Source organism: Saccopteryx leptura, chromosome 2, assembly GCF_036850995.1.
Source record: "Saccopteryx leptura isolate mSacLep1 chromosome 2, mSacLep1_pri_phased_curated, whole genome shotgun sequence".
NCBI classification, from domain to species: domain Eukaryota; kingdom Metazoa; phylum Chordata; class Mammalia; order Chiroptera; family Emballonuridae; genus Saccopteryx; species Saccopteryx leptura.
Genome location: NC_089504.1, coordinates 284,361,659 through 284,505,837, shown reverse-complemented (window position 1 = coordinate 284,505,837; position 144,179 = coordinate 284,361,659). Strand labels below are relative to the sequence as shown.

The 144,179-nt window shown below is 39.9% G+C and overlaps 1 protein-coding gene across 2 annotated transcripts; it reads left to right on the top strand.

The window, feature by feature from the left end:
• The first annotated feature begins 62,024 nt into the window (after positions 1 to 62,024).
• Positions 62,025 to 131,922, top strand: CHD1L (chromodomain helicase DNA binding protein 1 like). Of its 2 annotated transcripts, XM_066362110.1 has the most exons (23): positions 62,025 to 62,518; positions 64,125 to 64,237; positions 65,701 to 65,807; positions 67,084 to 67,198; positions 67,752 to 67,783; positions 70,529 to 70,610; positions 74,170 to 74,332; positions 76,368 to 76,523; positions 77,239 to 77,331; positions 78,658 to 78,754; positions 81,093 to 81,166; positions 90,594 to 90,704; positions 97,439 to 97,553; positions 98,167 to 98,320; positions 100,501 to 100,666; positions 112,500 to 112,648; positions 113,155 to 113,318; positions 114,253 to 114,458; positions 115,958 to 116,056; positions 119,048 to 119,118; positions 127,425 to 127,539; positions 128,865 to 128,973; positions 130,260 to 131,920. In XM_066362110.1, exons 1-23 carry the CDS (start codon positions 62,380 to 62,382, stop codon positions 130,336 to 130,338), a joined length of 2,709 nt encoding a protein of 902 aa, XP_066218207.1. In that variant the 5' UTR covers positions 62,025 to 62,379; the 3' UTR covers positions 130,339 to 131,920. The 2 variants fall into 2 exon arrangements, with proteins under 2 accessions (XP_066218207.1, XP_066218208.1); XM_066362111.1 differs by lacking the exon at positions 62,025 to 62,518 and having other exon boundaries at positions 64,220 to 64,237; positions 65,729 to 65,807; positions 130,260 to 131,922.
• The last annotated feature ends 12,257 nt before the right edge of the window (positions 131,923 to 144,179 follow it).

Here is a 144,179-nt window from a genome sequence, read left to right as displayed (position 1 = left end):
ACTAAAATTTCCCCAGTATAGTCACTGTCAGTAATTTCAGTATGAACTTGGACTCCTTTTGATGTTAAACTGGAAAATTCTAGCAAAAGTCCCACTGTAGTAGGAGGTAGTGGTCCACATAAACTGGTCTTGACCTTTAAAGGGTCCTGTCCGGGGATTAAAAGAATACCCTCATTGGTAGTAATATCTACTGCTGCACTCCTTGCTGTGGCTGGGGATAATTCCAGGATACTGCGGAGTATTACTCCTGAGGAAGCCTGAAACCTTCCTGCTGCACTGGGTATGCTCCCTTTGGGAACAGGGCTGGGAACATGCCCCGCTGATTGTTTCCCTGAAGTGGTGTTCCATTTTTATAAAGAGACTGGGATTGGTTAGACCAATGGTTACCTTTTCTACAACATGGGCATATTCCAGGTGGCTTTCCTCCCTCATTCCCTTGTTTTTGCTAAGGAGTTATTCTATTGCCTTTTTAAAATTACAATCCTACTTAGTAATATATATGTCCTAACTTGCCACAGTTATAGCATCTTCCTGGAAATTTTGAGTTTAACTTTAATCCTGCCAGAGCTTGAGCCATCATAGTAGCCCTGTAGCTCTGTGCCAACTCCTTAGCATATTTTAATGTATCCAATTAAGCCTAATTTTCCTTTCATTGGGCCGATGGCCTTTTGGCAATCTTGGTTAGCATTTTCAAATGCTAATAGTTGGAGTAAAGTATCAGCAGCTTCAACATTGATAATTTGTTTTTTAATAGCCTCTTGCAGGCCCTGACCGGTAGGCTCAGCGGTAGAGCGTCGGCCTGGCATGCAGGAGTCCTGGGTTCGATTCCTGGCCAGGGCACACAGGAGAAGCGCCCATTTGCTTCTCCACCCCTCCCCTCTCCTTCCTCTCGGTCTCTCTCTTCTCCTCCCGCAGCGAGGCTCCATTGGAGCAAAGATGGCCCGGGCGCTGGGGATGGCTCTGTGGCCTCTGCTTCAGGCGCTGGAATGGCTCTGGATGCAACAGAGTGACGCCCCAGAGGGGCAAAGCATCACCCCCTGGTGGGCATGCCGGGTGGATCCTGGTCAGGCGCATGCGGGAGTCTGTCTGACTGCCTCCCTGTTTCCAGCTTCGGAAAAATGAAAAAAAAAAAAAAAGCCTCTTGCAGCCAGGCAATGAATTCAGTATAGGGCTCCTTTGGTCCTTACAATACCTTGTGAAAAGAGACAGCTGCTTGTGCCTTAGATTCAGTTTTCTTCCAAGCTCACAAGAAACATTTCCTATCTTGGGCAATGGCCTGATTGTTCATAGGAAGTTGATTTGGGACACCTGCCCATGCTCCAGGAGCCCACCAATTGTTCTAATGAAATAGGAATGTTATAGGCTCTGTTATGTGCAGCTTGAGTTTCGGCATGGTCATGCCACCAAGTCTTAAATTGTAAAAACTCCCCAGAACTTAATATAGTTTGAGCCAAAGTGTCCCAAACAACAGGAATTAAGTGAGGACCTTCAGCAAAACCCTGAATCAGGTTGTAAATGAAAGGAGAATCAGTTCTGTATTGTTGTACAGCTAATTTCAATTCCTTCAGTATTTTAAAAGGAATTGACTTATGGGTGAATTCATAAACACTACTAAGGTCTTGAAGATACACCCTAGAAGCCACTCTCTCTGTAACTGTTCCTGGAAAAGACATTTGTAATGCATCCAAATCTCTTTCTCTACGGGCTTGTAATATTTCTTTCTGAAGAGCTGATAACTATGGTGGATACTCTCTAGGTACAAAAACAGACTGTGGAAGGGCCAGCAAGGTTCTACAAAACCAATGAAAGGAGCAGATGGTGAAGAACGTTTGTCAACCTTTGGAGCACTTTCAGGCTCAGTGTATTTAATATCCTCAAACTCTTTATCTCCCTCATTATTATTATCATCAGTTTGTATAGGTTCTAAAACAGATTTTACTAAGGTCCAAATTTGCCAGATAGTAACCATCAATGGAACACCTTGAATATATAATTTTGTCCAAGTTTCTCAGATAGTAACTGTAGTAAGGTATCAAAAAGTTGCAAAATTAATATTGATATTTTAGAATAAAATGTCAGAATTTTCTGTCCCATTCTTCCTTTGGGGGAGAGGAGGGAGAAGAATGTAGAAGTTTCTGGCTTGCAAGGACAATGGGTCATTTAGTTCTAACTATAGAATAAAGGTTAACTGAGGAACTTCTTTTACCTTTCAATAAGAGACAGAATTTACTTACCTCCTTTCCTGGAATCTTGAGAGTAACATACCTCTAGGCAAAGGAGGGAAGATGAACCCTGAAAGATTGTAAATGTCTTTGATTGTGTTATCTTGAAAGTCTTAATGTTTTTGTGTATACCCTAAACAAATGTGGGTTTGTTAACAGTTGTGTCATGATGTCATGCTTCCCCCAGCCTGTGTGTGATAAAGGCTTTATAACAAGCCCCTGAGATGTATTTGGCACCAACGATTTTGGTCTGCAAATGCTCTGTGTCAGCTATATGCAGCCAGCATATTTAATAAATCTCCTCCTTTAATAAAACATTTCAAAATTCATCTGGACTTGGTGTCTCTACATAAATGCGCAGAAGAGAGGTATGGTACTTTTCAGTATCCGGGATACAGTACTTTACAACATTTGGTGCCCAACGTGGGGCTCCAGTGTTTTGCATCACCGGGTAGAGAATCCCAAATTGTCTTCTCTCTGAGGAGCTGCCCAACCTCGCTTGAATCTCGAGGAGAGGCACCATATGAGACTTTCCAGGGCTCCCAGTTTTCCTGTGGGTTCGGACAGTTCTTTGGCAGACACCTCCTGGTTCCCAAATTTGATGATTTGGACAATTCACAGAGAAATCAAGGATGTAGGGTAAAACAACTCTTTTGCTTTACAGAATTCTAGCTTTCCTCTGAATTCTTGCTTTAATGAATTTTGTTTGGGACTAGTACTGGTCAATCTGTTTGGGACTAGGATGTAGGTAGGGCAGATTTTTGGCTTTGCTGATTTGTAACTCCAGAAATATGTAGGTAAGGCAGATCTTCTGCTTTGCTGTTTGGAACTCCGGAGGTGTAGGTAGGGCCAATCTTTTGCTTTGCTGTGTCTGTCTGGATCTGCTGCTAGAAGACTGGATGCAGTCACACTCTCGCAGTGGACTCTCCAAGACCAAGACATCGGTGAAGAGTTTTTTGGTCCTGCCTTGGGCTTTGCTGGGAGACATTTGGTTATGCTCTAGGACGGCATTAGTGGGGGACCAGATCCCACCTCAGACTTCCAGAGGTATCTAGTTGTGCTCTCAGTAAAAGATATTAGTGAGGACATTTGTTCACTCTAGGAAGGCATAATGGGGATTGAATTAGCCAGGATTAATCAGTCTCTCATCGCACTGCATCAGTGGAGACTGAGTTAACCAGATTGATTGATCTCATCTTGGACTTCCAGAAACATCTCTGTTTGTCAGATCTTGTTCTTTGCTTTTTATTGTATCTGTCTGAAATCCCTGAGTTTGAGTCTAAAGCCCTTCCAGGGATGCAGCCTGTGAGCACCTGAGAGGCCACTAGGAGGGAACCCTTTCCTCATCTATTGAGCTTTGTCTTTGTCAGGAAAAAATATCCGGTATAATTTTAATAGAAATAAATAAAGCATGCTCATTTAAACTTCTTGATTTGTAATCTGTGTATGTGAAGTCTTTGTTTAATGTCTAAATGTGTCTGTTTCTAAGGCCTGGTTTAAGTTTTTGTGTCAAAAATTGGAGGTTTCTGGCTTAAAACTAGAAGGCAATCTTAAATGGTGAATTGTTTGTATTGTAAATTCTCTTTGTTCTTGGACCCAAAACCTTTGGCTTCAGGACACTCTGTTAGACTTCTCCCCTAAAGACATTATTCTCTTCTGTTGGCCCTTCCCCCTTGTCTTGTGTAATAATTAATACTTCTATAGTCAAACATCCTTTATTCTGAGTGTTAGTTACTATCTGTCTTATTTTTTGTTTTTAGTAGTGTGCTAATTCCTGGATTTTCCAGGACAAGTTTCAATATTGTAGAAAGGCAGTCCTAGAGCCAGGATGGGAATCAATGGAAAAAGGAAGCTATTCAAGAAGGACTAGGGCTCTGCTGGGAAGGAATCAATATGCATATTGCAAGAAAGAAGGACATTGAAAAAAGAGATGTCCCATATTACTAGCAGCCACAAGGGTGAGAGAAAAACAGAGCCCACAAATTGAAAGTGTTTCTCCAGCCTTTGGGGGTGAAGGGCTGGCAAGTAAGCAATTTGGGTGAGAGAAGAGTGGAAGGCAGGGCCGGGATGTGCTGTGTGTGGAATGGTGGGGGAAGGGTGCTGGAGTAAAGGTGAAGTGACTGGAGGAAGTATAGAATAAAAACTAGTTTTATATATCCACCTACTGACCAAAAGAAGTTTTGCCCATTTGGAAAATATAGGGTAGCAATAGTATTAAAAATTAGAACTTTGCTTTAGAAAAATTTTAGAAAAAAAAACCCGGCCAGGTAAAAGGATTTAGAAATTAACAAACCAAGAGTGTGTACCTTGCTGGTTATCAGTTCCTTGAAATAAATTGCAGCTCCAGAATGAATAATAGGATTATAAGAAATGGAATTATCAGAGACAGGCCCTCCAGCTGCCTCTCCCCTTCCTTTCCCTAGGACACAGGGATTGTATGGGTCCTCCGTGGGTTGGGGGTGGCTGGTGGTTGCCCTCCACTAGTATGTAAAATATTATAGAAGGAAAAATAAATGTAAAATGTACAAGACTAGCACTGGGAGAAGGATTCCTACTCTCTCCTGTGGGGCTAGAGCAGGTGTTGAGTCCCCTCCGAGTCTCCCAATTTCTTCATATGGCATAGTTGTTGTCCAACATGGAGGCATGGGGTTTATGGGGAAAACCTGCTATGTTAGTCATAATAGTAAAAATTGTAAAAAGGATTTTCAGGGAATTGCGGGGAAATTAAAAACCTCATTTGGGTTAAAGCAGCCCACTGTTGGGAAAGTAAATCTTGTGAAATTTGTATTTTTTATTTAGCTGCTCAAAGCGAGGCAGTTAGTTGCAGGTGGTGAATTGGGTGAAAGTCCTGCTTGGGAGAAACCCATTATCTTGCTAATGAGTTTGGCTGCAGAAAAAAATGGCAGAAAAAAAAAAAAAAGCGGCAAGCTTTTCTCTCACAGCTCTCAGAGCCTGCTGTAAGAATCCCAGGCACCCTGACCCTCATATTGACTTAATAGTATAAATTACTGTGGGTTAAAAGAGGGTTAGTATCTCTTTGCCAGCTGGGTAGTTTGTACCAAGAATTCCTTATTATGTAAAAAGTATTTTCCATGTTAAAAATGTATATATTATTTCAAAGGTCTTTTATTCTTTTTATTTACTGTTTTATAGCCCTGTGATATTGAAATCTTGGTTTAGATATTAGGAAAATATGTAATAATTATTAATAATGTCTTTTTATGTAATGTTTAGTTTATTATCATTTTGAACCAGTATCGTTCAGTGTTAAGTCACCAAATCCCAGAGGAACAGATATTACTATTGATTAACCTAACAGTAAAATTACTGCATAAATAAAGTGTGTTCAACAAATGCTTAAAGGTCAATTGTAAATAATATAAAGAAGGGGAGTCATATCCTGGAACTCCTGCAAATCTACTTTTGTCATCCTTTTTATTTAAGGATTTCTTTTGAATGCTAATGTACTGAGTTATTCAGCAGTGAAGAGACTCTGGAATCCTAAAGGAGATGCCAAACCTGTTTCTCTTGCAAGCTTTTACCCTCTTTTATTTGATCCAGCTAATAATGCTGTTTTTGTCTTTTTTCCAAAAGTTTATATAGAAAGAAAAGGGCCCTCAAGCCCCTCAGCGAAATTTTCTGAGGTAAGCTTTTTTTTAAAAAATTTTTTTGCATTTTTTTAATTAAATTTAATGCAGTGACATTGATAAATCAGGGTACATATGTTGAGAGAAAACATCTCTAGATTATTTTGACATTTGATTGTGCTGTATATCCCTCCCCAAAGTTAAATTGTCTTCTGTCACCTTCTATCTGGTTTTCTTTGTGCCCCTCCCCTCCCCAACCCCTCTCTCCTTCTTCACCCCATCCCCCCTCTCCCACCCACCACCCCTGTTGCCATCACATTCTTGTTCATGTCTCTGAGTCTCATTTTTATGTCCCTTCTATGTATGGATTTATCTTAGTTTTTTTTTTCTGATTTACTTATTTCACTCCGTATAATTGTCAAGGTCTATCCATGTTATTGTAAATGATCCGATGTCATCATTTCTTATGTCTGAGTAGTATTCCATAGTATATATGTACCAAAGCTTTTTAATCCACTCGTCCTCTGATGGACACTTGGGCTGTTTCCAGATCTTCGCTATTGTGAACAATGCTGCCACAAACATAGGGGTGCATTTCTCATTTTGGAGCCGTTCTATGGTGTCCTTGGGGTATATTCCTAAAAGTGGGATAGCTGGGTCAAAAGGCAGTTTGATTTTCAGCTTTTTGAGGAATCTCCATACTGTTTTCCACAGTGGCTGCACCAGTCTGCATTCCCACCAGCAGTGCAGGAGGGTTCCCTTTTCTCCACATCCTCGCCAGCACTTATTCTGTGTTGTTTTGTTTGATGAGCGCCATTCTGACTGGTGTGAGGTGATATCTCATTGTGGTTTTAATTTGCATTTCTCTAATGATTAGTAATGTAGAGCATTTTTTCATATGCCTATTGGCCATCTGTATGTCATCTTTGGAGAAGTGTCTATTCATCTCTTTTGCCCATTTTGGATTGGGTTGTTTGTCTTCCTGGTGTTGAGTTTTACAAGTTCTTTATAAATTTTGGTTATTAACCCCTTATCAGACGTATTGTCAAATATGTTCTCCCATTGTGTAGTTTGTCTTTTTATTCTGTTCTTGTTGTCTTTAGCTGTGAAAAAGGTTTTTAGTTTGATATAGTCCCATTTGTTTATCCTGTCTTTTATTTCACTTCCCCGTGGAGATAAATCAGCAAATATATTGCTCAGAGAGATGTCCGAGAGCTTACTGCCTATGTTTTCTTCTAAGATGCTTATGGTTTCATGGCCTACATTTAAGTCTTTTATCCATTTTGAGTTTATTTTTGTGAGTGGTGTAAGCTGGTGATCTAGTTTCATTTTTTTGCAGGTAGCTGTCCAATTTTCCCAACACCATTTGTTAAAGAGGCTATCTTTACTCCATTGTATTTCCTTACCTCCTTTGTCAAATATCAGTTGTCCATTGAGCTAAGCTTTTAAGGTCTATAATGATCAAGAGAAACAGAAAAGGCAATAGAGCCCAAAAGAGAGATCAGGAAAATATCAGCTCTTGGCATATGCCCTTAAAGGCTCCAACACCAAAGGGGCTTCATAGGACTCCATCATGGCCCTGCTTCAAGAGTGGAAAGAAAGGTCATTAAGCTAAAGCCTGCCAGGCTTCTTGACCCCCACCAGGGATATGCCTTTGCTGTGGGAAAAAGGGACACAAGAAGGTAAGCTGCTTCCTTACTCCTCTAAGGGAGGGTTCAGTCTCTTCTAGCTCTGCTCCAGCCACCTGTGACCTGACCTTACCCAGCCTGCTGGGTCTTGCCACTGAAGGCTAAAGGTGCCTAGGGCGGTTGGCCCCATCTCACGTCACTGTGCACAAGCCTAGGGTATTTCTTCAAAGTAGCAGGTAAACTGATCTCATTTCTTGTAAACAGGAGGGCCATTTACTATACCTTTCTTAAAATTCAGATTTTATTTATTCCTCAAAGATCTCTATTGTGGGTATTGACAGTCTTATTTTTTGTTGCTTTGTTTAATTTATAATGTCTCCTTTATTCCTCTTGTCTCAATGCCCCATGCCTATTTTAGGCTGAGACCTGCTTCTAATTTAGACAAATCTACCTCTGCCACCCAGCACAGTGTATCCCAGGGTTCTCTTTACCAGACCACAGTTGCAGAGCCCCAGGGGAAGCCCTCCTGGGTTCATGTCTCCAGTTTAAAAGAAAACAGAAGTTCCATCTCCATGCTGCAGAGGTCTTTCTAAGTCTACCCGAATCATTACCAGCTAGAAGCAGTGGTCACTAGGACTTGGACTCTAACTGCAAAGTGTAAAAATATGACCACAACTCCAGTGCCTTGTAGACTTTTCCTGAATATGTGTGACTCCTGCTCACTGAGACAGTTCTCAGACTGAAGTAGGTTTAGGTTACATTTGAAAATAATGTGAAGCAATAATGGTGTCAACATGGACTTAGTGAAATTACATTAATATGTTAAGAACATTTAAGACTGTAAGAATTTTATTTTGAATCCTGTTTATATTGGTTAGAACTTTGATAATCTAATAGGTTTCAATTACTTCATTGTATTAGGACACTTGTTATAGTATCTGTTAACATTAGCTATTTTAATTTAGTTGTTTACTTTATATTTTTCCAGTCTACCTCAAAAATCAGAACATAGGAATTAGGAATTCAAATGAATAGGAAGATGCCACCCAAACCCAGTGGGGATTTTAGGAACTTCACTAGAACCTTTGTTACTAATGGTTAATTAGCAACCAATTAGAAAAATATTTTGCCAACAGGAAAGGGATAATTATAAAAGCCAGACTTAAAATCTATTACAGAAGGCATAATACCTGAGTGTTTAGTTTGTGTCCAAGTGAATACTAAGCAAAGTAAGAAGATTGTAGAAAGAAACAGGGAGAAAGGAGCTTTCCCAGGTAAACATTTAGAAATGGACTTTAATACAATAATTGACAGATAGATAAAAGCTTTTTCTTCTAAAAGGGGGGCCACAGTGACAGTTGTTAGGAAGTTGCTATATAGAATTCTTTCCAGGTTTAGCTTGCCCATCTAGTGTTGGGCCTGCATTTGTGTCCAGAGTCTCACAGCTAGTAAGAAAAGAACCTAATATTAATTAGAAACTAATTTGAAGTTACATTGTTTGCCCACAGGCCCCAAAAGGTTCAGGGCAAGTAAAATGCATGAATCAAATCATAAAGAAAATGTGACCACTCCTTCCTTAAGTACTTGCAAGGTCTGCAGGTTACTCAGTAGACTGTTCAAAAAACTGGCTGAAAGGCACTTTCAGCAATGCCAGGAGAACCATTAAATCCTTTTCAGCATGGAGACTCAGTCTGGGTAAAGAAGTACATCACCCAAGAACTGACTCCCATATGGATGGGTCCACATACCATGATCCTGACCACTCTCATTACTGCCAAGGTAGAAGGCATGCCCTACTCCAACTACAAACCGGAAGCTGGTCAGTCTTCTTATGACTAATGCATGAAGAAACTCACTAAGAACTCCCTTTTAATCAGACTTTAGAGAAAAAGAAAAACTAGGGTAAAACGAAAGCCAGTTTAATTGTCACTAAAGGTTAAAGATTTTAAAATTAAGAGTTCTGACTAAAAGTAAACTATTATAAAGGCCAATTAGTTTTATGTAAGTTGCAAAAGATTTGTGCAGTTTATAAGAAATTAATCAATAACATTTGTTTCTTTAATAAACCGTATTGCTATTAATGCTCTCTGTTAAATATCTGTTACATGTTATAAGTTAATATTCCTAAACAACAGCCTCATGCCCTTTGGTAAATTAAGTCAAAGATTTTACTTAGGATATAAAACCAGTGGGGAATGTAGGTAGGTACCAAAAAGTTGCAAAATTAATATTGATGTTTTAGAAGTAAAGGTCAGGGTTTCCTGTCCCATCCCTCCTTTGGGGAGGGGAGGGAGAAAAAAATGTAGAAGTTTCTGGTTTGCAAGGACAATGGGCCATTTAGTTTTAACTATAGAATAAAGGTTAACTGAGGAACTTCTTTTACCTTTCAATAAGAGACAGAATTTACATACTTCCCTTCTTGGAATCTTGAAAGTAACATACCTCTAGGCAAAGGAGGAAAGATGAACCCTGAAAGACTGTAAATGTCTTTGAATGTGTTACCTTGAAAGTCTTAATGTTTTGTGTATCTCTTAAACAAATGTTGTGGGTTTGTTAACAGCTGTGTCATGATGTCATGTTTCCCTCAGCCTGTGTGTGACAAAGAGTATATAGCAAGACCCTGAGATGTATTTGGTGCACATGATTTGGGTCTGCAAATGCCCTGCATCAGCTATATGTGGCCGATATATTTAATAAATCTCCTCCTTTAATAAAACCTTTCAAAATTCATCTGGACTTGATATTTCTTTGTAAACCCACAGAAGAGAGGTACGGTACTTTTCAGCATCTGAGGTATGGTATTTTACAACATAATCATCAATGGAACACCTTGAGTATATAATTTTTTAACTCATTTTCTACCTTTTTCCAGTCATGTAAATCTAGACTTCCTAAAGTAGGGAACCAAGTACAATGTTTCCCAATTACTTGCTGTAATTCTAAAAGTTTCATTTTGCTGGTTTTAATCCCACCAGCCTTCAACAATTTTTCAAGACACAGATATAAGGACAACATTTCATAACACTGCCCCCGTTTCCCATTGTTATCCTGTATTTTTCCAAGGATGTCCTTACCACTCTCTAGTGACTGACTGAACTGAGGCCTCTATTTCCCCTCAGAGTCCAGCAGTTATTTCCTTACTTTATTTATTGCTCTGGTGTTCCTTCTTCCAATTGGGTCACTGTTCCAATTGGGTCCCTGTTCAATTGGATCCCTGTATGAGTGCCACTTTCTGCAACCAGGTTGGCAATGGGTACGCATAAAAGAAAGGCAGTGCAGGACTTAAAACACACACACACACACACATGACGCAACATAGAGAAAAGATGGGTACAGGGGACTCTCAGCCTCTAGGACTGAGAGTTCAGATCTCTGCAGCCTCATCGTATTTATTTGTTTCTGTACTCATCAAGCAAATTAACAGAGCCTGGGACAAATTAGCCTAGAATGGATTCAGGTGCAGAGAAGGATGATTAACTAATACCTTTCAGGTATGTAGAGAAAAGGCCATAGGGATCAGCTATTTCCTTTAAACAATCTTATCAGTGCCTGCTGGGGCGGTGTTCTGCCCTCGTAGGACTTGGCGTTCCAAACTCCACACCAAAAACTTGTTTCAGGACAGCATTCTATGGCCATTTTCCTACAGAAAGTCAGTTTCATGCTTCTGAGTCCAGATAGTCATTGTCAAGTCAAATTGGGATCCCAAGACTTCGGACCCCACCAAAATTTCATCACTCTGTTTGCCCTCATCAAAGGAGGAAGAGGGGGACATAAGAGAAATACTGGAGTTACTAGCACAACCAGTATTGATAGTAAAAATTAAAACAAGAACCATGACTGCAGGATCTCTCTGTGCGGGAAAGATGTCAGTCAATTCACTTCAATAATAAAATAAACCTCAGCTGAGTTAGAAGAGTTGGGAAACAGGCACAGACAGAAAGGAAAGGAGTCTGGAGCAGACTAGATGCTGCACTTGTGGGATTTAGGTGCTAAAAGTGTTAGCCTTGGTAACCATGTAACTACCTTTGAGCCAGTGCCACTATGGAGCTTTGAATTAAGAGCAGGTGGTCTCTTTGCTGGCATGGATACAGGGGCATTCCAGGGAGTTTGGCCAATTGTGGACTATTTTCCCTCCTTTCCCCTGGTTGGCAGACTAGAGAACAGCTATAAAAATTGATTAGAGAGTTGGGAATGAGGAATGCTATTTATGCACAGCATTTCTGGGGTCCTGATAATGAGCTCTTTACCTCATGCATAAAAGATATAATATTACAGTCTCTCCCTAACCAGTGGTAGGAACCCTAGTGTCAATCCTGAATCCCATGGTTGGGCAGTCAGTAAATCAAGTGGTACAGGCTATTACAGATTTAGTAGAAAATAAGAGAGCCAAAACATGAGCTAATATTCTGGCAACCAGCAAGAAGGGTGGAAGTGCAGAGAGAAGGGTCCTGTCCAGTGGTGGGATTTAAATAATTTAACAGTTGGTTCTATGCCTTAATGACCTTTTTAATTATATTAAAATAAGATATACCAAAAGTAGTTTATTATTTTATGCATTTAATACTTAAATAAGGACAATAAAAGAGGTACACAAAAATAGATTATGTTATAAGAAAGTTTAAAATATTAATGAAAAATATTAAATAATACCTGAAAAAAACAATAAAACTGCTATTTAAGATATTTCTAAGTTGCTTCTTGATTGGCATCCTCACTTGCAATTTTTTTTCACCTATGAATTGAATGAACATTACTATGGTGCTTAGAATATGCTGTTGCTCAGAAAAATGTTTAAAAAATAGGAAAGAATGTAAATTTGTGATTTCCACATTTGGTGTTGGCCAGGAACCCACCTTATAGAGAACTCCTATTACAAGTGCCATTTTAGGGGTGGCAAGATGGCAGTGGAGTAGGCAGTTGTACTAACTTCCACCTCCCATAACCAAAATGGATTACAACTTAATGTTAAGAACCATCATCTGGAAAAACCAACTTTGGACTAAACTAAGAGGACACTTTAACCAAGGATCACTGAAGAAGTCACACTCAGACTGGTAGGAATAGCGGAAATGTGGAGAGGGCTGCTGAGCTCCCAGGAGTGAATGGCAGTCTGGAGGGACTCGCGTGGCAGGAAGTGAGTTTAGCTGAGAGGGGAGGGTTCTGGACCCAGGAACAAAGCCCCAGCCTGCAGCCCCAGAGCCTAGAAGAGGTGTATAAACAGTATTTAGCTGCAAAGCAAGCCAGGATACTGTTTGTGAGAAAGAGACAAATTTCTCAGACCCAGGATTCTTCTTAAAGGAACCACACAGAAAATCTCTTTCACACCCACTCACTTGGGAATCTGGGGGATGGGGAGAGAAGAAAGGACCAGAGTAGCAGGAAGAGAGTGTCATCTAGAAGGCACAGGAAGAAACACTATGAGGGACAGCCACCCTAACCCCTGGGCTGAGTCACTCCCCAAATCTAAAGTGAATACTTCCCCTGGAACCAGCAATACCAGCAAAGAAAAGCAGGACACCAGCAAAACAGAAGCTCCCCTGCAGGACTCAGAGCAGAGTTGCTTAGAATGAGGGACCCATCAGGGATACAGTTTGAGTGCTAAGGTCTCAGCTGCATCAGCCCCACCCACACTGCTGAGTGCTCACCAAAAGGCGGGTAGTGGGGGGATGCAGAAGTGCAGTTCAGTTGGTGGGAGTGGAAGCCAGGCCAGCCATGACTGAGGCCTAGCTCAGTTCTGCCTGATGGAAGTGGAGGTTGAAAGCAGCCGTGGCAGCAGACGGGAAGCATAAAAGCAGTCTGACCATCCAGGAGAACAAGAGCGGTCCTGCCTGCAGTCCTACCTACAGGGGCAAGGCAAAAGCCGGGGAACCTACAGAGACCTGAAGCTGAGCACAGGAGTGCAGCCCTGCCTGCGGGGTGGGGCTTGTGGCCCTGTGTGCTAGTGCAGCCTTGCCCGCAGGGACAAGGCTTGCAGCCCAGTGCAGTGCATGGGGTCAGCTCCACCTGTGAGAATGGCACAAAGGCCAAGGCCAGCCAGGGCTTGTAGCCTGGGCACGTAAACACAGCCCTGCCCATGTAGGAGAGGCAGAAACCACAGTGACTGTGGCAGTGGGCTGGTACTGGCAATGCCCATACCAGAATGCCAGAGGCAGCAGTGAGGGGGTGGTGGTTCTGAAGACAGACCTAACTTAGGGAACACAGAGGCCACACCCATTGGACTTCTGTGGCCACACCCTTCTTATACACAGACAAAATGGGAAGGTAGAGAAATTCAATCCCACAGAATCAAGAGAAATCCTCAGAAAAGAACTTGAATGAGTAAGATGTAACCAAATTACCAGATACAGGGTTTAAGATAATAATTTTTATGATGCTCAAAGATTTTAGAACAACAATGGATGGACATAACAAGCACCTAAATAAAGAAATAGCAAGTATAAAGAGGACATTGAAATAATAAAAAAGAAACAGTCAGAAATGACAAATACAATATCAAAAATGAAAACCACAATAAAAAGAACTAAAAGCAGGATTAATGAAGCTGAGGATTGAGTCAACAAGATAGAGGACAAGATAAACAAAGGCATGAAAGCAGAACAGAAAAAAGAAAAGAGACTGAAAAAGTCTGAGGAAACTCAAAGAGAGCTCTGTGACAACATGAAGAGAAATAACATTCACATCATAGAGGTTCCTGAAGAAGAGAAAGAACAAGGATAGAGACCTTGTTCGAAGAAATCATAGCTGAAAACTTTCCTAAATTGATGCAGAAAAAAGTCACACAGGTTCAAGAAGCACAGAGAATTTCATTAAAGAGAAACCCAAACAAATCTAAACCAAGATACATATTATAATAATTAAAATACCAAAGCTAAAAGATAAAGAAAGAATACTTAAAGCTGTAAGAGAAAAGCAGTCTATTACCTACAGAGGAGTCCCCATAAGGATGACATCTGACTTCTCAACAGAAACACTTGAGGCCAGAAGGGAAAGACAAGAAATATTCAAAGTAATGCAGAACAAAAGCCTACAACTAAGACTTCTTTATCCAGCAAGGCTATTGTTTACAATTTAAGGAGAAATAAAAAGCTTCCCAGACAAAATAAAAACACTCAAGGAATTTATTACAACCAAACCAATGCTGCAAGAAATGTTAAGGGGCTTGTTGTAAACAGAACAAAGGGGTAAAAGAATATAGTAAAAGAGGATTGTAGCTTGAAAGAATAAAATGACAATAAACAACTACATATCAATAATAACCTTAAATGTAAATAGATTAATTGATCGAATCAAAAGACATAGGGTAGTTGGATGGATAAGAAAACAGGACCTATACATATGCTGTTTACAAGAGACACACCTCAAAACAAAAGATACACATAGACTGAAAGTGAAAGGTTGAAAAAAATATTTCATGCAAATGAAAATGGAAAAAATCTGGGGTAGCAATACTTATATCTGACAAAATAGACTTTAAAACAAAGGCTATACCCTGACCAGGCAGTGGTGCATTGGATAGAGCATCGAACTGGGATGCGGAAGACCCAGGTTCAAGACCCCAAGGTCTCCTGCTTGAGCGCGAGCTAATCTGGTTTGAGCAAAAGCTCACCATCTTGGACCCAAGGTTGCTGGCTCGAGCAAGAGGTTACTTGGTCTGCTGAAGGCTCGTGGTCAAGGCACATATGAGAAAGCAATAAATGAACAACTAAAGTGTCACAATGACAAACTGAGGATTGATGCTTCTCATCTCTCTCCATTCCTGTCTGTCTCTATCGATCCTTCTCTCTGACTCTCTCTCTGTCTCTGTAAAAACAAAACAAAACAAAGACAAAGGCTATAGTAAGAGATAAAGAAGATCACCACATAATGATAAAGGGTGCAATCTAACAGGAAGATATAATCATTTAAATATCTATGCACCTAATATAGGAGCACCTAAATATATAAAGCATACGTTGATAGATATAAAGGGCGAGATTAACAGCAATACTATAATAATAGGGGATTTCAATACCCCACAAAAATCACTAGATAGATCCTCAAAAAAGAAAATTAACAAAGAAACAGCAGACTTAAAGAACACACTTAAAGATCAACTGGATTTAATAGATATCTTCAGAACCTTTTGCCCTAAAGCAGCAGAATATACATTCTTTTCAAGTGCTCATGGTACATTCTCTAGAATAGACCACATGCTAGGACACAAAAAGAGTCTCAACAAATTTAAGAAGATTAAAATCATATCAAGCATTTTCTCTGATCACAATGACATGAAACTAGAAATCAACCACAACAGAAAAACTGAAAAATACTCAAACACTTGGAAACTAAATAGCATGTTATTAAATAATGAATGGGTTAAAATGAGATCAAAGAAGAAATAAAAAATTCCTATAAAAGAATGATAATGAGAATATAACAACTCAAAATTTATAGGACACAACAAAAGCAGTTCTAAGAAGAAAGTTTCTAGCACTACAGGCATACCTTAAAATGCTAGAAAAAGCTTAAATAAACAACTTAACCCTGAATCTAAAAGAACTAGAAAAAGAACAGCAAGTAAAGCCCAGAGGTAGTAGAAGAAAGAAAAAAATGAAGATCAGAGCGGAAATAAATGACATAGAGGCTAAAAAAACAATACAGAGGATCAATGAAAGCAAGAGCTGGTTCTTTGAAAAGGTAAACAGATTGGTGAAGGTTTAACCAAATTCACCAAGGAAAAAAGAGAGAGGATTCAAATAAATAAAATTAGAAATGAAAGTGGAGAAATAACAACCAACACAACAGCAATACAAAGGATTGTAAGAAAATACTATGAAGAATTGTATGTCAAAAAATTAGACAACCTACGTGAAATGGACAAATTCCTTGAAATATATAATCTTTCAAAAATCAATCTGGAAGAATCAGAACATGTAAACAGACCAATTATGACCAATGAGATCAAAATAATTATCAAAAAACTCCCAACAAACAAAAGCCCTGGGCAAGATGGATTCATTGGTGAATTCTACCAAAGTTTCAAAGAAGAACTAACTCCTATCCTTCTCAAGCTATTTCAAAAAATTTAACAGAAAGGAAGACTTCCAAGCTCCTTTTATGAGGCGAGCATAATTTTGATTCCAAAACCAGGCAAAGGCAACACAAAGAAAGAAAATTATAGGCCAATATCCCTGATGAATTTAGATGCTAAAATCCTCAACAAAATATTAGCAAACCAGATCCAGCAATATATGAAAAAAAATCATACATCATGATCAAGTGGGATTTATTCTGGGGAGGCAAAGCTGGTACAATATTTGCAAATCAATCAATGTGATTCATCACATAAACAAAAGGAAAAAGAAAAACCACATGATAATTTCAATAGATGCAGAAAAAGCATTTGATAAAATCCAGCATCCATTTATGAAGAAAACTGTCATAAAAATGGGAATACAAGGAACATACCTCAACATGATAAAAGCCATCTATGACAAACCCACAGCCACCATCATACTCAATGGGCAAAAATTAAAAGCAATGCCCTTAAGATTAGGAACAAGGCAGGGATGCCCCTTTCACCACTCTTATTCAACATAGTTCTGGAAGTCCTAGCCACAGCAATCAGACAAGAAGAAAAAATAAAGCCATCCAAGTTGAAAAAGAAGTAAAACTATCATTATTTGCAGATGATATGATGATACTGTACATAGGAAACTCTAAAGTCTCAGTCAAAAAACTACTAGACCTGATAAATGAATTCAGCAAGGTGTCAGGATATAAAATTAATACTCAGAAATCAGAGGCATTTTTGTATACCAACAATGAACTGTCAGAAAAAGAAATTAAAGAAACAATCCCCTTCACTGTTGCATCCAAAAAATTTAAGTACCTAGGAGTAAATTTTTTTTTTTTTTTAGAGAGACAGAGAGTGAGTCAGAGAGAGGGATAGACAGGGACAGACAGACAGGAATGGAGAGAGATGAGAAGCATCAATCATTAGTTTTTCATTGCGCGTTGCAACACCTTAGTTGTTCATTGATTGCTTTCTCATATGTGCCTTGACCGCAGGCCTTCAGCAGACCGAGTAACCCCTTGCTGGAGCCAGCAACCTTGGGTTCAAGCTGGTGGGCTTTTTTGCTCAAACCATATGAGCCCGCGCTCAAGCTGGTGACCTCGAGGTTTAGAACCTGGGTCCTAGGCCTGACCTGTGGTGGCGCAGTGGATAAAGCGTCGACCTGGAAATGCTGAGGTCGCCGGTTCGAAACCCTGGGCTTACCTGGTCAAGGCACATATGGGAGTTGATGCTTCCAGCTCCTCCCCCCTGTCTCTCTCTCTCTCTCTCTCTCTCTCTCTCTCTCTCTCTCTGACTCCCTCTCTCTCCTCTCTAAAATGAATAAATAATAAAAAAAATTAAAAAAAAAAAAAAAAAAGAACCTGGGTCCTCTGCATCCAAGTCCGACACTCTATTCACTGTGCCACCACCTGGCCAAGCCCTAGGAGTAAATTTAACCAAGAAGTTTAAAGACTTGTACTTGAAAAATTATAAAACATCGATAAAAGAAATCAAGGAAGATACAAACAAGTGGAAACATATACTGTGTTCATGAATATGAAGAATAAACATCATTAAAATGTCTATATTACACAAAGCAGTTTATAAATTCAATGCAATACCAATTAAAATACCAATGACATACTTCAAAGATATAGAACTCATATTCCAAAAATTTATATGGAACCATAAAAGAACACAAATAGCTTCAGCAATCTTAAAAAAGAATAAAGTGGGAGGTATCACACTTCCGGATATCAAATTTGTATACTACAGGGCCATTGTACTCAAAACAGCTTGGTACTGGCATAAGAACAGGCATATAGATCAATGGAACAGAACAGAGAACCTAGAAATAAACCCACACCTTTATAGACAATTGATATTTGACAAAGGAATTAAGAGCGTACAATGGAGTAAAGGCAGCCTCTTTAACAAATGGTGTTAGGAAAATTGAACAGCTACCTGCAAAAAAATGAAACTAGACCACCAACTTACACCATTTACAAAAATAAACTCAAAATGGATAAAAGATCTAAATGTAAGTCATGAAACCATAAGCATCTTAGAAGAAAACATAGGCAGTAAACTCACCGACATCTATTGCAGCAATATATTTGCTGACTTATCTTCACAGGCAAATGAAATAAAAGACAGGATAAACAAATGAGACTGTATCAAACTAAAAAGCTTTTGTGCAGCTAAAGACAATAAGAACAGAATAAAAAGACAAACTACACAATGGGAGAACATATTTGACAATACATCTGATAAGGGATTAATAACCAAAATTTATAAAGAAATAAATTGTTGTAAAACTCAACACCAGGAAGATAAACAATCCAATCAAAAAATGAGCAAAAGAAATGAATAGACACTTTTCCAAAGAGGACATACAGATGGCTAATAGACAAATAAAAAATGTTTAACATCACTAATTATTAGAGAAATGCAAATTAAAACCACAATTGTATACCACCTCACACCAGTCAGAATGGTGCACATTAACAAACAACATGTAATAAGTGCTGGCGAGGATGTAGAGTAAAGGGAACCCTCCTGCACTGTTGGTGGGAATGCAGACTGGTGCAGCCACTATGGAAAATAGTATGGAGATTCCTCAAAAAAATTAAAAATGGAACTGCCTTTTGACCCAGCCATTCCACTTTTAGGAATACTTTCCAAGAACACCATATCACTGATTCAAAAGAAGAAATGCACCCCATGTTTATGGCAGCATTGTTTACAATAGCCAAGGTCTGGAAACAGCCCAAGTGTCCATCAGTGGACAAGTGGATTAAAAAGTAGTGGTACATATATACAATAAAATACTATGGGGCCATGAAAAAGAAGGAAATCTTACCTTTTTCGACAACATGGATGGACCTGGAAACTATTATGTTAAGTGAAATAAGCCAGTCAGAAAAAGAAAAATATCATATGACCTCGCCCATTTGAGGAAGTCAATGAACAATTTGAACTGAGGAATGGAATTGAGACAGAGGAGGGATCAGTGGGACCAGAGGAAAAGAGGACAGAGGGAAAGGGGATGATAGGATGGGATAAACCTGAAAGGAAGGGCGGAGGGCGCTATGGCACAGGGGCAAGGGAGATGTTGAGGGGAATACAGAGGAAAGGGTGATGCATTTAGGGCAAAAATAGAATCTATGTAAACACAATAAATTAAAATCAATAATAAAAAAAGAAAGGAATCTAAGCAGAATCTTGGAAGGATTATAGTGGTAGCAAAGCCAAACTCTGTTGGTGATTTCTACCTTTATCTAATAATTTATTCGAAGACTAAAAATCCCAGCTGCCTTTGGCAATGATACAGGTTAGACTGGCTCTAGGTTATCTGCAAACTCTATTTCTCTGATCTTTTACACAATGTACTATCACCCTATATATTTTATTATTTTTATTTATATACAAAAAAATCCAAGCAGTTTCTAATTTCTTTGAATTCTTGCCCATTTATAAAAATCCTAAAATCTTATCAAATGAGTAAAGAAAAGAAACAGAATTTTAAAAAGTGACATTTTAACATCTGGTTTGCTAAATTCAACAAAAAATTAGGTATTGGTTTTGCCAAACCAGTGAATCCCATCACTGGTCCTATCAGAGTCTCCCACCGACAACTGGTTTGATTTAATGAAAGTGAGCAGGCCTTTAGAAAAAACTGACCAACAGCCGAATACTGTTTTGGTATGACTGTGGTAGAAACTAAAGCCTGAACAGCAGTTTTAGAAGCTGCCACTTAAGAAAGGATCTTGCTCAGATGGGAATTGGCAGCGCTGTGCACTCCCTAGTCTGCTCCCTCTTTATGGGAGGAGCCTGAACTGCTAGATAAGCAAAATGGCCAAAGTCCCTTGGTAAGGATGGTTCTGTGGACTGGTGGCCCCATAGGGACCTAACTATCCACTGGACACTGCAAATTAAATGATGTGTTTTGGCTCTAGTCGATACTGGAGCAGAATGTACATTGACCTAAGGTAATATAGTTTGAGGGCTATTTACTGCTATAGATAGCTATGGGGGTAGTTCAGTAAAGGTGAAGCAAGTCGCACTGTACACAGACTGGGCACGTGCCTTTGAGATCCAATCAAATGTTTGTTTTGCCCCTGCCTGAATATATTTTGGGTATTCACATCTGTGAGTACCCAGCTATGAGCTAGAGCCCGGAGTGCCTGCTCAGTAGCTATGCCAAAGGACATGACTCGGAAGTTGGAGCACATGCGCTGTTGCTCCCACAGTTATATAACCTGCTGCCTTATCTATAGTTTACTTCAGTAGAAGGTGGGGGGTGTCACACATGCGTGAATTTCTCTGCACTATATAAAACTGGCCTTGGGAAATAAAGTGTGCAGCAGATTCTGTAACTTTCTCTCCCCCATGTCGACTCTTCATGCATTCTTTCCCCCGGCACCACCTCACCTCCCAAGGGCCCCCTTGATGCTGACAAGTGGCAGAGTGAGCAGGGTCTGCAGGATGAAGTGAGTGGTGCAGGAGAATACCCACCCCTGTGGAGGCCCAGGCCCAGGGGGAATGGGCAGGATTTTGGCCCCCAAGCTTGTTATGGTATCCAGTATCAGCATACCTGACAAATTGGGCACTGCCAGAGGATTGGAAGATCCATCCCTGGCCAGAGGGAATCTGGAGAACTTTGGAACAGTTGGAGTTCAACATCTTGGCAGCCCTCCGAGATGGGGTGGGCCAGGTGGCCTGGCTACAGTGCAAGGAAAAAGACTTGGAACAATGTGAACATTCTTCCTGGTACAAGAAAGCAAGAAGCTACAGCTGTGAGACAGGATGGAGAGGGGGAGTGCTGCCCCAAAGCACGGGACTGAGGGTAAGCCCCTGAAAATTAACTGGGGCAGCTGTGGCATGATTTACTGGAGGCAGCCAAGACACTTTGGGACAATGCTGGCAATATGCTGGAGCAGCAGTTCCACCTTTTGCCACAAGGTAGCAGCAAAGTTTGCAAAATCCATGCAGCAAGCCTGCTTTAGCTAATTATCTGCCTGACTGGGAGTGGGGGACCAAGGAACCCAGGAGACTAGAGGCCTCATGTTGAACCATTTATTGGTCCCCCTGTAATGTTCACCATATCCTAGCCTTGGTGGACACAGCTACAGACTCTGCTTTGATTTTTGACAACCCAGATCTGTTCTGGGGACCCCTGGAAACCAAAGAGCGTTATGAGGACACCAGATATGAATTTGTAAGACTACAATAACGATGGGGATTGGCATACTGCCTGCTAGGGGATATGAGGTTTACATATCCCCTATTGCAGAATACATTCTGGGGGTAGATGTGCTGGCCAGGCTGGATGTGACCACCACCTAGAGAGAAATCCAGTTGTGGGTATTGTTAGAATCCATCGGAGTCCAAACGGACCAGTGTAACAGGCTTTATTGAAAAGAAAGGAACCCTGCCAGGCTGATTCTTAAGGGAGAGTCGCGCACCAGGCATAAGCTAGGATGAGCTTTTTAAAGATTTAGGGGAGGAGGAGTGGGAAGGGTCGTCGGGTTTTCAATCATTCAGGACTTCTCGGCTTGTGATGTCAGATGTTCCTTTGTGGTTGGTCATCTGCTGCAAGCCCTGAAAGGAGACTTACTGGCAGGGTTAAAGAAATGAAACCTAAGATTCCTGACTATTTGATATATATATATATATAAAAGGAAAGAGAGTGGTTTCTAGAGAGGCCTCAAGGGAAAAGGGGACAGAGGTCATTATCTTCTGTAACTTCTTCCTGCTGAGTAGGGGTGGTGAGGGGTTATGGCTTCTTTAAGGATTACTCTCAGTGAGGGGTAGAGAGATGCAGTGATGGCTTCTTGTTGGGTAAGGGTGTATTTATAGGGTTCCAGATTTTTCTGTTTCACGAGGGCAGGTTTCAGGGTTGGTGTGTAGAGTTGGGTAGATTTTTTCAGTTTTCTGATTGGTGAGGTTCTGCATGCAGTTCTGTAAGAAACTAGTGAGTAAATGTAAGAGGCAGGGTTCAAAAGTTAAAAAAATAAATAGTAGAGTGAGTGGACCAATGAAAGGCAATAGTCAAGACACCCAGTTTGTGTGAAACCACTGATTCCATGACTCTGTTTTTTTACAAGTTTGCTTGGCTTCAGAGAGAGAGAGAGAGAGAGAGAGAATAAGACAGGGCAGTGGCCAGTTCCCCTGCCCTAGACCTATTTTTATAGAAATTTTTTAAAGCAATAAGGAGAGGAATTACCTGTATAGCTTGTTTGGTCCTTAGATTGACGGGTAGAGTACTAGGAATTGGAAGAGGTTCATGGGGTGGGATTGGGTTGATATTTGGGGTGAGATATATTAGGGTACAGGTTTCTGTTCAATTAGTAGGAAGACACATATAGGTGTTGGTCTCACACAAGTAGAAAGCCCCTGATTGGGTGAGGTAGGCTGAGAGGTGAATAGAGAATAGAAGGACAAGGGGTCGGTTTCCTTTTTCTGTTTCTGAGCTCCAGATGGTCAGGGTGGAGGAAAGAGCTGCCCCAATTGTGGGGAGAGTAGAGGATTATTAGCTAGGGTGATTAATTAAACGTTCTTCGAAAACCAGTTTTCTGACTGTTTAAATCCTTTTTTCTCTGTACAAACCTCCTGCAGCCTGCACAAACCTTCTAAAACTTACATAAACCCTCAACTTTTATAAACTTTCTTATCCAGAAATAACTGGCCTTCACAACCTGCTTTTTCCTTTTTCTTTTAAAAGTATTTCCATACCTTATACCTTCTATTATCAAAACCATACAATTCCTTTCTAGTCAGAACTCTTGATTTAAAATTTTTTAACCTTTAGTGACAATTAAGTTGACTTTCTTTTACCCTAGTTTCCCTTTTCCCAAAGTCTGATTAAAAGAGTCCTTAGTTTTTTTATATATTCACTATACATAGATCAACCAGCTTCCAGTTTGTGGCTGGAATAAGGCATGCCGTTTTTCTACTTTAGCAGCAGTGGGAGTGGCCAGGATCATGGTTTGTGGACCTGTCCACGTGAAAGTCAGTCCTTGGGTGATGTACTGCTGGAAGCGCCTCTTGGACAGTCTTTGAACAGTTTGTTGAGTAACCTGTAAATCCTGCAAGTACTTAGGGAAAGAGTGGTTACATTTCTACACTTTGCAGCTAGAGTTTAAGTCCTAGTGACCACTGCTTCTAGCTGGAATTAGCAGCAGGTCCCAGCCTACAATAGGCATGAGGCATTGAGACAAGAGGAATAAAGGAGACACTATACATTAAATAAAGCAACAAAATTAGACTGTCAATACCCAGAGTAGAGATATTCAAGGGATAAATAAAACTCAAATATTCAGGCAAGGCATAGTAGATGGCTCTTGTGTTCACAAGAAATGAGATCAGTTTATCTGCTACTTGGAAGAAATACCTTAGGTTTGTGAATGATGTCCTTGGGCCTTCAGTGGCAATTCCCAGGATGCTGGGCAAGGTCAGGTCACAAGTAGTTGGAGCAGAGCTAGAAGAGACTGAACCCTCCCTCCATGGAGCAAGGGGGCAGCTTATCTTTTTGTGTCCCTCTTTCCACAGCAAAGATGTGTCCCTTGTTGGAGCCGAGAAGCCTCGCAGGCTTCAGTTCAATGACTTTTCTTTCCACTCTTGAAGCAGGGCCCTGATGAAATCCTATGAAGCCCTTTAGGGTGCTGGAGCCTTTAAGAGTGTATGCCAAAAGCTGGCAATTACTGACCTCTTTTGGGCTTTATTTGCCTTTTATGTTACTCCCTTGGCCATTATAGACCTTAAAAGTCATGCTCAGAAGATCTCACAGAGGGGCTTGACTAAGAGAGCAAAATTGGGAATCCAGTGTCTAAAGAAGCCTATTAGACCAAAGGAAGAAAAGATTTGATCTGTGGTGGCAGGTGGTTGGAGACTGCGGAGAGTCTGAGTTTGAGTTAGGGTGAGACTTCAGGTGGTGGGGGTTAAGGCGATGTCCAAATAGACTACAGACTAAGAGTGAAGTTGAGCCTTAGCAGAGAAGACACAATATCCCTTCATGGCAAGAAATTTAAGAAGAGTGGCGGTGTGTCTCCTTGAGGCAGGTAGGGAGGGGCTGCAGAGAAGGAGGTTATTTACATATTGTAAGAGAGTATTAGTTTTGAGATTGCATGCTGCTAAATTCTGAGCTAGAGCCTGCCCAAACAGGTGTGGGCTGTTTTTGAACCCCTGGGGTAAGACAGTCCATGTAAGTTGCTGGGCTGTATTAGTGTCTGGGTGAGTCCAAGTAAAGGTAAACAGAAAGCAAGAATCAGGATGTAGAGAAATGGTAAAGAAGGCATTCTTGAGGTGAGTGGTGTTTGAGGAAATGTGTGACAGTAATTTGTAGAGATTAGGGACTACTGGATGGAGGGGAACTATCGCCTCATTGATTAGGTGTAAGTCTTGTATAAGACAATAAGCCCCTGAAGGTTTTTGAACAGAAAGGATGGGGGTATTGCAGGGAGATTCCATGAGGATGAGTAAGCTTTGATTTATGGAAAGAAAGAGGGTCAGAATCTGGAGAAGGAGGGGGAGGAGGTTGAAGTGCTGGTGGTGTTGTCATGAGGTCAGAGTAGTTAAAATGATTAGAGCTCTGAGGAAAGGAGCAGGGATGAGGGGGAGTGGAAGACACAGTTGCAGTCTCTGAGGAGGGGGAAGGATGATTAAAGAGATGGCCAAAGCTGATGGGGAGGGGGGAGGGGTAGATAAAGATACAGCCGAAGCCAGTGGGGAGAGGGGATGGGTCTAGAAAGATACAGCCAAAGAAACTTAGGGCAGCTGCTCAATTGGTACAAGAGCAGCTACAGTTTGGGCACATTGAACCATCTAATAACCCATGAAATACACTTCCATATTTTGATCTTGTCGCCTCCTGGATTATCAAGGGGCATAGGCAACCCTTACAGCTTATAGGTTTTGAGCCTCAAAAGTATTGTTGTTCCTTTTTTCAAAGGATCAACAACAATGGCTCTGGGAAACTTCCACTAAATGGCAAATCGCTTTTGCAAATCAATGGACAACTTTATACTGAAACAGTCAACTATAAATCAGCTCAAAGACTAGAATTATATGCCATTATCATGGCTTTTCAGCATTTGCCATATTCTTCCTTTAATCTATCTACAGACAGCAAATATTTACTTATGGTTGTTTTCACTATAAAGACTGCTGTCTTAGGGACAACTGCTGATGAACTATTTCAGCACTTCCTCCCTCTTCGAAGACTTGTATGTCAACATAGAGCTCCATGTTTTATAGGACATACTCGAGCACACTCCATGCTCCCTGGAGCTATAGCACAAGGAAATGCCCTTGTTGATCAAGCTACCCAAAAGAAAATTATTTGGAGCAACCATGACAGATAGAGCAATTTAGTCTCATACTATTCATCACCAGAACGCTGCAGCCCTGTGTAAACAGTTTCAACTTTCTTGGGAAGCAGCACGGCAGATTGGGAAATCCTGTCCAAGGGGTCCTATACTACAATCTGTCCCTTCATTTGGAGTTAACCCTCAAGGACTCCTACCAGGACAACTTTGGCAAATGGATGTTACTCATATACCTTCATTTAGCAAACAGTCCTATGTCCACGTTACAGTGGATACCTATTCTGGATTTATAGTAACCTCTATCAGAACAGGAGAGGCTGCTAAGCATGTTATAGCTCATTGTCTGTATGCATTTTTCTATTATTAGATTTCCTAAACTGGTTAAACTGACAATGCTCCTGCATATGTAGTGAAATAGTGAAAGCATTTACTGTATTTTGTCAAACCTTTTGAATTATGGGTATTTCTTACAATCATTAAAATCAAGGTATTATTAAAGTGTACCCAGCAAATATTTTAAGGTCAATTTAAAAAAATTTAAAAGGGGGGAGTCATATCCTGGAACTCCTATGGGTCTACCATATCATGCTTTTTACTTAAAAATTTTTAAATTTCTTTTGAATGCTAATGAACAGGAGACGCCAAATCTTTTTCTCCTGCAAACTTCTACCTTCTTTTATTTGATCCAGCTAATAACACTGTTTTATCTTTTTCCAAATAGCTTCAGATATATGGAAAAGGTTTATATAGGCCAGCAGTTCTCAACCTGTGGGTCGCGACCCCGGCAGGGGTCGAATGACCAAAACACAGGGGTCACCTAAAGCAATGAGAATACATAATGCATATCAGGTATTTACATTCCAAATCATAACTGTAGCAAAATTACACTTATGAAGTAGCCACCAAAATTATTTTTTGGTTTGGGGTCACTGCAGCATGAAGAACTATATTGCAGGGTCACGGCATTAGAAAGGTTGGGAACCACTGATATAGGCAAATGGGGATCCTCAAACCCCTCAGTGAGATCTTCTGAGCATGGCTTTTAAGGTACCAAGAGGCAGAAAAAGCCCAATGAGAGATCAGGTGAACTGCCAGCTTTTAGGATATGCCCTCAAAGGTTTCAACGCCCCAAAGGAGTCTCATAGGATTCCATCTGGATCCTGCTTCAATAGTGAATAGGAAGGTCATTGAGCTAAAGCCTGCCAGGCTTACATGCCTTTGCTGTGAGGAAAAAAGGGACACTGGAAGGTAGGCTTCCCCTTCACTCTTCTAAGGGAGGGTTCAATCTCTTCCAGCCCTGCTCCAGCCACCTATGACCTAACCTTGCCCAGAATGCTGGGGTCTGCCACTGAAGGCTGAAGGTGCCCAGGGCCGTCAGCCCCATCTACGACACTGTGGATGAGCCTAGGGTATTTCTTCCAAGAAGCAGGTAAACTGATCTCACTTGCACAAGGACCACTTAACTATGTCTGGCCTGAATAGTCATGTTTTTTATTCTTCCCTCGAAGACCTCTGTTGTGGGTGTTGATAGTCCTATTTTCTGCTGCTTTGTTTAATATACAGCGTTTCCTTTATTCCTCCTACCTCAATGCCCCACTCATATTTCAGGCTGGGACCTACTCCTAATTTAGAGCCCACTTCCCCCTTTTGCCAACTTCTATTATGAATTTACCTTTGCCATTCAGCTTAGTGTATTCCAAGGTTCTCTTTACCACACCACAGTCGCAGAGCTCCAGGGAAAAGCAACCTGGTCTCATCTCTCCAGGCAGAGGAGAACAGAAGCTCCATCTTCACACATGCTGCAGATGGCTTTTCCAGTCTACCTGAATCATTACCAGCTAGAAGCAGCAGTCATTGGGACTTGGACGTGAGCTGCAAAGTATAGAGTTGTGAAAACAATTCCAGTGCCATGCGGACCTTTTCTGGATGTGGTCTTTTCCTGGACTCCTGCTCCTTGTGACAGCTCCTAATGGACTGAATTGGGGTTGGGTTGCATTTGCAGGGATTTGGAATGGTGTTGGTGCCAACTTGGACTTGGTGAACATGTTAAGGACACTACTCTTTTATGGATTCTTGCTGTATTGACCAAGAGCTTGCTTAAAGGCCTTAATCACTGTAAAAAAAAAAGTAGAAGACTGGATAAAGAAGATGTGGCACATATACACTATGGTATACTACTCATCCATAAGAAATGATGGCATCGGATCATTTACAACAAAATGGTGGGATCTTGATAACATTATATGGAGTGAAATAAGTAAATCAGAAAAAAAAACTGCATGATTCCATAAATTGGTGGGACATAAAAACGAGACCAAGAGACATGGACAAGAGTGTGGTGGTAATGAGGGGGGAGGGAAGGAGGGAGAGGGGGAGGAGGGGGGGGAGGGGCACAAAGAAAACTAGATAGAAGGTGACGGAGGACTATCTGACTTTGGGTGGTTATGCAACATAACTGTTATGCAACATAACTGAATGACAAGATAACCTGGACATGTTTTATTTGAATATATGTACCCTGATTTATTGATGTCACCCCATTAAAATGAATAAAAAAATTTTAAAAAGATATAGCCAAAACCAGTGGGGAGGGAAAATGGGTTGAAGAAGAAAAAGGCAGAGCTGCAGTCTGTAAGGAGGAAGGAGGGTGTAAGGCCAGAAACTGCCATCATGGCCATTCACATGCAGGTTCTCATTGGATTCGGGCAGATGGTAAAGAAATGGCAGAGTCGGAGGATTGTGGGCCATTCTGTTTATTGGTGTCTCACCAAGACACGCAAGCTACAAGAGAAGACAAGGAAAAAGCAGAAAATCAGCTTTTCCCATGAAGGGCAAGGGATCAAGGAGGCCCCTGCCATGGTGATAACAGGAACCGAGGGAGAGCAAGCTCCTGGTCTGCCCCACTTTATAGTGTAGCATTAAAAACCTTTAATCCAATATACAAACAAGGATGTCTCTGATACAAAGTCACTTATCTGAGGCATAATGGGATTCTTCATGAGAGTGCACCACCCTACATCATGCTATCAGTCAAGGGTGTGGGGAAAAGCTTAGTCTTAAAACTAAGCCTTAGGCTATAACCACCCTGCCTACTTACAGCCTGTACCCCACACCCAGTGCAAACTATAAGCGAGCAAACATATATACATATTTACAAACTTATTTGACCAACAGAGGGGTCAGAGAAGAGAGAGGCAGAGCCTATGAGGAGGAGGTTGGGGCAAAGGAGAGACAGGCATCACCACCAGAGCTGCAGCTTCTAAGGAGGGGTGGGACAAAGAAGAGAGATGTATTTGCAAGTGAATAAGAAACAGGATTCGTGAAGGGAGGGGGCTTTCTGGAGGGAAGAGACTCAAGTGGAAGAGATCAACAGAGGGACCAGAGAGGGGTCACAAGAGAGGGGTGTCCCTGGGGGTCAGGCAGTAAGGGGAGAGAGTTGGGAGCCCATGGAGAAGGAAAGATTAGAAGCGGAGGTTTTAGGTGAGGTTTCTCTGGCCAAAAACGGCTTGGTGTAGAACAGGCAGCACAGAGATTAAGGACAGGAGCGAATGTAGAAGAAAGCCTGCATGTAAGGAATTTCTGAGACTTTCCCAGTCCGATGACAGAAATTATCTAGGTCCCAAAGGATGTTAATATCAAAAGTTCCATTTTGGGGCCAGTGGGAGCCATTGAGGCCATGCCATGTTACAGAAGAAGTTAAGAGGCATCCCAAAGGAGTAGTCTCTGAGGGTCAGGACTGGAAGGAGCCCATGTGGGCAGAGAATCGAGAAAGAGAAGAGCGTCCTCTGACTCTTTCAACCATCCTTTACTGTATGTGGAAAATGAGAAGGCCGATTGTCACCAGGAATCTCGCTTTCAAAAGAGAGTGGAGCAACCTGGCTAGACGCCTAGACTTTCAGGAAAGCCCAGTTACAGGCTGCCCAGAGTAGAGACCTCCCAATTAGCGACCCCAAGAGTAGAGAGATAGAGTGAGGATGAGGGATAAATAGGGGACTACTGGAGATGGGAAAGAGCAGAAATTCCTTACCTTCTGGTTTGGCAGGGAGTTCGAGACAAGGTCGGGTAGCCGGCCAATCAACCTATTTTCACACAACCAAACAGAATCAGGGAGTAAGCCCGGGACAAGCTGCTACTGCCCACTGCTTCCCTGGTAGTAAGTTTGGCTGGTGAAGGGGACTGTCCAGGCGTCTGGTACCCTGTCCTGGGTTTCAGCACCAAATGTTAGAATCCATCAGAGTCCAAAAAGACCAGTGTAACAGGCTTTATTGGAAAAAAGAAACGAACCCTGCTGGGCTGACTCATAAGGGGAGTCATGCACCAGGCACAAGCTAGGACGAGCTTTTTAAGGGTTCAGGGGAGGAGGAGTGGGAAGGGTCGTGGGGTTTTCAATCATTCAGGACTTCTTGGCTTGTGACGTCAGACATTTCTTTGCGGTTGGTCGTCTGCTGCAAGCCCTGAAAGGAGACTTACTGGCAGGGTTAAAGAAATGAAACCTAACAGGTATGAGTGGTGAAGACCATGGTGAGAGGATATCCCCACCACACTCCCCTGCACCTCCTTCAGGCGATCTGAGTCATGTCGGTGAAGCAGTATTGCTTGCCTGGGGACCATGAGGAAAATGGTCCTACCACATTAAAGCTGGAGGAAAATGAGATCATTCAGCTGACACAGCTCCTACAACTTCTCTGTGTGGCCTGTCTTGAAGCCTGATGGTTCCTGGTGTGTGACGGTAGATTACTGAGAACCAAACAAGGTCACCTTGCTTCTGGACATTGCTGTCCTGGACACCAATGAGCTGACAGATCAGGTGTCAGTGAACTGGGCTGATACCATTATGTAATTGACTTGGCTAATACTTTTTTTTCTATTGACATTGATGCTGTTATTTAAGAGCAGTTTGCCTTCATGTGAGAAGCCCAGCAATGAAAATTTCAAGTATTGCCACAGGGACATTTGCATTGTGATAAGTTGTCAAAGAACTGCAAAACTGTTGATACTCGTATTTCAAAAAGAAGAGCCAGGCCCTCCTTACCCCTTCCTTCTGAGGAGAAAAAAAAACCCAAAACCCTGGAAGATTTAGGAATGTCTTTAATATGTAAAACAACATTTATTGCTACTGTGTTGATATGTAAAATATTTATCACTACTGTGTTATAGTGTGGTCTTGATGTGTAGGAATGTTTTTCCTTATAATAGATCCTATAGATAAATGTTGTAAGCTTATCAGTAAATGACTTTTGTATCATGCTCCCCCTCCTATTCCCCCAACCAGTATGTGATTATGTCTCTATAACCAACCTCAGAGCTATAATCTAGGCTGCACGATTTGGGTTAGTTATACCCCATGTCAGTCATATGTAGCCAGCTTATTAATAAATCTTCTCCTACAATTTCTTCTGTATCCTGCCTTGGTGTTTCTATGTGACTCATGAATTAAAGTACAGTATTGTATAACAGCATAGCTCTACTTTGTGTCATGGCCTGGTGGCCCAAGATTTGGCCACATGGAACCACCCTGAGATGGTACAATTGTTCTATTACACTGATGACATGATGCTAACCTCTGATTCTCTTGTAGATCGTGAAACGACAGCCCAAAGTCTATGAGAGGACCTGACCAGCTGGAGGTGGGCTATCAACAAGGACAAGGTCTAGGGACCTGATTACTCTGTTAAGTTTTTGGGTGTTGTTTGGTCAGGTTTACTGCTGGCAACAGTCTCATGTCATGAGCCCATATTTTTGTGTGGGTGCATCAGGTATCCCATTGTTGGATTTGCACTGAGCTGCCTGCAGAGATGGCAGAAGGGCTTCTCTGGTGTATCACCCCTGCATCCCTCCAGAACTGGACTGAGTTGTGAGTCTGGAATGCCCACTGCATGAGTCCAGAGTGGAATGCATGTTGACAGACTATTGAGACGCTTCTTTGGAACTCACGACACAGTGAACCTCCTTGCTGGGGAAAGCTGTGTATAATGGTTGGGGATGGGTGGCAGGCATTCATGTGGAGCTTTTGCAGGTAGCCCCTTTTTGTATAGAGCAGTGCAATGACAATGTGCCTGACCATTCTGTGAGTTGGCTGCCCACAGACTTGTGTGCTGTGGTAAGGTACCAAAATGTTGCAAAATTAATATTGATATTTTGGGAAGAAAGGTCAGGCTTCTGTCTTGTCCTTTCCTTGGGGAGAGGAGGGAAAAGAGTGAAGAAGCTTCCTGACCTACAAGGACAATGGGTCATTTAGTTTTAACTATGGAATAAAAGTTGTCTGAGGGACTTCTTTTCTCTTTCAATAAGAGACAGAATTTACATATCATCCTGCCTTGATTTTGGCTCTTCCCCTCTTCCTGGAATCCTGAGAGTAACATACTTCTAGGCAAAGGGGGAAAGATAAACACTAAAAAATTTGCAAATGTCTTTGATTGCATTACCTTAAAAGTTTTAACGTTTCTATGAATCCCCTAAAAACTGTTATAAGCTTGTTAATAATTATGTCATGATGTCATGCACCCTCCAAACTCTATGTGGTCAAAGGGTATATAACCAGCCTCTGAGATGTGTTTGGTGCTCATGATTTGGGTCTGCAATGCCCCATGTTAGTCATATGCAGCTGGCATATTAAGAAATCTCCTCCTTTTAATAAAACCCTTCAAAATTTATTTGGACTTGGTGTCTCTACATAAACCCGCAGAAGTGAGGTACGGTCCTTTACAACAGTGCCAACCTGACAGTGTCTCCCATCACAAATTGATGGTGGGATCAGAGAAAGCTTGTAGGTATGAAGCCTATAAAGCCTATATGTTTTCTTCCAGGAGACGGGTTGTGGGTCTGTGGTAGATATGGCTGGCCCTACCTGCCAGCTCACTGGATTAGCTGCTGTACCTGGAGTCACCCATTTATATTGTTGTTTATATAATTGATTTTCTGGGAGGAAAGGTCAGGCTTTCCTGTCAAGCTTTCCTTTTCCATCCCTCCTTTGGGGAGGGGAGGGAGAAGAATGTAATGTAGAAGTTTCTGGCTTGCAAGAACAATGGGTCATTCAGTTTTAAACCTAAAATAAAGGTTAACCAAGAAACTTCTTCTCTTTCAATAGGAGGTGGAATTTACATACCACCTTGCATTGACTATAGTTCCTCCCCTTTCCTGGAATCTTGAGGGTAAAATACCTTTAGGCTAGTGAGGAAAGATAAACCCTAATGTAAGGTATTTTTCCTCACTGAGAAGGAAGGAAGAGGGCTTGGAGCCACCAAGTGTGGAATAACAAAAAGGCTTTATTGAGTACAGAGCGTGCATCCCACCTGGCAAGGTTCCCTAGCCCCGAGGTAAGATGGAGGCCAGGGAAGTTGCACGGATGGGAGAGATTTAAAGGGGTCCCTCTAGGGAAGTTGAGCTAACATGACGTGGTGAAATCCCACTGGCTGGTAGATGGTCGCTTTTTTCCAAATGGTTCCTGTGAAGCTTCTTTTGGCGTGCTTGGTTGTGGGTGGTTCTAGCCAAAGTTCACGGGTCTGAGTTCCCCACGTGACCATCCCCCATTAACCACTGACCTTACATTCTGACCTTTTGTGTTAAATAGAAAAAGGCACGCCGTTTATTTGTCTGGCTACTTCCTGCTGAATAGGGGCATCGTGGGGAGGGGGAGATCAGAAGGTGGTGGTTTTGAGGGGTGTCAGGAGGAACATCTGTGTGGCCATGAGTTGAAAAACTTCGTGGTCCTGTAAGGATTTAAAAAAAAGAGGAGTAATAGGAGGATTTTCAGGGTCCAGCCTTTTGGTGAGCTGGAGATGGATGGAGTCCAGTGGTTCTGACTGCCAGTGGTCCTGTAAGGAGGCAAGCTTGAAGCAAAACTGCATGTCAGGAGTGGCACAAAAAGGGGAAAGGAAGGGGTCCCATTCATTCCCATAACCGAAACCTGTGAGGGAACTAGAGGTCCAGAGTGTGATGGCAAAATAGAGAAGGTAGCCCCCATGTCCACAAGAAATGAGATGGATTTATCCACTTGCAGCATACCCTGGGTTCTCTGAGTCCTAGGAGTTTGAGCGATGCACCCACCTGGCTGGATTGGCCTTCCCATTCGGGCATCTTGTCCTCCACATAGAAGCAGTGAGGAAAAACCCGTTGCCCAAAGGGGCAATCACTCCGCCAGTGACCGGGCTGCTTGCAGTCAGGGCAGGGCTAAGTGGGCAGCCACGGGCAGGGGTCCTGCCAGGACCAGTGATCCTGCTTGCCACACTTAAAGCAAGCTGCTGGTGGCTCTGTTGGTCTCAGGGTTGCCACAAGATTCGGGGTTTAGAGCATTACCTTCTGCTGCATGTGGGCCTGGCGAACAGCCTTGGCCTGTTTCTACTAATTGGGACCATTAAAAACTTTAAATGCCGTGTTCACAGGTTCTGGATAGGGGTTTAGGGGTTGAGAATAAGAGGAGGGGGGCTCGTGTGGAGCCCGGCACCCAGGTCCCACAGGAAACGCTGGAGCCAAAGGCAGGACAGGGCCAGAACTTCCTGTAAGAAAGTTGGGGTTGGACGTCCTAAAAACCAGTGTAAGAGCCAATGCCAGGCTGAGAAAGGCCTGACGGAGGAGGGGTTAAAGAACACAGTGAAGGGAGGGGCCCCTGGCCAGCAGGGGAGGAGAAAGAGATGGTAGTGGTGAATAAGAAACAGGTTTTTTGAAACGGGAGGGGAAGAGGCTCTCAGAGGGAAGAGACCCGAGCACAAAAGAGCTCTGTAGAGGGACCAGAGAAAAATCCTGAGAGAGGGGTGCCCCCAGGGGTCAGACAGGAGGGAGAGAGAGTTGGGAGTCCACGGAGAAGGAAAGATTAGGAGTGGAGGTTTTAGGTGAGATTTCTCTGGCCAGAAAAAGGCCTGCGCAGTGTGGAACAGTTGGCACAGAAATTAAGGATGGGTGCACGAATAATTAGAAGCCGTGAATGTAAAAGATCTCCAATCAGTTCCCAGCTTTTTTGGTGATAGTTAAATTGGTGAGGGTGTTAACACCGAAAGTCCCTTCAGGAGGTTAATTTAGTGGGTTCTGTGGCCTGGCCACAGCGGAGAAGAAGAACAGTTTCTTCTTATTTAAGGAGGGAGATTCCTGTGCCCCCAGAGTCGCCCTCAGTCCTCGGAGTGGTCAGATTTGAGTATTAGCGTCCTAAAAACTCAAGGTCTGGCCACAGATGGAAAAGGTAAAGTGGATGTGCTCAGACGTCTCCAAAGCACATGCTCACTTGGATGGAAAAGAGTTCCCTGACATAGCTATGGTTTTGGATAGGGAGTCTCGGAGGAAAGAACTGAGAGGAAGGCTGGAGGCAGGGGACTTACTGCACTGTGCGCCAAAGTGGGTGGAAGGTCGGAGATCCTGGTTCTTTCTCCTGGTTCTTTCTCAGAGGGGATGAGGAAGAGGAGCGGTCCTTGTGGACTTCTAACTCCTCCCGGGTTTCAGCACCAAAATGTAAGGTATTTTTCCCCACCAAGAAGGAAGGAAGAGGGCTCGGAGCCACCAAGTGTGGAATAACAAAAAGGCTTTATTGAGTACAGAGTGCGCACCCCGCCCGGCAAGGTTCCCTGGCTCCGAGGTAAGATGGAGGCCAGGGAAGTTGCATGGATTAAATGGATTAAACTGCATGGGAGATATTTAAAGGGGTCCCTCTAGGGAAGTTGAGCTAACATGACGTGGTGAAATCCCACTGGCTGGTAGATGGTCGCTTTTTTCCAAAAGGTTCCTGTGAAGCTTCTTTTGGCACACTTGGTTGTGGGTGGTCCTAGCCAAAATTCACGGGTCTGAGTTCCCCATGTGACCATCCCCCATTATCCACCAACCTTACACCTAAAATATTTGTAAACATTTTTTATTGTGTTACCTGGAAAGTCTTAATGTTTCTGTGTATCCCCTAAACAAATGTTGTCGGCTCGTGCCATGACGTCATGCTCTCCCCGCCTGTGTGTAATCAAGGGTATATAAGCAGCCCCTGAACTATTTTTGGGGACTGCAAGATTTGGGTCTGATGCCCCGTGTCAGCCATATGCAGATGGAATATTAATAAATCTCCTCCTTGAATAAAACTCTTCAAAATTCATCTGGACTGGGTGTCTCTGCATGAACTTGATGAAGTGAGGTACAGTGCCTTTCAGAATCTAAGGTGCGGTACTTTATAACATATGGGGGCTTGTCCAGGATCCAGTGTTTTGTGTCACCAGATAGAGACACCCCAAATTGGCTAGTCTCTCTGCTAAGCTGCCCACCTGAGACTTTTTAGGGCTCCCAGTCTTCCTGTGGGGTCTGGACAGTTCTCTGGTAGATGCCTCCCAGTTCCCAAATTCAACAATTCAGACAATTCAGAGAAATCAAGGAGGAAGGTGAAGCAACTCTTTTTGCTTTAATGATTTTTCTGGCTTTCCTCTGAATTCTTGCTTTTGCTTTTCTGTTTAGGACTGGTACTGGTCTGGGATTAGGTGTAGGTAAAGTAGACTTGTGACTTTACTAATTTGTAATCCAGTGTGTAGGTAAGGCAGATCTCCTGCTTTGCTGATTTGAAACTCTGGAAACCTGTAGGTAAGGTCAATCTAGATGTATGGCCAATCTATATTTGTGGTTTTACTAATTCATAATTCTGGTCTGTAGGTAGAGTAAATCTTTTGTTTTGCCGATCTGAAACTCTGGCAGCCTGTAGGTAAAGTGTTGGTCAAATAAGTTTGTAAATATTATATATATGTTTACTTGCTTATAGTTTGTACTGGGTGTGGGGGACAGGCTTTAAGCAGGCCACATCATTAGAGCCTAAGGCTTAGTTTTAAGACTAAGCTTCTCCCCATACCCTTGACTGATTGCATGATGTGGGGTGGTGCACACTTATGAGAAATCCCATTATGCTTCAGATAAGTGACTTTATATCAGAGACTTCCTTGTTTGTATATTGGATTAAAGTTTGATTTCTACATTATAAAATGGAGCATACCAGGAGCTTGCTCTCTCTTGGTTCCTGAGATTAGCATTAGAAGAGAGAGCAGAGAAAGGAGAGTAGAGAAAGGCCACGTGGAAGAGAGGAGAGGCAGCCAAGATGGTGGAGTGCTGAAGGAAAAGGCAGTTTGTGCAGAGTGTGTGTAGAGAGAAGGAGATGGGAAACAGAGGTGAATGAAACTGGTGAGCTAGAAACTTTTGATTCTAGGAAACTCAGATAAGTCAGTGGCTTTGGGAGCCCTGAATGGAAAGAGAAGTGTCTTCCCACTGTGTGTATTGCTTGCCCACCAGGTGCAAGCTAGGATTAAAGCTAATGGCCCACCAGTTATTGGCTCCATTGTTTCATTACCATCTGTCTGAATCAAACCTGAACCTGCACAAGCCAGGTGGCTCTGATGGTGGCTGTGGCTTTGGGAGCCCTGAATGGAAAGAGAAGTGTCTTCCCACTGTGTGTATTGCTTGCCCACCAGGTGCAAGCTAGGATTAAAGCTAATGGCCCACCAGTTATTGACTCCATTGTTTCATTACCATCTGTCTGAATCAAACCTGAACCTGCACAAGCCAGGTGGCTCTGATGGTGGCTGTGGCTACTGACTTTACATAAAGCAAACCCTTTGCTTTACTAATTTGAAACTCCAGTAGCATGTAAGTGAAGCAGAATTTCAGCTTTGCTGATCTGAAACTCCGACATAGGTAGAACCAACTACTTTGCTGTTCCAAACTAGTCTCCACATTTGGTGGTGTTCTCAGGAAGAAACCTGAGTAGGGACTGAGTTGATACTGAGCTGATCAGTCCTGTCTCAGAACTTTCAGGGTCACCTTTGTATTTGTTGAGATTTCAGTCTTTGTTTTTAATATGTCTGTCTGAAAATCCCTGGTTTAAAGAAATCTCTGGTGCCGCAACCTGCATGTATCTGAGAGTCCATTAGGGGGAGCCCTTTCCTTGTCTATGAAGCTTTGTCTGTTTATCAAATTATCCAGTATTATTTAATTGAAATAAGGTGCACATTGTTTATGTGTATAAGTCTTTGTTTAATGTCTAAATGTGTTTGTTTTAAGGCCTGGCTTGATTCTTTTGTGTCAAAATTAGAAGCTTCTGAATAAAAAGCATTCTTAAGTGGTTCTCTTTGTTCTCAAATTTTGGCTTCAGGGTGCCCTGTTAGATTTTTCTCCTGAAGGAAATTATTTATTAGTGCACTAATTTCTGGATTTTCCTGGAGTAGTTTTAATTTTGCAATTGGTAGTCTTTGCTATTAAATATGGGAGGAGGGGCCAATTCACAGAAGACCCCTTTGGGTTGTTTTTTGTAGCACTTTCAAGAAGCTTATAAAGTCAACTGTGGGTATGGAATTAAATGGTCTAAGAATAGGCTCCACACTCTCTGTGAATCAGAATGGCCAAATTTGGGGATTAGGTAGCCATTGACTGGAACCTTTAATCCCCGGATAGTAAGGGCAGTCTGGAATCTATTAACTGGGAATCCAGGCTGTCCTGATCTGTTTCCATACATTGATCAATGGCTAAATTTAACATTAAAGCCACCACAATGGCTAAAAGCTTGCTCAATACAAAGAGGGTGCCACGTCTTCCTAGTCAGGCCAGATTTAAGTTTATAGCAAGAAGGGAATATAAGGAGTGCCCCAGGACTTCCCATTCTTACAGAGCCTCCTGAGAAAACTGAGCTGCCACCCTCCTATAGGTCAAAAGCTAGAGCCCCTGAGCCTACACAGCAGCTACAAGAGGAGGCTATAACTTCCACTGTTACATCTCCTGCCTACACTCAGAGTGGATCAGAGTACGGGCAGGGAAGGGATCCTATCTTACCACTCAGGGAAGCCCCCCCTTCGGGAACTGATCATGACCATGAGGAACAGCCCTTCCTTGTGTATGTCCCATTCTACCCCCAGTGATCTATACAATTGGAAAAAACAAAATCCCCCATTCTCAGAGAAGCCTCAAGCTCTGATAGGGCTTATAAAGTCTGTCCTATAAACTCATAGACCTACCTGGGAGGACTGCAAGCAACTTTTAAATACCCTCTTCACTTCAGAAGAGAGGGATAGAATTAGACTGGAAGGTAAAAAGGCAGCCCTGGGGCCTGGAGGGGGATCAATAGAAAAAAATAGGGACCGCATCTAGGCAGCTTTCCCTTCCACTAGACCTAAATGGGGTCACAACTCCCAGGATGGAAAAGCCTCATTGGACGCTTTTTACCGGTATCTCTTAGCAGTACTAAAGGCTGCAGCCTGAAAGCCTACCAACCTCTTGAAGGTTGCTGGAATTATCCAGGATCCACAGGAATCCCCTGTTGCATTTTTTGAACACCTTTGTGAAGCATATCGGGTGTATACCCCCATAGACCTGGATGCTACCAAAAACAGCATGGCTATTAATTTGGCTTTAGTGACTCAGTCAGTTCCAGATATGAACAAGAAACTTCAAAAGCTAGAAGAGTTTGAGGGCATGAGTAAGTCCCAGTTAATTTCAATAGCTCAGAAAGTTTTTCATAATAGGGAGACAATTGAGGTAAAACAGGATAAAAGAATAGCTAAAGTAGTAGAAGCAGTGCTCCAAGAGACAAACTCTTTTCAGGATAAGGGGCCCCATGGGAGCAAAATAAAGAAGGTGAGGAAGGAAGCAATTCAAGGGGAACTAGGGCTCTATTGGGAAGAAATCAATGTGCGTATTGCAAGAAAGAGGGACATTGGAAAATTAAATGTCCCATATTACGAGCAGTCAAGGAAAGTTCTAAGGTCCTAAATCTCGAGGACTGAAAGGGCCAAAGATTTTTCATTGAACCCCCAAGAGACTATAGTAACAGCAGAAATACGGGAAGACCCACAGCATTAGCCATAATAGTAAAAATTGTAAAAAGAATTTTCAGCAAATTGCGGGAAAAAATTGGAAACCTCATATAGGTTAAAGCAACTCACTACTGGGAAAGTAATTTTGTAAAATTTATATTTTAATTAGTGGCTCAAAGCAAAGCAGTTAGTTTGCAGGTGGTGGATTGATTCAAGTCCTGCTTGGGAGAAGCCCCATTATCTTGTTAAAGAGCTTGGCTGCAGGACAAATGGCAGAAAAGATAAAAAAGGGGTAAAAGTGACAGGCTCCCAGTTCTTAGAGTCTGCTTCCCTCAGGCATCCACCCCACTCCTCATGTTGACTTAATAGTGTAAATTACTGTGGATCAAAAGAAAGTTAATATCTCTTTGCCAGCTGGGCAGTTTGTACCAAGAATCCCTTATTGTGTAAAAATATTTTCCATGTTAGAAATGTATGTTATTTTAAAGGCCATTTGTTAATTCTTTTATTTACTGTTTTATAGCCCTGTAATATTGAAATATTAGTTTAAATATTAGAAATGGTTAATAATGTCTTTTTATGTAATGTTTAGTTTATTATCATTTTGAAACAATATTGTTCAATGCTAGGTAATTTAAGAAAAGGAGTCAGATCCTGAAACTCCTACAAATCTATTTTTATCATGCTCTTAGTTTAAAATTTCTTTTGAATGCTAATATACAGTTATTCAGCAGTGAAGAGACTCTGGAATCCTAAAGGAGACACCAAAACCTCTTTTTCTTGATTTAATCCAGCTAATAACACTGCTTTTGTCTTTTTCCAAAAGTTTATATAAACAGATAAGGACCCCCAAGCCCCTCAGTGAGATCTTCTGAGCATGGCTTTTAAGGTCTATAATGACCAAGATAGTAACAGAAAAGGCAAATAAGGCCCAAAAGAGATCAGGAAAATACCAGTTCTTGGCATATACCCTTAAAGGCTCCAGCATCCCAAAGGGGCTTCATCAGATTTCATCAGGGCCCTGCTTCAAGGGTGGAAAGGAAGGTCATTGAGCTAAAACCTGCCATGCTTCTCGGCCCCACCGGAGAACATGCCTTTGCTGTGAAAAAAGGGACATGAGAAGGTAAGCTGCCTCCTTGCTCCACTGAGGGAGGGTTCAGTCTCTTTCAGCCCTAATCCAGCTACCTGTGATCTGACCTTGCCCATCATGCTGGGACTTGCCACTGAAGGCTAAAAGGTGCCCAGGGCCATTGACTCCATTTCACATCACCATGATTGAGCCTAGGGAATTTCTTCCAAGTAGTAGGTAAACTGATCTCATTTCTTGTAAACACAAGGGCCATTTTCTATGCCTTGCCTGAATATTTGAGTTTTATTTATCCCTTGAAGATCTCTACTGTAGGTATTAACAGTCTGATTTTTACTGCTTTATTTAATGTATAGTGTCTCCTTTATTCCTGTTGTCTCAATGCCCCCATGCCTATTTTAGGCAGGGACCTGTTCCTAATTCCAACTAGAAGCAGTGGTCATTAGGACTTACACTCTAGCTGTAAAGTATAGAATGTGACCACAACTCCAATGCCCTATGGACTTTTCCTGAATATATGTGTAACTCCTACTCTTTGGACATTTCTCAGACTGAAGTAAAATTGAATTACATTTGCAAATAATATAAAGCAATGAGAATGTCAACATAGACTTAGTGAAATTATGTTAACATGTTGAGATTTTGCCAAAAAGAAAGGGATAATTAGAAAAGCCAGACTTAGCCCTGGCCGGTTGGCTCAGTGGTAGAGCATCGGCCTGGCGTGCAGAAGTCCTGGGTTCAATTCCCGGCCAGGGCACACAGGAGAAGCACTCATCTGCTTCTCCACCCCTCCCCCTCTCCTTCCTCTCTGTCTCTCTCTTCCCCTCCCGCAGCCGAGGCTCCATTGGAGCAAAGATAGCCCGGGCGCTGGGAATAGCTCCTTGGCCTCTGCCCCAGGCGCTGGAGTGGCTCTGGTCGCAACAGAGTGATGCCCTGGAGGGGCAGAGCATCGCCCCCTGGTGGGCAGAGTATCGCCCCTGGTGGGCATGCCTGGTGGATCTCGGTCAGGCGCATGCGGGAGTCTGTCTGACTGTCTCTCCCCATTTCCAGCTTCGGAAAAATACAAAAAAAAAAAAAAAAAAAAAAAAAGCCAGACTTAGAATCTATTACAGAAGGCATAATATCTGAATGTTTAATTTGTGCCTAAGTGAATACTAAGCAAAATAAGAAAATTATAAAAAACAGGGAAAAAGGCTTTCCCAGGTAAATGTTTAAAAATAGACTTTAATGGAATAATTGACAATTGTTAGAAAATTGCTATATAGAATTCTTTCCAGGTTTAGCTTGCCCATTCTAGAAATGGACCTGCATTTGTATCCACATTCTCAAAGCTGATAGAAAAGGAACTCAATATTAATTAGAAGCTAATTTGAAGTTACATTGTGCCCATAGGCACCCAAAAGGTTCAGGGCAAATAAAATGCATAAATTAAATAGTAAAAGAAATATAACCAATGCCTTCCCTAAGTATTTGCAGGATTTACAGGTTACTCAACAAACTTCAAAAGACTGTCCAAGAGATGCTTCCAACATTACCAGGAGATCCAGTACATCACCCAAGGACTGGCTTTCACATGGACAGGTCCACACATTGTAATCCTGACAACTCCCACTGCTGCTAAGGTAGAAAAATGGCATGCCCTGCTTTAACCACAAACCGGAAGCAGATTGGTTTACATACAGCTGAAGAATGAAGAAACTTACTAAGGATTCCCTTTTTAATCAGACTTTGGGAAAAGGAAAACTAGGGTAAAAAGAAAGTCAACTTAATTGTCACTAAAGGTTAAATATTTTAAAATTAAGAGTTCTGACTAAAAGTAAACTGTTATAAAGGCCAATTAGTTTTATATAAGTTGCAAAAGGTTTGTACAGTTTATAGGAAATCAATCAGTAATATTTGTTTCTTTAGTGAACTGTATTGCTATTAATGCTGTCTGTTAAATATCTGTTACATGTTATAAGTTAATATCCCTACACAACAGCCTCATGCTGTTCAGTAAGCTAAGGATTTGACTTAGCAAATAAACCAGTGGGGATTGTTGTAAGGTACCAAAAAGCTAAAAATTAATATTGATATTCTGGGAGAAAAAGTCAGGCTTTCCTGTCCCATCCTTCCTTTGGGGAGGTGAAGGAGAAGAATGTAGAAGTTTCTGGCTTGCAAGAACAATAGGTCATTTAGCTTTGAATCTAAAATAAAGGTTAACCGAGAAACTTCTTTTCTTTCAATAGGAGGCAGAATTTACATACCATCTTGCATTGATTGTAGTTCCTCCCCATTCCTGGAATCTTGAGAGTAAAATACCTCTAGGATAGTGAGGGAAGATGAACCCTAAAAGATTTGTAAACATCTTTGATTGTGTTACCTTGAAAGTCTTAATGTTTCTGTGTATCCCTTAAACAAATGTTGTCAGCTTGTGCCATGACATCATACTCTCCCCACCCGTGTGTGATAAGAAGCCCCTGAACTATTTTTGGGGACTGCACAATTTGGGTCTGATACCCCGTAGTAGCCATATGTGGCCAGCATATTTAATAAATTTTCTTTTTGAATAAAACTCTTTAAAATTCATCTGGACTGGGTGTCTCTATGTGAACTTGATGAAGTGAGGTACAATGCCTTTAAGAATCTGGGGTGTAGTACTTTATAACAACATATGGCAAGGTGGTACAGACATTGCCACAGAAGCCCCAGGATTGGAACCCCATATATCACTGGTGGTGCAGGGAGAAGAGAGTTGCCTGGTGGTTTTACCCTCTGGCTCTCTTTGTACTGGGGGGTGGCACTATTGATGTAGAATTGCAGGTTGAGGCATTGGCCCAACATGTAGCTTAAGCCTTGAATGCCACTTGCCACTTCCTGAGTCTCTTCCTTGATGAGACTACCCAGATGGAGAAGGTGGTCTTGCAGAACCACATGGCCTTATATTTTCTTACTGTGAAAATGCGGTACGGTACTTGTGCCCTTGTGTATGTGACTGCCATGATCAGCAGCAGATCTGAGAGGCTTTTCAGGAGATGGATAATGAAGTGTCAGTTTTCTAGGCCCTGTCAGAGGACCCTCTGGGAATATTCTGAAGATGGGCCTTGTTTATTTTAGCAGGCATAGCAGGGGGACTGGTAGTAGCCTGTTGTTCCCTCTACTGCTGTTCTGGTCTCTTGGCTCAAAGGAGTGCCCTGAGGGAAAAGGCCAGGTGCCCCAAACTCTAGGGGGGTGGATTGTGAGAGCCCAGCTATGAGCAGTAGCTATGCCAAAGGACGTGACCTGGAAGTGGGAGTGTATGTACAGTGGCTCCTACAGTTATATAACTTGCTGCCTTATCTATAGTTTACTTCAGCAGAAGGGGGGGTGTCGCACATCCATGAACTTCTCTGCGCTGTATAAAACTGGCCTTGGATGGGTAGTCGTGGCCGAGTGGTTAAGGCGATGGACCAAAACTGGCCTTGGGAAATCAAGTGTGCAGCAGCTTCTGTAACTTTCCCCCATGTGAACTCCTCACACATTCTTTTCCTTTGGCACTGCCTCACTTCCCAAAGGGCCCCTTGACCCTGACAACATCTTAGCTCAATTAGGGCAAATATCCACAACAATAGGAGAGTTCCATTTGTGGGAGAGAGCAATTAAGCCTATGTTCAAAGGAAAGGTGAAATGGAAAACTGTGAAGCTCCCCACACCCAAGTGGGTGATATCAGTGAGACAGTATTGGTTACCTGGGGGGTATGCAGAGATCACTAATAAGGTTAATGAGCTATATAGAGTGAGTATAATCCACCTCACCAACAGTTATTTTAAAAGCCCTGTCTGGCCGGTGTGGGAGACTGCAAGTTAACAAATATCTTCTCAGTTTAAGACTTAAGCCAAAAGGCTAAGTAAGTTCTTCCCCACAAATCTGATTGTTTGATTAAGTTGCTAAAGGCTATGCTTTTTTCCACATCTCCATGTTAGCTGTTGGTCCCATCCCATGTCCCTTGAAGAGTCTGGAGGCAGTTTTCTTTTTACCCTTTGTTTTGTGAAGTTAAGGTGTTATATGTGGTGGGGGTTTTCTGCACTGGGAAGAATTCTTGAGTTGCCTCGGAAATGTGACTTTGTGATAGATATGTGTATTCCAAACTGCCCTCTTGATGTTCTGCTTATCTGTTAGACCTCACCCTTACTGGACTATCGCCCTTGAGACAGAGGAATTCCAGAAAGTTGATCAACCTGCCCCAAGAAGGAGCATTCCAGAAAGCTGAAATCCTAAAACAGTAAAAGGGAACATACCAGAACTTTTGCCTCAGTATCCCCTCAGGCTCTCCCAAACACTATATAATTTGCCCCTAGTCTGTAACTGGTGCTCTTCCCCCCTGGAGAAGTGCCCAGCAGGGTTTCTTTCTTCCTTTCAATAAAGCCAGTTACTCTAGTCTTTTGGACTCCCATGGATTCCAACACTTCATATCAGAGATCTCTTTGTTTTGCTAGTGACTTTGCTCTGCTCTATAAATAAAGCAGTTTGGGGGTGGAGACTTGCTCTTGCAAGCCATCAACTGTTCTGTGGTAAAGTACCAAAGAATTGAAAAATTAATATTGATGTTTTAAAGTCAGGTTTCTCGTCCTCTCCTTTCTGTAGGGAGTGAAAGTAAAGAGATGTCGGAGTTTTCTGGCTTGCAGAGACATACTGTGTAAGAAACCCCTTTTTGGGCCAACAACACACAATGGAGAAAAGAAAGCCTCTTCAACAAATGGTGTTGGGAAAACTGGAAAGCCACATGCAAAAGAATGAAACTCGACTACAGCCTGTCCCCGTGTACTAAAATTAATTCAAAATGGATCAAAGACCTAAATATAAGACCTGAAACAATAAAGTACATAGAAGAAGACATAGGTACTAAACTCATGGACCTGGGTTTTAAAGAACATTTTATGAACTTGACTCCAATGGCAAGAGAAGTGAAGGCAAAGATAAATGAATGGGACTACATCAGAATAAAAAGTTTTTGCTCAGCAAGAGAAACTGATATAAAAATAAACAGACAGCCAACTAAATGGGAAATGATATTTTCAAACAACAGCTCAGATAAGGGCCTAATTTCCAAAATTTACAAAGAACTCATAAAACTCAACAACAAACAAACAAACAATCCAATAAAAAAATGGGAAGAGGACATGAATAGACACTTCTCCCAGGAAGAGATACAAATGGCCAACAGATATATGAAAAAATGCTCAGCTTCATTAGTTATTAGGGAAATGCAAATCAAAACTACAATGAGATACCACCTCACCCCTGTTAGATTAGCTATGATCAACAAGACGGGTAATAGCAAATGTTGGAGAGGCTGTGGAGAAAAAGGAACCCTCATTCACTGTTGGTGGGACTGTAAAGTAGTACAACCATTATGGAGGAAAGTATGGTGGTTCCTCAAAAAACTGAAAATAGAACTACCTTATGACCCAGCAATCCCTCTACTGGGTATATACCCCAAAACCTCAGAAACATTGATACGTGAAGACACATGTAGCCCCATGTTCATTGCAGCACTGTTCACAGTGGCCAAGACATGGAAACAACCAAAAAGCCCTTTAATAGAAGACTGGATAAAGAAGATGTGGCACATATACACTATGGAATACTACTCAGCCATAAGAAACGATGACATCAGATCATTTACAGCAAAATGGTGGGATCTTGATAACATTATAAGGAATGAAATAAGTAAATCAGAAAAAAACAAGAACTACATGATTCCATACATTGGTGGAACATAAAAATGAGACTAAGAGACATGGACAAGAGTGTGGTGGTTACCAGGGGTGGGGGGAGGGAGGACAGGGGGAGAGTTAGGGGGAGGGGGAGGGGCACAGAGAACTAGATAGAGGGTGGCGAAGGACAATCTGACTTTGGGCGAGGGGTATGCAACATAATTTAATGACAAAATAACCTAGACATGTTTTCTTTGAATATATGTACCCTGATTTATTAATGTCATCCCATTACCATTAATAAAAATTTATTTAAAAAAAAAAAAAAAAAAAAAAAAGAAACCCCTTTTTACCAGGAAGCTTAAAGGGCATTTAAAAAAAATTATTTTTATTTTTATTTATTTATTTTTAATTTTTTTTATTTATTCATTTTAGAGAGAGGAGACAGAGAGAGAGAGAGAGAGAGAGCGAGAGAGAGCAAGAGAGAGAGAGAGAAGGGGGGAGGAGCAGAAAGCATCAACTCCCATATGTGCCTTGACCAGGGAAGCCCGGGGTTTCGAACCAGCGACCTCAGTGTTCCAGGTCGATGCTTTTACCCACTGCACCACTGCAGGTCTAAAGGGCATTTTATAATTTGGGTTAAGCATACAGAGAGATTTTATAAATATGATTTTTATATATACTTGTGTGTGATTTGCACCAACTCAGGATAAACAACAACATTGTATTGTAAAGAGATTTTGTGCTGAGGAGACTCCCCCTCCCCCACCTCTGTGAGAAACAGGGTAAACACCAGCCAGGTGTGGGGAGGAGTGGGAGAGATAAGGCAAGCCATTTTCCTTTTTCTTTCTTTCTTACTTTAATGGGTCATTTACAAAAGCTTATTTTCTGGGGCCATGTTGACTCCCCACCCCATCCTGAAAGTGTATAGTTAATGCATATACCTCTAGATAAAGGAATAGCAAATAAACACTGAAAAATTTGGAAATGTCTTTTAATATAAAAAGCAACATTTTTCGCTATTGTATTACCTTATGTTTTAATATATAGAAATATTTTTTATAAATCCTATAGACAAATATTATTAGCTTGCTAATGAATTGTGTCATCACTCCCCTTCCCCCTTTTCCTATCAACCTGTGTGTGATCAAAGGTATATAACCTGCCTCAGGACTGTGCGTGGTGCACATGATTTGGGTCAGCTGTGCCCCGTATTAGCCATATGCAGCCGCCATATTAAATTTCCTTCTTTTAATAAAACTCCTTAAAAATTCATTTGGACTTGGTGTCTCTATATAAACCCAGTGAAACAGTACTTTACAACAGTTCAATGGGTCCTCCTAATCTCATCCTTTTTCTTTCTGTGTTTATTTTCTAAACCTCTGCTGCTCCCACCAGAGACCTGCAAAATTACGAGTCATGTTGGTTCACAACAGGCCAGTCCATCAGACAGACGGATCATGGAGAATGACAGTGGACCCTCAGGAGCCTAATAATGTAGTTCTGTCAATCCATGCTGCTGTCCCTAACATTGCCCAATTACTAAACAAAGTCAGTGAGTCTCTGGGGACATATCACTTTGTCTTTTTTTCTTTTTTATTTATTCATTTTAGACAGGAGAGGGAGAGACAGAGAGAGAGGAGAGACAGAGAGAGAGAAGGGGGGAGGAGCTGGAAGCATCAACTCCCATATGTGCCTTGACCAGGCAAGCCCAGGGTTTCGAACCGGCAACCTCAGCATTTCCAGGTCGACGCTTTATCCACTGCGCCACCACAGGTCAGGCCATCACTTTGTCTTAAATCTTGCTAATGCCTTCATCAGCATTCCCATAGACCCATAAAGCCAAGACCAGTTTGCCTTCAGCTGGAATGCAGAATACAGGATGTTTCAGGTGTTACCACAAGAATATCTGCATAGCCCCATCCTCTGTCATGGTTTAGTTGCAAAGGATATATCTCTGTGGACAAGTGGAGAGGGGATAGCATTACATCATTATATTGATGACATTATGCTAACTGGTAATGACTTTGCTATTTTACATAAGGCATCAGAGAGTCTTCCAGAGCATCTAGTTCAGGGGTCCCCAAACTATGGCCCATGGGTTGCATGCGGCCCCCTGAGATCATTTATCTGGCCTCCACCACACTTCTGGAAGGGGCATCTCTTTCATTGGTGGTCAGTGAGAGGAACACAGGATGCATCCTGTGCTCCTGGAGTACTGTATGTGGTGGCACCGCAAAGCGCGGCATTGCTCATGTACAGTACTACTTCCAGTGATGTGGCATCCATGCGTCATGGCTCTGGAAGAGCGTCATATCACTTGTTATGGCTAGCAGTGACAATTATGGAACTGAACATTGACCATCTCATTAGCCAAAAGCAGGCCCATAGTTCCCATTAAAATACTGGTCAGTTTGTTGATTTAAATTTACTTGTTCTTTATTTTAAATATTGTAATTGTTCCCATTTTGTTGTTGTGAGTTGGGGGTGCAGAGAGATCAGCAGACAAAATCATCAAGGACTAGCAAAGGACCACCGCTCACTCAGGCAAATGGCCCCGAGTTCGCGCTGTGTCTTATTTTTATTCACAAGATTTCAAAAAGCCTGTTTACTGAGAAATTGGCATAACATCAAGCATAACTTTTACTTAAAGATACATGGAGTACACCTGTATGATAGCTTAATAACAATATAATATCAAAAGGCATTAATTGCTATTGCTTTTATGGTTCCCACAACATTCCTCTTTTTATTTCAAGGGATAACCTTGAAAGGAACAGAAATCTTATGAGAATGTTTTACTGAGAAAAGCCCAGCAACTAACTGCCTTCAGTCACATAACCCTGTTTCAGTGACCCGCCTTCAAGTCACAAAACAATTCTCTTGGCAAAACATTCTTTTCTTGTTGGCTGTGTTCCATCCAAGGCCATGCAATGGGTTATTCCACTACATTTCCCCCTTTTTGTTTATGCTGAATGTTATGAAGCACTACAGAAAACACAGCCTTCTGTCATTCATCCCTTATTTTTCTTGCTTTCATTTGTTGACAGACTACATATAAAAAAAACCCATAGAATTAATGCTATTATAAAAAGTTCCACAGTGGATCTCCAATTTTTAAAAATATATTCAGTAGGATTTAATTGCGATAAATTATTTATTAACCTCTTCAATATAGGTTGACCTGTCAAAATTTCTAATTTTCTTTGAAAAGCTTCATGAATATGTCTTTGTAATTCAATGATTTCTTTAGTCATATTATTATGATTTAACCAATGATTTTTTTTAACATTTTCCTAAGGGAAATAAGTATGATTTTAAGAAATAGGGGTAACACAAAAAGTAGTTACATTCTAATCACATTTTAGCTTAATTTGTCTTTGCAGGCTAACAATTTGATTTTTTAACATAGTCATAGTCTGTTCAAAATCATTAATTTTAGTATTAATGCTATTATTTATATGTTATTGAGAAGTTCACAGTTGTTCAGAATTTTCATGCCCTTTTTATACAAAGTTCACAGTTTGTATACTTTGATGTAATGTTACTCCAGATACAGCAGCCACAGTGGTTACAGTTATTAGTCCCATAATAATGGTGATGATTAGTCCAACTAGTCTCTTGGTTTGCTTCAAGGACTTAAGATGTTGTAACAGCCTCATGGGAGGGGAACCCTGCTATATTCGATGTATTTGTACTGGAATCTAGACTCCTGTTCAGGTTCTTAAAATGTAAAGACTTTGACTATTTTTATTAAAAAGAATAGAAGAGTTAATACATGTATAAAAAGCATACTTATTGCAAGTTATTGAATAATTTTCAGTTGTCTATTTGGTTTCACTTATAACAAACACATAAAGCAATTTAACACAAGCAGATATAAAATGTGTTTCATTTTTCTTAAAGATTAACATAATATAATTAGAAGGATAATTTTTCCTTTCTACGTTGACATATGTTTAAGTGCCATGGCTACTTTCTACAAATGATATTGTATAGGACCAAATTTAATATGAGGAGCTGGAGGTGACATCCCTCCTCTATGCTATATAATAGTATGATTACTTTGATCACCAGCTGTAATTAAACCATTTTTCTTATGCCACCTTAAATCAGCACCCTGCCCTTTAACTTGGGTGGAGCTATCAGGGCTTTAATCTATAATGTTTTATGTACAGATGTATTACTTTTAAATTTATATCCTTGTAACAAACGTTGTTTTTTTCTCTACTGTTATTTTTGACAATAGAGAGCCAAGCTTGAGCTTTTATGTTTAAACAATGTGGCTCATGTCCTATACTTATAGGTAATCCCTCAACTACTGTTGTATAATTTTCTAATTTCATGCCTTCTTCCGAAGGTGCTAAGGAACCTCTATCATTAAAAGGTCCTGGAAGCCAATTGGAGTCATTAAAAAAAAAAATAGAAAAGGCACTATTTTCCTAATGGATAGCTTTATTTAATGGAGGATTAGGGACATATGCCTAATAACTAAAATTTTCAGCTCTACTTACCGGAATTGTTACCAAAGCAATCATTGCTAAAAACAGGTTAGTAGCATTTTCTTTTTTTTTTTTAGTAGTTTGTAGCATTTTTTTTTACCATTAAAGATCTGTTTTTTAAGTTGACCCCAACTTGGTATTTTAGCCTTTTCAATACTAAGCACCAGTACCTTTAAGATTCTTCTTTGAAATTCATTTCTTTCATCTCAGCAATGGGCAGATATGGAAAGAATCTATTGTTCTTATTCATGTTGTTAGTTTAATTCTGTGAGCAGGACTCCAAAGGACTTCACCAGATTCTGCAATAACACAAGCAAACCCTCTCCCCAATGTTGTACTACACTAGGTACCTACTGATTTAACTCACTTTTATAATGCACAGTTTGATTAGTCTTAGAACTGTTATTTTTTGTCCAATGTCTGTCTGTAGTAGTCAAATTATCTTCTCCTGTATAAGAAATTTAAAGTAAATAAAGCTTTGTGTAACATAATGCTAGGGGATAATTTTCCTTCTCTCTCCTTTTTTGTTTAAGTAACATATTTTTCAGAGTGCAATTACTGTGTTCAATAATCGCTTGTTCTTGTGAATTATATGGAATTCTAGTAGTATGCTTAATATTCTAAAATGCTAAGAATTGTTGAAATTTAGTAGATGTATAGGCAAGACTATTGTCAGTTTTAATTGCTTTAGGAATGCCTATAATATTAAAAGCTTCAATAAGATGTTGAATGACACAATTAGCCTTTTTTCTAGGCAAAGGTATGGCCTATCGAAAAGAAGAATAAATATTAATAGAACTGTACATAAGATAGTTTTTCAAAAAAGAAGAAATATGAGCAATATCTATTTGCTACAGGTTATTACTGTGTTGTCCTCTACAATTCATTCCTCTCGGTAATGGAGGAGCATTTATAATACTATACTGAGGACAGTTTCTAACAATATTCCGAGCTTCTTGCCTGGTCATTTTAAATTTTTTTATTAAACCTTTTCTATTTGTATAAGCTTTTGCATGAAACTTAGTAGCTATTTCTATTGACTCAATGAATAATTGATTAACTTCATTATTTGTAGTAGACATAGGTCTTCGTAAAGCTGTATAAGAATGAATGTGAGTTATATAGACAGGTGAATTTCATTTTTATAATAAAAGTTGTAACTCTTGAAATAATTTGTGCAATCTAGAACTATCATTTGAAATATAGTTTTTATAAGTTTAACTCTATGTTTTACATATTGTGAATCAGTAACAATGTTAATAGAACAGGATGTTTAAATTTTGTCTTCAGCTATAATTAAACTGTACTGATTTAAGGTTTCAGAAGCATTTTTAAGGATGACTGAAAGTTCAGCATTATTTTTACAAGCTATTAATATGTCGTTTATGTAATGGATTATTAAAGATTGAGGATATTTCTGACAAATATTTTTTTAAAGGTTGATTTACACAATGTTGATACAGTGTTGGGCTATTCAACATTGCTTATGGAAATAATATAAATTTAGTAAGAATAGTTAGTTCTGTTTATTGTTATAGACACAACAGCTAGCATTGCTAGACACAGAGTCAAAGATGTTTTTGAAGTCAGTCTTAATCAAAACATTTTTTGCCTCCTGGGTAAATTTATTTAATTGTCAAATCTCCCTTTTTTCTATTTTCAACTTATGCCAAGGCTTCAATCTTCTGGAAGGTATTTATTGGTCTCCTGTATTTGTATAAGAGCAAATTCTCACCCCTACATTTTGCCTACATTGCTGTTGTAAATTAGTAAACTGTCTATTTAAAAAGTTCATTTTGTGTAATATTAATAAGAGGGTTAGCATTAGCATTTTGATTAGCTTGAATACAAGCTTGATTCTCTTACCAAGTCATAAATTGTAACTCTTTCACTTTTGAAAGAACAGTCCGAGCTAACATTTCTAAATTTGTTGAAATAAAACATTCAGAGTCCATGAAGGAGGATAACAGTTCCTGCGTATAAAGACAGTTAGTTTTATACTGGGAGCAAGTAGTTTTTAACTCTTTAAGAGCTTTGACAGAAATTTGGTCATAATGAGTATAAAAAACTCCTTGTTTAGACTGTAATTTAAAAAGTTGCTCTTTTAATTATTTATAAGATAAATGTTTTTCTTTATTAGAGACTAAATGACCCTTGTTATTTTCCTATTGTAAAAGAAATTTTAGAGCTTTGTTATGGACTTTCCCTAAGCTATGCAGCTTAGTGACTACTGCCTAAGTGGGCTGAAAATAAAACTAATGTTGCTTAGTAATAACAGATGCATTAGCTACTATATCTAAAAGTCTTTTGTATAGTTAAGTCTATCATAGGGCATCAGAGGAACTAAATTCCCGCTTTACTCAGTGCCTCCTTTTTCAGGATGTTGCCTTACAAGTAGCCAGCTGTCTGAAGCAGCTTGAGATAAATTCTTAAAATGACTTAATTTTACTTAATTCTTAGTTTTACAAATTTGAGCATATTTTACACACAAACAAGACAATTTTCAACACAGAAACACAAGTATAACATATAACTTTAATTAGTCCTAATACTTGAATTCTTATTTGATTTCAAACTTTGAATATACCTTACAATGCACTAACCAAATTAGCAAGTCTTAAGGATCCATATTCTATTTAATTTAAATTTAAATGAGCGCTCCTTATAATTTCTAACTTTAAAGCAAAAAATATGTGGGTGAACTATTTTTTTCAATATAAAAGCCAGCATTTTTATTTTTATTTTTTTTATTTTATTTATTCATTTTAGAAAGGAGAGAGAGAGGGAGAGAGAGAGAGAAACAGAGAGAGAGAAGGGGGGGAGTAGGAAGCATCAACTCCCATATGTGCCTTGACCAGGCAAGCCCAGGGTTTCGAACCGGCGACCTCAGCATTTCCAGGTCAACACTTTATCCACTGCGCCACCACAGGTCAGGCAAAAAGCCAGCATTTTTAATCTTTGTATGTAAACACTTAATTCAGGCATTAAAAATCACATTTTAGACAACATCAAACAAAAACTAAACAGAAATTAGAATCAGACAAACCAGACCAGACAAATCAAAGCGAAACCTGGGATTTCAGAGCACAGTCAGACTAGAAAGATGCTTGGCTGATTTTAATCAGGGCATTTTCTGACAGAGGGCCTGACAATTGATGAGACTAAACAAAATTTCCCCAAGAAAATTCTCTTGGCAACTGCTGGGATATTTTCTATAGTCAGATTCAACACATGTCCCCTGCCTCAGTTTTCAGGCAAAGAATAATAAAGAAACAAAATGATAGTTCAGAGGACCGTAGCTAAAACATCAAAGAAAATCAGTATTTATTTATTTTATTATTACAAAGACTAGAGAATTCTAAGGACTTCATGATTCTTCTATATGTCCTAATTCTAATTGAATTTGTACCAACTGATGTAAAGCTGCAAGCTTTTCTTTCTTGGGTCTAACTCCAGTGATTTGCATCCAGGCTTTAAGACAAGTGATCTAATCTGAACTATAACAGCATCAGTATAACCAGTTTGTTGACCCTCTGCTGCATAAGTGCTAACTCCGATGAGCATTTCAAAAGTAGCTCCCAGGGGATTATTTCTGGTGTTCATGAGAGATATTCAAAGAGTCTCCTCTCTCCACCAAGATTTGAATTGCAAATATTGTCCTGGTTCCAAAACCATGCTAGCAAGTAAATCCCAATCCAAAGGAATTATTAAATGATCATTACAATAGGAATAGATAAGACCTTGAACATATGAGGACTAAGGTCCATATGTAGAAACAGATTGTTTGACTAGCTTTAAGAAAGTAAATTTAATTTGGTCAAATTGGATATTATGCCCTCCCCCAGGATCTGGAGCATTAAGAGGAAAAGGCTGTCGAATAATTGGAAAAATAGATGTAGAAAAATTACTAGAATTAGATTCTAAATTATCATGACACACAAGCACCTGTTGCATTTCAGAGATTTTAGGGAATTGAAAAATCCTTCCCCTGACAGTACTAATTAATTTTTTACCTTGCTTTGGAGGAGCCATACACCCACATATATCTTGCTTTTGAACAGGATAAGCAGTATACTGATTTCCAATCTCCTGTTGTTCCAGTGTAAATTGTAGTTTATTTAATAAATGTTTTAGACAGGCAACATCATCCATAGGGGCTCCTTCATTTTTTAAGAAAGAGGGATGAAAGCCTGTGGATGGCTGAATTTCGTTAACATTATCAGTAACTTCAGAAGCACAGACAGTATTGTCCAAATCATTATTCTGTTCATTCTGTGCTGAATCAAATTCTTCAGGCTCATTAAAAATAACCTCATTCAAGTCTTTAACAGAATCTCCATCTGATTGCAAAGGGCCAAGGGCTGTAGCAATAAGATTATAAGCAGCCCACATTTCAGCATCAAGTGGATCTCCGTGCTGATGAGCACTGCGTAAAGACTTTCTTACTTGTTGCCAAACATTCAAATTCAATTGATTACGATGCTCTGGAGTATATCAATAATAATGTTTCTGAACAGCACTTAAAAGACGTAACAAAACCTTGTCTTTTATCTGAATCCCAGACCCTTTTAAAAGGGATTTTGGCCTGACCTATGGTGGCGCAGTGGATAAAGCATGGACCTGGAAATGCTAAGGTTGCTGGTTCGAAACCCTGGGCTTGCCTGGTCAAGGCACATATGGGAGTTGATGCTTCCAGCTCCTCCCCCCTTCTCTCTGTCTCTCTCTCTCCTTACTCTCTCTCTCTCCTCTCTAAAAAAATGAATAAATTAAAAAAAAAAGGGATTTTAAAACTTATACATAATTGTCCAATAATGAATGGGAATTTCCCATGACTTTGCTAGTTTTCCTGAAAATTTTGCATACACAGTGCATCCAACTTACCCTTTCGGGGTTCCGCCTGTTCCCAATCTCTTCTTAAGGCCCCACGGTAGGCGCCAAATGTTGTTGTGAGTCAGGGGCGCAGAGAGAGAGATCAGCAGACAAAATCATCAAGGACTAGCAAAGGACCACCGCTCACTCAGGCAAATGGCCCCGAGTTCGCGCTGTGTCTTATTTTTATTCACAAGATTTCAAAAAGCCTGTTTACTGAGAAATTGGCATAACATCAAGCATAACTTTTACTTAAAGATACATGGAGTACACCTGCATGATAGCTTAATAACAACATAATATCAAAAGGCATTAATTGCTATTGCTTCTATGGTTCCTACAACATTTCTCTTTTTATTTCAAGGGATAACCTTGAAAGGAACAGAAATCTTATGAGAATGTTTTACTGAGAAAAGCCCAGCAACTAACTGCCTTCAGTCACATAACCCTGTTTCAGTGACCCGCCTTCAAGTCACAAAACAATTCTCTTGGCAAAACATTCTTTTCTTGTTGGCTGTGTTCCCATCCAAGGCCATGCAATGGGTTGTTCCTCTATACCGTTTTGGTTTTTTTTTTACTTTAAAATAAGATATGTGCAGCATGAATAGGGATTTGTTCATAATTTTTTTATAGTCCGGCCCTCCAATGGTCTGAGGGACAGTGAACTGGCCCCCTGTGTAAAAAGTTTGGGAACCCCTGATCTAGTTGGATGGGGATGGGCTATGAACCACAAAAGGTGCAAAGGCCTGGTTCCTCTGTCAAATTCTTGGGAGTTGTTTGGTCTGGTAAAATAAAACTCACTTCCGCTGCTGTAATGGATAAGATTCAAAATTATTCTATGCCAGAATCAATGAAATGATTGCAGAAATTTTTGAGATTGCTTGGATATGAGAGGCCTTTTATTCCCCATCTAGTGCAGTTACATTCCTTAAATAGGTTAGTAAAAGGGAGTGATTTGGAATTTGAAACAAGAGTACATTGATGCCTTTACCAGTGCAAAGGTGAAACAAACACAGGAATTAGTGGTAGTGGGTGCAACCAACCCTTGTGAATTAGATGTTCTGGGTTATCCAGAGGACATTGGGTGAGGCTTATGGCAAAAACAGGACAAGAAGAAGATGCCCCTAGATTTTTGCCAATTACGGAAGGGAGCACAGCAGAAGTATAGGCCTATGGAGAAACACGTTTTGGCAGCATACCTTGGTTTGCAGCATGTAGAGAACATGAAAGCCCTGACAGTGACACTAAGGACACAATACTGTATTGTTGGATGGGTCCGGGAGTTTGCCAGACTCCAATTGAGAGTGGCCCTGCATGAATGGTATGCCTACCTGTAGCAACAATGTGCTCTATTGACTAGTCCATTTAGCGCTGAGCTTCATGTCTTTCTGGATCCAGCACATATATTAGTGAAGTGCCTGCTGACACTGACATGGGCCTGTGGACACACCCTTTATTAGAGTTGCATATTAAAGAAGGTCAGGCACCAGTCCTCTGACTGCCTGGTATAGTGATGGGTCTGCTAAGGGCAACCTGCACTGCTGGACTGCAATAGCAATATAGCCAAGTGTGAGGAGCGAGGATGGTACTGGTGAATGAACTGAGCTCTATTGCTCTGGTGACTGACAGTTGAGCTATCTTACTTTGTTATAAAGGCCTTACTTTGTTAATGGGGTAATGGAAAAAGGACAACTGGAAAGTTCTGCACTGCCCACTTTGGGGATCTGAAATGTGGAATGAGGTCCAGAAAAGGACAAGAGGCTTGGAGGTCACAGAATATCATGTGCTGGCCCACATTATTACATCCCCTCTGGGGAATCAGAAGGCAGATCAACTGGCCCAGGTCTGATACATAGAAGAAGGCAGTGACTCTCAATAAGTGGCCCGCTGGCTACATAGGAAGATCAGACACAAGGGGGTACACACTCATTGGGAAATCACCCATGCCCATATTAAGGAGGCCTGCCAGGAATGTAGCGCTTGTTTTCTTGAACGCAAAGGACAATTGCTATGGCATCTTGGGCAGATAGAAAGGACAGCAGCACCTGCCATCTCACGAATTACATCTGGCCTTTGCTGCTGTTTCAGAACTGCAGATGCACTTTGACGTGTGTCATCATTGCCACTGGCTTGTTGAAAGCATATTCTAGTAAGAAAGCAACCCAGAAGGCCATCGTACGGGAACTTAGGCAATTGTATGCTATGTATGCATGGCCCATGGACATTGACAGTTACCAAGGGATTCATTTCACTGGTCACCAGGTGCAGGAATGAGCCAACAATATAATGTGGCACCTCCCTCTGCTCTACAATCTTAAAGCTACGGGATTGATAGAAAGAATGAATGGACTTCTGAAGCAAGCCTGAGGAGATTCCTTGAAGGGATGGATGCACACGCTACTGGAAGCTCTACTGGAACTCTACAGCTACACCAGACAAGCATATCCTAATGCATATCAGCTCTTAACCAGCAGACCAGTGATGAGGATTCAGCTAGACCGCTCGGCTGCTGTATGGACTCCACAGCTGGGGCCACATAATGCCATATTATTGGTAGCTTCATGGGACCTAGGACAAGGCACCAGTCACCTCTGAGTATTTTGTGTATGGCAGGTTCTCCCCAGATGGTTTGAGTTGATCAGAGCCTATGGGGAAGACAAAATGTTAACTTGCAGATAACCCCTTTGTTGTTCCAATGCCCCCTGCTTCACCTGGTTTGACTGCAGAACCAGTCAAATCAAACACTGGTTATTATTCCTCCCCTTACATTAGTGCCCCCAACTGCTCCATCCCCAGCCAGAGACTTAGTGTAGTTTTGCAAACCAGGGCAGAAACCACTCCCAGCCACAGTTTTTACTACAAATGACAAAGCAGCTTGTATTTTGCCTGAGGCTTATTATTTGCTATTGCTTGTGCCTGTAACTTCTTTGTCTTTCCAGCCATAGTGTGCCAGGTAATCTATCTGCCACCTGGGCTCACAGGTTGGTGGCACTCTGGAATGAGAGCAACTGCTGGGTCTGTGGAGAAATGACCTCTTCTGTCCCCACGAATGTGCAGATTTCTCTCTGAAATCTTGGTTTCAGTCTTTATCTCTACTATGGAAAGGGACTCTAATAGGTATTGTTGTTACTACTACTTGTTTGTTGATTGTGCTAGACCTCTGTGGTGTATACTGCTGTTATGCTCTCAGACTCCAAACCATTATGGTGTGAACTGTCTGAGGGAATTTGTGGAAGGTTGGCACATAGAATGGAAGGACCTATATCACATCAGTGATGGAATGTAAGGGAACTCATTAGCAGTGGTAGTGAACTCGGTCCCTACCGCCCACTAGTGGGAGTTCCAGCTTTCATGGTGGGCGGTAGTGGAGCAACCAAAGTATAAATAAAAAGATAGATTTAACTATAGTAAGTTGTCTTATAAAGATTTATTCTGCCAAACTTAGCAAAAATCTGACATAAAGTACTTGGTAAGTAATTATTATTATATGCTTTAACTTGCTGTAACTCTGCTTTATAAATTTTATAAAGTAATGTTACTTACCTACTTTATAAATCACCATTACTGTGGAACCAGTGGGCAGTTGAAAAATTTTACTACTAACAGATACAAAAGTGGGTGATAGGTATAAAAAGGTTGACTGCATTACAGAGATGCAATGTGGCTCCAGCAGCAGAGGCATCTCATCTGGGAAGTGCTGTGCTGTCTGTGACTCTCTGAAACTTCACTAAAGACAAAAATTATGTCCCAGGAGGGAAGTTAACGACTGTATAAAGTGTACTAACTGCTTGATGTTATCTATTAACTTAGAAATGCATTGATTGTTCTGGTGGTCTACATGACTACCTACCATGTGGTTTTGCTATTAATCCCTTATATTAAGGGACCCTGTTCTGGGAGGGGTGTGGATTAAAAATTATTTTTTTAAATTTCTGAAGTGAGAAGCAGGGAGGTAGAGAGACAGACTCCCACATGCACCCGGGATCCACTCAGCATGCCCACTAGGGGGTGATGCTCTGCCTATCTGGGGCATTGCTCTGTTGCAACTGGAGCCATTCTTGTGCCTGAAGCAGAGGCCATGGAGCTGTCCTCAGAGCACAGGCCAACTTTGCTCCAATGGAGCCTTGGCTGTGGGAGGTGAAGAGAGAGATAGAGAGAAAAGAGAGCGGGAAGGGCACTTCTCCTGTGTGCCCTGACCAGGAATCGAACCCAGGACATCCACATGCTGGGCCAATCCTCTACCACTGAGCCAACCGGCCAGAGCCAAGGGGGGTGGATTTTATCTGGCCTAAACCCAGATAAAGTCCCATCATGGGATTTGCTTCCCATATTCCATGATTATGGTTATGGTTATGTTGTATCCCATCATGGGGGCTGTTGTTTTGACTGTGTGTATAAGTTTCTCCTATTAAAGCTCTAATGAATTTGGATAAGGCTATGTGTTAGTTCTTTGCAATCAATCCTGAATTTAGACTTTTGGGGCTTTCCCTCAATAGGAGAAAATAAGTCAAATACCAAACCAGGACACAAAATCTATTCACAACAGCCACATAGGACAGAAGCCCCTCCAGAGAAGCCAGCAAAGGATACAGATCTACCTTAAAGTTTTCTTTCCTCTCCAGCAAGTAAAGCAAGAATTTATTGGACATGCAGAATACTCAGAAGGGACTGAGTGGGCAGAGAAAGGGGTCTTTGGAGATAGGTTTAGAGGGGTTTCCCGGGATAAGCTGATGCTGCCCATTGATCCCCTCCCCTGGTTGCAAGTCTCCTGGGGTCCCTTAGAGCTTAGGAGAAAGAGACAACGAAAATGTGCCTGGAGTGTGTGTGGGGAGAAGGAGAAAAAAAGTAGGACGAGGGGGACCTGACAGCTAGTACCTGTCTTAGGGTTTTGAGAAAATATCCATGTAGAAAATCAATGTAACCCTATTACATGACTCTGTTTCTTTTCTTTTCTTTTTTTTTTTTTTTAACTTTTTTTAAATTTTATTTATTCATTTTAGAGAGGAGAGAGACAGGGAGAGACAGGGAGAGAGAGAGAGAGAGAGAGAGAGAGACAGACAGACAGCGGGGAGGAGCTGGAAGCATCAACTCCCATATGTGCCTTGACCAGGCAAGCCCAGGGTTTCGAACCGGCGACCTCAGCATTTCCAGGTCGACGCTTTATCCACTGCGCCACCCCAGGTCAGGCTGTTTCTTTTCTTAACATTGATCACCACCTGGTTTTTATTTGCTTATTGCCTGTATCCCCCTTTTAAAATATAAGTTTAATTTAATTTACTTAAATTAAGTTTGATTAGTGAACTCTATCTCCAGTGCCAAAAGAGTGTTTGGCACCATAGTAGATGCTCAATCAGTATTTACAGAATGACTCAAGACACAAAATTAGCTTCACAGACTAGTGCTTTGAGTTTTTATAAATCAACCCAAAGTCTTTTTTTTTTTTGTAGCTCCCAAATAATCCCCCTTTTTTTTTTATTTTGAGGTAGACATGGATGGGGTGGAGTGCAACTTTAGTCTGGGTTTACTGAAGATGGGAGCACCAAGAGTAACCTAAGTGAGAATATTATTCTGATGAGATTGTCTAAGGAATAACATGGTTTCTGTTCCAGCTTTGGCAATTATCCTTCACAATTTCCTCATCTGTTATGTGGGGACAATTATAGTACTTTTATAGGGTTATTGTGAGGGGTAAATGAAAATAAATACATGTTAAGACATTAGGGCAGCACCTCTAGCTGCATCAATAAATGCAGCTATTTGGTTGTTACCATATTTGTGTTGGTAGTACTAATTACAAATTACTATATCATAAATCCACTTAAAGTTAATGTTGAGTCATGGTGAACCCTAATCTAACTAAATATTGCTTCAATTTGCTTTCCATAATTCACTTGAGAAGTCCACTGTGCCAATGACATCGTTCATTATTTTAATTTACTACCATTGAGAGGTTCCTAACTATGGCCTACAATCAACAGGGAGTAAATAAGAAGATTTCAGGGTTGAAACCAACTTATAAGTAGTGCTGTAAAAGATGGGAGAGCATGGATGATGATATCTTCTATTATTCTATAGCAGGGGGCGGGAACATTTTTGGCTGAGAGAGCCATGAACGCTACATATTTTAAAACGTAATTCCGTGAGAGCCATACAAGGACCTGTGTACTCTATGCATTATCCAATAAAAATTTGGTGTTGTCCCAGAGGACATCTGTGATTGGCTCCAACCACCCACAACCATGAACATGAGCGGTAGGAAATGAATGGATTGTAATACATGAGAATGTTTTATATTTTTAACGTTATTATTATTTTTTATTAAAGATTTGTCTGCGAGCCAGATGCAGCCATCTCACGAGCCATAGGTTCCCGACCCCTGTTCTATAGTCTTAGAGCCTAGCACAACACCCAGCACGTGACAGTGGGTTTGAGTAAGTGCATAATGAGCACATGTCGACCCCCTGAACAGCATTTCAGGCCATAGTCGCCTACAGCCTGCATACTCACAACCAGAAGCACGGGAGTGAGAATCCACCGGCCCTGCACGCACACAGCTGCAGGAAATCCGGGCTGAGTCGCACCGCAACCTCCGAACGGGGCTCTCACCCGGAAGTCAGCGCAGGACGCGCGTCCTCCCGGCCCGAACGTCTGGGGAAGGAAGCGCGGGGGCCCACGGGGGCGCAGCCTCTCCAGCGGGATGGAACGCGCGGACTCCGAGACCTGCCGGAGCGACATGCCAGGCTTCTTAGTGGCCCTTCAGAGTGAGAGCCGAGCAGACACGGCTTGGCCGAGGACGCGGGTGCAGGAGCAGGACTTAAGTCAGTGGGGCCTGACAGGTTAGTGGCCCCGGGCGAACTTTTCCCCGGCCCGCCAACCGGCCTCACTTCTCCCAGTCCGGGACCCTGCGCCCCAACGGTGCTAGGCGCCCCGAGTGGATCATCCTGTGGGCTGTTTAACTACGAACCACAGGGCCTCCTCTTTCCGCCCCCACGGTGGGGCTAGGCGGAGAGGAACCCAGGCCATTGCCCGCGCCTGCGCAGCGGGCGGGGCCGGTGGACGCAGCAGGCACGGGATTTCTAGTGCTGGGTTCTTGGTCCAGGGGAAGGGGAGCTTGGTGAAGCCTTGTCCTGAAGGAGAGACCATCCTCTGAAGAAGCGGAGGGCGTCCTGGGCGTGGTTTTACAGTTTTTGTGCGGTGGATTCGCAGCCCTAACCTGGGATCTCAATTGTAAAGTGAAACTATCAGGACTCAGCTCCCAGATCCAGGTTTCTTCGTTTACTGTGCACGCCGCAGTCCTTGGAGAATTACCCTTTGGTCCCCCTCTCACCACATGCTGTATTTTAAAATGTCTATTTTTTCATCTCCAAGTCTGGGTAGGATATAGGAGACAAAAACCTGGAACTCATCACCTTGTTCCTCCTTGGGTCCTGAGGTCATTAGGTGGTCTGCCCCTTCTCTCCACCTTTTCAGAGTTGATTTAATGTTTGTTTTCTTTGCAACATTCATGGTTTTTAGTTGTGGTAGCAAGAGGAATGGGGGGGGTGGGGGAGAATCTCCATCCTCCCGGAAGCCAATTTCACGTTTTAATCTTTTTTTGGTTAGTTGAATTTTCTAACCTACAGAATGGAGATAATACCTACTAGATGGAATTGTTATAAGTATTAAATGAGTTAACTTCTGTAAAGTGTTTATTACTCTCCCTAATATTTAGTAAGGGCTTAATAAAAATAACTTTTAAAAAAATGTTCTACAATTATTATATATGGCCTAGTTTTTTTTTAATGTAATGAGTTCAAACCAGAAAATTATCATATATTTTTGTTAATAGTTAAAGGTATCCTTGGAGTCTTCCCTCCCTGCAAGATGTGGCTGTTCTCTAAAATTGAATTTTCTTTCCCAGAGAGAGAAGAGAGGCAGCAGAAGCTCCATGTGGATTGCAGAAGTTTCCTGCTGTCTTTGCACTGTTAAACACCCTCTATGCAACATCATTTCAGTCTTAACAGCACTGTACTTCTATTGAAGCATAATTTAGTCTAGTCCTGTTCATTGTTTTTCCAGTTTAAATGGTTTCAGTTAAGCAAGCAGACACATGTATCCATGTGTTGTTGTTGCATCAGTAATGCCTCATTTCCTAGAATAAACACTGGCATGAGAGGCGGTGTAGAGGCCAACTCCTAAATTGACTTTCTCATCTGTCATGGGCATCCCATAACACTGACAGGCTGTTTTAGGGCTTTGAATGTAATGGTGACTAAGTCTGCTGAAAAAGTAGTGTGGAGTAATCAAATGTTTATCTATCCATAACTTCCCAGCAGAGGATATGGCCAGTAAGGCTGGGGGTATGGGGATTTAGGCCATATCCTTCAGTTGAAGTCTTAGAACATAGCCTGCGTGTGTGCTCAACTGTCTGCTCTTTGGACTTGCTTTATTTTTTATTTCCAGGGATTCACCTACGCTCTTATCAACTGGAGGGAGTCAACTGGCTAGCCCAGCGCTTCCATTGTCAGAATGGCTGCATCCTGGGAGATGAGATGGGCCTGGGTAAGACCTGCCAGGTATGTTACTGTGGAGTGACCACTGCTCACCTTCACTGAAATACTTTCTTACAACTCATTACTCTCTTCAACTGCTAGTATGTATGTTTATACAAGGTGATGAAATGCCTGAACCTTTATTTAGAGATCATGAATTTGGAGTTCACTTTTCTAGTCACTGGGACAGTTTTGAACTGTGTCACTACCCTTATCTTAGCCCTTGGCATGTAGAATTTCATTTACTGGGCAGAGTTTTTCTCTTATAAGCAAATATACCTGTCCCAGGGATCAAATTATTTCTGCTTTTTTAGCAATACTTGATCTAGTTAAGTTAGCTGGCTAATATTGATCTTCCTCAGTGAGTAGTAGGGCTACTTCCCATTTTTATGGCATGCAAGGGAAGTACAGAGGAAGTATCCTATGTTTTCCTAACCATAACCATGAGTGGCACTGTATGTTTTACAATGGTTGAAATTATAGAGCACTTATAGTTTGTATTTTATTAATCTAACACTGTCATTGTAATTTTCTATTTTATTCTATTCTTCACAATCATTATTTTTATTTGCTGCTTAATATTCCATCAAGAGAATTGACCATTATTTACTAAAGTGTCCTACAGATGAGGAACAGTGAGTTCCGCTCTTCTTGTGCTCTTTAACTTAAACTCAATGAGAACACCTTTGGGTATTTGCTTTCTTAGGATTTTGTATTATATCCTTAGAATAGATTTTCTCAGAATCAGTGCAGCATTTGGAAATGGGGACTTCTTAGGCGTTTTGTTTTATAAAAGAGATCTATTTTGTATGTATAGCACAGCAACCTTCTAAAGAAACTTTTCTTGCTCTGGCCGATTAGCTCAGTGGATAGAGTGTTGGCCCAGCGTATGGACATCCTAGGTTCGATATCTGGTCAGGGCACACAGGAGAAGCAACCATCTGCTTCTCTCCCCTTCCTACTCCCCCTACTCTCCCTCTTTCCCTCCCGCAGCCAGTGACATGATTGGTTTCAGTGTTGACAGGGGCACTGAGGATAGAGCTTGGTTGGTCGAATGGGCCAGCCTCAGGTGCTAAAAATTGCTTGGTTGATTCATCTGCCCCTGATGAGGGTTGCCAGGTGGATCCTGGTTGGGATGCATATGGGAAGCTGTCTCACTATCTCCCCTTCTTTCAGTTGAAAAACAACAACAAACAAAACTTTTCTAGTATATACAGCTAATCCTACAGTAGGCCTTTTAGGCTTTAGAGAGATTTTTTACTTTATACCCCTATTTAAGCTTATGGGGCATTATTATTGTTATTTTTTTCAGTTATATTGAAGCTTACATGATTTCACTCTAGAAATGGATGACTCTCCTAATGTGTACATTATTTTTTTGTAAACCAAATCTTCTGTAACAGTTTGTGTTTTCTACAAGGTTGTGGGAACTTTGTGGTTGTTTCTCATGTGGCAATGTGATCAAACTGTCTTTTTCTGTGTTTCAGACTATTGCTCTCTTCATTTACTTGGCAGGAAGATTAAATGATGAAGGACCATTTCTGATTCTTTGTCCCTTGTCTGTTTTGAACAACTGGAAAGAAGAGATGGAGAGGTATAGAGATGTAGCTGAAATTTTGGTTTTTGCATATGATTAAGTTTTTTTTTGAATGATGTATAAAATATGACAAAACAACATATTGTCCTATACAGTAAGCTTATTTCTTCCAGAAAACTGTGACCTGAGGTAATGTACCCTGCTCACAAAAATTTGGGGATTAGGGAACGTGCATATACTCCAGTACTTCTAACCTTTTGTATAGTGCATTTTACCAATGAAATAAAAGTTGGTTTTGCATCTCATTTGCATAATCAAACAACTTGGACTTGTCATTTGCTTTTTTTTTTTTTGCTACAGAGACAGAGAGAGGGACAGAGAGATACTTTTGTTTTTAGTGACAGAGACAGAGGACAGAGAGAGGGACCAATAGGAACAGATAGGGAGGAAGAGAGATGAGAAACATTAGTTCTTCATTGAGGCTCCTTAGTCTCCTTAGTTGTTCATTGATGGCTTTCTCATATTTGCCTTGACTGGGGACTGCAGGAGAGTGAGTGACCCCTTGCTCAAGCCAGTGACCTTGGGCTTTAAGTCAGTGACCTTTGTGCGCAACCGTGGGGTCATGTCTATGATTTCTTGCTCAAGCCAGTGACCCTGCCCTCAAACCGGTAACCTCAGGGTTTCGAACCTGGGTCCTCCACATCCCAGTCCAACACTATTCACGTGCCACTGCCTGGTCAGGCTCGTTTGCTTTTCTGATGTTCTTGTTTAATAAAAAGAAATGCTTCTTTTTTTAAATCACTTCATATTCATTTTGAAATATCCCCTAATTTTTGTGAACAGTATATATAAAGACTGAGGATCTGATAGGGGGATGTCCAATGAGTGATATTACTCTTTGGCAATTTGAAGGTCAGTTCTCATTTTTAGTACATTTTGTTCTCCCATCCGAGTACTAACCAGGCCCGACCCTGCTTAGCTTTCGAGATCACACGAGATTGGGCGCATTCAGGCTGGTATGGCTGTAGACACCTTACATTTTGTTGAACTAAAGTAGAAACCATCTTTTTCACAGTGACAAGGAAAAAATAGTTTTATTTTTAGAGTTAGCACAGGCCCCTTTTTCTAGATGTTCATCTGATCCATCCGCAGTCACATAGGGGCTTACTTGTTAGTCTAGATAGGATTGCAAAGTCCCAAGGCTCTTTCTGATTGCTAGGCATCCTGAGTCTGGCACATCTGCAGTCTTTTCGTGAAATGCAGTTTTCCAGGTGCCCATGCCCTTTCCCATGGCTTCATATTTGTGTTCTTCTACCTCTTTTCTTGGTTTCAGATTTGCTCCAGGGCTTTCCTATGTAACATATACAGGTGATAAAGAGGAGAGAACCCATTTACAGCAAGACCTGAGACAGAAGCCACATTTTCATGTGTTGCTAACTACCTATGAGGTATGCATCTGTTTCTATACAGCAAGAACTCTTAACCTGGGACCTTAGAAATAGGAGAATCCACTGGAATTATATTTAGTGTGCTTTGAGAGCACACATTTTTCTGGGAAGTCTACTTTAGTCAGATTCTCTTTGGGGCTGTACCAAAGGTTATGAAGGACCATGTCTCCCTCTTTCCTAGTAGATCAAAGGGGAAGGCTCCGCAGGGTGGTGGCACTTGAGCTGCATCTTGGTTAATTCATAGGAGGCAGACAGGTAGGTAGGGGAAGGGGTTTTGTGGGCTGAGGCATTGTCTGTGTTAATGGAGTTTGGAAATGGAGGACACTTAGTTCTTTTAAGTCCTTGTTCTTCATGCTAAGACTGGGTCACTGTAAGCAGGGCTTACTCCTACCTCCCTTTTGCTTGTATGTAAGATAATGCTACTTAGAAATTATGTGCATAACTTTATTTAGTGAATGAATAAGACTTAGCTAAACCTTGTAGTTTAGGAGTGTTAGCTAGAAACTAGATTATTAATATCAGAGTTTATGATGCATTTTTTTTTACATTTCAGATTTGTTTAAAAGATGCATCGTTTCTAAAATCGTGAGTATGTTGCACTTCTACAGAAATTGCGTTGAATGTATCATGAGACCATGTCTTTCCTTCACCTTTTAGTACTTTGCTTCTTTCCTGGTATGTCTTCCATGAGCCTTATTTACAGAGAGGGTACATGGTGGGAGTCCTACAATCTAGTCCCCTTCTCATTAGCTGCATGTCCTTGTATTAGTTACTTAATCTCCATGTGTAAAATAGGGATAATGAAATCCTTACCTTGGATGGCTGTTGTGAGGCTTAAATGAAATCAGCTGTGCATGGTAGGTGGTTAACGGATATTAGAGTCTTTAAATTACAACTTGCACAGACACCTTCAGGACTGCTGTCTGAAGATTTTACTATAATATAGGAAGTGACTGATTTGAGCCTTTTTCTGGAAATATAGTAGCAACAAAACTAACTTTTTTAGTAGACTTCTAATTTAATTAGCTTATAGGTTTCATATGAGCTCATAAAGGACGGGGAAACTTAGATTTAACTCTTGGTATCACCTGATAATAGGGATGACATGTTGCAGTATATGGTCAAGATAACAGTTATAATGTATACTAAACAGAGCTAGACTTTAAGTGAATGAGGAAAGAAGATAAGCTGACAGAGTTTCATTCCCCATTGTATGTATCGTTATGACAGGGTTGGGAGAGGATTTGCATCTTTAATATTCAGAAAGTTTTGTTTTTATATATTTTCAATATTTTAAATGTTACTTCTCATTCAGGTTCTTTTGAGTTGAATTTTTTTTCCATCTTATTTTTAAATACGAAAGGCTCAGTCATAGATTTCTTGAATGCCATCCAGTATTTTGTTTTACTTTTCATTTAAGTGAACGTATGATCTTATTTTTCTTTAGAAGAGGAAATGCTTTTCCTCTCTTTTTTTTCCCTTCTTTTCCAAATGAGATGAGGGGAGATAGACTCCCGTATACATCCTGACCAGGATCAACCTGGCAATCCCTGTCTGGGGCTGATTCTCTGCCCATCTGGGGCCATGCTCGCAACTGAGCTGTTTTTAGCGCCTGAGGCAGAGGTTCCATGAAGCCATCATTAGCACCTGGGGCTGATGTGCTCAAACCAATTGAGCCATGGCTGTGGGAGAGGAAGAGAGAAAGAGAGTGAGAGAAGGGAGAGGGAGAGGGGTGAAGAAGCAGATGGTCACTTCTCCTGTGTGCGCTGACTGGGAATCGATCCTGGGACATCCACATGCTGGGCTGACATTCTACCACTGAGCCAACCGGCCAGGGCTCCTCTCTTTTTCTAAAATTAATATCCAACTTAATATTTGTTGAAGATCTCTCTTCTGGAAAGACACTGTGTGGGAGTTATCAGCAATACCAGGAAGGTAAACCATGAGTACCCTAAAAGGACTTAAGAGGGATAAGAGTATATGGGAAGTCTCAAACAATGAGAAGATTGGGTCATAAGTGTTATTAGGTACTTTATATGAATTATCCTATTTAGTCTTCATGAAAACTGTAGTAAGTGGGTGTTAATCCATGTCATAGCTGAGGAGAGGAAGAGATTAGGTAACCCTTCCCACTAGTAAATTGCAAAGTGGACATCCAAACCCAGCATTAGTGCTGTGAAGTTTCTTTGTAAGAGAGCTTCTCAAAGGACCTACATGCACAGGAGATTCACACTGTTCAGGTTATCTGTCTTGAATTCATTCCAGGTGAATTTATGAAATAACAAAGGGATCATTTATTATGTTGACTCATAGGATGAATCCCCAAAATACAGATATACTATTTTTTTGACATATAGGGGTGGACAGTAGGCTTACAGTTGTGAGTATATGAAAAAAAAAATATATATATATATTTAATTTTGAATTATTTTTTGCGGAAGGGAACAACTTCCAATGAGTGTTTGAAACTTTTTGAGAAATTTTTGTTGTAATCTACTGTGGTCTGGCAACCAATGACTTCCATTTTAATAAATCCAATGGATGTATCTTCCCAGACATCTGTAACATTTGGTCCTATTCACCACTTTCTCATTTTAAAACCATACTTTTTTTTTGAGTTATTGTGACACCATTGTCTCTTGACTTTTCTTAGTCTGAATCTCAGCTCTGCCTTATAATATCTTTATGATGTTGACCAAGTCACCAATTTTTCTGCACTTTAGTCTCCTTGGTAAAATGAGCGCAATAATATCTACTCACCATATTCCTTTAGATCAGTGATGTTCAAACTTTTTACACTTGGGGACCAGTGAAAGTAGGAGAATTATTTCAGGGCCTGTTAAGGCAGAAATCACCTGGAGCATAAGCAAATTTGACCAAGATCATTGGATCTTTAGTTGTTATACAACGTCAAGGTGGTTAACTCTTTTGCGCACCAGGAGGAAATTTCTGGACTGCTCTGTGAACCAGCTGTTGAAAAACGCTGTTTTAGATTAAATAACATATATAAAGATCCAAGCTCAGTGTCTGGCACACAGTAGGTGAACATAATTGTTTTCTTTTGCTCTCTGTCTTTGGGTCCTTCCCTTCTGCCTTCAGTGGCATAGGTCTCTCCTATCTTGGAAAAAAATTCCTTTAATTTTAGTACATTAGCTGACTATAGTCTTATGTACATGGTAACAGATAAAAAGGCTATTGAGTGTGTTTCTAATAGAATGGGATTAATATTTGTCTTCTCAACAGTAGTCACAGTTTTGTAATAAGACTTTTGTATGTGAGATATGTATTTTAGCTACACAAAACTGAAAACTTGGATTTTTTTTCTCCCAGCTTCCATTGGAGTGTTCTTGTTGTGGATGAAGCTCACAGGTTGAAAAACTTAAGCTCCTTGCTGCATAAGACACTTTCAGAGGTAAATTTACAGGACAGTTTTAGTTTTTATAAAATTCCTCTGTCTTTTTTTTTTTTTTTTGAGAGTGAGAGAGAAGAAACCTTGTTGTCCCACTTAGTTGTGCCATTGATTGCTTCTCATATGTGCCCTGACTGGGGCCCAAGCTGGTGACCTTGGGATTGAGACAGCATCCTTAGGCCAGAGCATTGTGACCCTAGGATTGAACTGGCTACCTTGAGGCTCTAGGAAGATGCTCTATCCACTGTGCCACTGGCCAGAACTTATATAACTCCCTTTTTAAAACTATTAGTTTAGGCCTGTATAGAGTCAATTAAGTTGAAACATTTTTCAGTCATATTTCTGAAGAGCTGAATGAATGTTTTGTGGGTGACAGCAGTGATAGTTAGTATAGCCTGACTTCTTTTTCATCTTGTCTTTTACACAGGAGGTGACATTTACTAAAATCTGTATTTCCAGTGAATAAGTCTCTACCCCAATAAAATACATTGTATTTTTGGAAGTGTTTCAACTCTCTCTTAAAGGGATAATTTATTTTAAAGAGAGTTTTATTGTAATTCTTCTGTCTGCAATAGCAGATATATCTGATATAGTGAACCCCTCCCACCATTTACTTGTTTAAAAAATTTGACAGTTCACATAGAGTCACAAAGAGACTGATTTCATGCCCTTGAATATCATCAGTCTTTGATTTCTTTGTCATATATTTGAGTATGACACTCTTGGTCTCATTTCCTTCTCTTGCTCTCTGGCATCATTCTGGCAAAGTGGATGATAAAAGTCATTGTAGCCCGAGGTTTGCCATGTGTTCTGAGGGGCCAGGGGATGAACAGCTTGTGTATATAAGGTGCCTGTCTCCCTCACCAAGTAAAGGCTCTTTTATTCATGATACCACATGTGTGAATTTCTGTGACCATCATTAAAGTTTGGTCTCTGTCCTTTAATCGGTTAATAAATGTAGAGGTCATTTGGAGAAGTCTTAGATCTGGATTTTATATTTACTGGCTAAAAGTTACAGTTTATAGCATTTTAGAGCCGATATGGCCACTGTCTCTTATTAGTCCAGTTTCAAAGATTGCTATCCCTGGTGAGTCCCTGTTTGCTCTATAGTCCTTTGCTTTCTTTTTAGGGCTTTGTTAACAGTGTCTCTTCTCCAAGAGGTTTACATATGCTGGTACCTAACCTTGTAAGAAACTGCTTCACAAACTACTGAGTTAGTTTACAAATTTACAAGGGGAGAAGAGAAGCAGGTATAGTAAAAGAACCCTGTGTTTGGAGTGAAGAAACTTAAGTTCTATGGCTGGCCTCAGAGCCTTTTCTTGTTAGGAAACCCAAGGCTTAGAAGGATTAAATGGGGAAATTGTTCTGTGTCATCTGAGCATTCTTTTTAGGTGAGATTTAAATTGCAGACAACCTGTTTATCTCTCTCTCTCCCTCCCTTCCTTCCTCTCTCTAAAATAAAAATAAAAAGATAAATATAAAATAAAAAAGTCCTGGCTGGATACCTTGATTGGTAAGAGCATGGTCTTGATATGCAAAGGCTGTGAGTTCAATCCCCAGTCAGGGCATATACAGGAACAGACTGATGTTTCTATCTGTCTGTCCCATCCTGTTTTTCTCTGAAATCAGTAAATAAATTTAAAATACATACATACATACTGGTACATAAATTACAGACAACCAGTTGGTTGGAAAAAATACATTTGCTGGTTGGGCAGAGAGGTGGGGAGAAGGTTACTTCCCTTTCTCCCTTTTAATATTGTTTTTAGCTTGTTTATAAAAATTGGAAGCAACCTAAATGTGAAAAATGTGAATTGGTTTTACAGTTTATGCTTTCACATACTACATTTACAAAGTAAGGCTCCCATGAAAAATTATGTAGAAGGATATTTAGTAACATGAAAAATATTTGTAAAATATATTGCACAAAAAAGTTTACAAAACATTATACACGAAGTGATTGTCTCTCAATTTTTTTAACCCAGTTACAAGTTTTTATGCCAAAACAGACACTCCTTTGAATAAAAATGTTAGCTCATGTGATAGTGTAAGTTGATGGTAGTGACCAACAGCCTTGCTTATCTTTGTGAACTCATATTCTTTGGTCCTCTCATCTTTTTCGCTTGAACAGATACTGCAAAAATGTGGTTAGGTTATTGGAAACTTATTTTTGACCATTTTCTATACTTGAAATACTATGAAAGCTGCCCCCAAAGCAGATCAGGCATGGACACTGATTAGACATTTAAAAAAAAACAAAAAAAAAGAAATTACCAAAACAAAGCATATTCAAGTCAGTTTGAATTGATTGTGTTATTTCATCTATTATGACAATTACAATATCTTTTTTTTTTTTTTTTTTTTTTTTTTTTTTTCTGAAGTTGGAAATGGGGAGGCAGTCAGACTCCCGCATGCGCCCGACCGGGATCCACCTGGCACGCCCACCAGGGGGCGATGCTCTGCCCATCTGGGGCGTCGCTCTGTTGCAACCAGGGCCAGTTTAGCGCCTGAGGCAGAGACCATAGAGCCATCCCCAGTGCCCAGGCCATCTTTGCTCCAATGGAGCCTTGGCTGTGGGAGGGGAAGAGAGAGACAGAGAGGAAGGAGAGGGGGAGGGGTGGAGAAGCAGATGGGTGCTTCTCCTGTGTGCCCTGGCCGGGAATCGAACCCGGGACTTCCGCACGCCAGGCCGATGCTCTACCACTGAGCCAACTGGCCAGGGCAATAACAGTATCTTTATATGACTTTTTCCCAAATCAGAATACACAAAGACAAGATGAAAGTAAAACTCCCCAAATATTCTACTCTGTATATAGTGTTAAGATTTGGTATACATACTACCATGTCCTTTGGTATGCATATATGCACCTAAACATATATTTGCATGTGTATTTTTGAAATCAAAATAGATTATTTTAAATGCAAAAATACAGTATATATTCACACCATTGTATTTTGGTATTTAAAATAACATACATACACAGAATATAGTTTTCTCATTTTGCTATACTATTTAATTCAAATGGTATAAATTCTTATTAATGTTAGGTCAGAGGTTTTTTTGCTTGATCTAATATCTATTACTGTTTTTCCTAACCTTTTACTTCATTAGTCACTTATTCTTGGTGTTGTCATCTGTTGCTCAAAATAAATAGAAATAAATAAATAATTTCTTTGAAAGAAATAATTTCTTTGCATTTTAAGCTGTATATGGCCCTATGCCTAGAAATGTCCAGCAATCTTGCTGTGTTACATGTGATGCTCTCAAGTTTTACAAAAGGACATTCTTTTAGTATAGATTTTTATTGATGCTTGTAGTGGTGGGGCCTGCTGCTATAACTTTGGGCTTCCCAAACTGTATGAGTATATGCTACGAACCTCTAATGCCTCAGTAGACTTCCCCATGTAGGTGGTAATGTAGCTTGAATTCCCATATAATGAATAATGACCATATTGAATACTCATGTAGTACTTCAGAGTTCACAAAGTAGTTTTACTTTTCTATCCTTATAATGGTATCTCCATAACAGGATTTTTAACTTTATTTCTTTATGTATTTGAGTTCTCAGTAGTCTTCAATGTCCTGTTGACTGGAACTCCCATCCAGAACAGCCTCCAAGAGCTCTACTCCCTCCTGAGTTTTGTGGAACCTGATCTCTTTTCCAAGGAGCAGGTGGAAGATTTTGTTCAGCGTTACCAGGATATTGAGAAAAATTCTGAGTCAGGCAAGTGCCCTTCTGACAAATTGTTTCCAAGAGGTATGGGTCCAGAAACTGCCCTAGTGCAAAAAGGTAGTGGTTGTAGTTAGAAAAGAAAGAATAACCAGAGGATACCTTCCAGGAAGATAAGGAGCTATGCAAAAATTAGATGATGGTAGATTTCTCATGCTGTTCCCAGTTGTCTGCTATTTATGACTCTTATTTGTAACATGATTCTATAATAGGGCTCCTTTGGGTCATTTTTGGAAGAAATAGAAAGCTTCTGCTGATTTTCAGACTTTATTTTTTTTCTAACATGTAATTTCTGTAGGGACTTTGTTAACGTTCTTTACTTCCTTAGGCAGAAAAGTATGTGTGTGCTATATAGCCCCAAATTACTTCCACAGCACTGGTGCTTTCTTTTTTTTTTTATTTTTTTATTTTTCTGAAGCTGGAAACGGGGAGAGACAGTCAGACAGACTCCCGCATGCGCCCTACCGGGATCCACCCGGCACGCCCACCAGGGGCGACGCTCTGCCCACCAGGGGGCGATGCTCTGCCCCTCCAGGGCGTCGCTCTGCCGCGACCATAGCCACTCTAGTGCCTGGGGCAGAGGCCAAGGAGCCATCCCCAGCGCCTGGGCCATCTTTGCTCCAATGGAGCCTTGGCTGCGAGAGGGGAAGAGAGAGACAGAGAGGAAGGAGGTGGGGGGTGGAGAAGCAAATGGGCGCTTCTCCTATGTGCCCTGGCCGGGAATCGAACCCGGGTCCCCCGCACACCAGGCCAACGCTCTACCGCTGAGCCATCCGGCCAGGGCCTGGTGCTTTCTTTTTTAACACTGCACCAAAAACCAAGTCTGGGTTGGATGGGTGGTGAAAGTGAAGGAGAGCAGCCTTCCTCGTTCATATAGCTGCCAGTTGTAGGCTTCTTCCTCTTGCATCTTTGCACCTCTGCCTCATAGAGTTATCTATCTATTCCTATAGTATCATCTCAGGCTGATTATTCAAAACAAATGGTACACATCCTACTAGCAAGTAAGAATGTACTCAGTAAGTATATGTTGAAAGGCTTCTCACACAAAAATCCCCACCCTCAGGTTGAAGATTCTCTGGGGAACTTGCTCTGATTGCTCACATGTTTAGGATTGCCAGATAAAATATATGACATCTAGTGAAATAATATGTGGGACATATTTGTATTAAAAGTTATTTGTTGTATATCTGAAATTCAAATTTAACTGGGCTCTTGTATTTTTATTTGCTGTAGGTGGTAACTGTTCATGTAGTGTAATTCTAATTTTGGTTAGCTTTTCAAGTTTACCACTTGCGGGAGGAACAAGGGAGTTGAAGTCAGAAGAACTAATTTAAATGCTAGCAACAGTAGCATCTAATTATGTGGCTTTGGATAAGATGCTTAATTTTTCTGAGCCTCACTTAGCTCTAACATTGGGGACAATATTACTTGCCATACATTTCTAAAATATACTAATCCCTGAGATTGTTGGTAAGAATCAAGTTCTCTGAGTGTTCCTAGTTCTTGAGTTAAGAACTATGTAGTAGTGATTTCAGAAGGAGTTGGAAAAAACCCAGTGAAGGAAGAAACATTGAAAAATTACCATATTGGCCTAGAATGCAGAATTAGCATGAAAATGAGAAACAGATTGCTATATGTTCTCTAATAGTTGGTCTTACTTCTATCCCACACTTCTTGTGTCTGTGTGTGTATTTTGAGAGAGAAACAGGAACATAGAGTTGCTCCCATGTAGGCCCTAACCAGGGAATTGAACCAGCAATCTTTGTGCTCTGGGACTGAGCTATCTGGCCAGGGCTTAATTTTTGTTGATTTTTAGAGAGATGGAGAGAGGAAAAGAGAGTAAGGGAGGGGGGGGGGAGGGAAGAATTTGTTATTCCACGCAGTTGTGTATTTTTTGGTTGCTTTCCATGTGTGCCCTGACTGGGAGTCGAACCCGTAGTCGATCCCTTGTTGTTTTGGGATGATGTTCTTAACCAGCTGAGCTAACTGGCCAGGGCTGTTTTGTTTTGTTCTGTTTTTTTTTACACAGCAAGTGAACTACACAGACTCTTGCAGCCATTTCTGCTGAGGCGAATGAAAGCTGAGGTAGCTACGGAACTTCCCAAGAAGACAGAAGTAGTGATATACCATGGCATGTCAGCATTACAGAAAAAATACTACAAGGCCATTTTGATGAAAGACCTAGGTAATCAGAGGGCACTTGTCTGTTTGGAAACTAAATGAAAATGTGATCTTCATGCAGGGAAATATTTTGTAATGACACTCGCTTTGTATTCTGAATATATTTAGGTTAGATGCAGTGAAACTGGCTGAGTATCTTTAATATAACTCAGACTTTATTGTGTGTTGCAGTTGTGAAATCCTCTCCCTTATTTTTCATATTACCTATAGTTAAACAAATATTTCTAAGTGTGCTAGTCATGCCTTTTATTTTCCCACCCTGTAAGATAACTTAACATTTCAAAACATTTCTCTTGAGTCAAATTCACTGGGACGAATTGGGAGTGAAAGGGAGAGATAGGAATGGAACAATCAATTTGTGTGTGTGTGTGTGTGTGTGTGTGTGTGTGTGTATGCGTGTGTGTATGTATGTATGTGTGTGTGTCCGTGTCCCTTGTCTTCACCAGAGCAGCAGTTAAAAGAAAGAGATTTAGAATTTACAAAAAAGTAACAAAGTACTACTGAGTTTAATTTATATATAGTTAGTGTCCTTTATAAAACTAAGTGATGGTTAAAGAAGCTTCATGGATGTGCTGTTAATTCTTAATACAATTCAGTGAAATTTGGGAGATTAATAGAGGTTTGAAAGATATGTTATTACAAGAAGATTATGGAAACCCTGAGGGTTTGTTCTTTTTTGTTCAGCTGTCCATCTCTCTTTCTCTCTTTAAAAATTTCAGATGCATTTGAAAATGAGATGGCAAAGAAAGTTAAACTTCAGAATGTATTGTCCCAGCTTCGAAAGTGTGTGGCTCACCCGTATTTGTTTGATGGTAAGGCAGTCCCCTTTTCTCACTTTACTTTCTGTTAACATTTCTGTGGCCAACGTGATAGCAAAACTTTTCAAAACAATTGCCTATATTTACTGTCTATTTCCCCCCATTTTATTAATATTTTTATGTTACTATTATTGATGTAATATGTTGATCATATTCAGATTTTTCAGTTGTCCTCTCTAATATCCCTTATGTATTTATTTTTCTTTTTTCTTTTTAAATTCAAGGTCCAGTCATCAGTCCTGCTTGCATTTGTCATGTCTCTTTTCCTATAAGTTAGAAACATCTCTCTCCTTTTTTGTGTTTCATAAAATTGACAATTTTAAAGAATCAGGCTATTTGTTTTAGGGGATGTCTTATATCTGCTCCATTTTTATATAATAAGATGTCCCTTTGTCTTAAACCCACTCAGCCTTTCATCACTATCATTCTTAGTTCACCAGTGATCTCCATGTTGCCCAGCCAGTGGTTTTCAGTTCACATTTTAATTGTCTCAAAACCTCTGAGACAGTTGACCACTTCTTTCTTGTTTTTCACTTGGCTCTCACCTATGTTGTCTCCTTAGCTTCCTTTTTTGCTTCCCTTTCATTTTATGGATGTCTGTAAATTCCAAGTGCTGCTTTCACTGCAGTCTATACATTCTGTTATGTAATGTTTTTATTTTCATTTAAACTGTTTTTTTAAAAATTCACTCTGATTGGTAGCCTTTTTGGGACAGATCCAGGACTTCTATGGCTTTGGGGGCTCTTAGTATGGATAGGAACAATGTGGAAAGTTTGCTGCAGTCATTTTAAGGGAATTTTGCCACCTAGTACTATGAATTGTTTTAAAATGTTAATCATCTTAATTAGTTGCATATCAGAACTTTTTTTTTTTTCCAGGGAGGGGGGTGTTGGGAACGTCCATTTTGCAAAAAGCCCTCCAGGTTAATCTGACTGCCATCCCCCACCTTGAGAATTACTAATTTATATATCTAAACTTATTTCTTGATTGTTTTCTAGAGTGAAAGCCTTGAGATTTTAATATTACGTCTCTGGTTTCTAATATCTCCCTGTGTCTCGGTTTCCTAGAGTAGGTTTGTTCCTGGGATAAACATTTATTAGGCATATTGGGTGTGCCAGGCTCTGTGATTGCTGTTAAGCAGCACTGAGGTTACCATGCAGACAGACAATAATGAGTTGCCTCAACGAGTGACGAAACTTAGACCCCTTATTAATTAGAAGGAGCTGGACCTCTTGCTGTAGCCTAGCCCTGGGCTTCTCTATTCACAGAGCCTGGCCTGACTGGAGACACACTATTGAGAGTGGGTTCTTTCTTTTTCAGGTGTGGAACCAGAGCCTTTTGAAATTGGAGACCATCTGATTGAGGCCAGTGGGAAACTTCACCTATTGGATAAGCTGCTGGCATACCTGTATTCTAGGTAGGTGGTAGGCTCATATTTTCTTCTCTGAGCTGTATAGTCAGCAAGTCGCTGATTTATTGAGACTAATTCCAGTTTTTCTTTTTTGAGACCCTGTACAGGCTCTACCTGTGCAACTGTTCCTCTCACCCATTTCTTTATCCAACCTCATCCCCCCCCAAAATCAGTTTTTCCTTTCCTGAATTATTACAGCACTTAGGATCCTAATCCAGCGCTTGGCTATACACTGCCTTAATCTTCTATCTGGTTAATTGCTGCAATTAACCAAATGACTCCAGTTGTATTTTTAGTTCCACAGGGACAGAGATAACTGAAAGGTTGAAGCTGGGGTGGCTGGTCCACTGGGGAAGGGGAAAGCCTATTTATCAGTCTCCTTTGGCAACTGGTAGGTTGGTATAAACCCCCAACTAGGTCAGACCTGGAGAGAACTCCAGTGGACTGCCTTATCCCGAATGAGATAGCTGACAGGCTAGATCCCTTCCCGGGTCTGTGGGTGGGCACCAGGGAGAGCCTAAGAAAACACAAGACTGGTATGTTCTAAAACAGTGGTTCTCAACCTGTGGGTCGCGACCCCGGCGGGGGTCGAACGACCAAAACACAGGGGTTGCCTAAAGCCATCGGAAAATACGTATTTATTATACAATACATTTTTAAATAAAATATGTATTTCCGATGGCTTTAGGTGACCCCTGTGTTTTGGTCGTTCGACCCCTGCCGGGGTCGTGACCCACAGGTTGAGAACCGCTGTTCTAGAAGGATTCTTTATTTAATATGCCATGGTGCAAGCATACCGAGATGACCAGAGCCATGTCAGCCACAGGGAGGGTTGGAGTAGGATTTTCATAGTTTAGTCAGGGGTCTTGGAAAAAGCAGCTGACATTGTTGCCTCTAAAGGTACAAGGTAATATTATTTCGTATGTGGATTGGAGAATCGCCACAGTTTTTTCAAATTGTTTATCTCCTGGCTCAACTGTCTAAAGGAGGCCTGTGCTAGTTCAAAAGGTCCTGGGCTGACCTGACTGTCCTGGACTTCAAGCCAGCCAGTCCCCCCTCCTTCCATGGGTTTACAGTATCTCTGGGCCTGTAGCCTGGCTTTTACAAACAACTATTGTGATTCAAACTCCCCTAATTGTCAGGACCCTTCCCATTGTAAGCTTTCCCTGACATTTCTGCAAAGATAAATTTTTTGCTACATTTCAAAGGAAGCCATTAAGTGAGAGAATAGCAAGCCAATTAACTACAGCCTTACAGTGGGGGCTCTGGATTTAAAGGCACCCTGAACCCAAACCTTATAATAACATCAAGCATTTCTTTTTTAATTGCCTGCTGGTAATAGTAAGGACTTGGTAAATATTCACTTTTGTTAACCTGTGTGATGTTTTAGTTTTAACTCAGGGAGAACTTGGAAGGAGGCCTTATTTCAGAGACATCAGTTGGGCATGGAAGACCAGCTTACTTCTGGAGCCTCTTAAAAGTTCAGCTATGTGTTCAGTATCCTGGTCTCCAGCCTGTACCTGATCCTAGAGGGACAGAGTAGTCTAGAGAAGTCCCAGTTTTCAAAGAATTTCAAAGTCCCTTGGAACAACTGCCCCAAGTGGGCCTAAATCAACCTAAAACTGCAGATTTGGCAAAAGCACCCAACGTTAGGAATATGCATGTCAAATAAAGCATGTCTTACTATATTTTATTACTATACATCTATTCTAAGTGTGTTCGAGTTGAAGAAGGACCCATAAATGTCTTCTCTCCAACCATTTTATTTCACAGGTGATAAAACAGAACCAAAGAGGTTGTGTGACTTGTCCCTATTCATAAGTTTTCTAATGTATCATATGGGATAGCACCTGCCCCCTGCTTCTTTAAAGTACTGCTTCAAAGACTTTTGACCTAGCAAAGCTGTAGAAGAGAGAATTGTGACCTTACACCACCAAGTAGAGAATAGCTGTAGATGGATGACCACAAGCTCTTTAGGATTTTTGGATTTGTGTGTTTGTGTGTAGGCATTTGAATTTTGCATTTTACTCTTCACATATTTTTATTTTCTTTTAAAATAAAAGTGTATATTTATTTCCATTTGTTAAATTGATATTATAGAAAAAGGCATCTTGGTTTTCCTAGGGCTTCATATACTCCCTGGTGCACGGACACATGCTCCTGGGAATATCCCCACTCTAGTTGGAGAACTGCTCTGAAGTTTACAAGTGTATTTGGATCTATGTCCTTACATAAGACATTTAGCATTTCTAAGGAAGTTACTGTAAATGATTATGACATTTATTTTACTTATAAACTTGTATTCTTTGGTAAGTTTCACTTGAAACTTTATTTTTTTCCCCAGGGGCCATCGAGTTTTACTTTTCTCCCAAATGACTCAGATGTTGGATATTCTTCAAGATTACATGGATTATAGAGGTGACATCCCTTGGCCATTATATTACTCAAGCCTTTTTTATATTTAACAAACCTTTAGGTCCATGAAGAGTACTCCAGGGCAGTGGTCCCCAACCCCTGGGCTATGGACTGGTACCGGTCCGTGGGCCATTTGTTACCAATCCACAGAGAAAGAACAAATAACTTACATTATTTCCATTTCATTTATATATATTTAAGTCTGAACGATGTTTTATTTTTAAAAAATGACCAGATTCCCTCTGTTATATCCGTCTAAGACGCACTCTTGACGCTTATCTCGGTCACGTGATACATTTATCCGTCCCACCCTAAAGGCCGGTCTGTGAAAATATTTTCTGACATTAAACCGGTCCATGGCCCAAAAAAGGTTGGGGACCACTGCTCTAAGGTATGTTATAGAGCAGCAGTTCTCAACCTGTGGGTCGCAACCCTGGCAGGGGTCGAATGACCAAAACACGGGTCGCCTAAAGCCATCGGAAATACATATTTTATTTAAAAATGTATTGAATAATAAATATGTATTTTCCGATGGCTTTAGGTGACCCCTGTGTTTTGGTCGTTTGACCCCCGCCAGGGTCGCGACCCACAGGTTGAGAACCGCTGTTATAGAGAAAAGCAGTATAAGAACATTACTCAGAACCAAAGGAAGATTTTGAAAGTAAGAGAAGTGTGTGATGCAAGGATTGACAGCATCATGGAAACATGAGGGCTGAAATAAACATATATTCCCATTTGTGATGTGCTTTAAAAATATGGGTACTGAAAAAATATGTGTAGCAGAAATGTTGAGAATTTTTGAAAATGTATGATAAACAGTTTCAGAGAAAGGAACTATCAGTGTCCTGCAGCATTCAACTCAACAGTTAAGTACAGGCAGTCTCTGGGTTATGAATGAAATAGGTTTGTAGGTTTGTTCTTTTATTATTATTATTATTATTATTATTATTATTATTTTTGATTCAGTGAACAGAGGGGAGGCAGAGACAGACTCCCGTGTGTGCCTCAACCAGGATCCACCCAGCAAGCCTACTAAAGGGTGATGCTCTGCCCATCTGGGGCGTTGCTCTGTTGTTCAGCTACCAAGCCCTTCTTAGTGCCTGAGGCGGAGCCATGGAGCCATCCTCAGCGTCTTGGCCATCTTGCTCCAATTGAGCCATGGCTGCAGGAGGGAAAGAGAGAAGGGGGGGGATGGGTGGAGAAGCAGATGGTCGCTTCTCCTGAGTGCTCTGACCAGGAATAGAACCTGGAACATCCATACTCCAGGCTGATTCTCTACCAGTGAGCCAACCTGCTATTGATTTGTTCTTAAATTGAATTTGTATGTAAGTTAGAACAGGTACATTTACCTATTAAATGGAGTTTGGATGTTTGTCTTAACATAGTATTTATTTTTACCTTTCTGTGCATATATATACTTAAACATTTTCAGACCTATAGAACCTATCTTGTTTTTAACCTGAGGACTGCCTGTACATGTTCATGATTAGTAGAAAAAATGAATACTGAAATTAGAGATCCAACAGTAAAAATGTAAAGGAAAATTTTTTTTCTGTATAGACAACAAAGAATGCAAGTTGTTATCTGGGATTATTTAATATATAATAAAATTTATGTGGGATGATGGGAAAAGGCTGTAATAGTGGTTGCTCTTGAGATCAGTGGTGAAGAAGTAGCAGCTCCAGACTTTCCCATTTAAAGAAATGAACTTGAGACTCTGTTCAAGATGGCAGCATAGTTAAATGTGGTCCTTGAATCCTCCTACCACCACATCAAAATTACAAATAAACTACACAACAGCCATCATTCAGAACTGCCTGAGATCTAGCTGAATGGAAGTTTACAAATAGGGATAAAGAAGAAGCCATGTCGAGACAGATAGAAGGGGCGGATACACGGAACAGGCTGGTCCAACATCCATGTGTGGCGGTTTAAAATTGGGAGAGATATCTCTGCTGTGGAAGTTTCCCCTGAGGAGCAAGGGTTCCCACCCCATACCATACATCCCAGTCCAGGGTTCCAGAGCCAGGAAGAGAAGTCTCCATAACTTCTGGCTGAAAAAGCGAACAGGGATTGTGGCTGAGGAAATGACAGCTGGAGTCCTCTTAAAGGGCCTGTGCATGGAGTTATTTGGACTCATACCCTCTGAGCTCTGGCATGGGCAGCAGCTGAAAAGAACCAGGGGCATATGGGGAGGAACTGAATTATCTGGCATCAGAGCTGGGGGGTGGGATAGCTTTTTTTCCAAATAAAAGTGCGGGCAGAGGCAATTGTTCCTTTTCTAAGATGCCACCCAACACATCCAGCAGGTGGGCATCATATTTGAGTCTTCATCAACCTGGCTCACACTATTCATCTAACCCTGATGATGCCCTGATAACCTGCCAAACCCAACTTGCAGGCCCGCCCAGGTCGTTTGCAGTGACTTTTCCATATAAATGGTCTTGCTTATGCTTCGGACTTTCCTAAAATCTCTCAAACAAGTAGCCTCTGGCCTCTGCATACCCTGTACCTCTTGCTAAGTGGCCACAGGCCCAAAACTAGTGGCAGCAGCTTAGCTTCTCTTGGGTACCTCCAAGTGTGACACTAGTACCAGCCATCTGTAGATTGCTCTGAAGCTTATACCAGGTGGCGCCAGGCAGGGCACAGACAGTGGTTGACCTTTCTCCTTCTAGGGGGCCCAAGAGCCAGTATACTGTTGAGTAGCTTTAGACCATGTTAGATTACAACTGTACCACCTCCACGAGTGACACTATCAAGAGGCAGACTTATTGAGCACCAAAGCCCCACTGAAGCAGGTCCTGCTCTCTATGGTCAACTTCTGCACTGCAGCTAGTCCACTATAGTCACAGCTGGTCCTTATAGCCAGTCAGCCTGGGGAGTCAATCCCTTCCAGTGACCCCAAAAGCAATCAAGACTCAGCTACAACAGGACAGTGCCCACAGCCCACACAGGCTATACCTGGAGAGTTCAGCTTGGGTGAATGGGTGGGGGGCTGTGCCACTAGGTCCTACAGCAGTGTTTTTCAACTGCCGGTCTACTAGAAAATTCGTGCCAGTTTGCAAAAGAGTTACCATTGTGACATTGTCCGAAGATTATAGACCCAATGATTATAGACTCCTATAGTCTTCATACTTCATCAGGGTAGTTAACTTTCATGGACCGGCATGAAACTGCTTGTGGACCAGTGGTTGAAAAACACTGTCCTAAGGACGCCTACTACAGAAGGCCCCTCTGCCAAGTTTGAGAGATGTAACAGCTCTACCTAATATATAGAAGCAAACATGGGGAAGCAGCTGAAATGCAAAGACAAAGGAACAGGTCTCAAAAAAAAGGAACAGGAAAAATCTTCATAAAAATAAATGAAAAGGAGGAAAGCAAACTATCAAATACAGAGTTCAGACAATGGTTAGAAGGAACTTAGTGAGAACTTAAACAACATGAAAAAGGACATAAAAACTGTAAAAAAGAACCAGTCAGAAATGAAGGATACACTAACTGAAATCAATAATTTACAGGCAGTCAACAGTAGAGTGAATGAAGCTGAGAATCAAAACCAGTGATTTGGAATATAAGGAAGCAAAAAGCACCCAGTGAGGACAGCAGAAAAAAAAAAGAATCCCACCAAAATGGGTGGGACAAGATGGCGATGGAGTAGGCAGACGGAACAACTTCCGCCTCCCAGAACCAAAGTGGATTACAACTTAATTTTCAGAACCATCATCTGGAAAAACCAAGTTTGGACTAAACTAAGAGAAGCTTCAACCAAGGAACACCGAAGAAGCCACATTGAGACTGGTAGGAAACACGGAGAGGGCTGCACAGCTCCCCAGAGCGAACGGCAGCCAGGAGAGACTTGCATGGTGGTAAGTGAGTTTATTGGAGAGGGGAAGGTCCTGAACCCCAGGAACAAAGCCCCAGCCTGCAGCCCCAGAGCCTAGAACAGTATTTAGCTGTGAAACAAGTCAGGATACAGTTTGTGAGAAAGAGACAGATTTCTCAGACCCAGGATTCTTCTTAAAGGGACCTGAGAACAAAACAGTTATCAAAAAACTCCCCCCAAAAGAAAAGTCCTGGGCCTGATGGCTTCACAAGTGAATTCTACCAAATATTCAAAGAAGAACTAACTCCTATCCTTCTCAAACTATTTCAAAAAATTCAAGAGGAAGACTTCCAAGCTCCTTTTATGAGGCGAGCATAATTCTGATTCCAAAACCAGGCAACGACAACACAAAGAAAGAAAATTATAGGCCAATATTCCTGATGAATTTAGATGCTAAAATCCTCAACAAAATATTAGCAAACCAGATCCAGCAATATATGAAAAAAATCATACAGCATGATCAAGTGGGATTTATTTTGGGGAGGCAAGGCTGATATAATATTCGCAAATCAATCAATGTGATTCATCACATAAACAAAAGGAAGGAGAAAAACTACATGATAATTTCAATAGATGCAGAAGAATCATTTGATAAATCCAGCACCCGTTCATGATCAAAACTCTCAACAAAATGGGAATACAAGGAACATACCTCAACATGATAAAGGCCATCTATGACAAACCCACAACCAACATCATACTCAATGGGCAAAAATTAAAAGCAATCTCCTTAAGATAGGAACAAGGCAGGAGTGCCCCCTTTCACCACTCTTATTCAACACAGTTCTGGAAGTCCTAGCCGCAGCAATCATACAAGAAAAAGAAATAAAAGGTATCCAAATTGTAAAAGAAGAAGTAAAACTATCATTATTTGCAGATGATATGATATTGTATATAGAAAACCCTAAAGTCTCAGTCAAAAAACCAGTAGACCGGATAAATCAGCAAGATGGCAGGATATAAAATTAATACTCAGAAATCAGAGGCATTTTTATACACTAACAATGAACTGTCAGAGAAATTAAGGGAGCAATTCCCTTCACCTTTGCAACCAAAAAAATAAAAATACCTAGGAATAAATTTAACCAAGGAGATTAAAGACTTGTACTTGGAAAACTATAAAACATTGATAAAAGAAATCGGGGAAGATACAAACAAGTGGAAGCATATACCATGCTCATGGCTAGGAAGAATAAACATCATTAAAATGCCTATATTACCCAAAGCAGTTTATAACTTCAATACAATACCAATTAAAATACCAATGACATACTTCAAAGATATAAAACTCATATTCCAAAAATTTATATGGAACCAAAAGAGAACACAAATAGCCTCAGCAATCTTGAAAAGGAAGAATAAAGTGGGAAGTATCACACTTCTGGATATCAAGTTATACTACAAGGCCATTGTACTCAAAACAGCCTGGTACTGGCATAAGAACAGGCATATAGATCAATGGAACAGAACAGAGAACCCAGAAATAAACCCACACCTTTATGGACAACTGATATTTGACAAAGGAATTAAGAGCGTACAATGGAGTAAAGGCAGCCTCTTCAACAAATAGTGTTGGGAAAATTGGACAGCTACCTGCAAAAAAATGAAACTAGACCACCAATTTACACCAGTCATAAAAATAAACTCAAAATGGATAAAAGACTTAAATGTAGGCTGTGAAACCATAAGCATCTTAGAAGAAAACATAGGCAGTAAGCTCTCTGACATCTCTTGCAGCAATATATTTGCCGATTTATCTCCACAGGCAAGTGAAATAAAAGACAGGATAAACAAATGGGACTATATCAAACTAAAAAGCTTTTGCGCAGCTAAAGACAATAAGAACAGAATAAAAAGACAAACTACACAATGGGAGAACGTATTTGACAATACGTCTGATAAGGGGTTGATAACCAAAATTTATAATGAACGTGTAAAACTGAACACCAGGAAGACAAACAATTCAATCAAAAAATGGGCAAAAGAAATGAATAGACAGTTCTCCAAAGAGGACATACAGATGGCCAATAGGCATATGAAAAAATGCTCAACATCACTAATCATTAGAGAAATGGAAATTAAAACCACAATGAGATATCACTTCACACGAGTCAGAATGGTGCTCATCAACAAAACAACGCAAAATAATTTTATGTGAGGATGTGGAGAAAAGGGAACCCTCCTGCACTGCTGGTGGAAATGTAGACTGGTGCAGCCACTGTGGAAAACAGTATGGAGATTCCTCAAAAAATTAAAAATCGAACTGCCTTTCGACCCAGCCATCCCACTTTTAGGAATATACCCCAAGAATACCATAGCACAGCTTGAAAAGGAGAAATGTACCCCCATGTTTATGGCAGCATTGTTTACAATAGCAAAGATCTGGAAGCAGCCCAAGTGTCTGTCAGTGGACGAGTGAATCAAAAAGCTTTGGTAAATATATACTATGGAATACTACTCAGCCATAAGAAATGATGACATTGGATCATTTACAATAACATGGATGGACCTTGATAACATTGTATTGAGTGAAAGAAGTAAATCAGAAAAAACTAAGAACTATATGATTCCATACATAAATGGGACATAAAAACGAGACTCAGAGACATGGACAAGAGTGTGATGGTTACAGAGGGTGGGTGTGGGGTAGGGGAGGGTCACAAAGAAAACCAGATAGAAGGTGATGGAAGACAATTTGACTGTGAGTGAGGTGTATTCAACATAATCAAATGTCAAAATAATCTGGAGATGTTTTCTCTGAACATATGTACCCTGATTTATCAATGTCACCCCATTAAAACAAAACAAAGAATCCCACCAAAATGAAGACAGTGTAAGGAGCCTCTGGGACAACTTCAAGTGTACCAGTACTCATATGATGGGGGTGCCAGAAGGAGAGAGAAGAAATTGAAAACCTATTTGAAAAACCTATTTGGCCTGACCAGGCGGTGGCGCAGTGGATAGAGCATCAGACTGGGATGTGGAGGACCCAGGTTCGAGACCCTGAGTTCGCCAGTTTGAGCACGGGCTCATCTGGTTTGAGCAAAGCTGACCAACTTGAACCCAAGGTTGCAGGCTTTAGCAAGGGGTTACTTAGTCTGCTGTAGCCCCACAGTCAAGGCACATATGAGAAAGCAATCAATGAACAACTAAGGTGTCGCAATGAAAAACTAATGATTGATGCTTCTCATCTCTCTCCATTCCTGTCTGTCCCTATCTATCCCTCTCTGTGGCTCTGTAAAAAAACCTACTTAAAAAAATTATGAGCCTGACTAGGCGGCAGTGCAGTGGCTAGAGCGTTGGACTGGGATGCAGAGGACCCAGGTTCAAAACCCGAGATCACAAGCTTGAGGGTAGGCTCATCTGGCTTGATTGCAGGCTCACCAGCTTGAGCACGGGGTTGCTGGCTTGAGTGTGAAATAATAGACATGACCCCATGGTCGCTGTCTTAAGCCCAAAGGTGCTGGCTTTAATCCCAACGTTGCTGGCTTGAGCCCAAGGTCACGGGCTTGAGCGTGGGATCATAGACATGACCTCATGGTCGCTGGTGTGAACCCAGTGGTCGCTGGCTTAAAGCCCAAGGTCGCTGGCTTGAGCAAGGATTCATTCTGCTGTAGCCCCCAGACAAGGCACATATGTGAAAGCAACCAATGAACAACTAAGGTGCCGCAACAAAAAACTGATGCTTCTTATTTCTCTCCCTTCCTGTCTGTCTGTCCCTAACTGTCCCTCTCTTTGTCTCTCTGTCTCTGTCACACACAAAAAAGAAAAAAATAATTACAGAAAAACTTCTCTAACCTGGTGAAGGAAATAGACATATAAGTTCAAGAAGTGCAGAGAGTCCCAAACAAGATGAACCCAAAGAATCCCAGACCAAAACACATCATAATTAAAATACAAAAGGTTGAAGACAAAGATAGAATCTTAAAAGCAGCAAGACAAAAGCAGTTTGTTACAAGAGAGTTCTGTAAGACTGTCAGCTGATTACTCAACAGAAACTTTGCAGGCCAGAAGGGAGTGACAAGAAATATTCAAAGTGATGAAAAGCAAGGACCTACAACCAAGATTATTCTACGTAGCAAAGCTATCATTTAGAATTGAAGGATGTATAAGAAACTTCCCAGACAAGGAAAAGATGAAAGAGTTCATCACCACCAAACCAATATTAACATGAAATGTTAAGGGGGAATAAAAAGATAAAAAATATGAACAGTAAAATGGCAATAAATAATATGTGACTGGTAGTGGCACAGTGGATAGAGCATCTACCTGGGACGCTGAGGTCCCAGGTTTGAAACCCTGAGGTTGCCTGCTTGAGTGCAGGCTCATCCAGTTTGAGCACAGGCTCACCAGCTTTAGCATGGGATTGCCAGTGTGAGCATGGGATCATTAAGATGATCCCATGGTCACTGGCTTGAGCCAAAGGTCACTGGCTTGCCTTGAGTTTCCCGGTCAAGGCACATATGAGAAGCAATTAATGAACAACTAAAAGGGATGCAACTACGAGTTGATGCTTCTCATCTCTCTCCCTGTCTGTCTTTCTTGCTAAACACACAAAATAAAATGGCAATAAATAAATGTCAACAATTGAATCTAAGAAAACAAATGAACAATTAGAACAGAAACAGACTCACAGATACAGAGAACATTTTGAGCTATATATGGGAAGGGATGAAATTAACATTTCGGGGATGGGTGAAAAAGGTGAAGGGATTAAGGAGAAATTGGTTGTTATAGAATAGTTATGGGGATGTAAAGTACAGCATGGAGAATATAGTCAATAATAAAATAATATTGTAATAACTGTATAGTGTCAGATGGGTGTGAAATTTATTGGGATGTTCACTTAGTAAGTATATAATGTTTAATCACTGGGTTGTACACCTGAAACTAATATAATATTGTATGTCAACTGTAACTGAAAAATAAAAAAGGATTTAAAAGAAAAAGAAATGAACTCATAGTTGGTCTCTCAGAGCCCCTTGATGTCCCCCAGGTACTTTCCTATACATAGTCCAGTGGACAATTGCAGCAAATGCTATTCCATGGAGGATTCCTTAGATTTACAAACATGGCTTGAGCAGATAATTCCCCTTCCCAACATGGGTCTGTAATGAAGCCTGAAGCTTCAGTGAAAGGCAGCTGCTGGGCCATCAGGTAGGCTCACTCACCAGCTCCCAAGTGCTTGTCTTACTGCTTGCATAAGTAAGAATTGTGTCTTAGCAAAATTGGAAAACTGCCACATAACATGGTCCACAGTGTGCTTTAGGGTTGCTTTGGATTGTCAGAACTGAATATTAAGTCCAGGAATGTCAAATACATCAACTGCATGTATTAAAAAAACCAGAGGAATACATTATGGTGAGTTCTTTGGTAAAACAATAAATTTACCCTTAAATTTATATTTTGTCCATGGGATTTGCATAAAGTAGGGTATGCCTGCATATGGAAAGGAACAAAATTAGCATTTGGTTTTGAGCTGACAATGTTTTATTCTACATAGAGTATTAAAAAGGGTTAATATTTATTTTCTTCCTGTGTGTGAAGGCTACAGCTATGAGCGTGTGGATGGTTCTGTGAGAGGAGAAGAGAGACACCTGGCCATTAAAAACTTTGGACAGCAGCCCATTTTTGTATTTCTTCTGAGTACCAGGGCAGGTAAGACAAATAGGCATTGACAAATAATTGACAAAACATAGGCCAACAAATAATGGGTGACACAGGACTTTTACATCCCTACACTTAGTATGTTTCTTCTTATTTCTCTGAAAGTTAGGGTACTACTAAAGAGTATAAAAAAAGGGATTTAGGTAGTTGCCATAAGTTTATCAAGGTACTGGACTTCTGGTATGGTGTCCTTTTATATTCAGCCTATTTAAGCTGTCATCAAATAAGTATGCCATTGGTATTTTAATAGGAATTGCATTGAATTTATAGATTGCTTTGGGTAATATAGACATTTTAATGATGTTTATTCTTCCTAACCATGAGCACGGTATATGCTTCCACTTGTTTGTATCTTCCTTGATTTCTTTTATCAATGCTTTGTAATTTTCTGAGTACAAGTCTTTTGTCTCCTTGGTTAAGTTTACTCCTAGGTACTTTATTTTTTTGGTTGTAATTGTGAAGGGGATTGTTTCCTTAATTTCTCTTTCTGTCTGTTCATTGTTGGTGTATAAAAATGCCTCTGGTTTCTGAGTATTGATTTTATATCCTGCCACTTTGCTGAATTCATTTATGAGGTCCAGTAGTTTTTTGACTGAGACTTTACAGTTTTCTATATACAATATCATATCATCTGCAACTAATGATAGTTTTACTTCTTCTTTTCCAATTTGAATGCCTTTTATTTCTTCTTCTTGTCTGATTGCTGTGGCTAGGACTTCCAGGACTATGTTAAATAAGAGTGGTGAAAGGGGGCACCCCTGCCTTGTTCCTGATCTTAAGGGTATTGCTTTTAATTTTTGCCCATTGAGTATGATGTTGGCTGTGGGTTTCTCATAGATGGCTTTTATTATGTTGAGGTATGTTCCCTGTATTCCCACTTTGCTCAGAGTTTTGATCATGAATGGGTGCTGGATTTTATCAAATGCTTTTTCTGCATCTATTGAAATTATCATATGGTTTTTCTCCTTCTTTTTGTTTATGTGATGAATCATATTGATTGATTTATGAATATTGTACCAGCCTTGCCTCCCCAGAATAAATCCCACTTGATCATGGTGTATGATTTTTTCCATATATTGTTGGATCTGGTTTGCTAATATTTTGTTGAGGATTTTAGCATTTATATTCATCAGAGATATTGGCCTATAATTTTCTTTCTTTGTGTTATCTTTGCCTGGTTTTGGAATCAGAATTATGCTCGCCGTATAAAAGGACCTTAGAAGTCTTCCTTCCTCTTGAATTTTTTGAAATAGTTTGAGAAGGATAGGAGTTAGTTCTTCTTTGAATATTTGGTAGAATTCCATTGTGAAGCTATCGGGCCCTGGATTTTTCTTTGTTGGGAGTTTTTTGATAACTGTTTCGATCTCATTTGTTGTAATCGGTCTGTTTAGGTTTTCTGATTCTTCCAGATTGATTTTTGGAAGATTGTATGTTTCAAGGAATTTGTCCAGGTTGTCTAGTTTTTTGGCATAGAGTTCTTCATAGTATTTTCTTACAATATTTTGTATTTCTGTTGTGTCAGTTGTTATTTCTCCTCTCTCATTTCTAATTTTATTTATTTGAGTCCTCTCTCTCTTTTTCTTGGTGAGTCTAGTTAAAGGTTCATCAATCTTGTTTTCCTTTTCAAAGAACCAGCTCCTAGTTTCATTGATCCTCTGTATTGTTTCTTTAGATTTCTGCTCTGACCTTTATTATTTCCTTCCTTCTACTACATTTGGGCTATACTTGCTGTTCTTTTTCTAGTTCTTTTAGATGCAGGGTTAAGTTGTTTATTTGAGCTTTTTCTAGCTTCTGAAAGTGTGCCTGTAGTGCTATGAACTTCCCTCTCAGTATTGCTTTCGCTGTGTTCCATAAATTTTGAGTTGTTTTATGCTCATTGTCATTCGTTTCTAGGAATTTTTTTATTTCTTCTTTGATCTCATTCTTAATCCATTCATTATTTAACAACCTGCTATTTAGTTTCCATGTGTTTGAGATTTTTTGAGCTTTTCTGTTGTGGTTCATTTCTAGTTTCATGCCGTTGTGATCGGAGAAAGTGCTTGATATGATTTCAGTCTTGTTAAATTTGTTGAGAGCACTTTTGTGCCCTAACATGTGGTCTATTGTAGAGAATGTACCATAAGCACTTGAAAAGAATGTATATTCTGCTGCTTTAGGGTGAAAGGTTCTGAAGATATTTATTAAATCAAGTTGATCTAGTGTTTCCAATAAGTCTGCTGTTTCTTTGTTAATTTTCTTTCTTGAGGATCTATCTAGTGATGTTAGTGGGGTATTGAAATCCCCTACTATTATAGTATTGCTGTTGATCTCACCCTTTAAATCCATCAAAGTCTGCTTTATATATTTGGGTGCTCCTATATTAGGTGCATAGATATTTATAATAGTTATATCTTCCTGTTGGATTACTCCCTTTATCATTATGTAGTGGCCTTCTTTATCTCTTACTATATCCTTTGTTTTAAAGTCCAATTTGTCTGATATGAGTATTGCTACCCCAGCTTTTTTTTCATTTCCGTTTGCATGAAATGTTTTTTTTTCCATCCTTTTACCTTCAATCTATGTGTATCTTTTGTTCTAAGGTGTGTCTCTTGTAGACAGTATATGTATGGGTCCTGTTTTCTTATCCATGCAGCTACCCTATGTCTTTTGATTGGATCATTTAATCCATTTACATTAAGGTTATTATTGATATGTAGTTGTTTATTGCCACTTTCTTCTTTAAAGGTGTATTCCTTTTTTGCTATATTCTTTTCCTACTTTGATCTGTTTACAACAGGCCCCTTAACATTTCCTGCAGCATTGATTTGTTTGTAATGAATTCCTTGAGTTGCTTTTTGTCTGGGAAGCTTTTTATTTCTCCTTCGATTTTAAATGATAGCCTTGCTGGATAAAGTAGTCTTGGTTGTAAGTTCTTGTTCTGCATTACTTTGAATATTTCTTGCCATTCTCTTCTGGCCTCAAGTGTTTCTGTTGAGAAGTCGGATGTCATCCTTATGGGGGCTCCTTTGTAGGTGATAACTTTTTTTTCTCTTGCAGCTTTTAATATTTTCTCTTTATCGCTTAGCTTTGGTATTTTAATTATGATGTGTCTTGGTATAGGTTTCTTTGGGTTTCTCTTTAATGGAGTCCTCTGTGCTTCTTGGACTTGTGAGAGTTTCTCTTGCATTAATTTAGGGAAGTTTTCAGCTATGATATGATTGAACAAAGTCTCTATTCCTTGTTCTTTTTTCTTCTTCTTCAGGAACCCCTATGATGTGGATGTTATTTCTCTTCATGTTGTCACAGAGCTCTCTAAGAGTTTCCTCTGACTTTTTGAGTCTCTTTTCTCTTTTCTTCTCTGCTTTCATGCTTCATTCCAGTTGTCCTCTAACTCGCTGATTCAATCCTCAGCTCTATCTATCCTGTTTTTAATTCCTTCCATTGTGGTCTTTATTTCTGATATTGTATTTGTCATCTCTGAGTGATTCTTTTTTATACTTGCCATTTATTTAGTTGTTCATAATGACCATCCATTGTTGTTCTAAGATCCCTAAGCATCCTTACAATCATTATTTTGAACTCCACATCTGGAAGTTTGATTATTTCCATATCACTCAGTTCATCTCCTGAAGGTATCTCTTGTGGTTTCATTTGGATTGCACTTCTTTGTCATCTCATTATATGTTTTTTGGGTGTTTTATTTGTAGAGTTGGTTGAGTCTAGGCTTGGTGTTGTCTGCCTCCAGTTTTCAGTTGTGTTATTTCTAGGTCTTCTTGGGTTGGTATCAGCTGTTATCTGTAATCCACTTTCGGATTTGGGCAGCTTTGAAGTCTTGATTTGTTTGCTTTCTTAACAGGTGATAGTCTTGTTTACTGATCTCAGCAGGGGGCTTCCTTGAAACTGTATCCAGGAATGCGATGGGTGTAACCTGAGACTCTGAAGGCCTCTTTAGTCAGCTAATCTCACTGAGGGTATGGTGTTTTCTCAGCTTCAGTAGGGGGAGGTGTATCTCAGATGTCCATGGAGACCTGAGTTACCGGCCCTCCTCCCCACTTCTTGTTTTCAGCTGTGTCTTGTTGCGCTGATTGGAGCTGGATAGATGTCCGGAGATCTCTGATCCGGAAGCAATGCAGCTCTGTTTTGTGAAAGGTTCAGTCCCTCCCCCAGCTATGGCCGCCTCCAGCATGGATGAGTCAGCTTTTTTAGTTTGTTTCCTGCATTCCTTAGCCCCTCACAGTCTGTCCCTCTCTCTTTCCTTTCCACTTGGGAGATAAGCTGGTCTTTTCAACACACCTCGCTCCCTGGTCGCCAGGCAAGTGGCTGTGAGCAGTAGTTTCTGCTCTTTTCCCTTGTGTGAGATCCCCTCTGGGCTCTCAGCCTCACCCCCCCTTCCATTCCTGTAAGCAGGGGAGATTCAGGCACTCCCTACCAGGTTTGTTGTGGCTTCTTCTTTGCTCCTTGGTTTTTGAGAGCTGTTCTTGCAGTTCAGAGTCGGTTTTTCATGCTGATTTTCCCTAAATTGATTTGTATTCCAGTTTGGTGGTGAGAGCTGGGCGTCTGTGCGTCCGCCTACTCCGCTGCCATCTTTTTCTCCTCTCAGAACTTCAATTTTTAATTCTCTGTCATTTAACTCCAAGGTTTCCATGTGATTGATATTTCTTTCTGGAGATTTTTTCATTTTCTTTCTGAACTACGTCTCTGTCTTGTGTAGCCTTGGTATTTGATTTCTTAGTCTATGATGGCATTTGAGAGTGGTATTATTAAGAAACCTGACAAAAAAAACTAAAAAAATTGAAAAATTAAAAAAAGTATGCAATAAAAAATCCTGCAAAGAAGGAAAACCACTGGAAAAAAGATCAAGAGCAAAGAGAAAATAAAAAACAAAACATTCACAAAAAATAAGAATTAAAAGATAAAAAATTAAATAAAATGAAATCCAAAAATGAAAAAGAGAAAAAAAGAATAAGGAAAAAAGGAAAATAAGGGGGAAAAAATTGGTTTTAGAGGTTTCTTCCAGAAGGTATCAGTATATTACAGCTTAGCTCTGTGACGTTCCTTGGCTATCCACTGAGATTTTGCTGTCACAATCATGAAAGTGGGGCCACAGTTGCATTGATGGGTGTAGCAGGTTATGAGGGCTCTCCATCTTCAGCCTCAGGGCTTCAGCTTTATGGCTTCAGCTTTCTGGCTTTCTGGCTTTAGCAGTGGAGATCTCAGGCTTCTAGGCACTACTCTCCATGTCTCAACAGACATGGGGACCGGATATGGAGCACCTCTGTACTTTGGAGGGGAGAGTGGCTCTGGAGAGCTAGCTGTGGGTTTTGTCTCTGACATTCTCTGTACCGTAAGGTGAGGGAGTTGGAATCTGGGAGGTTGGGGTGGCTGCACTTTAGCTTTCTCTGTCTCTGCTGAGTGTGAGCTGCAGGCAGATTGCAGGAACATGGGGCTGTGACTCTGTGCTCTGGTCAGTTTGGTTTATCTCCCTTTCTGCCCCTCTGTTTCACCATTCCTCCTGGCAGAAGGAGACCTAGTCACTCTGCATTTTCCTGTTTGTACCCCTCAGACAAAATCCAGAGAGCCCAAGCTTCCCTCTTCCCCATAGTACAGAAGAGAATAAAAACCCAATCACTCCAGGTTTGTCTCCTCTTCTCCAAAGCCCACCACAGGTACATTTTGTCTTTTTCCCCCCTTTCACCCCATCCCACGTTTAGCCCATTTGGTGCATGGATCTTTCTATCTCACCTGAAAGTCTAGCTGGGGTTCCTTCACTGCATTATAGTTGTTTGATTTGTTGAAATTTCAAGGGAGAGATCAGGAGTATCTCTCACACTGCCTTTACTCTGACATCGTCCAAAATTAATCTATTTGAAGGCTTTAATTAGAATATTCTTTCCTGACTTGTTATGAGATCCAGTTTAGAGTCTGTGGCCTATCTCAAAAGTTAGTCCTTAATCTAGACTCTTGGAACAAGCCCTTTTGGGCTTGCTTGTTTCAGCAATGAGCTGTAACAACCCTGGGAAGTGGGAGTCCCTTTTGTACTTGTCTCCACATTAATCAAAGAGAAGGCTGTAATTTGCCTTTAGTGCTCTTAATTAATTTTCATAGGTCAAGGAGCCTCCTCCGCCCCTTTCCAACAGCGCTGAAGGCAGATCAGAAAGTTGTCCCATGGAAAATTTTTATCCTGAGGTTAGTTTTGTTTTTTTCTCTTTGATTAATGTGAAAACAAGAACAAGAACAGAGGGAGGTATTTCTCGCTCTGCTTAAGAATGTAATAAATGTGATTCTATCATTTCATTAACTGTGTCAAGGGTTTTGGTACTTAGTTGTAACTTGGAATGAATGCTAAGTGCTCTTCTCTTAACAGTGACCACAGCAGAAGACGTCTCTCATGTTTAACGTGTGACATTTTCCATAGACTATTATTAGTGAACCAACCAAAATTTTTGAACAAAAGACTTAAAATGGCTTCAGGGTACTAACTTAAGTATCTACTTTTGCTGTTTACCCTAGCTCCCCTCATTCTGTTACTTTTAGTAGTTAAATTTTCTAAGTCAGGCAATAGGAGCTCAGGGAGTACTTTTCTTCACTACAAGTTTCTAAAGTGGGAGATGAGGGTGAGTTTGAAGGAGGAAGCCAGTTATTTTGACAATCCGGTTTATAAATCTGACCTCTGTAGCCTGTGTCTTTCTTATCTAGTCCCTAGTTCATGTACTGCTGATTACATTGCTTTGTGCATTTTTTTTCAGGTGGAGTTGGCATGAACCTAACAGCAGCAGATACTGTTATTTTTGTTGACAGCGATTTCAATCCTCAGAATGACTTGCAAGCAGCCTCCCGGGCTCACCGAATTGGCCAGAACAAGTAAGAAATTTAAGCATCAACACTTTTTTCACTTCTTGGTTCCTCAGCAGTTCTGGGTGGGGGAGGAAAGTGAAGAACGCAGTCCTGGTGACAGTCCCAGATAGGAGGCTGAGAGACCACTAGGTGATAGCCTAGGTTTGCTGCTGACTGGGCAGGGTACATTCTCACTCTAGACTTGCTTTGTTAAAAAGAGCAAAATCAAATTATGAAAGGACTAAAGGAACCTTCAGAAGTTTAATGAATCCTTCCTAAGTTAAGGTCTAATTCAATTAAAAAATGAAGTTACGGTGTTATGGAACTAAGCTAAAAAGATGGGTCTTACTCTTTGACCTGAGGATAAGTCAGCTCTACCAGAGGTTTTCTTTTGCCACAGATAAGAAATTCTAAGTCTGGACACCTCACCAACCCTTCCTTGAGTCTCTTTGGAAGGTTCAGTGAAAAACCTTGTGAGACCAGATCTAACAAATGCTCAGTCTACAGATAACAGTCTCCCTTTAGCTGTGCCCCAAACATGGCATTTTTGGTTTATTTCCTTTTAGGTGCATCAACCTTCAATGCTTACACCCATCTTTGCAGACTCATAGCATACTCTTCTTCTTTGACTTCTATACAGATCTGTTAAAGTAATTCGGCTGATTGGCAGGGACACTGTGGAAGAAATAATCTGTAGGAAAGCTGCCTCCAAGCTGCAACTCACCAGCATGATCATAGAGGGAGGTCATTTTACTCTGGGATCCCAGAAGCCTGCAGCTGATGCTGATGTCCAGGTATAAAAGGTTGTTCTTGACTTCAGACTATGTCAAGATTTATAGTCAGTGCTGTCTGTAGATGACAAAATAAATGAAAAGGATAATAGTACCACCCATTCTCCTCAACTACACACTTGTTCCCTGGCCAAACTCTACCTCCCATACTTCCTATTGCATGCAGGCTGCTATAGGAGCTAGAAATGAATATGATATAAAAAGGCAGCAGAATATAGAATAATGTGCTTTGGGTCTATCTGACTTGGGAGTCAAACCCAACCTTTGTCACTAATTGACTGTGTGTCTTTGAGCAGATATCTTAACCACTCAGGTCTACTTTGTTTACTTTTCTGAAAGAATACTGCAAGCTACCTCAGTGGGATGTTAAAAGAGTTAGATAAAACAAAGAATTACACATAATAAATGATGATTAATCCCATGCCTCTATCTTAACCCCAGACCCTTTGACCAGAGATTTACATTACTTTATACTCAAAGAAGGATGAACGAGGTTGGGAATTCAAAATTATGCCATAGAAAGAATGGATGAAAAGACTAGAGTTAATTATGTAGTTGAAGGAGATACTGGACTGGAAACACATGCAGACTTGGAAAAGATACTGGATTGGAAACACATGCAGACTTGGAAGACTTTAGAGAAAGCTTGCTTCTGGAAGAGGGCTTAAATTTACTCTATTGCAGCCCTTGAGTTAAAATTAGAATCTGTATTATGACCCAGGAATGAGGGTCTGAAAGCAGAGAGACCAACTCTTAGATACAGGAAAGATCCAGGCATGAAGGGAGCAATAAATCTCTGATGGGCAGTCGCAGTGGGAGGGTCTAGATGAGAAGCATTGCAAAAGAAGAAATGACAGGCATCTGCTGTTTAGAGGTGGGTAACTAAGGTGATAGAAATTCAAAGATGGCTATAAGGTTTTAAGCCTGGCTGATGAGGATAGGAATTATGAAGATAGAAGGTAGAGCAAAGTTTTAGGAAAATGAAGATAATTTAGGCTTTAGTCAACAGTTTTTAGTAAAAGGTAAAATATGAACAAACTGTTGTTAGAGAAAAATTTAGAAGCAGGAATTTCATTTGCAAAGGTTTGTGAGAGCAGCTTTAAAAAGACTGATTTAGCAAACAAAATACAAGTATTTCTAAAAAAAAAATACACAATATTATAATCAGAGTTACCAGGTTTAGAATTAATCTGAGCATGGGTTAGAAAAGAAACAGCAGTTTTCTCACATGTTTTTTTTAGCCACAAAGGCTAGTACGTATCTTTATGTACCAGCTTTGCCCAGGACAAGGCTCATTTTGTTCTTATGAGGGAGTCAGTAACATACAGGAAAGGCTCAAGGTTTAATTTATTTTAGGACTAGAACTAGAAATAGTAACCCTGGATTTTATGTGTTTACTTGTTTGGTTTTTGTTTACCTCCAAGGGTAAGATGTGTTTATTTATTTTTTTGTTTTTCCTTTGGTTCCTAACTGATGAGTGCATGTTCAACCATGGTGGCAGGCAAGCTAGACATTTTGTTTTTACATGAACTGAACTCTTTGAGTGATTCCTACAGCCCTAGGGAATAGGCTGAAGGTATTAGAGAGAAGGGAAGAGAAGCAGGATGGTGCAATTCCAGAGGAACATCCAGGAAGATGAGAAATGGTCTTCAGGTCCAGCAATCAGTAGTTGTGACTGGTCTTAGTGAAGCTGGTTTACATAGAGTACTGTAGTAGGAAACCAGATTGCCAAAGGAAGAAAGAAACTCAGTTAATGACAGAGGGTAAGTACCTGTGTAGCTTTCTCTTTTCAGGAAGTTTGGCAGTAGGGGAGGTGGAAGAGTAGCTAACAGGGTCTTTGACATCTCATGTGGCTATTAGGAATACCTATGAAAAAAACTTGGTCAGAAGTGCTAAAGTAATGAAAGAAGTTACTGTTATTCTTTGAAAAAAAGAATTGGAGGCCTATATATTGTTACTGTCACTGAGAATTGTCAAAGTCAACATCTCTGATTATCATTTATCACTTCTCTGTTTACCCATCAACTACTAAATGGTGCTATTGGTTTCTTATCTTGGGAAGAGAAGCAAGACTGACCATTAGGGAAGACTGTGCCTGGTATCTTCAAGTCACTTAGCAAATCCCTAATATCTCAATGTTTGTTCTCATGAAAACTGACTGGACTTTGTTTTCTACATTCAAGTTGGGTGAGATACTGAAATTCGGTTTGGATAAATTGCTGTCCTCTGAGGGGAGCAGCATGGATGAAATAGACCTGGAGTCTATCCTGGGAGAAACAAAAGATGGCCAGTGGATCTCTGATGCCTTGCCTATAGCAGAAGAAGGAAGCAGAGAGCAAGAGCAAGGAAGTAAGTAGGGGGTGAGAACAGTATAAAGGGTACTTCTACTTTAAGCTAGAATATGAGATGGGGTCCTCAGCGCTGCTCTCTGGAACATCTTGTTTTCTACCCATCCCTGTTCTCATCTTAGGCACACTGTTTAAGACTTACTTGGTCCAAGAACTCTTCTAGACTGACTGGACATTGTCTGGCTATTCCCTTACAGCTGAACTTTGAACCAGATTGATAATGTTGATGCTTATGGTGGTATCAATCTCCACCATATGTACTTTTCCTCCCTTAGTTGCAAACATCATCTTTATTAGTAAATTCTACTATCTGTAGTATGGTGGTCTCTACATAGTAATTTCTTTTCTGAATAGTACAATGATTTGTTTTTTAATATTTTTTATTTTTCTGAAGTGAGAATCAGGGAGGCAGAGTGACAGACTCCCGCATGCGCCCCGGATCCACCTGTCAAAACCACCAGGGGGCGATGCTCCACCCATCTGGGGCATTGCTCCCTTGCAACCAGAGCCATTCTAACACCTGAGGTAGAGCAATCCTCAGTGCCTGGGCCAACTTTGCTCCAATTGAGGCTTGGCTGTGGGAGGGGAAGAGAGAGACAGAAATAAAGGAGAGGGGAGGGGTGGAGAAGCAGATGGGCGCTTCTCCTGTGTGCCCTGGTTGGGAATCAAACCCGGGACTTCCACACATCAGGCCGATGCTCTACCACTTAGCCAACCGGCAAGGGCCTAATTTGTTTTTTAAATTTTAGTTAACACTGATTATTCTATGCTCAATCAAAAGTGTCTACTGTGTCATATACCCTTTTAATTTAATCTTCACAATACCCCATGAGGTGTAGGTACCATTAATTTTAATTTTTTAGTGAAGCAACAATACATATAAATCACGAGATGATTTTGTTTTTCTTAATTTTTTACTGTTGCCTCACATGTTTTTTAAAAATCCCTTTACTGACATTTAGTGATTGTAGGTGGAAAAAGAAAAAGGTACATAAGATCCTATTTTTAAGATACATTTTAATTACATAAAATACTGAAGCTCAGAAAGTGACATCAGAGGAATGGTGAAGTGAAAGATCCCTTTGATCTCTCCCCTTGAAATTTCTACAATTTGAAAAAGTTATAACTCAGTGAAAGAATCCCAACTTGTTTCACAGGCATGCCTGAAAGATCCACACATTGAAACAACTAAAGGTGGGCAGGGAATGACCTGGGTGAAAGATAAAGATGCAGCCCTTCAGCTGAGCACTCATGGTGGGATTCTGGAGAGGAGAAAAACCTAGTGTGTCCAGGAAGAGCAGTGAGATTGGTGGGTACTGAGAGGAGTGCAAAAACTAGATCAGCATCTAAGTGCATGGACAGGGCAGAAGACAAAACTCTCAGACACTGCTGGTGCTCCCATAGTCTGTCTGTAGCCTGCCCTTAGGACAGAGAAAGAGAAATACAAGCTCTGCAGTCCCCTGACCTCCCAGATCATACCTCCCTTTGTGGGATGCAAAGAGTAATAGTAGCATACCCTAGAGATAACTGCAGAATCACTGTGCCCCCTGAAGAATAGGGTTACTCTGATTAAGTCTGGCCCCTCGTCTGTCAGGACACAGGGAAGAACATGTGGAGGCCCAAGATCACCATTGCCAGGAGGAAGAACTAAGGAAGCGATAGTCCTCACAGCCTGCCCCACACCTATCATTGTGGTTGCAGCATCACAGTGGGTCAGCCAGAGGATTTCACAGAGCTAAAACTTGAAATCCAGCGCCACCTACTGGAAAATAATAGAAACAAACCTCTTGGAATGTACTAAGAAAGTGGTGCTCACAAATGCTTACTAGACCGAGAAGGAGTCCTTTGAATACCATGAATAAGAAAGACACATAGTTCAGAAATAAAGTGGAAATATTCAGAAAGCAATACTTGGACATTTGGAATTTAAATGATAGAGAATTCAAAGTTGAAGTTCTGAAAACTCAGCTGCAAGAAAACACTGATAGGCAATTTAATGCACTCAGAAAACAGATTAATGAACAAAACAAGTTCTTTACCAAATTAATCGAAACTTTAAAAGAGAACCAAACAAATTCTGGAGATGGAAGAATTCAGTATACCAATTGAAAAATGAACTAACAAGTTTAGCTAATAGAACTGGCAAGATAGAGGAAAGAATCAGTGACGTCGAAGACAGGCATCTAGAGGTGATGCAGAGGGAAGAAGAGAGAACTCAAGAATTTTAAGAAAATGTTAGAGCTCTATGAGAACTGTCAGACTTCATCAGAAAGAGCAATATAAGAATAATAGGTATACTAGAAGAAGAGAGGAAGAAGGGAACACAAAGCCTATTCAAAGAGATAATTGATGAGAACTTTCAGGCCTATGGAAAGAGGTAGGTTCTTAAATCCATGAAGCACACAACGCCTAGTTACTTCAACCCGAACAGCCTTCTCCAAGGCACATTGTAATAAAAATGTCAAAAAGAAAGAAACTTCAAGGCAGCTAGGGGAAAGAAGAGCTTAACATATAAAGGAAGGCTCATCAGGTTGTCATCAGACTTCTCAGCACAAACTCGACAAGCCAGAAGAGAATGGATCCAAACACTCAAAGTTTAAAGAGAGGAATTACCAGCCAAGAATACTGTATCCATCACAATAATTCTTAAAATATGAAGGAGAAATAAAAACTTTTCCAAAGATAGAGAAGCTGATGGAATTTATCATCAGATCACCCCCACTGCAAGATGTACTTGAGGTTATTCTACTGGATATTGTATACAAAGAACAAAACAAAACAAAACTACAAGTAAAAGCTCCAAAAAGTTTATGCTATAAACGAATAATCTATGACAACAAAAACATAAAAGGAGGGGATAAAGGTCTGAACTAGCAAAGGAGGATGGAGGGAAGAAGCATTCATAAGACAAGGACTATTGTATATATGAAACATTTTTTTCAACAACCTAATGGTAACCACCCACCAAAAAAACAAAACAACTGAAACACATAGCTTAAAAAAGAGGAAACAGGAAAGAAGTATGGAATACCACCAAACAAAAACAATGGACAGAAATAAAGAAAAAGGACCAACAGAGCACAGAGCTACCAGAAAACAAACCATGAAATGGCTATAGGGAATCCTTAAACATCGATAATTGCTCTAAATGTAAATGGACTAAACTCACCAATAAAGAGGCACAGAATAGCATATTGGATTAAAAAAACAACCCAACCATCTAGACACATCTAAGCTGCAAGGACAAATGTAGTCAAAGTGAAAGGGTGGAATATGATTCTTCATGCAAATAGTATTGAAAGAAAAGCAGATATAGTCATTCTTATATCTGACAATTTTAACTTCAAGATAACAACAAAGATCAACATTTCATAATGATAAAGGGGACACAACATCAAGAAGACATAACACTTCTTAATATATGTGTGCCAGGGTAAGGAGCACCAAAATATATAAAACAACTACTAACAGAACTAAAGAGATAAACAGACAAAAGTTAATCATAGTTGTGGACTTTAATACTCTGCTGACAGTTCTAGATAGATCATCCAAACAGAGAATCAATAAAGAAACATTAGCTTTAAATGACAAACTAACCAAATGGAAATAATTAACATTTATAGAACTTTTTATCCCAGAATATTAGAGTATACATTCCAGTGCACACGGAATATTCTCAAGGACACACCAAATGTTGGGCCACAAAACTAGCCTCAATAAATTGAAGAAGATTGAAATTATACCAAGCATATTCACTGACCATAATGCTCTAAAATTATAACTCAGCTGCAAATACAAAGTAAAGAAACCCACAAAAACATGGAAATTAAATAACACACTTCTGAGAAATGACTGGATCAAAGAAGAAATAAAGCCAGAGATCAAAAGGTATATGTAGACAAATAAGAATGACAACATGACATATCAAAAACTTCTGGGATGCAATAAAAGCAGTAATAGGTAAGTTCATGTCATTACAGGCCTATTTCAAGAAACAAGAGTTTCTAAGTAAATACCTGTTATTACATCTTATAGAACTAGAAAAAGAAGAACAAAGGCAACCCAAAGTCAGCAGAAGAAAGCAAATAATAAAAATTAGAGCAGAACCTAATGAAATAGAGAACAAAAACAAAAAACTATAGAAAATATTAATACAAGAAAGAGCTGATTCTTTGAAAAGATTAATAAAATTGACAAGCCCCTGGCTAGACTCACTAACGAAAAAAGAGAAATGGCTCATATAAACAATCCAAAATAAAAGAGAAGTTACTACAGAATCATAGATATACAAAGGATCATACCTAGAATAGTATGAAATACTATATGCCACCAAATTCAACATTCTAGAAGAAATAAGTAAGTTCCTAGAACTATGCAATCTTCCTAGATTGAATCATGAAGAAGTAGAAAACCTAAATAGACTGATAAACAGTGAGTAAATAGAAACAACTATCAAAACCCTCTCCCAAAATAAAAGTCTAGGACAAGATGGTTTTACTAGTGAATTCTTCCAAACATTCAAAAAAGATTTGGGTAACTGTCCTTTTCAAAGTCTTCCAAAAATTGAAGAGGCAATACTTTCTAACACATTTTATGAGGCCAACATAGCCCTGATACCAAAGCCTGGTAAGGATAACACAAAAAAGAAAACTACAGACCAATATGTCTAATGAATACAGATGCAAAAATCCTAAACAAAATACTAGCAAATGAAATACAACAATACATTAAAAAAAAAACCAATACATTATGATCAATTGGGATTTATTCCAGAGGCACAAGGAAGGTTCAACATATGAAAATCAATCAATAGACTACAGTTTAAAAGGACAAAAATATAATCCTATCAATAGATGCAGAAAAGGCATTCAGTGTACAATACAACATCCATTTGTGATGAGAACACTCAACTCAATGGGTATAGAAGGTAAGTACCTCAACATAATACAGGCCATATGTGACAAACCTTCAGTTAATATTATGCTTATTGGTGAAAAACTGAAAGCTTTTCCTCTAAAATCAGGAACAAGATAAGGCTCCCACTCTCACCACTCCATTCAATGTAGTTCTGGATGTCCTAGCCAGAGCAATCAGGCAAGAGAAGGGAATAAAAGGCATTCATACTGGGAAAGAAGAAGTAAAGGTATCACTTTTTGCAGATGACATCATCTGTATAGAGAAAACTCCAAAGACTCCACCAAAAAAACTAGTAGAAACAATAAACAGAGTTGCAGGATACAAAATCAATATACAAAAGTCTGCTATCCTATATGCCAACAACGAAACCTCAGAAAATGAATTGAAGAAAAACAATTTCTTTTACAATTGCAACAACAACAAAAAATTCCTATAAATAAACTTAACAAAGGGAAGGACCTATATACTGAAAATGACAAAGCAATATTAAAAGAAATTAAAAATGATACAATGAAATGAATATTCCATGTTTGTGGATTGAAAGAATCAACATAGTTAATATGGCCATATTACCTAAACTAAGGAATATACACATTTAATGCAGTCCCCATTAAAATTCCAATGTAATTTTTTAAAGAAACAAAACAAAAAATATTTAGACTCCTAATAGCCAAAGAAAATCTGAGAAAAAAAATGAAGGTGGAGGTATCACACTACCTGACTTCAAATTATGCTAGAGAGCCACAGTAATCAAAGCAGCATGATATGGGAAGAAAAAGATACATAAAACAATGAAACAGATTGAGAGCCCAGATATAAAACCACATATAAATGGACAAATCATCTTTGATAAAAGAGCCAAAAATACACAATGGAGAAAAGAAAGCCTCTTTTAATAAATGGTGCTGGGAAAATTAGAAAAGAATGAAACTTCATTGCAAAAGAATGAAACGACTACAGTTTGTTCCCATGCAGAAAAATTAATTCAAAATGGATCAAAGACCTAAATATAAGATCTGAAACAATAAATTACATAGAAGAAAACATAGGTACTATGTTTTGACCAAGGAGACCATTTTATGAAGACCCCCCAAAGATGAAGTAAGGCAAAAATAAATGAATGGGACTATATTGAACAGCTTCCACACAGCAGAAGAAACCTACAACAAAACAAAAAGCAGTTAACCAAATGGGAGATGATATTCACAAACAACAGCTCTGACAAGGGGTTACTGTCCAAAATATATAAAGACTTCACAAAGCTCAGCAACACAAACAATCCAATTTATAATTGGGGAGAGAATCTGGGCAGACATTTCTCTCATGAAGACAGACAACAAATATATGAATAGATACTCATCTTCTCAAGCTATTAGAGAAATGGAAATCAAAACTACAATGAGATAACATGTCACACCTGTTAGACTGGCTGTTGACAGGTAATAAATATTGGAGAGGTTGTGGAGAAAAAAGAATCTTCAGTGCTGGTGGGAATGTAAACTGGTACAGTCACTATGGAAGACAGTATGGTGTTTCCTCAAAAAATTAAGAATAGAGCTATCATATGAACCAGCAATCTGTCTACTGGGTATCTATCTGAAAAACTAGAAAGCATTTGTTCACAAAGATATATGCACCCCCATATTCATTGCAACAGTATTCATGGTGGCCAAGACTTGGAAACAACCAAAGTGTCCCTTGATAGAGGAATGGATAAAGAAGATGTGGTATATAATGGAGTACTACTCAGCCATAAGAAATGATGAAATATTGCTGTTTGAGACATCATGAATGGACCTTGAGAATATTATGCTGAGTGAAATAAGTCTATCAGAAAAAGCTAAGAACTATTTGATTCCACACATAGGTGGGATAAAAAAGTGAGACTCATGGACCCAGACAAAGTGAAGTGGTTGCCAGAGGGAGGCGATTTGGCGGAGGCCAGCATAGAGGGCCAAATAATATGGTAATGGAAAATGATTTGATTTGGGTGATGGACACACAACACAATGAGTAATTTAAATGCTATAGAGAAGTATACCTGAAACTTATGTGTTCCTATGGACCAGTGTCATCCCATTAAATTTAATTTCTTAATTAAAAAAATAAATACTGCCTATCAGGCGGTGGCGCAGTGGATAGAGCATCGGATTGGGATGCGGAGGACCCAGGTTCGAGACCCCGAGGTCTCCAGCTTGAGCGCGGGCTCCTCTGGCTTGAGCAAAATGCTCACCAGCTTGGACCCAAGGTCACTGGCTCAAGCAAGGGGTTACTCGGTCTGCTGTAGCCCACGGTCAAGGCACATATGAGAAAGCAATCAATGAACAACTAAGGTGTCACAATGAAAAACTGATGATTGATGCTTCTCATCTCTCTCTGTTCCTGTCTGTCCCTGTAAAACAACAACAACAACAAAAAACTGAAGCTTAGACCCATTTCTGAACTCATCTAGATGAATGTCATCTTATTTTTCTAATGTTTACTAGAACAAAATCTTTACTGGTTTTCAGAAAGGTAATTATATTTCTCAGCCCACCTGCCAAAACACAATGGTTTTTTTCAGGCAGTCTACCAGGTTTGTAAGTTGAGAATTGCATGCAATATGAAGCATGCATATTTGATTCTATTTGACACTTATCAGCTCTGTATTTTTTCCCACATGTTGATAGAGCACTTCATTGAAAGCCCACTGCTGATTTAATTAGCAAATGCCAATCAGAATTATAGCTGCTTGTATTTGAGTGCAAGTGTGAAGCCATTGATCTCTTGAGAATGAAAATGTTTTGCTTTTATAATTTCTAGAGAAAACAGCTGATTTCATAATACTGTGAAAATACATTCTTTGGTAACATATGCTATTAAATGCACTTTACTTTAGAATCATCTCACATCTCTGTGGTTGCTAGTCTTGTTATGAGTTTCCCTTATCAGTGATTTATGATCTTGGCAGATCACCTACCCTCTTTAAGCTTTTGTGTGCCAGTCTGTAAAATGGTGCTGTTAATGTCTATTTCTCTCTTTTAAACAGTTGCAGAGATCTAATGTGATAATAGATGTATAAGTGTTCTGATGGCATACAATGTTATCTAAGCAGGGTTGTTATTGCTGTAGTTATTTGCTGGCCTATTATCTCACCTTACTTCTATGGACACAATAATATACTGAAAAAAGCTCCTGGCCTTAGGAGTCAGAAATTCTGCTTTCTTATTAGCAGTAAGAATTCAGATATCTCTTAATCCCTGTCTGATCCTCAGTTTTTCCTTTCTTAAGTGGGGATAGTTATACCAGGATTGTGGATAGGCTCATGAAAATGCTTCATGCAATCTAGAAAGACTATTGTAAATCTAAGGAATTATATAAGGAATTTTATTTATAATTCTTCATATTTCTCATCAAATTGATAGGTTTTTAAAAAAATATTATAGGAAAGAGGGGAAATGAGTTGAGTATTAAAAGTATGTTCAGAATATGTTTTTTTGGATACCTTAATGTAAGATTTTTGCTGAGGAATAGTGTGGCATGAATAAGTGATGAGTGATTTAAGACTCAACAGGATGGAGGTATATAACAGAGACTCACAGACCATCTAGAGACGACCAAAAGGCTTTAGCTATGCTCTCCTTTGAAAAGTTAATGTGTGAGATCTCCTTGTGGATCCCAAACCCATCAGTGTCATTGGAATCATAAATGCACTACCTTCATCATAGCTAGTCTTAACCCCGTTTAGAATATAGGCTGTTCCTTTTTATTTTAAATTACATTTAAAGGGATGACATTGATCAATAAGAGAACATAGGTTTCAGGTAAACATTTTTATACCATTTGAACTGTTGATTATGTTGTGTAATCTTCACCAAAATCAAATCATTTTCTGTCACCATATTTTTGTCCCTCTTTATTCCCTTCCCTGCACCACCCCCGTAACCACTTCAACTTTTATCCATGTCCATAATTCTCAGTTTTATATTCCACCTATATGTGAAGTCATATAGTTCTTAGCTTTTTCTGATTTACTTATTTCACTCATTATAATATTTTCAAGGTCCATTCATGTCGTAAATGGCAATATGTCATCATTTCTTATGGCTGAGTAGTAGTCTATTGTATATATGTACTACATCTTTTTAGCCAATCCTCTGTTGAAGGACACTTTGTGTTTTTTTTAAAGTCTTGGCAACTGTGAATAATGCTGTGATGAACATGGGAGTGCATGTGTCTTTACATACTAATGTTTACGAGTTTTTTGGGTAGATACCCTATAGAAGGATTTCTGGGTCATATGGTAGTTCTAGTCTTAATTTTTTTGAGGAACCACCGTACTTTCTTACATAATGGTTGTACCAGTTTACATTCCCACCAGCTATGAATGAGGGTTCCTTTTTCTCCACAGGCTCTCCAATAGCTAATCCAAAAGGTGTGAAGTGGTATCTCATTGTAGTTTTGATTTGCATTTCTCTATTGCTAATGAAGATAAACATTTTTTCATATATCTCTTGGCCATTTGTCCACTTGGGAGAAGTTCTTTTCAGGTCCTCTTCGCATTTTTTAATTGGATTGTTTCCTTGTTTTTTGCTGAGCTTTGTGAGTTCTTTATTTTGAATATTAACCCCCTATCAGAGCAGTTGTTTGTGAATATCAACTCTCATTTGGTTGGCTGTCTGTTTTGTTGTCAGTTTCTTTTCTTGTGCTGAAGCTATTTAGTTTGATATAATCCTATTCATTTATTGTTGCCTTTACTTCCCTTTCCTTTGGAGTCAAACTCATAAATTGTTCTCTATGGCCAACGTCCATGAGCTTAGTGCCTATGTTTTCTTCTATGTAAGTTACTGTTTCATATCTTATATTTAGGTCTTTGATCCATTTTGAATTAATTTTTGTGCAGGGGGACAAACTGTAGTCAAGTGTCATTCTTTTGCATGTGGCTTTCTAATTTTCCCAGCACCATTTATTGAAGAGGCTTTCTTTTCTCCATTGTGTGTTCTTGGCTTTTTTGTTGAGGATTATTTTTCCATATATATGTGGTTTTATTTCTGGGCTCTTGATTCTGTTCCATTGGTCTGTATGTTAGTTTTTCTGCCAATACCATACTGTTTTGATTATTGTGGCTCTGTAGTTTGATTTGAAGTCAAGTGGTGATGCCTTTGGGTTCATTCTTTTTTCTCTGGATTGCTTTGGCTATTTGGGTTTTTTTATGGTTCCACACAAACCTGGTGACTTTTTATTCTACTTGTTTAAAGAATGAGATTGGGATTTTGATGGGGATTGCATAACATTTTATATTGTTTTGTGTAATATGGCCATTTTAACTGTTGATTCTTCCAATTCATGAACATGGAATATTTTTTTACTTCATTGTGTCTTTTTCAATTTCTTTCAATAATGTTTTATAGTTTTCAGCATATAGGTCCTTCAGCTCTCTTGTTAAGTTTATCCCTAGGTATTTTATTATATTTTTTTGTTACAATTATAAAAGGAATTGTGTTTTTGAGTTCATTTTCTGAAGTTTCATCTTTGGTATATAGGAAAGCAATAGACTTTTGAATATTGATTTTGTATCCTGTGACTTCACTGTATTGGTTTATTATTTCTAATAGTTTTTTTGTGGAACCTTTGGGGTTTTTTTTCTCCTTTTTTCAAGTGAGTAGAAGGGAGATAGAGAGACAGACTTCCACGTATGTCTTATGTGTACAACTGATGCTTTGCCCTTGTAGGGCCATGCTTACAACCAAGCTATTTTTAGCACCTGAGACAAAGGCTCCACAGCCATCCTCAGAGCTGAGGGCCAATATGCTTGAACCTATCAGGCCATACTGTGAGAGGGGAAGAGAGAAGGAGAATGAGGAGGGGTAGGGTTGATGAAGCAGATGGTCACTTCTGCTGTGTGCCCTGACTGGGAATCAAACCCAGGACATCTACATTCCATGCCAATGCTCTACCACTGAGCCAGCAAGCCAAAGGTTTTCTATATACAGGATCATATATTTAAAAAGTGATACCTTTACTTCTTTTTTTCTGATATGGATGCCTTTTATTTTTTTCTCTTGCCTGATTGCTCTGTGAATGATTATATGGTACTGAATTCGACAATCTAGAAGAAATGGATAAATTTCTAGAACTATACAATCTTCCTAGATGGAGTGATGAAGAAGTGGAAAACTTAAATAGATCTATAAGCAGGGAGGAAATAGAAACACTTATTAAAAACCTCCCTAAAAATAATAGTTCAGGATCAGACGGCTACACTAGTGAATTCTATGAAACATTCAAAGAAGATTTGGTACCTATCCTTTTCAAAGTCTTCAAAAAAGTAGAAGCAGCAGCAGTACTCCCTAACACATTTTATGAAGCCAACATGACCCTTATACCAAAACCTGGCAAGGACAACACAAAAAAAGAAAACTACAGACCAATATCTCTAATGAATACAGATGCAAAAATCCTAAACAGAATACTAGCAAGTTGACTACCACAAACATTAAAAAAAATACATCACAATCAAATGAGATTCATTCCAGGAGCATAAGGATGGTTCAACATAAGTAAACTGGTCAAGGTAATAAAAGGACAAAAATCATATGATCCTATCAATAGATGCAGAAAAGGCATTTGATAAGATACAACATCTCTTTATGTTTAAAACAAATAATATAGGTATAGAAGGAAAGTGCCTCAACATAGTAAAGGCCATATATGACAAACCATCAGCTAATAATATACCAAATGGTGAAAAAAAGTAAGGCTTTTTCTCTAAAATCAGAAATAAAACAAGGCTGCCCACTCTCTCTACTCTTATTCAACACAGTTCTGAAAGTTTTGGCGAGGCTGTTTTTTTTGTTCACCCTGATTATTGCTTTGAATAGAGCTAATCCATTTTTTTTAGTATCTAACATTTCTCTTTTTGTGTTTTATATTCTTAGAAAATCATATGTACTTATTTGAAGGTAAAGATTACTCTAAGGAGCCCAGTAAAGAAGACAGAAAATCATTTGAACAACTGGTGAATCTTCAGAAAACCATTTTGGAGAAAACTAGTCAAGAGGGCCGGTTACTCCGAAATAAAGGCAATGTAAGAACTCAAACACTATTTCTAATGTCCACATTATTTGGCACTAAGTATGTGCTCATTGAGTGCCAGCTATTATTGAGATAATCAGGATGTGCAATATTCTGTTTAAGAAAGAAATATAATAAATTGTAGGAATATTTCCATTAAAAATGGTTAAACCTAATATGACATCCTGCAAGATATGCTTTCAATTTTAAAAAAGTTATTTTTTTGAAGTACCTTATTCCTAATGAAATTAATCAAAATGATGCATTGCTGTACCAGCCATGCCAGTGCTTTAGTTGAGTTTAGAGCAGGACAATGTCCTGGTCTCCATGCTTGTGAGATGAGTGATGGAAGTGTTAATTGAAGTGTCTTTCTAGCACACAGGTGGCATGGTGATGCAATGATTTGTGAAATATTAAACATGTTACTTCCATACAGAGTGTGTTCTAGGTTTGAATGAAACTCATGAAGGAACAGGCATCCCCCAAACTTTTTTTTTATGGATCTTTTTCTTCCAACAGGTTCTCATCCCAGGCCTTGTGGAGAAGTCTACAAAGAGGAAGTGGATTTTAAGTCCAGAAGAGCTGGAGGACAGAAGGAAGAAAAGACAAGAGGCAGCAGCCAAGAGAAAGAAACTAATAGAGGAGAAGAAGAAGAAAAAGGAAGAAGAGGAACATAAGAAAAAGTATGTGTGTATAATTTATATTATTAATAAAGCTGAGAGTCATAATTGGTAAAAGAATTGTATAGTAAGTCTAGAGCTGAACATCACTTTAAAATTGCAGAAAACTTCTGTAAAGCTGATAGCTCCTATTGGTAATGGAATACTTTTTTAAAGACTAAACTTTTTTATTTATTTATATTTTTTTAAGTGAGAGGAGGGAAGATAGAGAGACAGACCCCCGCATGTGCCCCAACCAAGACCACCTGACAACCCCTGTCTGGGGCTGATGCTTGAAACAACCAAGCTATTCTCAGTGCCTGAGCCTGCTGCTCAGACCAGTTGAGCTATCCTCAGCGCCTGGGGCCGATGCTTGAACCAGTCCAGCCACTGGCTGCAAGAGGGGAAGAGAGAGAGAAGCGGCAGAGGGAGGAGAAGAGAAGCAGATGGTTGCTTCTCATATGTGCCTTGACCAAGAATCAAACCTGGTATGTCTGCACACCAGGGGTCAATGCTCTATACACTGAGCCAACCGGCCAGGGTCTGAGAGACTAAACTTTAACCTAAATAGTTTACTTAAGTGAAAAGTCCTGAGTGCCTAAGGCAGACAAGATACAAACTTTAATTTAAAATTTAAAAAATTTTAAATAAAACCTTAAATTGAGGCAAGTATATTTAAGATTTTATTGTAGCTAACAACATGTAGTTTACTCACAGCCACTTTTAGTCATATTCTTAAGAATGAGGATATTAGGTGGCTGCTCATTATTGAAGTATAGTCAGGAGGCAGTTAGGCTAATCAGTAAACCTTGTGTATTCACAAATAGGCAGAAAATTGGGGTGAGTTTCTAATTGTATTCCCAACTTGATACTTACTGTTTGTGAATAGCATTACAAAATGTGCTCTAGGAAAACTGTGATTCTCCCAGTTAATTTCTTTTTCTCTGGACTGTTGAAGGGTGGCCTGGTGGGAGTCCAACAACTATCAGTCCTTCTGCCTGCCTTCTGAGGAGAGTGAACTAGAGGACCTAGAGGACAGGGAAGATGAGACCTCAGCCCAACTGGATTATAAAGATTCAGACTCGACCTCCATCAAATATGTTAGTGGTGACGTCACCCACCCACAGGCTGGGGCAGAGGATGCTGTGATTGTGCACTGTGTAGGTAGGAGAAGTGTTACGGCCTAGGGTGGGAGCCTCAATCTTTATGGTGCCAAGAACTGGGGAGAATGAGCAGAACTCTGACCTAGGCATGATTGATGGGCCCAGTGCGATCTTGTGTGGTCAAAAGAAGTGTGAATTTTAGAATCAAGAGACCTGGATTTGACTCTCATCTCTCGTTTACCTGGTTGAGTAACCCAACCTCCCTGGGTCTCAACTTCCTTATCCATATAATGGGATAATATCTACATTATTCTCTTCACAAGGTTTTTAAGAAAGTGAAAGGAGGCAACATCTATAAGACAAACACATCCTTTGAGAAAAAGCAAAATTCCAAGCATGTTCCCCCCTCATGACATTTGCACTCTTTATTTTTTACATCCTCTTCCTGGAACATTGTTTTCCCAGATAGCCACTGTCAAGCATTGTTCAAATGTCTTTGTGTCAGAGAGATCTCACCTGATTGCCTCATTTGGAACAGAGCCTGTCCTCACCCCTCCACTTTTCTCTGTCCCCTTTCCTACCTTATTTTACTTGATGGCACATATCAACACCTAATATATTACATATGTATTTGCTTATTTAACTGTTTCATTGCACTAGAAAATAAGCTTCATGGGAGCAGGGTGTTTTGTTGTCCACTGCTATAACTCTAGCACAGGGGGAGTCAACCTTTTTATACCTACCGCCCACTTTTGTATCTCTGTTAGTAGTAAAATTTTCTAACCACCCACCGGTCCCACAGTAATGGTGATTTATAAAGTAGGGAAGTAACTTTACTTAATAAAATTTATAAAGCAGAGTTACAGCAAGTTAAAGCATATAATAATAATTACTTACCAAGTACTTTATGTCAGATTTTCGCTAAGTTTGGCAGAATAAATCTTTGTGAAACAACTTACTATAGTTAAATCTATCTTTTTATTTATACTTTGGTTGCTCCACTACCGCCCACCATGAAAGCTGGAACACCCACTCATGAGTGGTAGGAACCAGGTTGACTACCACTGCTCTAGCACTTAGAACCATGCCTGAGATGTAATACATGCTAATGAATATTTGTAGTATGAATGAATGACTCTAAATACAAGGTACTAAACAGCTATGTTAGCACCAGATTGAGTAAGTCATTTAAACTTTCCTCTTCCTTACCTGTAAAATGGGAGTCATGCATTGTAGAACTGGTGCTTCAACTTTCTTTGTTATGTTACATCTATCTTCCATCTTTCCTCAGTCACTTCCCAGGAATTATAGAAGTACCACAGAAATTTTGCTCTTTCAGATCATTAAATTTTTCGATGCTTTTCTGTTATCATGGTCAGGTATACTATAGGAAACCTAAACATATTTGAGAAATTCAACCTATGATATTCCTAGATTAGATTGATATTACAGAGGGAAGAAAAAATTTTCCTTTATAAGCCTATTTGGTGTACCTTTATTTTTTTAGGCTGTGGACTAGACTTTGCCTTGTATAAAAGAAAATTTTCTTTCTTCTTTCAGATGACTCTGGCCGCTGGGGCAGAGGTGGTTTATTCACAGCTCTGGAGAAACGATCCACTGAGCCAAGAAAAATATATGAGCTGGCTGGGAAAATGAAAGGTAAAGAGCACAGCAGAGAGAAGGGTTAGGGATGGAATAAAAGAGGGCACTTAAGACAGGTATGTGAGTTTAAAAAGCAGTAGATTAGGAATCAGAAGGGCTAGTTGGAGTCTGAATTCTTACATCAATTAGCTAGTTGTAATGTTATTTTGAGGTAGTTCTTTACCCTCTCTGTGCCTTTTTTTTCATTTGTAACTTGTGAGTAATATTCCATCTACTTCATGGGACTATAATGAGGATAATGAATGTGAAAATATTTAGATAAATGTTGATCCCTGAATGTATTTTGAAGTTTAGCATTTCATTGCTTACCCAGTTTACCCCATATTCATAGGGAATCTCCCATGAAAACGTGAGAACCCTGTGAGAGAGAAATCAGACACACCATTAAAGTGCTAACAAGATTTGGGTGCTGAAGGGAAGGAGGTTGTACTATAAAGTTAGAACAGGCTGGGGTAAAGCTGTTTGATGCTAGGGGGATTTGGAAGTCTGAACAGTATTCTCCCATGGCATAGAGAAGGGGTAGGGGTACCTCCTTTCCTGTCAGGGCATACAGGAGAGTGACCATCTCCTTCACCTCTCCCCTCCTCCTCTCCTCTTCCTTTCCTGTAGCTATGGCTCTGTGGTTGAGCAAATTAGCCCCAGGGCTCGCCTCAGGTGCTAAAAATAGCTCAGTTGCCAAGCAACAGATCACTGGCCCAGATAGGCAGAGTGTCCCCCTTAGGAGACTTGCCGGGTGGATCCCGATTGGGGTGCATGTGGGAGTCTGTCTCTCTGTCTCCCTCCTCTCAATTAAAAAATAAAAAGAAATGAAAGAGGAGAAAATTATAACTGAATCTATAAACACACAAAGGACAATAAGAGACAACTATGAACAATTTTGTGCCATCACATTAGATAACCCTAATAGATAAGTTTGTAGAGGCTCTTCAGTCAGTGGTGTTGGGAAAACTGGATAAGACACATGCAAAAGAAAGAAAGTGGATCACTTTCTTATACCATAAACAAAAATAAACTCAAAATAGATTAAAGACTTAAATGTAAAGCCTGAAACCATAAAACTCCTAGAAGAAAACATAGGCACTAAACTCGGATATTGCTGTATTTTTGAATATGTCTTCTTGGCAAGGGAAACAAAAGGGAAAATAAACAAATGGGATTACATCAAACTAAAAAGTTTTTGCACAGCAAAGGAAACCATTAACAAAATGAAAAGATAACTGACTGAATAGGGGAAGATATTTGCAAATGATACATCCGATAAAGGGTTAATATCCAATATATAAGGAACTCACATAACTTAACACTAAAAATATCCCATGCAATCCAATTTAAAAATTGGCAGAGGAAATGAATAGACATTTTTCCAAAGAGGACATACAGATGGCCAGCAGACATGAATAGATGTTCACCATCGTTAATTATCAGGGCAATGTAAATTAAAACCACAATAAGGCCCTGGCCGGTTGGCTCAGCGGTAGAGCATCGGCCTGGCGTGCGGGGGACCCAGGTTCGATTCCCAGCCAGGGCACATAGGAGAAGCGCCCATTTGCTTCTCCACCCCCACCCCCTTCCTTCCTCTCTGTCTCTCTCTTCCCCTCCCGCAGCCAAGGCTCCATTGGAGCAAAGATGGCCCGGGCGCTGGGCATGGCTCCTTGGCCTCTGCCCCAGGCGCTAGAGTGGCTCTGGTCATGGCAGAGCGACCCCCCCCCCCAGGGGCAGAGCATCGCCCCTGGTGGGCAGAGCGTCGCCCCTGGTGGGCGTGCCGGGTGGATCCCGGTCGGGCGCATGCGGGAGTCTGTCTGACTGTCTCTCCCCGTTTCCAGCTTCAGAAAAATACAAAATAAATAAATAAATAAATAAAACTACAATAAGTAAATGAGCAAACAAGTAGTACTGGTGAGGATGTAAAGAAAAGGGAACCCTTGTGCACTGTTGGTGGGATTGCAAATTTGTGCAGCCACTATAGAAAACAGTATGGAAAGTCCTCAAAAAATAAAAATGGAGCTGCCTTATGATTCAGCAATTACACTTCTGGATATTTATCTGAAGAAAACAAAAACTCTCATTTGAAAAAGAGATATGCTCTACTATGTTTATTTCAGTATTATTAGTAATAGCCAAGATACGGAATCAACCTAAATGTTCATCAATAGATGAATGGATTAAAAAGGATGTGGTACACATATAGGTATTACTCAGCAATAAAAAAGAATGAAATTTTGCCATTTGTGACAACATGGGTGGACCTAGAGGATATTATGCTAAGTGAAATAAATCAAAACAAAGAAAGGCAAATATGTATGATTTCACTCATGTGAAATTTAAAAACAAAACAAAACAACTGAATAAACAAAACAAACACACCCACTGGTACATAAAATAAGCTGATGGTTGCCAAAGGGGAGGGGGACTGGGAGGATGAGAATAAAGAAATAAACCTTGTACATGAGGCAGGAAATAAATATGTTCCTTAGCCAAGTAATTTTTATTCAAAAAGTATTCCTTTCTATGTGTAAAGTACTGTGCCAGGCTTTGAAGGAATGATATTTTTAAAAACTTGAGTATTTTTGGGAACTAAGTCCTACCTTAATGACAGTGGTAAATATAAATGTCAGGCAAAAATGGTTCAGCTTTCAAATGGCCCAGGTGACACTATATTGAGAGCAGGAAGCTACTTTGAGGACTGAGCTCTCTAAAGACAGAAGTTAGGGCACTTACAGAGAATGTTATATTCATCTTTGAATCCCCAGGGTTAGAGCACAAAGCCTGGGGTAGTAGGGGATAATAGGGTATTTAATAAATGTAAATAGTAAACTGTTGTAAAATAAATATAAAGTCGAACAGTATTTTTTGAGGAGGAAAAAATGAGTACCTGGCTAAAGCAGTGACTAGTCCAGGAGAGTGAGAAAATGCAGATTTGATACCTGATTGGATTCAGTCTTAGTGAACTCAATATTCTTTCTGTTGTTTCTTTTTATTTCACCTCAGACTTGAGTTTGGGAGGTGTCCTTTTATTTCCTATTGATGATAAAGAGTCAAGAAACAAAGGGCAAGATTTGGTAAGTGAAAAAACCACATCTCTTTAACAGAGATAAAATGTGACTCCTATCACCTCTTCTTGAAACCTCTCCCGCACCCACTGGCCTCTCTAGCTGTGTATTAGTTTGCTAGGGCTGCCCCAAAAGACCACAGACTGGGTGGCTTAAAAATCTGAAATTTATTTTCTCACAGTTCTTGAGGCCATACGTCCAAGACTAAGGTGCTGGCAAGGTTGGTTTCCCCTAAGGCCTCTCTCTTTGGCTTGCAGGTGGTCAGCTTCGTGCTGTGTCCTCACATGGTCTTTCCTCTGCGTCCAAATCTCTTGTTACTATAAGGACATCAGTCAGATTGGATTAGGTCCCACCCTAAAGACCTTTTTATTTTTTTAAAGTCTTACCTCAGATACAGTCACATTCTGAAGTACTAAGCATTAGGGCTTCAATATGTTAGTTTCGGGGACCACTATTCAGCCCACAATACGCAGGTTGAACTTGACCTTCTGCTGCACTCCCCCAACCACCATACTGTTTGTCTCAGCTTCTGGAGCACTGTCATCCCCTACTCCACGTTACCCTCCACTGTCCTAGAAGGCAGGCCCTTAATTGCGAAGAGTTTAATTTTGGTTTTTTTTATCCCTTCAGTATGGCTCATAGGAAATGCTCAGTACACATTTACTGAACAAAAAGAAAACATGACTGAAACCTCCGAGAGGTTTCATCATTTCTTACATGAAAAGTTCTATAAAAGATTGTGTTTTCAAGCCAGCCATATCTAAGAACCAATCTGTATTTCCTCTGCTTGCACTAAATTTCTTGTTTTGATTCTTGTGTTTCCCACTTGCCTGCCATTTGGAATTTTTGTAATATTTATTATTTATCACACCTACCTAAATTTTTCCAGGCTTAAATTCATATTTAAAATTTGAGCTAAACATTACTGACTTAGAAAAGACATTTAGAAACTAGGCCAAGAGGCACATTTCTTAAAAAATTTTATTTAGAAAATTAAATTTAGCAGGGTGACATTGATCAATAAGAGTACATAGGTTTTAGGAACGTTCCTATAACATTTGAACTGTTGATTATGTTTTATACCCATCATCCAAAGTCAGATTATTTTCTGTCACCATATAATTGGTCCCTCTTTACTCCTTTCCCCAAATGCCCTTCCCCCATACCCCTCCCCCTGGTAACCACTTTGCTTTTATCTATGTCCATGAGCCTCAGTTTTATATCCCACTTATGTGTGAAATCATAAAGTTCTTTTTTCTTCATTGATTTTCTTTTTCTTACTTTTTATTATTTTTAATTTATTGTGTTAACATGGATTCAAGTGTCCCACTCAAGATAACACCCTCACCCCCCATCCACGTGCCCCTCATTATACCCCCTTTACCCCTCCCACCCTTAACTCCCTCCTCTCATTCCTTCTGAGATTCGCTGTCCTGTTGTCCGTATCTATTTGTTATGTATATATAATTTTACTAATGCCTTCATCTTCTCTGATCCCATTCCCTCATCCTCCTTCTCTCTGTCTGCTGTCCCTCTGGTTCCTGTGACCCTACCTCTGCCTCTATTCCATTCCTCAGCTCACCTTGTTCATTAGATTCCACATATAAGTGAGATCATATGATATTTTTCTTTCTTTGCCTGGCTTATTTCACTTAGCATAATAATCTCCAGGTCCATCCATGCCATCACAAAAGATAAGATTTCCTTCTTTTTCACAGCTATGTCATATTCCATTCTGTATATATGCCACAGCTTTTTAATCCACTCATCCACTGACAGACCCTTGGGCTGTTTCCAGATTTTGGCTATTGTAAACAATGCTGCCATAAACATGGGGGTGCATATCTTCTTTAGAATCAGTGTTTTGGTATTCTTAGGGCATATTCCTAATTGTGGGATAGCTGGGTTAAAAGGCAGTTCCATTTTTAATTTTCTGAGGAAATGCCCACTGTTTTCCACAGTGGCTGCACAAGTCTGCATTCTCACCATCAGTGCAGGAGGGTTCCCTTTTCTCCACACTCTCGGCAGCACTTATTGTGTGTTGATTTGTTAATGAGTGACATTCTGACAGGTGTGAGGTAGTATCTCATTGTGGTTTTAATTTGCATTTCTCTAATGATTAGTGACGTTGAACATTTTTTCATATGCCTATTGGCCATCTGTATGTCCTCTTTGGAGAAGTGTCTATTCCTGTGATGGCACACCTTTTTATAAAAACCGCCCACTTTTGCAGTGCTGGTCAACCTGGTCTCTCCCGCCCACTAGTGGGCATTCCAGCTTTCATGTTGATTCCTTCTAATGCAGACTTCATTTCTGATATTGTATTTGTCATTTTTGACTAGTTTTTGTTTATGATTTCAATGTCCTTTTTGATGTTTGCTCTTTTTTTAAGTTTTTATTGTGACCATCCAATGTTGCTCTAAGATCCTTGAGCATCCTAAAAATCACTATTTTAAACTCTGCATTTGGTAATGTGGTAACTTCCATTTAAATTAGTTCTTTTTCTGGTGATTTCTCTTGATTCCTTTTGGTCATATTTCTTTGCCCATTTTGTCTGTGTATTTGATAGTGCTGTCTGACTTTGAATTTTGTTGTGGTGTCTATGAGGAAGATGGGCTCAGTGGTACCGACCTCCAGGCCACCTGATTTCCTTGTTCTAGGAATGCTTGTTGAGGGTAGTATTTTCCCTCCGATTGTATGTGAGTATTGAATGCAGTTGATCCTTTTGTGGATGCTGTTATCCCTTCAAGCTGGCTGGCTCCTAAGGGTCAACCTTGATCATGTGTATTAGACACTGTGTAGTAGTGTCTGTCCTGTTGGGTGTAGTTATTCTCCACAGTGTCTGGTGCCTGGTGGACTCCACCTTTGTGCGTGCTGCTTGTGTAGTTAGCTGAGTCTAGGGTCAGTGTTGTCTGCCATGCACTACAGATTGTGTTGGTTCTAGGTCTTCTTTGGTTGGCATCAGCCATTGTTTGTAAACTTCCGTGGGCTACCTGTCTGGAGCTACTGCTCTATTTACTGTTTGTGTCTGCATTTTCTGTGCCTGGGTAGTGTGGAAGGGGCCAACGTGTATAAAGTTCAGCTTCCTCCTGCTTAGAGCTGACAGCTGCTCTGTAAAAGCCCCAAGCTCCATAAGATTTGTCTCCACTTTTCTGCTTCACCTCCTCCTCTTGCTGCTTGCAGGTCTTCCCACAGAGTATTCTGTAGAAAGACTATAGTGTGGGCTCAGACTGGCCTCACTCAATCAACCCCTCTACAGGTAGCAAGCTTGGTGAGTTAGAGCAGCTGAAGTAGGGAATGCAGCATTAGTGGGACCCCCTACATCAGGGGTCTCTTGGTCAGGAGCTTAGTAAGGGGAAAGCGGTCCCTACTCTAGAGCCTAATCCCTCAGCCACTTCTGGATACTCAAATTTTGTTTCTCCCTAGGAAGGCGAGCAGCAGGTTCAGATTGGGTGGGGCTAACAGTCCCCTCTGCTGAAGTCTTTCAAGCTGGTGAGATCCTCAGGGAGGAAGACTGAGAGAGTCCTCTCCTGGGGCTGACTGTGCCCCCCCCCTCCTCAAACCTGGCTAAGCCCTTCGACTAGACCCAGCAATGGACTTATGGGGACCCACACTTTAAATGTCTGTGCTCCTAGCCACTTTCTACCTTACCCCTGTTGAACCTAGCCCAGCGGGGCATGATATCCAGCACGTGTTCCTGCTGACTGTGAAGTTCTACTCTGTCCAATGTACATGAGCCACTGTGCTGGTGCTAATCACATATAGTGGAACTTGCCTCAGCTGGACTTGGTATGAGGAACCTTTCCTTAGGACACACCACTAGCAAGGGTTGTTAGGTTCTGAACTGATGCTCTCTGCAGCTGGTTACTGGATCTGTCAGCCCAGGGCCTCCCTGGATAGAACCTGGCCCAGACCATTGGGAGATACTGCCTGTGACTGTCAGCAACCTTCTTTGAGCTACAAGCAATCCAGAGTTTGTGGCTATCTCTGCTCGGCTCAGGTGCACATGCAAATACCAAGTCACAGACCTAGGCTGGCTTTTACCCACACTGGGCCTGGGGGAAAGTCAGCAAAAGGCCAAGGTTCCCCGAGCTCTGCCTCCTTCAGCCTCTCTCTGCTTGTTGGGCTCGGCCACTGAAAAAAATCTCTGGTAGAGTCTAGAGCCTCAGACAATTCAGGGATTAGGAAGGTTGGTGGGTATGGTTTGGCCCTAGGTGTCAGTCTGTCCAGACTTTTTTCACAGACCTCAGTAGGGTGTGGACCCAGGAGTCCAGTGGAGGTGGCCTCTGAGACCGAGATATGTGGTCTGCTCACAGTCTGGAGTTTCTACTGAATCTCCTTTGAGGGGGAAGCACCAGTCATAGGCTTGAGAGAGTGCAGGGACAAGGTCTGGCCTTGGTACTGGAAAACTGATTCACTTACATGTCCCTGCTTTCTAGCTGACTTCTCAGAATGGCCCATTCTCCATGGGGTGGAACAAGAGAGACTCCCAAGGGTGGGGCAATTGCTTTCCCCCCCCGGCTGATGCTGCTTGACGGGGACTGCTCCACCCAAGAAGGATGATAACTGTGGTATTGGAGAGTGACTCAGCACAGAGGTTCTGGTGGCTGTCCCCCACAGTGTCTCTTCCTGAGCCACCAACTTCACACTCTCCTCATGCAACTCTAGTCCTTTCAGCTCTCCCAGCCCTCCCTCTGCCGGAGCCCTGGGTAAGTGGCTGTGAATGAGACCTTCTGCACTGGCCCTTTAAGATGGAACCTGTGTCTCTTTCTCACATACAGAAACCTCTGTTATTTTAATTGCCAAATGCTGTGTGGACACCTCTTGGCTCTTGGGCTCTAGGCTGGGGCACCTGGCCTGAGGCTTAGGACACTCCCTTCTCAGGGCGAACCTCCTCACAGTGAGAATCCCTTGGGATCCTCTGCTACTGCTCACTCCTGGGCCTGGGGCAGCCATTCCATGTCTCTGCCTTTCCTACCAGTCTTCTGGCTTCTTCTGTGAGCCTTGTTTATAGACTCCTCTTTGTTTGGTCCAATGTTGGTTTTTCAAGATGATTGTTCTTAAATTAAGTTGTAATCCAATTTGGTCCTGGAAGGTGGCAGTTGGAACATGTACCTCTGTTGCTATCTTGGAATTTCCTCATAGTTCTTAGCTTTTTCTGTTCTTACTTATTTCATTCAGTATAATGTTCTCAAGGTCTATCCATAGTGTCATGAATGGCACTGTACTGTAGTAAAAGAAAAAATGACAAAAAAATTTAGTATAAAAATTTCTTACCTTTATTTCTGTGGTTGGCTTGCACACTGGAAGGGACATTGCAGGGTAGAGAGAGTGACCTATTGGGAGGAGGAAGCTGAAGAGGCAGGAGAACCAGCAGAAGGTGCTGGAGATACTGGGTCAGGTGAATCAGGATTGTCTAAGGAACATGCAGGAGATGCTGGAGATGATTCTACCTGTACTACAGGTGTTTCATTTTGAGAAGCAGCTTATGTAGAGGGTACAGGATCTGTTGCAGATCTATTCTTAAAGAATTGTTCCAGCCTGACTAGGCAGTGGCGCAGTGGATAGAGCATCGGACTGGGATGCAGAGGGCCCAGGTTCGAGACCCCCAAGGTCGCCAGCTTGAGCGCAGGCTCATCTGGTTTGAGCAAAGCTTACCAGCTTGGACCCAAGGTCACTGGCTTGAGCAAGGGGTTACTCAGTCTGCTGAAGGCCCATGGTCAAGGCACATATGAGAAAGCAATCAATGAATAACTAAAGTGTCGCAACGAAAAACTGATGATTGATGCTTCTCATCTCTCTCTGTTCCTGTCTGTCTGTCCCTCTCTATCCCTCTCTCTGACTCTCTCTGTTAAAAAAAAAAAAGAATCATTCCAGGTTTGTCTGGAAGGTTGATGACATATTATTGCAAGGCATCCATCCAGAATAACTGAAACACTCACATCTCAATTTTTAAAAGTTTTTATGAGAGTTAGCATTATAAACTTTAAATGTTGTATATTGAGACTGTTGTAACTCAAGGATCCCCTGTACCAATTATTCTTATATCACTTTTTCTGATGGAGACAGACAATTCTTGTTGAGCTTTCATTTTTTTTTTTTTTAATTCATGAGTCTCTTCTATCTTTAGTATCTCTCTAGTTGCCTCTCTTTGATGTCACTGATTCTTTCCTCTATCTGACTTGTTATATTAGCTAATTTTTCTGCCTGTTTTCAATTCATGTATTGAGTTCTTCATCTCTGTTTTTAGAGTTTTAGTCTCTTTGGTGGGCTCATTAAGTTGCCTGTTGGTGTTTTCTCACATCTCGTTGAGTATTATCAGAACTTCAATTTTTGAATTATCTATCATTTAACTCCAAGATTTCCATGTGATTGAGATTATTGTTCTAGAGATTTTTCATTTTCTTTCTGAGCTATGTCTCTGTCTTGTGTAGCCATGGTATTTGGTTTCTTCTTCCTTGATGGCATTTGAGAATGGTATTGTTAAACATTCTAACAAAAACAACAAAAAATGAAAAATTAAAATAAAAAACTACAATAAAATATTAAAGTTTTAAAAATAATAACTAATAAAGAAAAACCACAGAAAACAGATTGTAAACTCAAAAAATCTAAAACAGAAAATACACATAAAATAAGAATGAGATATAAAAATTAAAGAAAATGAAATGAAAAAGAAAAATAAGAAAAAGAAGGACAAAAGGAAAATATGAAAGAAAAGGAAAAATAAATTTGTTTTGAGAGGTTACTGTTTTTTTCCAGCAGGTGTTGCTGTTACAAGTTTTAGCCCTGTGAAATTCCTGGGTTGTTCTCCACTGAGATGTTGCTGTCACAATGATGTGGGCAGGGCCATGATCACATTGGTGGGTGGGACATGTTGTTAGGGAGGGTTTTATGGCTTCTGCTTTCTGGCTTAGGCTTTCTGGCTTTAAGGCTCTAGCAATGGCAATCTCAGGCCTCCAGGTGCTCCTCACATCTCAACAGACCAGGGGACCAGATGTGGAGCACCTATGTTCTTCTGGGGAAAGAGTGTCTCTGGATAGCTAGCTGTGGGGTTTATCTCTGCCACTTTCTGTACCTGTGAGGTGAGGGAGGTGGGATCTGGGAGGCTGGGGGTAGGGATGCACTTTAGTTTTTTCTGTCTCTGTGCTAAGCACAGGCTGCAGGCAGACCATGGGAACATTGGCCATGACCCCATGCTCTGCCACCACTTGGGTTTTGTATCTTCCCCTGTGCCCCTCTATCTCACTGTTTCTCCAGGCAGAAGGAAACCTAGTCACTCCTGGTTTCCCTCTTCCTACCTCTCAGACAAAACCCAGACAGCCCGAGCTTCTCTCTTCCCCATAGACTGGCAGAGAAAAAAAAACCAGTCACTTTGATTTGTCTCCTCTCCAGAGCCAACCTCAAATGCATTTTATCTTCCGCCCCCCCACCTTTTCAACCTTTCCCCTCTTTAGTTCATTTGGTACGTGGATCTTTCAAGTATGCCTGTGAGCCCAGCTGGGGAAACTTCACTGCATTATAGTTGTTGAATTTGTTGAAATTTCAAGGGGAGAGATCAGGAGTATCTCTCATACCACCATTACTCTGATGTCACCAATCTCATTAGTCTCACACATTTCTTGAGGCTACTGTTCCGTGTGCCTAACAGCAAAGTGGTTTCTGCTTGTTCAGTAATTCAGTTATTTCTAAAATGCTAAAAAATAAAAATGACACAGTGGTTGTGTATAAGAAGCTCAGAATCCAGTGACTCATGAAATGTTTACAGTGAGTAGGATACCGTGACTATGATGTAACTAGTGATGTCAGTCCCAGATATTCCCTGACATTCTCTCCCGTTCTCCTCCTCCACTTAGGTTAGGAGGTGGGAGATATTTAGCATTTTGAACAGAGATAGAATGGCTGCTTATCCTCGTAACCAGAGCTTACTTGATCACCAGATAGTGGGCTCGAGTAAAAGAACCCCAAAAGACCTTTCTGCTCCTCAAAAGACTTTTATAAAAAATTCCTTTTTTATCCTTGAGAGCATTTAGAAAGGCTAGCATGTCTTGGACTCATGTTTTAACATATCTTAAAAAGAGTAATGAAAGCTTATGTAAAGGTACCACAAAATAGAGCAATTACAGTGGTGTGTGAAATCGTCGGCTTGCTAATATATGACTGTTCAGGCAGAGCATTGAAAGCTAACATCTGAGTGATCCATAAGGGGTTGTTCCTATTGGAGGATTGTGCACACTCTATTCAAGGGCAGGTCACTTAGTTGACTATGTAGCCATCTCATGCCATGTCAGCCATTAATGATGGTTTCTCCTTAGTTGGCCTTAATTGTGGCTCAGCACCGTGATTGCTCCAATGTCCTGTCTGGCATTAAGATGGCAGCCCTGGAAGAGGGCCTGAAGAAGATATTTTTAGCAGCAAAGAAAAAGAAAGGTAAGTTCTTACATCTATTCTCAGAAGTAGATGTATTTCTGTTCCCAAGCATGCAGTGTGATTTTTAAGCTGAGGTGAGAAATGTCAAGAACTCATTTAATCTACCTGGTAAAGGTAAGTCCTGATATGAGAAGCGACAGAAGTAACTACCTTGTCATCTTGTATTTGTGAAGCTCTTTTTCCTTTCAAAATCACTTCTGTATCCATGATCTCTGCATACCATCCACACCCACAGGGGTATTTATATCACGATTTTACAGATGATGAAGCAGAGCACCAGAGATAAAGTAAAGTGGTCATATGTAGTTGGGAAATGCTGTTTATTATGTCCTCTCTTGGAGAATCATAGTCCACATCAGCAGATATTTCTCTGTCAAAAACCGTATTTTAGTGTTGTTTCCAAACCCAGTATATCTCAGAGTTTGTTGAACTGATTGACTTTTTAAGAATCTTTGCTTATTTTAATTACATCTTGACCATTGATCATATTCTGTTTCCTATGTACTTACTTATTTTTAGGGCCTTCGGTCCTTGTGAATTGAATTTTTTTCCCTAGCAGTACCTCCCCAGAATATTTTTTTAATTAATTTTAATTTATTGTGTTAAATTGGATTCAAGTGTCTCACTGAATATAACACCTTCCCCCCCACCCTCGTGTCCCTATTTACACCCCTTTTTCCTCGTCTCCCCCTAACTCCCTCCCCCTTTCCCTCAGGGCTTTGCTGTCCTGTTATCTGTATCTCTGTGTTATATGTTATATAATATATATAATTATATATATATAATCTGTGTTATATATATATATAGTGAAATATATATATAATTTCACTAATCCCTTCACCTTCTCCGATCCCATCCCTTCATCCCCCTTCCCTCTGACAGCTGTCCCTCTGGTCCTTGTGACCCCACCTCTACCTCTATTCCATTCCTCAGTTCACTTTGTTCATTAGATTCCACATTTAAGTAAAATCATATGATATTTTTCTTTCTTTGCCTGGCTTATTTCACTTAGCATAATAGTCTCCAGGTCCATCCATGCCATTGCAAAAGGAAAGATTTCCTTCTTTTTCACAGCTGCATAGTATTCCATCCTTCCATCCCCAGAGTATTTTTGACATTATAATTCTATGCTTTGAATGGGATGCACCATGATTTTATACATTTGGTCCATTAGAAACCACAGAGTGGCTAAAGATTATTTTTTCCTGTGTATTATACCTATTAATGAATTAAAGATGTTTTTCCCTTAATCAATTTTTTTTTTCCCTTAACCAATTTTTGATGAAGAAAGACATCATAATCTATTCTTTTTTTCTTTTCAACAGCAAGTGTCCACCTTCCACGCCTTGGACATGCCACAAAAGGTTTTAACTGGTATGGTACTGAGCGCCTTATACGGAAATACTTGGCTGCAAAAGGCATTCCAACTTACATGTATCCTTTTGTTACTCTAATAATGTTCCCTCAGCTCAAAATGAAAAATGTCTTACATTTTCTGGTAGCACTTTTTAATCCAAGGCCAACTCCTCCTCAGCCACAGTTTTTACTCTGCCCCTCTTTAATGAGAGAAAATCTAAGAAGCACTTTCTAACTTGTTTATATCAAAGGAGACAAATACATCCAAGCCTTTCTATGTGCCAACAAGATAGATTGAAAGCTACATGAAGGGAGGAGTCAATTGCAATTTTTATTTGGTAACATAGTGAATCTTTTTTACATCACTTCTCTAGAGCTCCTTCATGCCTCTAGAGCAGGGGTCTCAAACTCAACTCAGCATGTGGGCCGCAGAGCAAGATCACAGCCATTCGGCGGGCCGCACTAGGTCTACAAAAGGCAACTGTTATGCAACACTTTTCTCACTGCAGTTGAAAACAAAAAAAAATCAGTACAACAAGCACAATCGTACGTGCAGTTTACTCAGTGTCACAAAACGACCAGAAACTGTAGTTTGCATCACAACTGCTGTTAACTAAGCTAATATCTAGCTAGGATGCTAGAGAAATGAAAAATACAAGTAGGCCCCTAGGCTTACTTAATTTTATCCAAAATATTTTGAACTTCGTGGATTAGTCTGCGGGCCGCACAAAATTGTTCGGCGGGCCGCATGCGGCCCTTGGGCCGCAAGTTTGAGACCCCTGCTCTAGAGGAAGGCCTGATTCTAGGAACTTCACTCAAGTTCCCTAATATAAACAAGTGAATTACTTAATTTCTGAACCTATTCAATATATTCTTAAGGAGCGCTGTGAAATTCATTTTGACCATTAGGATATAATCTAGTTTAGCTACACTAGTATTTTCTTATAATAACCTCTTTGTTTTGTGAGTTAGAATTGTTCAAACTACTACACTAATTCCAAAATCACTAGAAGAAGCTAAATTGATTGACCTACAAATGTTATAATCATATAGAAACTATATCTGTTTATTTACTGAAATTCTTAGTGGTGATTTTCAACGTAGTTAAATCACTAGAAAAACTAAGCTGAGAGGTCATGTTTTATATGCTTGCACAATTCAAACAGTATCAGAAGTATTCTGGTATATCAACAATAGCTGTGATATGTACTAACAACATCTGAAGGGTTTGACATGGTGAAAGGGACTTAAAGGCATACTACTGGAGTGGTTATTCCAACAATTACTAAACTAGACAACTAGTATTTTTAGCGAAGTTGATGTAAAAGTGATGAAATGTATCTTCCTTGACTACCCTTAATCAGTTATTACTTTCCTAGAAACAAAGCTGCCATCCCTCCTTCACAGTACTCATCTTCCTCCTCAGGACAACTGGTGCCTTAACAATTGGCCCAGTATCAGATCTAGCTTTCAGTAACCAGCTATGAAGATTTTTGCTCAGAACTAGTGTAATAGAGTATTTCAGAGAGGAGTCAGGATCTGGTGTGCCTTTTTTCTGAATTCTAATTTTGTTCTCCTAGATGTGCTACTCTCATTTGGTACTTGTCATACAGGGATGCACAAGTTAGTTGGGAAAATCCTTTTGCAGCTTCTCAGGGCTCCAGTTTTTACATAGCTATTAAAATAATAATACAGGCCTGACCTGTGGTGGCACAGTGGATAAAGCGTCGACCTGGAAATGCTGAGGTCGCCGGTTCGAAACCCTGGGCTTGCCTGGTCAAGGCACATATGGGAGTTGATGCTTCCAGCTCCTCCCCATCTCTCTCTGTCTCTTTCTCCTCTCTCTCCTCTCTAAAAAGAAATGAATAAATAAAAAAAAATTAAAAAAAATAATACATTTTCTGTTTCTCATGGTTTCATTGCTTTCTTTTCCCCCAGTACAGTTTCATTCCCCTTCATCAGACTGATTTCTTTATAGAGGGAAAGGTCAATTGGATTAAGGGAAAATGAAAGGTAATAGAATGGGCTTGCTCTGGGAAAAGAAAACACCCTGAACCAGTTCATGCCTTAGGAAGAATGGACTTTGAGGGGTAGAGGCTGAAAAGTGAAGTTCCTGATCCAAACAAGTGGAGCCTGTCCTGCTCTTCTTTTCATACTACTGAGCCTGTGAAGCTAAAAGAATACACATTGACCTAGAAGCCCTTCAATGTGACATCAGAGAAACAAATGGGCCTTCTTTCCCCTTTTCTCTAAATTTATTTCAGCTTCAAGACAAAGGGGAATCGTGGATATGGCAGTAGCTGACACTAGAACGTCAGAATGGGGACGACGGGGCTGAAACCACCAGAGAGGGAGTTATGGGGGAAACACCATATAAGCTGTAGCCTTTTATTGTTGATTTCTTAAATTTATTGGGGTGACATTTGTTGATAAGATTGTATAGGTTTCAAGTGTACAATTCTGTGATACATCTTTGTGTTGCATTGTGTGCTCGCCACACAGTCAAATCTTCCATCACTGTTTGTCCCCCTTTACTGTTTACTACCCCTGCCCCCTCCTCTCTGTTAACTACCATACTGTTACCTGTGTCTGAGTTTTTGTATATCTTGTTTGTTCATTTGTTGCTTTCAGTTTTATATCCCACACATGAATGAAATCATATGGTTCTTTTTCTATCTAATTCATTTTGCTTAACATGATATTTTCAAGATCCCAGTGATATTCTAATAACTATGCATGGTGCCATTTGGGATATTGGAAATATAGAGGGGAACACTATGTAGAGTAAGTTGTACACCTGAAACTAATACATAATAAAAATTTTTAAAAGATCTATTCATATGTCACAAATGGCAGTATTCTTTTTTTATGGCTGAGTATTCAATTTTATATATGTACCATATCATTTTTATCCAATCATCTATTTAAGGGCATTTCAGTTGTTTGTATGTCTTGGCCACCATGTGTAATGCTGCAACAAACACAGGTGCATACATATTTGTAAATAAATGTTTCAAGTTATTTGGGGTAGATACACAGAACAGGGGTTACTGGGTCATACAGTAACTCTATTCTTAATTTTTTGAGGAGTTTCCATACAGTACTGTTCCCTTGGTCATCTTAGCCTCCTCAGAAGGAAAGGCCAGATGGCATCAAAGATATGTGGGGGAAAAAAACAAAGCAAAATCCTGGGATAAATAGAATATGTAGCTTTTCTCATTCTTCCTTCCCAGAGAATGACACCCCTTTGATGGGAAGAGAGAACAGATTATAAAAGATAGGAAAGACAGAGATATAGTAAGGCAGTGGTTTGGCTCTGAGCTCAGTGAGATAGACAAGAATAGCAGGAGGCCCCCACCCAGAGAAAAAGCCCATATGACTGAAACAAGGACAGGGTATAAGGTGAGAAAAAAGTCCTCCTCAGACAAACAAAAGTGTGTTCCTAAAAAGGTCACCTAAGCTCCCTTTTGAACAAGTTCCCCGCTCTAATGCTTTTCTCAAATGTTCAGAACCTACAACAGCCATCCTGATGCACTATGCTCTCATAAGCAAGCGCAGCTTTTCAGGAAAGTATACAGTCTTTGGACAATCTTTTTTTGTTTGTTTTTTGCTAATACCCCACCTATTTGGACTGTAATGAGCTTTTGTAGAGAAGTTTATGCCCTAAACATCCATATAAAACTCTGCTTATTGGAATAGTGAGGAACTGAAGTCTACTGAAATTTTTCCATATGTAAAATAGTACATATTCTTGATTTTTAAAATAAACTTTTACTGCTCATAACTTTTGTTTCATCAACCTCAACTACATTGTTAATTCTCTCCAAGTTGTGCTTGAATCAACTATTTTTGAGCCTCCATACTATCTCTAGATCAATGTGTTTTCTGATCTTCTAACTGAAGTATAAACTCTATAGCATTAGTTACCATCCACCATAATTTACCTTATTTCCCAAAGACATCCTGTGGTTTATCACTTGAACCTTTGCTCATACTTGTGCCTCTTCCTGGACTGCCTTACTTCTCTAAGTCCCTCCCCCTGTCTCCAACCTTGTATTGCCCCCTATCAAATCTAGTCTTTCTTAAGAATCCAGAAAAATGTAATCTCTCTGTGCTTGAACTACTAATGGTAATTGGATTTCTGGTCTTACTTCGTTACATCTCCTATTATACTCATTGGTATATTAATTCTTGCCTAAATTCTAAGGTCTTTGAGAAAGATGATTTCTCATTTATTTTTCATATCACACAGAAATTACTAGGTACTCAGATATTGAAATGGTATGAGAATAACTGGCTAGCAATTTGGGGAAAGTGTTAGACTTTCTGCATATGTCATAAACTTCATGTGGTTTAATTACTTGAATATAAAACTTGAGAATACAGAAATATCATTTTATGGTGTCTTATTAATAACTTCCTTTTGAAGCTTATTCCAGCTTCTCACTAAAATACTCAATGGCATTAAGGTGAAAACTCACAACCACACTGGAAATAGACAACCAACCAACTGCCAGAATATGAGAGGAAATGTTATAAGGCAAAGTAGAAATGAGATTTCATTTTAGGAAGGAAAGATTGCTTTAAAATCTTGGACCTTCATCTGCCAGAAAATGAGCAACCATTCCTCTATACTTTCTTCCCTATGTTAGCAAAAAGGTCAGTTCCCACTCCTCAACCTCTGCTGTGAGCTCTAACCCCTCTAGCCATCTCAAGAATGTTATTCTACCAAATTATTCCTCTTACGTATTGTTTCTTCCTTCAAATTAGAACATTTCCATTAACTTACAAACAAGGTCAAGTCTCTCCCATTAATAAGAATTCCCTGGAAACAACCAAAGTGTCCCTCAATAGAGGATTAGATAAAGAAGATGTAGTATATATATTCAATAGACTACTTAGCCATATGATGACATTGCCATTTACAACACTACAGATGGACCTTGATAACATTATACTAAGTGAAATAAGTGAATCAGCAAAAGCTAGGAACTATATGATTTCACACATAGGTGGGATATAAAAATGAGACTACAGACATAAGTAAAAATAAAGTGGTTATCAGGGGAAGGAGGTGGGGGTAAACAGGGACAAATATACAATGACAAAGTGATTTTGAGAGATTGGAAAATGATGTCAGAAATGGCAGTGTAAGAGATAAACTTGATCTCTCTCCTTGAAGTTTCAACAAATTGAACGGCCATAACTGAAGGAACCACAGCTGGGCTTGCCTGAAAGATGTGAGCACCTATCAACTAAAGATGGAAAGAGTAAAAAATGAGGCAAAAGATAAGCACTTGCGGTCAGGCTCCAGAGCTGGGAGAAGGCAAGATTGTCTGGGTTTTTGTCTGCCAGGGCTCTGGAGAGGGGAGAAACCCAAAGTGACGGTCCTCTGCTGGAACAGAGAGATTGGGGGGAAATTTAGTGTAATGCTGAACCAAAGCACCAGACCATGGGGTCACTGCCAGTGTTCCCAAGGTCTACCAACAGCCTGAATTTGGACAGAGGCAGAAAAATATAAAATGTGACACCCCAGCCTCCTAGATACCTCCTACCTCCCCTCACTGGTACAGAGAGTGGCAGAGACATACCCCACAGCTGAAGAACAGGTGCTCTGTCTGTGATCCCCTGCTCTGTTGGGACACAAGGAGGAGAGGAACACCTGAAGGCCTGAGATCACCACTGCCAAAGCCGTAAATCTCTCACAAGTCCCACCATTCATTGTGACTGCAGCCCTGCCTCCACCTTTGTCACAGCACATTCTCATCAGAGTTTTGACTGGGATGTTACAAGCTAAAACTTATAATCTAGCACCACCTGCTGGAAAAAGAAACACCTCTTGGAAATATTTTCTTTTTGTTTAATTTTTTTGTTGTTGATTCTGTTTTTATTATAATTTTGGATTTTGTTTCTTTTTGTAGTGTTTTTTTATTATTTTAATTTTTATTTACTTATTTATTTATTTTTTCTTTCTGAAGCTGGAAACGGGGAGAGACAGTCAGACTCCCGCATGCGCCCGACCGGGATCCACCCGGCATGCCCACCAGGGGCTACGCTCTGCCCACCAGGGGGCAATGCTCTTCCCCTCTGGGGCATCGCTCTGCCATGACCAGAGCCACTCTAGCACCTGGGGCAGAGGCCAAGGAGCCATCCCCAGCGCCCGGGCCATCTTTGCTCGAATGGAGCCTCGGCTGCGGGAGGGGAAGAGAGAGACAGAGAGGAAGGAGGGGGTGGGGGTGGAGAAGCAAATGGACGCTTCTCCTACGTGCCCTGGCCGGGAATCGAACCTGGGGCCCCCGCACGCCAGGCCGACGCTCTACCACTGAGCCAACTGGCCAGGGCCTGTAGTACTGTTTTTTAATCTTTATTTTTAGATTTATTTTTAATATCTTTATCATTCTTTATTATTTTTTGTGTGATTTCTTACCAGTACTACTCTCAATTGCTCTCAAGGCAGAAAAAAAGGAACACCATGAATACCAAGAAAGAGATGCAGTTTAGAAAGAAAATTTTAAAAATCTAGAAAGCAATCTCAATCATATGGAAACTTTGGAGTTAAATGATAAAGAATTCAAACTTGAAGTTCTGAATATACTCAGTGAGATGTAAGAAAACTGATAGGCAACTTTATGAGCTCAGAAAACAAAGCATAGACCTCACCAAAGAGTTTGAAACTTTAGAGCTGAAGAACTTACTATATGAATCGAAAAATGAGCTACAGGTTTAGCTAATAGAACAGGCTAGATAGAGGAAAGAATCAGTGACATCAAAGACAGGCAAATAGAGATAGTATAGTAGAGAGAAGAAAGATACTCAAGAATTTTAATAAATTGACAGAGCTCTATAAGAATTGTCTGACTCCATCAGAGCAAAATAAAAATAATGGGTATTTCAAAGAAGAACAGAGGGAGAGGGGAATGGAGATTCTATTTAGACAAATAATTGATGAGAACTTCCCAAGTCTATATAAAGTTTTAGATCCTTTAATCCAAGAAGCAAACAGTGCTGAGTTACCTCAATTAAAACAGGCTTTCTCCAGGGCACATTGTAATAAAAATGTCAAAAGAATCCTCAAGGCAACTAGGGAAAAAGAACAACATAAAGCAAGGTCCATCAGGTTGTCACCAGACTTCTCAGCAGAAACTCGACAAGCCAGAAGAAAGTGGACCCAAATATTCAAAGTCTTGACAGCTTGGTATTACCAGCCATGAACACTATATTCATCATATTTGTTCTTCAGATATAAAGGAGAAATAAAAACTTTTTCAGACATAAAAAAGCTGAGGGAATTTATCACCAGAAAATTCCCATGCAGAAAATATTCAAGAGGATTAGTCTACCAGATACAAAGAACAAGACACAAAAGAACTAGTAATAGCTCCAAGAAGGTTACAATATAAGAAGAGGATAAAGCTCTGAAGTAGCAAAGGAGGAGGGAGTGCAAAAGCACTTATAAGACAAAGAACTATTGTATATATGAAACCTTTTTTCTTAATAACATAATAGCAATCAACCATGAGAAAGCTAAAAATGGAATACATAGCTTAAAAAAGAAATGGAAGAAAGAAGCATTAAATACCACCAAACAAAAACAACTGACAGAAACACAGGGAAAAAAAACAAAGGAGACACAGCTATATTAAAAAAAGACTATAGGAAATTTTAAAGCATCAATAATTACCCTAAGAGTAAATGAAATGAACTCAGCAAAGTAGCAGGCTCAAATAGCAAACTTGCCTTCAAGAGACACATTTAAGCTGCAAGGAGAAAAGAAAACTCAAAGTGACATCTATAAGCTGATCTAAAAATAGAAAGAGACAACACAATCATACTTGGAGATTTGAACACACCATTGACAGCTTTAGATAGATCATCAAAACAGAAAATTAGTAAAGAAATATTGGCCTTAAATGAATCACTAGACCAAATGGACATAATGGACATTTACAGAACATTTCATTCCAGAACATCAGAGTATACATTTTTACCAGTGTGCATGGAATATTCTTGAGGATAGACCATATGTTGGGCCACAAAACTAACATCAACAAATTCAGAAAGATTGAAATCATACTAAATATATTCTCTGACCATAGGCTTTGAAATTGGAATTCAGCTGAAAAAGGAAGTAAAGAAACTCACAAAAATGTGGGAATTAAACAACGTACTTCTAAAATGACTGGGCAAAAGAAGAAATAAAAGCAGAGATAAAAAATATATAGACAAGAATGACAATATGAGATATCAAAACTTCTGGGATGCAGTGAAAGCAGTAATAAGAGGGAAGTTTATATTATTACAGGATTGTATGGAAAAAACGAGAGAGGTCCCAAGTAAACAGCATAACACCACATCTTAGAACTAGACAAGATCAAAGGCAACCTAAAGTCAGCAGAAGAAAGGAAATAGTAAAAATTAGAGCAGAACTAAAAGAGAGAACAACAACAAAAACTAGAAAAAATACAATGAAGAGCTAGTTCTTTGGTGAATAAAATTGACAACCCCCTGGTGAGACTTACTAAAAAAAAAGATAAAGGATTCATATAAACAAAATTTGAAATGAAAGAGAAATTATCACAGACCTCATAGATAAAGGATAATACTAGAATACTATGAAAAGTCATATGCCACCAAATTCAACAATCTAGATGAAATGGATAAATTCTAGAAATATACAATCTTCCTATCCTGAGTCACAAAGAAGTGGAAAATCTAAATAAGGAAAAAATAGAAACAACTATCAAAAACCTCCCCCAAAATAAAAGTCCAGGACCAGATGGCTCTACTAGTGACTTCTACCAAACATTCAAAGAAAATTTGGTACCAATCTTCAAATTCTTCCAAAAAAATAGAGAAAGCAGCAATATACCCTAAGAGATTTTATGAGGCCAACATAATTCTGATACCAAAACATGGCAAGGACAATGTAAAAACTAAAAACTACAGACCAATATCTCTAATAAATACAGATGCAAAAATCCTAAACAAAATACTAGCAAATTGAATACAACAACACATTAAAAAATAATACATCATAATCAACTGTGATTCATTTCAGGAGCACAAGTATGGTATACCATGGTCAAATTGATGAATATAATATACCGTATCAAGAAAACAAAGGATAAAAATTGTTTGACCATATCAGTAGAAGCAGAAAATTATTTGATAAGAAACAACACCCAGTTATGTTGGAAACACTCAGTAAAATGGGTATGCAAGGAAAGGACCTCAACACAATAAAGGCCATATATGACTAACTATCAACCAATAGCCTACTAAATGATGAAAAACTGAAAATTTTTTCTCAAAAATCAGGAACAAGACAAGTGTCACTCCACTTTTTTTCTTTATTTAAGAAAATTAGGTTTAACAGGGTGACATTGATCAACAAGGGTACATACCTTTCAGGTAAACATCTTCCACATCATTTGAACAGTTAATTATGTTGTATACCCACCACCGAAGATCAAATCATTTTATGTCACCTTATATTTGTTGCTCTTTACATCCTTTCCCAATCTCCCTCTCCCTCCTTCACATCTCCTTCCCCTGGTAACCACTGCACTCTTATCTGTGTCCATGGGTCTCAGTTTTGTATCCCACCTATGTGTGAAATCATACAGTTTTTAGCTTTCTCATATTTCACTCAATATAATGTTCTCAAGGTCCATCCATGTTGTTGTAAATAATGCTATGTCATTTCTTATGGCTGAGTAGAATTCCATGGTATATTTGTACCACATCTTCTTAATCCAATCTTCTATCGGGCACTTTGGTTGTTTTTATGTCTTGGCCACTGTGAACAATACTGCAATGAACATGGGGTGCATGTGTCTACATACCAGTGTTTTTAAGTTTTGGGGGTACATACCAGTATAGGGATTTCTGGGTCATATGGTAGATCTAGTCTTAATTTTTTGAGACCCACCATACTTTCTTCCATAATGGTTGTACTAGTTTACATTCCCACCAACAGTGAATGAGGGTTTCTTTCTCTCCACAGCTTCTCCAACACTTGTTATTACCTGTATTGTGAATAATAGCCAGTTTAACAGGTGTGAAGTAGTATCTCATTGTAGTTTTAATTTGCATTTCTCAAATAGCTAGTGAAGATGAGCATTTTTTCATATATCTGTTGGTCATTTCTGTGTTTTCTTGGGAGAAATATCCATGTCCTCTCCCTATATTTTAATTGAATTGCTTGCTTGTTTGTTACTGAGCTTTGTGAGTTCTTTATATGTACATACTGCTCACAAAAAAATAGGGGATCTTTCAAAATTAATAGAAGCAATAAAAAGCCTTTGACTTTTTTTTTTTTATTAAACAAGAACATCAGAAAAGCAAATGATGTCAAAGGAAGTTTGATTATACATATGAGATGCAAACTCAATTATCGTGATTGAGTAGCAAGTGACATATTGGTGGGGGTGAATAGAAACATGTCAAACTGGATGAGAGTGCCACACATTGACTTTTCTAGAGTGTATGGTCACCTAAGACTGCTAAAACACACTGACAGTGATGGGGCATGGACAGGATCAGATTGTTCAGCAGTTCTTGTGGGATCTTCTGCCATTTTTGCTCCAGGGCAACTTCCAGCTCAAGAAGTATAGGAGCCATTGGATGGTTTGCCAGACCTCTTCCTAGTGTATCCCAAGCATGTTCAATGGGATTCAGGTCGAAAATATGAAGGCCAGTTCATTTCATGCACATTCAATTCCTGCCTCCTGAAACATATTGTTGAGATGCGCCTTGCATTATTGTCCATGAAAAGAAAGTTGTTTCCAACCCTGGCCAGTTGGCTCAGTGGTAGAGCATTGGCCCAGCGTGTGCATGTCCTGGGTTTGATTCCTGCTTAGGGCACACATGTGAAGTGCCCATCTGCTTCTCCATCCTTCCCCTTCTTTCTATCTCTTCACTTCCCACAGCCAAGGCTCCATTGGAGCAAAGTTGGCCCGAGCACTGATGGCTCTATGGCCTCTGCCTCAGGTGCTAGAATGGCTCTGGTTGCAATGGACCAATGCCCCTGATGGTCAAAGCATCGCCCCCTAGTGGGCATGCCAGGTGGGTCCTGGTTGAGCATATGCAGGAGTCTGTCTCTCTACCTCCTTGCTTCTCACTTCAGAAAAATACAAAAAGAAAAAAGTTGTTTCCAACTGCTTCAGCATAGGGTACCACTCTAGGGTGCAGGACCTCATCTTGATATCTGACAGCAGTCAGTGATTCATTTCTGATGATGTGGAGGTCAGTAGGACCACCAATGCTGATGATGCCAGCTCACACCATGATTCCACCACCTCTGAAGGAGTCCCTTTCTTAAATGAAATGTGGATTCTCCCTTGTTCCTTGTTCACTCCAGGTCAGAACACAATGATTGTCAGGCTGCAGACTGAACAGCGACACATCAGAAAAGAGGACAGTTGACCACTCATCATGGGTCCAATGACAATGCTCATCAACCCATCTTCTACGGGTTCCACAGTGTTCAGCAAATAATGGAATGTATATCATTGGTTGCTGGGCATGCAGTCCAACATGATGGAGCGATTTCTTATGGTCTGGGTGCATATCCGTTGTCTAGTGGCAGCAAGAAATTGTTCCTGCAGCTCTGTTGCATTGCTGCGCCTGTTTCTTCTTGCCAATAAAGTCAAGAAGCGGTCATCTCTTGCCATTGTGGCAGATGGACAATCCTGCCCTCATCTTCTTCGTCCTGTGTCAGTCTCTTGAGAGCGATTCCTCAGTCTGCTAATCATACTTTGGGAGATTTCAAGTGCTGTTGCCAATGTTGTCCTATAGCTCTCCAGGCTTCATAATTGGCAAATTGTGTTGCAGGGGCATTGCAAGGCCTGGGAAATTGCAGAATGTGCATTTTCAAGATCAGGGAACATACAGATACTCCAGTACTTTCAGTCTTTTGCATACAGTGGTCCCTCGTCTATCTCAGGTTAGATTCCAGAACACCTTGCAATAGGCAAAACTCCACGAAGTAGTAACCTTTTACCTATTTTATTATTTATGTGTATATTTTAAGGCTTTATAAACCCTCCCCATACTCTTATAAACCTTTCTCACTCTCTTATAAACACTTCCTATGCTCTTAAACACTTTTTAATAAATAAATAAAAATACCTGTATACCACAAAATCCCACAATAAGCAAAAAATCTGCGACACAAAATTAGATATATACAATTGAAAAATCTGCAATATAGTGAGATGCGAAAAGAGAACCATGATATGGCGAGGGATGATAGTAGTGCATTTTCACCAATGAAATAAAAGTTGGTTTTGCATCTCATTTATATAATTGAACAACTTTCTTTGACTTGTCATTTGCTTTCTGATGTTCTTGTTTAATAAAACAAAATCAAATGCTTCTTTTTTATTGCTTCATAGTTACTTGAAATATCTCCTAATTTTTGTGAGCAGTGTATTTTGGCTACTAACCCCTTATTAGAGCTGTTGTTAGCAAATACCATCTCCCATTTAGTTGGCTATTTGTTTTGTTGTCAGTTTCTTTTTCTGTGTAGAAACTTTTTAGTTTGATGTAGTCCATTCATTTATTTTTGCCTTGCCTTCCCTTGCCTTTGGGGTCAACTTTATAAATTGCTCTCTATGGCCAAGATCCATAAATTTAGAACCTTTGTTTTCTTCTATGTAAATTATTGTTTCAGATCTTATTGTTCAGATCTATTTTGAATTAATTTTTATGCAGGGTGACAAACTGTAGTCAAGCTTCACTAATTTGCATGTGGGTTTTCAGTTTTCCCAGCACTATTTATTGAAGAAATTTTCTATTCTTCATTGTATGTTTCTGGCTTCTTTTTTCAAATTGATTTGTTCATATATATGTCATTTTTAATTCTGGGCTCTCTATTCTGTTCCATTGGTCTGTGTGTCTTTTTTTTTTTTTTTTTGCCAATACCATACTATTTTGATTATCATAGCTCTGTAGTATAATTTGAAGCCAGGTATTGTAATACTTCTGGCTTTGTTCTGTTTTTTTTCAGCATTGATTTGGCCATTCGGGGTTTTTTTATGGTTCCATACAAACTTGGTGATTTTTTCTTCCATTTAAAAAAATGTCATTGGAATTTTGATGGAAATTGCGTTCAGTTTATATATTGCTTTGAGTTTATGGCCATTTTAACTATGTTGATCTTTCCTATCCATGAAGAACATGGAGTGTTTTTCCATTTTATTGTGTCTTTTTCAATTTGTTTTAATAATGCTTTGTAGATTTCCTTTACATTCTTTATTAATTTTATCCCTAGGTATTTTATTATTTTTGTTGTAATTCTAAAAGGGATTATTTTGTTTAGTTCATTTTCCAAAATTTCATTGTTGGTATATATGAAAGCAATAGACTTCTGTATATTGATTTTGTATTCTGTGACCATACAGTATTGGTTTCTTGTTTCTAATAGTTTTTGGTAAAGTCTTTGGGGTTTTCTATACACAGGATCATGTCATCTGCAAAAAGTGAAACCTTTACTTTCTTTTTTCTTATCTGAATGCCTTTTATTTCTTTCTCTTGTCTGATTGCTCTAGCTAAAACTTCCCCAATACTATGTTGAATAGGAATGGAGAGAATGGGCAGCCTTGTCTTGTTCCTGATTTTAGAGGAAAAGCTTTCAGTTTTTTACCATTTAATATATTACCTGATATTTTGTCATATACGGCCTTTATTATGCTGAGGTATTTTTCTTCTATGCCCATTTTATTGAATGTTCTAAATACAAAGGGTGTTGTATCATATCGAATGCTTTCTCTGCATCTATTGATAGGATCATGTGATTTTGTTTTTTATTTTGTTTATATGGTATATTACATTAATCTTTTTACATAAGTTGAACCATCTTTGTGCTTCTGGAATGAATCTCACTTGATAGTGATGTATTATTTTTTTAATGTGCTGTTGTATTTGATTTGCTACTATTTTGCTTAGATTTTTTTCCATCTGTATTCATTAGATATATTGGTCTATAGTTTTCTTTTTTGTGTTGTTCTTACCAGATTTTGGTATGAGGGTTATGTTGGCCTCATAAAATATGTGATGAAGTATTGCTTCTTTTCCTATTTTTTGAAATACTTTGAGAAAGAGAGAAACCAAACCTTGTATGAATGGCTGAATTTACCAGTGTAGCTGTCTGGTCCTGGAATTTTATTTTGGGGGAGAATTTTAATAGTTGTTTTTATTTTCTCCCTGCTGATAGGCCTATTTAGGTTTTTTTATTTCTTTGTGACTCAGTCTAGGAAGATTTTATTTTTTATAAATTTATCTATTTTTCAAGATCGCTGCATTTGGTGTAATATGATTTTTCATAGTATTCTACAATAATTTTTTTCTTACCTATTATATCTGTGGTAATTTTTCCTCTTTCATTTTAGATTTTGTTTATATGAGTCCTTTCTCTTTTTTCCTTAGTGAGTCTAACCAGAGGTTTGTCAATTTTATTGATCTTTTCAAAGAACTTTTTGTTGTATGAATTCTTTCAATACTTTTTTTGTTCTCTGTTTCATTTATTTCTGTTCTGATTTTTACTATTGTTTTTCTTCTGTTGATTGTGGGTTGCCTTTGTTCTTCTTTTTCTAGTTCCTTAAGATGTGAAGTTGCCCTGACCAGTTGGCTCAGCAGTAAGACGTTGGCCTGGTTTGTGGAAGTCCCAGGTTTTATTCCCAGCCAGGGTACACAGGAGAAGCACCTATCTGCTTCTCCACTCTTCTCTCCTCACCTTTCTCTCCATCTCTCTTCCCCTCCCACAGCCAAGGCTCCATTGGAGCAAAGTTGACACAGGTGGGAGGATAGTTGAGCAAAGTTGACCTCAGACACTAGAACGGCTCCTGTTGCAATGGAGCAATGGCCCAGATGGGGCAGAGCATCTCCTTCTGGTGGGCATGCCTGATGAATCCCAGCTGAGCACATGTAGGAGTCTGTCTCTCTGCCTTTCCACTTCTCACTTCAGAAAAATACAAAAAAAAAAAAAGTTCTGTTGTTTACTTGAGAACTTTCTTGTTTTTTATTATAAGACTATAATGGTATAAACTTTTCTGTTATTATATGTCTGCTTTTGTTGCATTCCAGAAATTTTGATGTCTTGTTATTTTTGTTTCTCTGTATATATTTTTTTGATCTCTGCTTTTATTTCTTTATTGACCCAGTCATTTTTAGAAGGCTATTGCTTAATTGTCATGTTTTTGTACGTTTCTCTACTTTTTTTTTTTGCTGTTGATTTGTAATTTTAAAGTCTAATGGTCAGAGAATATGCTTGGCATAATTTC

Excerpts from the sequence above, each read along its gene's own strand:
- CHD1L (XM_066362110.1), top strand. The coding sequence starts at position 62,380 with ATGGAACGCGCGGACTCCGAGACCTGCCGGAGCGACATGCCAGGCTTC. Across the intron at positions 97,554-98,166 it reads CACCGAATTGGCCAGAACAA|ATCTGTTAAAGTAATTCGGC; the intron begins GTAAGAAATTTA and ends ACTTCTATACAG. Across the intron at positions 127,540-128,864 it reads AGCAGCAAAGAAAAAGAAAG|CAAGTGTCCACCTTCCACGC; the intron begins GTAAGTTCTTAC and ends TCTTTTCAACAG.